General features: G+C 40.1%; 1 long non-coding RNA gene across 1 annotated transcript; it reads left to right on the top strand.

Annotated features, from left to right (window-relative positions):
- Window positions 1-69,477: 69,477 nt before the first annotated feature.
- LOC105496002 (uncharacterized) lies at window positions 69,478-128,183 on the top strand. Its single transcript, XR_011607456.1, has 3 exons — window positions 69,478-71,686; window positions 121,608-121,730; window positions 128,002-128,183. It is a non-coding gene; the product is annotated as an uncharacterized lncRNA (long non-coding RNA).
- Window positions 128,184-144,179: the final 15,996 nt, after the last annotated feature.

Below are 144,179 nucleotides of genomic sequence, written 5' to 3'. Positions count from 1 at the left end.
CTTCTGAATCACTTTGAGGTCACTCGGATCATAAGCCCAGAGCTCAGACCTCCTGTGGATTATGTACACGGCTCTAATTACAGACAGTTTGTGTTGATAAGAAGTCCTCCCTTTCCACTAAGGCTGTAAGAAACATTTAATATTTTAAGCAGAGAAAGAGCATCAGAATGGCACTAAAGGGAACTACAAAACTCTCTTTTTTTTCTTTTTCTTTTTAAATTTAGAAGATAAAATATACAGTAGGTCTTTGAAATTGTAATTGTCAAAATTCCAGGGGATGTTACCTTGTTATGGTTTTATTAATTTAAAGTCAATTAAAAAATTGAAATTCTATTACAGATATTTCTAGCTTTTTGGTTTAGACATTTTGATGTGAGCACTGGAAAAGATTAGGTGAGGTCTCCCTCCTCTTTCTATACGAAGAGCAGAGGGGAAAGTGTTAAGAGGACATCTTGGAGGAGATCGTGGATGGCAGGAGTTATTTTCAATATTTCACTTTGCTGACTCCTGAGTCTCAAAAGCCTTTAATATGCCATTGCCACAGTGTGAGGCAATTAAGAGTAGAAAGCAACCTTTCAATCGTGGCTTGGGAAATTCCAGGTTGTACAGAGGCACTGAGTGGTTAAATGCCAGTAATTATATTATGATAAGCCTCCAGATTCAGATTCTCTAGGTCGAAAACAACAAAACTCTGATGAGTGCCAGGGACAAAGTCAAAGCAAAGTTAACTTCAACACAGTTGGCCCTCCTTATTAGTGGGCTCCACATCCACAGATAAAACCAACCATGGGTCAGAAATATTAAAAAATAAAAATTATGCTATTCTGAACTTGTACAGATATTTTTCTTGTCATTATTCTCTAAGTGATGCAGTATAACAACTATTTACATAGCATTTACATTGTATTAGGTATTATAAGTAATCCAGAGATGATTTAAAATAAGCGGGAGGATATGCATAGGTTATATGCAAATACTATGCCATTTATATAAGACTTGTGCATCTGCAGATTTTAGTATCTGAGGGAGGTCCTGGAACCAATTCCCCATGGATACCAAAGGACAAATATACACATTTTTATTTATAAAATTTTCAAATTTTGTAAAATTTTTATAGATTTTGGGTCCAAGTGCAGTGGTGCTACATGAACATATTGGATAGTGGTAAAGTCTGGGCTTTTGGTGTAGCCATCACCCAGATAATGTACATTGTACCCAACAGGTAGTATTTAATCCCCCCCTCCCTCCTACCTTCCCACTTTTCAAAGTCGCCAATGTCTATTATTCCATTCTGTGTACACACTTTTAAAGGAATAGTTTTTAACTTTTTCTTTTTATTCGTTTGTTCCTCCAGAAGATCTAGGTTTTCCCTCATGATAATAAAACAGTTGAAAAATTGCACAGAACTGGAAAGAGCAGTCTTTACAGTCAGAAGAGGTTTTAGTTCCCAGCTCAGTAGCCAGTTCACTATGATCTCGGACAAGTTAATTCATCTCAGTTTCTGTTTCTTCATCTGTAAAACAAGTTCAGCAATGGCAACCTTTTGTGTTAATAGATAATGGTAATTCAGAAAAAAGAAATAGGAAGGGAGGAAGGAATGAAGGAAAGCGAGAGAGAGAAAAAGGAAGAAAGAAAGAAAGAAAAAGAAAGAAAGAAAGGAAGAAAGAAAGAAAGAAAGAAAGAAAGAAAGAAAGAAAGAAAGAAAGAAAGAAAGAAGAAAAATAACTTTCCACCCCTGCTCTTCATAAAGAAAGAGGCGGGAGACCTCACCTAATCTTTTCCAGGGCTCAAATCAAAATGAATGAAATAATGTCTTTAACATTTCAAGCCCTATCCTGCACATTGGTAGGTTAGAAAATTACTAAAAAGTAAGTTAATAGGTTAGTGAATAGCTTAGTAAGTCTTTAAAATCATGTTTATCCTAATACTTAAAGGAGAGTTAGATCAAATACCATCTCGTTTTGAGTCCAAGCAGCAGAACTGGCTGCCATCTTCATCTGAAGAACTTATTTTTAAGCTGGATGGATGTTTTAAAAACTAAACTACTGAAGGATCAGAACAGCGAGAAATTAAATCATGGTGTAATTGCTCCTTGCCAGATCCATCTTATGCACCTCCCTAGACACATGTGCACGTGAATACCTCTTGGGCCTAGACTGATGCCCTGGAAAGCCTGGGCCAGTGTCTTTAGCTCCTCGATCCTGACACTCCTGGTTGTCTCAGTTGCTCCTAGAGGCCAAGACTGGGCCTCAGCAATTGCCTATTGCCATGGTAGCACCAATGTCAGGTCCAACTTGACCAGATACAGAGATGCAGAGGCACCTGAGTTGTCCGGAGCTGCACGCCCCGGCCATAGCGAATAATAATTAAGGATTAAATGCCTGAGCTATATTCCTTTTCACCCCACACCTTCTCCCTAGATTTACCTTCTTCCCTGTATTAATACCGCCATTAAAAGATGGCGTTCTTCCCGCTTCTTCTTCATTCACTTTTCCCGCGCCCGCGAAAAGACTGCCTGACAGCGCAGGTGCAACATGACGTCCGACCGGAGAAACCGAAACCTATCTGGCCACGCCTTCCGCAATGAGGTCATTTCCGCCTTAGCCCAACCCCTTCCCCTCCAAATGTATATAAGGCATTGCATTACCGCCATTAAACGAGACTTGATCAGAGCACTGTCTTGTCTCCATTTCTCGTGTCTCTTGTTCCCCAAATTCCCACCCCCTCCTCCAGGGCCTACACTGACTATCCCGCGGGCCGGGATACTGAGTGACACAACCTGGAAGCAAAGGGTGCTTTAACCAATAAAAACATTCCGCAGGAGATGGTAATGAGTCGGCAGATAGATTATTCACTCTTCTTCTCCCTGAAGGACATTCTGAGACACAGTGAGTTTACACAGACTCTCCAGAGAGGTGCTAAATGATGAACAACCAACTGGTTTTTCTTATGAAGTTGTTTCTGGTTCTATAATAAACTGCTTTGTATTTGCTTCATGTGTTCGCATCTTCGCTTTCCGCTTTTCTCACTCATATGCTTCCCCGGGATTGTATGCCCAAGTGAAGAATTGGCATGCAAACTTGGCCTCAAGTTCAGTTTTCTGGGACCAACATGGTGGGTACCAGGGGTGACTCTAGAGGGTAGACCTTCTGGATAGGATTCTGGAGTGGGATTCCCCACCTATCTGAAGTCCACATGGAACATATTGTTGGGGTGCTAATCATACTTGGCATATGGTGGTACTAAAATGACTACCAGCACAAGGAGCTGTGTTGGGGGAAAAGTAAACAGTGAATTTGATTAGTTTGGGGCAATGATAATGACAAGCCTTTTGGTCTTAGTTTGCTGTTCATGGTAGCATTAGAGACCTTGCAAATATAAAATTAACCAAAGAAAGAAAATTAAAATTTAATTTAATTTAATGGGACTTTAAACTGTCACCTTAAGGCACATTCTGACAGCTAGAGGCTGTCTATGGCACTTTAAAAGGAGAGGATCATACCTGGCAACTTCACTCTAGACTCTGCTGGACATCTGATTATGATTATGGCAGCAAACGAGGCCAAGTATACAGTCTTGACAGGCATCTCTTGTCAGAGTCAGTGCTTTGACAGGGGAAGATCGGAGGTCAGAGAACTAAGCATACTTGTTTGGATAAGCCTAGAACCTTAAACTCCCAATTTTCCAGAACCTTCTTGGCTGGCAGAAGCAGTCCCTTCCTGTTCGTCGGAGGGAAAGAGTCTCTCCTTGCCTGTAGATCATGCAATCACGCCTCACCTGAGGCAGGTATCATAAGATGATGCTTGTTCTGTTCAAGATCTGACTCCACCTCCACAGATGTCTCCAGGCTAACAGCAAGGATCATTTTTCAGCAGGACTTAAACAAAGGAGTACAAACCCTGCTATATAACCAAGAGTCACACAGCAGAGGAATTGCAGGGACTTGCTAATCATGCCAGCGGGAAACAGGAGAATACAAATGGAAGCAGATCCTACATGCAATAGACCAGGGTGTATGGAATATGTTGAACAGGAGAGAGCATATTGGCATGAGGTCCTTATGCAGTTCTGTTAAAGGCACTGAGACTGACCAACTGGTTTCCTGGAATGGCTTATTGAAGCTTGGACAAAATATGGCCTGTGGTGAATGAGGTGGAGATGCCAATAACTCCTTTGGCTTATTGAGGAAGGAATCAGAAGGGTTAGGAGGTAAGAACATTAGATTGGGTTTACCATAGAAGACCTGAGAACCCACCACCTGACTGTATCCTCCAGGAGACCCCAGGAAACAATGAGAGAACAAGAAATGCCCTGTTGTGAGGTGGCTGGCATTGCTGAGAAGAGTAGTGGTAGCTGATGGCTGGTATTGACAGTAGGAGTTTTTGCCATGTAACTGGGATACCCTCTGACAATAGAGATTATGTGATTCTGGAATGACAAAATCCAGGTGGTGGAACCTACTCATCAGAGGCCGGGGGCATAATTACAGTGAAAGGTCAGGGACCCAAAGGGTATCTTGACTTGTAGGATGTGTATTGATCCACGTAGATAACAGATCTTGGTTTTTACAGGGATGAGGTAGATGGCCAGCTGACTACAATATCACTCTATTAGAATAATAAACATTTTGAGGGCTGAAGTAGAGACAGGTTATGCCAGAAAGCATAGTGGAAAATTGTATTTCCTTACCCAATTTCCAGATTAATGTCACTTCACTAACTCAGAGCCTGTTGATTAAAGTCAAGTCTTGTTTTTTAGGGCAGGACCTTGAAATACTATTGCAAATATTCCTCAGAATCCTTCCTCAAAGGGACCTGTGGCAATCCTTCACCAGAATCTGAAGGTCTAAATATTTAATTAATATGCACACACACATATATAATGTGATATATGTGTGTATACACATAAATATACACAATATACACACTCAGATTGTATATGCTGTCAGAAGTCTCACATTGTAAGGGTTTTAGTGTGTAAAGCATCAAGTAAAAGCCATGAGTTGCCCTCTTTCTAAGCCAGATGATAAATCAGAGGCAATACTATATTCCATGAGGAATGAAGAGAATAATGCCACTGTTAAAAACCTGAAGTTGCAAGGGTGTTTGTTTAATTAACCCTGACTTCTGTGAAATAAGATGGATGATAGCAGATAGTGATGGGCTAATTAAACATAATCAGATGGCAGCCTCAACCAAAGATGCCACAATGGGAACACTTACTTACAGGAGAGGAGCTACATAGCCCTTGTGTCTTTGTACGAGGCTATTGATTTGGTAAATGCTTTCCTCTTGGTCCCATTCAGTTTACATTTACATGACAAAGACCACAGTGTACTTTTACTGTCTTACCTCAGAACTATGCTAACCTTCCCATGTTCTAACACAGTAGTCTGTAGGGACCTTGACTGTCTTGACCCTACACAGAACCTGAAGATGATTCATTATCTTGGTGTTATCAGGTTAACTGGACCTTGTAAGTAAAAAGTTGCAAGTGCTTTAGGTGCCCCAGTAAGTGCATATGTATTAGAGGGTAACATAAACCCTATGAAGATTCAAGTGCCTGCCATATTGGTGATTTCAGAAGTTTAGTGGTTTTGAGTATGGTGAAACATTTCTTCTAAGGTAAAAGAAAATTCCCATCACTTATAAAGAGACACTCTCCTCAGCAGGCTTCTTTGGATATTTGAAAAAGCATGTATTATACTTGAGATTATCCAGTGACTAAAAGGGCTTCCAGTTTTGATTGGAGCCTAGAATTAAAAAGGAGTCATCATTTCTTCTGTCTCCAGTAAAAAATAGCCAGCAGCTGTGATCATGCTGGAGTTGTCTGTGGTGGGATCTCTGGCAAATCCCGTTGTTGCAGCATAGCACAGACCTACAGGTTCTTAAAAGAGGCCATAACCTTGGTTGCAAAGAATTGTTCTTTGCTTGAATAACAGGTTCTGGAACTCTACTGGCCCTAGTAATGACTGGACAAATAACTACGGGAAACCAAGAAACTCTGCAATAAAACGTGTCTATTAGACATGATTTTTATTGGGCACATGATATGTTGAATGTTGGACTTTAGAGATCAGACTGGAGCAGGACTTGAAGACAAATAAACAACAACCCAAACAGGTAACCCAGACCCCTACGTCACCAATTCATCTCCTTCAGTTTGTACCTATGGACACATCAGGGGCTCCCTACAACCAACAAGAGGAAAGACTTGAACCAGACTTACAAGGGGGTTGTGGTGATATGTTGGAAATGGACTCCTGCTACATTTTAGCTATACTCACTGTTGCCCTGAAAGGAAATCCTTTTAGTCGGTATAGTATGCTTGGTCAACTACTTTGTGTGGGGGAAATTTAGGCAGAGGTACCAGAGTTATGGAGTTATGGCTATAGACTAATGCCCAGTCAAGTGGAATGACTTGGTAGTTTTGTCAGGAAAAATGGCGGATCCATGGCAGAGAGCTCTAGGAAAGAGATGTGTGGATAGAAAGACCTACAGGGAGCAGGCCCAAAGCATGAGCATTTTGGTGTCTCACTCAGTCAACACCCACCAGGGCGCCTACTAAGGGAGGTTTTAAACACCAGGTAGACAGAATGGTTCATCCCATCTACCAAAATCAGGAACTTTTCTCCTTGGTCATCCCAGAACTTGCCCAATGGACTCATGAAAAATCGCCCTTGGTGGTAGGCAAGGAGGCTATGCATAAGCACAGCAAGGTGGCCTTTTTGTCACTGTGGCTTCTGTAGCTACCATGACGACTGCATGTTCAATGTGTCCTTGGCAGGGTCAAGGACAAATGCTGGGCTCTGGAACATGACGCCATTCCTTGGGGAGGTCAATTATAGTGGGCCACTTAAGTAAAGCTTTAAAACAAGTAATGCCATATATATTTATATAAATGTGTTTTTATATGATATTTATATAAAGTGAAATATTAAGCCTGAAATGGGAATGATAAACAGCAAGTTCAGTATAGTGGTTATCTCAGGAAGTGAGGGAAGGGCAGTGGTATTAACGAGTGTTTCAACGTCATTCACAATTTATTTTTCACACTTAGTGACATATTCACAAGTTTTTATTATATCATTTCCTTTTTCTTTTTACAGGTATAAAATTTCATATACAAAAAGAATTGTGAAGATAATGTTAACTCTAATTAGTAAGACAGGCAATAATTTTACACAATAATAAGGAAGTTCAGTGTGAGAAATGAGGTAAAGTAGAATCATAGAGGCTTCTAGTGGCAAAGCCAGGCTTGCATGTGGATCTTCTTCATCGGAGCCCTGAAGCCTCTCATTGCAGGACAATCGTGCTCTTAGCCTGCATTCTGTAGAGGGTGTGCACTGTAACACAGCATCCTATGAAGCAGGGGTTGGGAAACTTTTTCTGTAAAGGGCCAGATACTCAATATTTTTGGCTTTGCAAGCCATGTGGTACCTGTTGCTACTACTGTGCAACTACTGTTGTAGTATGAATGCAGCCATACACCATACATAAACAAAAGGGCATAGCTGTGTTCAGGACCGACTACATGATGTGTGGGCGCCAGTGCAAAGTGAAAATGTGGGTCCCCTGTTTAATAGTTAAGAACTTCAAAATGGCAACAGCAGTTCATTAAACCAAATGTGGGACCTTCTTCTTCTTCTTCTTTTTTTTTTTTTTTGAGACGTAGTCTTGCTGTGTTGCCCAGGCTAGAGTACAGTGGTGCAATCTCGGCTCACCGCAACCTTCGCCTCCCGGGTTCAAGCGATTCTCCTGCCTCAGCCTCCTGAGTAGCTGGGACTACAGGCACCCACCACCATGCCCGGTTAATTTTTTTTTTGTATTTTTAGTAGAGATGGAATTTCACCATATTGGCCAGGCTGGTCTTGAACTCTGACCTCATGATCCTCCCACCTTGGCCTCCCAAAGTGCTGAGAGCATACAGGCGTGAGCCACCGTGCCCGGCCAAATGTGGGACCTTCTAAGTGTGAGGCCCTCTGTGATGACACAGTTTGCATGCCCATGAGGCCAGTCCTGGCGGTGTCCCAATAAAATCTTATTTTCACAAATAAGTGAAGAAATGGATTCAACCCAGAGGCATATTTGCTGACCCCTGCTATACAGGATCAAATAACAGCAAGTATCTTTGATTGACAAAGAGCATTCTGAATAGGTGTGTGCCTACAATTCTACTGCTCAGCCATTCCTCAATTTTCTCACATTTATATGTCATGGTTCAAAGTCCATATACTGGTCCTTGACTTAGAATAGTCCCTTAGGGAAGGGTGGTCCTGGCTCTAGAGGTTAGCAGACCAACAGCAATAGGCTCTTTTCTAAGTATTCCCAATGCTGCACTGTATTAATCAAGGACAGCACTAATCGGATAGATGTATGTATGAAGGGGAGTTTATTAAGGGGTATGGACTTATATGATAACAAGGTGAAGTCTCACAATAGGCCATCTGCAAGCTGAGGAGCAAGAAAGCCAGTCTGAGTCCTAAAACCTCAAAAGTAGGGAAACTGACAGTATAGCCTTCAGTCTGTGGGTCTGTGGCTGAAAGCCTGAGAGCCCCCTGGCAAACCACTGGTGTAAGTCCAAGAGTCCAAAAGCTTAAGAACTTGGGAGTCTGATGTTTGAGGGCAGGATGCATCCAGCACAGTAGAAAGATGAGGGCTGGAAGACTTAGCCAGTCTAGTCCTTGTACAATCTTCTGCCTGCTTTATTCTAGCCTCGCTGGCAGTTGATTCGATGGTGCCCACCCAGAGTGAGGGTGGGTCTTTCTCTCCCACTCCACTGACTCAAATGTTAATCTTCTTTGGCAATACCCTCACAGACACACCAAGGACCAATATGTTGCATCCTTCAATCTAATCAAGTTGACACTCAATATTAACCATCACATGTTCCTACCTGGTTACTTCTGGGAAGATGAAAGAAGCCTTTCTGTTTTTGTTCATTTTTACTTCAGGTAACTTTGTGTTGACTTTCCCTGGAAATGTCCTTGACTTCTGAAACACCTTCAAAGACCACTTTTGAAATAAACACACAATGATCTTTTCAGAAGCCTGCCAGCCTTTGATTAGCTCTTGCTGACTTTCTAAGAACATGTCTTGTCACTTTTGAGTTTTCAGGGAGGCCTTTGTAGTGTCTGGAATATCATTTTTTTTGTATGTGTTTTCACTTCCTCAAATCAGGACTGGGCTCCTGGTGAGTCCCTGAGCTGGGCCTGCGGATTTCCGTCTCAGCCTGCTTTGGTCTCTCCTGCTGGAGAGACCTCAGCCCTTCCCAATGCTGATCTTTCTCCAAGTGGCTGCAGAATTTTAAAAACTCCATGGTGACATTAGCAGGGCTACTACCTGGAGAAGTAGTTGGGTCTGTATAATTGGAAAGAACACCTGGTGCTTATTCCCATTGCCTATGTTTGGGATTTGCTTTTATATTTGAGGCAAGACATGGATTCCTCTGATGGATTCAAAGTGATATGAGAACACTGAATGAAAACAGGTACTTTAGGGAAGCTCCAAGGTACATAGCTTCTGTGAGGCACATAGTTGTTAAGCAGAGTTCATACCAGGTCTGGGTTGATCTATCCATGTCTGGGAAAACGACCTCTAAGTTGTCTCCTCTCAACCTGATTCTCTCAGAAGCTATGGATTCAGGGTAAATTTGGAATGTTATACCTGCTTTGCCTGCAGTGGGGAACTGTGCTTGGCTTGGGGAACTGAGAGCTGGCCTGCTCAGGTCTGTGTGACTGGAAAGATTGGTGAGAAACAGCATGCAGCCCTTCTGCATCAAGGTCTCTCCCACACAGCTTGGCCCTTGTCCAGGACAGTGGCACCTGTGCCACACCGGTGAGGAGGTAAAAGTAGTTGCTCAGCCTCCTGATAAGTTGAGTACCTGCCGCATCGCTTGTCTGGTGTCCTTGAATTACCCTGTCAGTCCAGTCTCCTAGGTCTGATAGCCAACCTGAATTCATAGTAACCACTGTGGTGGTAGATTTAACACTGACCACCTGTAAAACCAGTATAGCATGCTGGTTAAGCACTTGAACTTTGAGTCTGAGGACCTGAGTTTGAAGACTGACTCCATCACTTACTTGCTCTATCTCATTGGAGAGGTTATTTTATTTTTGACCCAGTCTCCTCATTTGTAAACTGGGAGTGGATAGAAGGGGTTAATAGATGATGGATCATAGAGCCATGACTAGCACAGAATGGGGTAGATGGAGCTGCTTAGTGAGTATAAGTTGTTACTGAGAATAGCCTGTTTCATATGTGAGGTTTCATGTCAAGAATATCTTCATCATTGTCACATATAAATGAAAGTTTGGATTGATACAGTAGTCTTTATTATTCATTTCTCTTAATAAATATCTAATAATAGTATTTATATATATATATGTATATATTCTCCTTCCTGGCCTTTGTTTTAATGTATTCTATATTTTCTTTTTTTTTTTTTTTTTGTTGAGACAGAGTTTCCCTGTGTCGCCCAGACTGGAGTGCAGTGGCCGGATCTCAGCTCACTGCAAGCTCCGCCTCCCGGGTTCACGCCATTCTCCTGCCTCAGCCTCCCGAGTAGCTGGGACTACAGGCGTCCGCCACCTCGCCCGGCTAGTTTTTGTATTTTTTAGTAGAGACGGGGTTTCACCGTGTCAGCCAGGATGGTCTCGATCTCCTGACCTTGTGATCCGCCCGTCTCGGCCTCCCAAAGTGCTGGGATTACAGGCTTGAGCCACCGCGCCCGGCCGTATTCTATATTTTCATGCTGATTTCTGTATTATAGTTTTCCTAGAACCCAGTGAATCACTTAATGTCTTCCCTCCATATCTATTGAGGTATCATTGACAAATAAAAATTGTATCCATTAAAGGTGTACAATGTAATGTTGCATTTTAACTTTCAATATCTATTCTTTTTTAATTTCAGGAATATTTTCTCCACTGATACCTTTTGATAATGATTCTATTCCAACTGACATATGATAATTGAAATATTCAAGAATTTAGCAATCCCTCTTAATATTTATCTCTCTTCATTTTCTTTTTTCTCTCATAATTCTTTCTTTTTTATTTCTTTAGAGGCAGCGTCTCTCGTTGTATTGCTGAGGCTGCTCTTGAACTCCTGGGCACCAGCAATCCTCCTGCCTTAGCGTCCTGAGTACCTGGGACTATGGGGGTGCATCCCCATGCCTGGCTTAATTTCTTTATTATTCTGTTTGTTTGAGTTGGTATTCTATTCTAATAGTCTGATCTTCTGCAGTTCTTTTATCACTCCTAATTCTTCTTTTTATTTTGAGATGGAGTCTCACTCTGTCACCCAGGCTGGAGTGCAGTGGTATGATCTCGGCTCACTGCAACCTCCAGCTCACTGCAACCTCCGCCTCCTGGGTTCAAGTGATTCTCCGGCCTCAGCCTCTCAAATAGCTGGGATTACAGGCATGCATCATCGTGCCCGGCTAATTTTTGTATTTTTAGTATTTTTGTATTTTAGACAGGGTTTCATCATGTTGGCCAGGCTGATCTCAAACTCCTGACATCAAGTGATCCACCTGCCTCAGCCTCCCAAAGTGCTGGGATTACAGGCATGAGCCACTGCACCTGGCTTATCACTTCTAATTCTTATTTGTTCTCCTGGGGAAATAGTTTTTTATTCTTTTCGTTTTATGATTGAAAAGCCCCTTTTGGTGACCTAATAATGCATGATAGTGTACAACAACTTTCTTTTTAATCCTGATATTTGATACAAGATACGTTTCAAGTGTTAGGGTTATCTGAGACCCTTTCCTGCCTTTTTTGATCAGAGTTGTTTCTAAATAAAACTTTCTGATTACAATAAGTCCTTTTATTTCTGTTTACTTGTGGTTTTTTGTGTATTTTTTGCACATTATCGGGAAGGGGTGATGGGAATGTAATATACATGTCATTCTACCTGTTTAGTCAATTGCAGGCTTCCCAACTTTGATGGTGCAATTCCAGCTGTCTGGAAATAATAAGCATATTGGAGGGAGGTTCCTGACAGACTGCTTCTCCTGAACGTGGGTCTGAGAATCACACCATGTGGAGATGGTCCCACAATTTTCCCAAACTACTCAAACCTCATTAGAAGTAGAAGTTGATCAGTGAGGGTGAAGTATCCCACTTCATCCTTGCAGGCTCTGGCAGCGGGAGCCAGAGGTTGAGCATCAGACTGGTTGGGGGCACCTTATTCATGCAGGGACTGTAAAGGCTATCAGGTTATATGCATGATTAACACAAGTGCCTGCAAACCTGCTTTGCTTGACGTGGAGGCAGAAACACTGCAGCACGGCTGCCTGGGTCAGACTGGGAATCCAAGGGAATAGAACCAATATCCGAATGAACACTCAGCAAGAGTACAAAGAAATAGCCCTGAATGCCAGAGGGAACATGCAGTGCCATGACAAGGCACATTTGCAAGTCAATCTGTGAGCTGGGTTAGAGATGTTATTACATTTGTACTCCCTAGACACTCTGGATACAGCAGAGGTAAATTTTTTTCTGGCTGCTGCTTGGTAGCTCTGAGTTTTCCTGCAGCGGACAGCTTCTTGCTCTTTGAGGATTTTTAATTTGAGTACAGACTGGGCTGAGAGTGGAGAGACAGGACTCACTCAGGCTTACTCACAGAGGTGAGACAGGTTTCCTTTGCGTTTGTAGGACCACGTCATGAGAGGAACAGGGCAGAGGGAATGAATCATGGGCTGCCTTCCTATCAGGGTGCATGAGGGTGGCAGCCACTTTACATCTGTAACTGACTGGGAGGAAAGACATTCATTTCAGAGATGAAAAGCAGGCTTGCTGAAGAGGTTCTCCAACCCTGTGATCCAGAAGGAGTGGTATCATCAGTGTCCTCTGTCCTTGTTCCACTGGAAAGCTGTAAGTGGTAGCCATGTTAGATGTCTGACATGATCAAGGGTTAGCACAACTGCATCGTCTGAGTGCTTCTTCAACAAAGCAGGCACAGAGTTGGCTGCTAGGATAATGGGAATGGGGATGGAAAGCGCTGGCATGGAAGCAGCACTTGGGGACATGTGGCCAGCATTGGGAAAGGCCTGAGAAGCTAGCTTGGCATCCATGCTTAGCTTGTCTTTGAGAAGGGCTAAAGGGACTCAGGATGTCCAGGAAGGATACTCACACCCTTCTTCTAGAGTGTGCCTAGAAGAGGAAGGTGGACACATGGCTAGTCATGCCAGGACATAATGGGAGAAGAACTTCTGGACAATAGGCTTGGAAGGTACAAATAGGAAGAGCAGCAGCAGTAAAGTTGTGATCAGCCTTTCTACATCCTCTGGAAACATTCACCTGGACCCTTCTTGTCCCCTCTTCTCAGTATGCTGAGCAGAGTTTTGCAGAGAAAGTCATCAAATCATCATCAAAACAATACCAATAGTGTCAGAACACTCTACCATTTCCGTTAATAGACATGTTTATGCATACGTGGCAAATACGTTTTAAGATACGAAGATAAGATTTTAAAGGCATGAGGGAATAAGACAGTTTTATTGCCCTCTTTAGATCTAGCTCTGCTTCATGTAGTGAAAAAAAGGTGAGAAGCAATATTAGAATATCTAACAACAAAACATACAATAATGATATCAATAATAAGAGCTAACACACACACACACACACACACTTTGTCCATATGCATTTGTCTACTTCACGTATCTCATATAGGCGGAATCATACAGTATTTGTATTTTTGTGACTGACTTATTTAATGCTGCAGCATGTGCCAGAATTTCTTTCCTTTTTAAAGGGCAATAACGTGTTCCATTGTATGTACCTAGCACGTTATCTTTATTCGTCAGTTGACAGATATGTGGGTTGCTGCCACCTTTTGGCTGTTGTGAGTAACTGTGCTATAAACACGGATGCAATAACGTCTGTTTGAGTTTCTGCTTTCAAAACTCTGGGGTGTATACCCAGAAGTGGAATTGCTGTATCATATGGTAATTCTTTTAATTCTTTGAGGAACTACCATAATATTTTCCACAATGGCTGCTTCATTTTTACATTCCCACCAGCAGTGGACAAGGATTCCAGTTTCTCCACATCCTCACCAAACTGAAATGGAAATTGTGAAGATTACTAATAGCAACTGAGATATATTTGCCTCTTCTTTTAGAGGAAAGTAAAGGAAGTAAGCAGATGCGTTATGTGTATCCTGACAAGTCCTGTTATACAGAAGCCTGGAGTGAGTGAACTGTTTCCCTGAAGAACCTTGCCAATGAGCCTAGGAAGTTTTTGAGTCAAAGGAAGAGGGTATGTGGACTTGAGTGGGAAGACCATGGTACTGGCCCTGCTTGGTGCTATGCACAATGTGATACTGCATAGTCACTTCTCTCTCTGGGCCTCTGTCTCCTCAGTGGTAAATGATAGGGTTTAGTCTGGAGGACCCCTTCCTACATGGAGAATGGATGGTTGTCCCTGTGAGAGAGTGAGAGCTGGAATCTCGTGAGAATTGAGTTTGGAAACTGGCTTGAAGACTAGAGACCATGTGAGTCCAACAGCAGCTGTCAGAGCTGCCTATGAGACCACACAGAGCAAGGGGAAATGGCAGATGGGGGACAGATGGGCACACCCCTTCTAAGGGAAGCGGCTGCTTCTTTGATCTGACTGACTGCTGCCTGTGGAAATGTCAGCTCAACGTGGCCAGATCTGATTTTTCTTTTTTTTTTTTTTTTTTTTTGAGGCGGAGTTTCGCTCTGTCTCCCAGGCTGGAGTGCAGTGGCCGGATCTCAGCTCACTGCAAGCTCCGCCTCCCGGGTTCACGCCATTCTCCTGCCTCAGCCTCCCGAGTAGCTGGGACTACAGGCGCCCGCCACCTCGCCCGGCTAGTTTTTTTTTTTTTTGTATTTTTTAGTAGAGACGGGGTTTCACCATGTTAGCCAGGATGGTCTCGATCTCCTGACCTCGTGATCCGCCCGTCTCGGCCTCCCAAAGTGCTGGGATTACAGGCTTGAGCCACCGCGCCCGGCCCAGATCTGATTTTTCAAGAAAGTCCAGACATCCATTTTTTAAGTGAAAATTTTCAATTAGTAAGTGTTGGCAATTAATTCAAAACTGAAAAAATAAAATCGCTGTGAGAGTACACAAAATACTCTCAGGCAAGGTTTGGCCAGCGGATCATTGTTTGTACCTCCTAACCTCAAGTAGTGGACTACAGATGCTGGTCTGGGGACCCAGGGAGAACTGTGAAGAGGCTTCACTGACCTCAGACGTTATTCACAGACAAGTCTGTGACTCCTGCCCGAGCTCCAAACGGTAGAGTTCATAGATGCAGTGGATGTGTAGTGGTTTCCCAGCACCACCCCTTCCCCTTTTTCCTTCTTTAACAGGAGAAGTTAGAAGACATGGCCGGCCACATGGAGGTTCTGGCTTCTTGGGGTAGTTCGCTTCCTCAGGATATTTCAAATTGAGCAAAATAGCATGTGTGTCTCCTCAATTTTGATGCTATGTATATTAATTTTTTTGGTCAATATACCCAAGCATTTTGACAACGGCTATGATGAAATCAAAATGCTGGCCCAAATTGACATTCCAGTGCCACTTCCTGCTGTATCATCGAACACAATTCCCAGATGGACAAACTCATTAGCATTTGCTTAATAGTACATCTTCTGTGTCTTTGTTTGTAACATCCTGTCTCTTTTTCTTTTCAGTGTGTCACATTAGCAACATATATAGCTGGATGATTTTTTTCAACCCAACCAATGAGTTCATGGGGGAAATACAGCCAGTCAAAAAACTGTATTATGATTTCCAAAGTTTAAACTCATTCTGCCACCTTGTTTTTTCTGTTTGTCGTTCTTTCTCCTGATCCCTTTTAATCCCCCTGACTTGATCAAGTATTCTTTGCCTCATTTTCGCCATTTTGGAGCTGCGTCCTTCAGTCTTTAACTCCCCGACAATCCCTCCCTAACATTACATTTTTCTTCCTTCTCTTCCTAGCCTCCTATTTCATTTGAGATTACCCAGGATTTCAGTTTCATACAGTTATTTGTTAACTCCTTTCCCACCCCCCACATTTTGGATCAATTTATACTTAACTACAAGTTTTAGTGATTCATTTTAATTTATTTCTTATATTTCACATAATTTTTAAAATTTGTCTTCATTTTTCTAGTATATACTCAATTCTTTCAGAGATATTCTGTGAGGAGATAACATTTATGGGTCCTTCCCTGTCCAGATATACCTATGTTTTACTTCCTTCTTGAATATTAGTTTGGCTGCATATAGAATTTTGGGTTCAAAAACTTTCCTCAGAATTTTGAAGATTTGCCTGTTTATTCCTGTTTATCACTATTTTCTTTTTGGTATAAAATACTTCCAATGAGAAATCTAATACCAGTCTAATTTTCATTCTACTCTGGGTGAGTTTGAAAAAATTTGTGGAATTTTTTGAGGAATTTATATATATACACACACACATATATGTGTGTATATATACACACATATATATATATCTATAGTTAAATGTCTGAAATATGACCTTTGTGTTCTAGGTGTGTCTTTTTTTTTTTTTTTCCAAACTGTTTAGTCTTTGGTGAGCAACTTGAATATGAATATAATCTTTCTTAAATTACGAGAATTTTTCTTTTGATTTCTTTGGTTACTTCACAGTTCCCACTTCCCTCACCAATTCTCTCTAAATGCTATTTCTGAAACTTGTAGGTATAATCTTCTGGTTTCAACCCCACATGCCCCTTATTTTCCATTTCTTTCTTGTAGTTTTGCCACATGACAAACTACTGCAAAATTTAGCAGCTTAAAATGACAACAATTTATTATGACTCATGATTCTGAGGCTGCTTGGGCTGTTTCTGCTCTATGTCACCTTGACTGGGCTCCTTCGGGCACCTGCATTCAGCCGGGAGCTCAACTGGGGCACCAAGTTTCCCTTTCCTGTCACTTCTTTCTCCACACAGTATCATCCTTCAGAGCCTCTCCACGTGGCCTTTTTCTCCAACAGGGTTGCCTGAATTTCCTTACAGCGGGGCAAGTTGGTTTTGAGAGAGGGCATTCCAAGAGTTGAAGCCTCTGCATCAAGCCCGCTAATGTTCCATTAGCCAAAGTGAGTGACACGGTCAAGCCCAAATTGGCATGTGAGGTTATTCTGCAAGGCTGTAAAAGCTGAGAAGTAGGTGGTTTTTTTTTTTTTGAAACAAACAATGTAATAGTCGACCAAAGTTGAGGTGCTAGTGGCTCATCTTTGGAATGAAAGATTTTTACTGTCTCTTGGAGGTTTAATTCCTACCGGAGATGCTGCCCAGTTTCTCTTAGAGCCCTCATTCACTGGTCCAGTCCTTAGGGGCTGGGTCGGAGGTGCTCACCTTCTTAACTGCCCTGCCTTCAGCTTCCCAATCAATCTTCCTGTTGAGTGTTTTGCAGTTCTCTTGCTCTTCTGCTGTCTTTTGTTTCTTAGACTCACAGTATCCCAGTCTTCACCTGCTTAGTTTTAGGCACCAGTGTCATTTTTCTTAACTGTACCCATCTTAATCTTCCTCCCTCCTTTTCTCTCCTACTGGAGATGTGATGCTGCTCTTTGAGAAATATAAATTGGGTTTTCTGCCAGAAATAGGTTTACCTTTATATCTTCTTCCCCAAAAGGTGTGTTACTAAGTCTTTGTGATTTAAATAATCACATTTAAATTACATTTAGCAAATATTTGCTGAATGGCTCAATTAATGTGGAAGAATTTATTGGTTGGGATTAATGAAGTCTGTTATTGCAAGCATTAGTGATGAGAGCACCCTGGGAGGTCACCTAGACTAGTGATTCTTAAACATTGCTTAAATCCATCAGTGGCTTCTCATGGCACTTACGATGAAGTCCAGCTTTCTTGGTATTGCACAACTGACCTTTTCCGGTGTACAAAGTGCTTAATTCCAAGGCCCCATCTCCAACTCTCACTGATTTCCTCTTTCATTTCCCACTGATCTTTATTCAGCTCTTCAAATGCATCACTGTCTTTCAGTTCTGGCCTTCTGTACATGGAAGGCTTTCTTCCCGGAAGGGTCTCCTCTCTTCAATAGTCAGTTAACTCTAACACATCCTTTAGATCGTGTTTCTGAAACCTCAGCCACGACTCCTCCACGTTGCCAATGCTGGTTTCAAATCCTCTGCAATAGTCTGTAAAATCCTCCTGTTGGAGTGCTTATCATACTGCATTGTAATTGCCTATGTCCTGTCTGGTTCACCCAACTGGCTATACATTCTAGGAGGTCAGGAACTATGCTGGGTATCCAGCCTGTGGCACATTATTGAATACCCTGTCTATTACTGTGCCTGGCACATGGAAGACATGTGGAAACTATTTTTTGAATGCATGATTGCCTTAATGTGCTTCAAGCAACTTTTACAGAATTTGGATAAAATTTTGCATTATTAGCCTACAATTAAACATCATGAGGAACCTCTGTAATGCCTCCATATACACTAGTTTCTCCTTATCCATGGTTTTGGTTTCCACAGTTTCAGTTACTCAGGGTATAGTACAATAAAATATTGACAGAGAGAGAGAGAGTACACATTCATATAACTTCTATTACAGTGTATAGTTATAATGGTTCTATTTTATTATTGGTTATTGTTGCTACTCTCTATCTGTGCCTAATTAGTAAAGTAAATGCAATCATAAGTATGTACAGGAAAAAATGTAGGGTTTGATATTATCTGCAGCTTCAGGCATCCACTGGAAGTCTTGGAATCCACTCATCCACCCCCCAAAGATAAAGGGGGACTACTAGATATACTAGGGTTTGAAAAAAATTTCCAGTTGAAACAGAGTTGTGTTATTAAAAGAGTTTGAAAACATGGCCTGGGATCATGCTTTCACTTCACAGATATGGAATAGATTCCAGTACAGGAGTGTCTTACAAAGTCTCACATCTTCATGAATGGCAGAGTTGAAGCTAAGCCATCATGCTGGCTCTTCTGTGACAGAGTCTTTTTGATGGGCTGGTTACCATCCCTGCCCCAACTGATGCCTGCTTCCCTGAGATGCAGCCTTCAATGTTCAGCCCTTAGCCCTCAAGGTGGTACCCACGCAACCCCTATTCCCCCCTGACCCAAGCAGGAATGAAGACTGTCTCCGAAAAAGTTCTTTCATCAGTGCTATTTTTTAGGATGCCTGATCACCAAATCTTAATGGGGCTTGTCCAGAAAAAACTCAGCACGCCTACCAATTTCATGTTAGTACTTTGAAGAAGGTTTGATCTCTGTAGCAGATTCCAAAGCCCTTGCTTTGAGGGTATCAGACATCTCATGCATATCCCACCACAGATAAAGAGAGGCAGGAAGCATAGTTTTTCTCATCCTGTTTTATAGTCAAGGAAACTGAGACTAGAGGGGTGATGTGAGCTGCTCAAAACAGGACACAGACAATGAAGAGAAGATCAGGAAAGAACAGGTACACATTAGCATCCTCCCTGGGGATTGCGCTGCTGTTAACTGATAAGCTTAACGAGTACCTGATGTTCTGCTTCACAAGAGGCGAACTACAACACAAATCAGCGCAATACAAAAAGTGCCTGTTTTTGGAGGAGGATGTTAAATGGGCCTTCCCCATTTTTGACATGCAGTGGGAGATACTGTGGCTGCTGTGTTGGGGTGCGCCACTCAGGCCCCCTTCAGGACCAAGGCACTCAGTCCCCCAGCTTCCTTCACAGCAGCATCCTTCTCTGGTGACTCCTTTGGATGGAGGGAGCTTCCTTGTTCAAGTTTACGTCTCCTCCATGGGGACAGCCTGCAGCCACGGCTGGTGGATGCAGGTGTACAGAGACCTGTTTCTGTGGCCTTTGTGTAGGAAAAATCCAGTTTGAGAGCTCCTTGGGAGATCAGCTGAGAGATGATACAACTGCACAGAAATATGACTCCCTTTGCCCGATCCTGCTCTTTCACTTCTTTTTCTAAAATTTAATTCACTTTTTAAAATTGGGCATATTTATAATGTGCAACATGTTGATATGATGTATGTATACACTGTGGAATGACTAAATCAAGCAAATCAACATATGCATCATCTTACACACTTATCTTTCTTTGTAGTGGAAACATTTAAATTCTACTCCACAATTTGCATGTATACAATACGTTGTGGCCAGGTATCATGGCATACATCTATAATCCCAGCACTTTGAGAGGCTGAGGCAGAAGGATCATTTGAGCCTAGAAGTTTGAGACCAGCTTAGGCAACATAGTGAGACCCATCTCTACAAAATATTTAGTACACTGTTATTAACTATAATCACTGTGTTGTACAAAAGATCTTCTGAACTTATACTTCCTGTCTAACTGAAATTTTGTATCCTTTGACCAACATCTCCCCATTCTTCCCCTCCTGTTTTAGAATCCAAATGTAAGTGAGCTCATGCAGTATTTGTCTTTCTGTGGCTGGCTTATTTCACTTAGAATACTGTCCTCCAGGTTTACCCATGTTGTTGCAGATGACAAGATTTCCTTCTTTTTTAAGGCTAAATTGTAATCTGTTGTGTATAATATCACATTTTCTTTACCCATTTATCCATTGATGGACACTTAGGTTGATTCTATGTCTTGGCTATTGTGAATAATGCTGCAGTGAACATGGGAATGCAGTATCTTTTCTACAAACCAATTTCATTTCCTTTGATTATATACCCAAACGTGGAATTCCTGGGTCATATCGTAGCTCTATTTTTAATATTTTCAGGGAATTATGTATTGTTTTTTCATAATGGCTGCATTAATTTACATTCCCACCAACCATGTGCCAATATTCCCTTTTTCCCACATCCTCTTCAACATTTGTTATCTCCTGTCTTTTTGATAATAACTGTTCTAACAGGTGTGAAGTAATATCTCATTGTGGTTTTATTTTGCATTTCCTTGATGATTAGTGATGTTGAATATTTAAAAAATATACTTGGCCATTTGTATAGAAATGTCTTCTCAGGTTCTTTGCCAATTTTTAAATTGGGTTTTTTGTTTTCTTGCTACTGAGTTGTTTGAGTTCCTTATGTATTTTGGATATTAACCCCTTATCAGATGTGTGATTTACAAATATTGCCTCTGTTCTGTGGATTGTCTGTTCACTCTGTTGGTTGTTTCTTTTGCTGTGCAGAAGTCTTTTCATTTTACGCAATCCCGTTTGACTATTTTTGGTTTGTTACCTGCGCTTTTGGGTTCATATCCAAAAAAATCTTTGCCTAGACCAAAGTTATGGGGATTTCCCTCTGTGTTTCTCCTTTACTTCCTTATATGAGTCATTCCCCAATAAATATCCTTATTGAAAATCTTTAATTCAGGGTCTATTTCCTAGGGGCTCAAACCCCACAGAGGTGCCAATGAGGTGGGCACTGCCCACTCCCAAAAAGGAGTTTTCTCCATTACCAAGTCAAGAGAGGAGGAGCTTCAAACAATTACAGAGACGACACTGGATGTTGGAGACTGTAGAGGCTGAAACCTAACTTACAATTGGGAAAAGCTTACACGTGGGAAGCTTTCTGCGGTTGTCCCAGATGGCTGTGCAAGGATATAGGAGTGGGAATGAGCTGCAGATGTAGTGCCCTGGGAAATGAGACAGATTTTGGATATCTTGAAAGGTTCTTCACCCAAAATGCTGGCCTTGAGGGGTGAGGTGACCCCTCCCTTGTGGATTACCCGTGCCAGGAGCTTAAGGCATCATTCTATTGGTGAGTTCGAAGAGGCAACATCCGTGCCAGCAATCTGCAGATGGGAGATCTCACCTCTGGCATTGAGGGTCTTTGAAGAATCTCCTAAAATGCCCCCACAGGACAAAGGAGCCAATAATAGGGTGTTTGCCATGACTAAGGGAATTAAAAAATCCAGAAAAGACCAGAGATAGCACCAGGCCTGGTAACCAGGCGTAAAAGACACTTTGACTTTCTTCGCTTCTCTCATTGCTCTTCTCTCTTTCCCACCATCAGAAGAACCAGTGGCAACGTGGTCCATGGGAGGAGGAAACAAAAAGCCTGTGAGAACAGTTAAGTAGAAGGCAAAACAAACAAACAAAAACCTCAAACCTTCCAAAGACTTTCGCACCGTGGATTTTCTCTCTGGTCTCTAATACAGTGGTCTGGGGAGAAAAGTTTTAAATTGGATGACAGATTTCAGTTTCGGCATTCAAATGGAGTGGCCTTTTTTTGCTCCTGAACATGAGGATGCTTGTTAATTCCTGAGACTGGCTGAGAAAGTGCTGGCATCTCCCTGGGATTTTATTCAGGGACAGAGAGGTATTGTTTGGCTGAGCAAGTATAGAAGAGATCAGATGAAAAGGGAAATATTTGTTTTCTTCTTGCACCATGCTAAGTCCAGTTCATTCAATAAATAGGTTACACTTAGCTTTCTTTTTTATTAATTTCCTGCTGAGATCTTACTGAGAGCAGAAGGCAGCATGTAAATCTTTTGATCTGGAAAGTTTTTTAATTTTTTGTTTTTGTTTTTGTTTGAGACAAAGCCTTACTCTGTTGCCCAGGCTGGAGTTCAGTGGTAAGATCATGGCTCACTGTAGCCTCAACGTCTCTGGGCTCAGCTGATCTTGTCACTTCACCCTCCCAAGTAGCTGGGACTACAAGCATGCGCCACCACACCCAGCCAATTTTTTTTTTTTTTTTTTTTTGCAGAGAAAATGACCCCCTTTGCTGCCAGGCTGGGCTGGTCTTGAACTCCGGGGCTCAAGTGATCTGCCTGCTTTGCCCTCCCAAAGTGCTGGGATTACAGACACGAGCTACCACACCTGGCCTGGAAGGTTTTCTTAGAGCAGTGTTTCCCCAAGTGTGTTCCATATTGAGTATTAATAATGAGTATTAATCGAAAAGAGTTCTCTGGGGCCAAATAATCTGGGAATCACTGTGCTAAATAAAATTCAGTGGTATTCTTTCTTTTTTTTTTTTTGAGATGCAGTCTCGCTCTGTTGCCTAGGCTGGAGTGCAGTGGTGTAATCTCGGCTCACTGCAAGCTCCACCTCCCGGGTTCATGCCATTCTCCTGCCTCAGCCTCCTGAGTAGCTGGGACTATTGGTGCCTGCCACCAGGCCCAGTTAATTTTTTTTTTTTTTTAGTAGAGACGGGGTTTCTTCGTGTTAGCCAGGATGGTCTTGATCTCCTGACCTCGTGATTCGCCTGCCTCGGCCTCCCAAAGTGCTGGGATTACAGGCGTGAGCCACAGCGCCTGGCCCAGTTCAGTGGTATTCTTATTGCAGGCCTTCTCAGAGCTTTTAAAATAATAACATGCACTGTGATTCTAGGATAGGATTCTCAACAGAAACTTATTTGATAGCTAAATCATTTATCTGGTGAATGTCTTTTAGGCCCATTGTTTCTGGAAACACTTAGGAGTAGATACATTTTAGGATCATTCTCTTTCCTGTACTGCTAGGTTAGAGCAGTGCTTTCTGGTAACAATTGTGTTGCAGTATAATATGTTGAGACATTGACTTAGTCAGTTTGGTCTGCTGTAACAAAAATACCATAGACTTAAATAAAGACTATTTATGTCTCACAGTGGAGACTGGAAAGTCCAAGATCAAAGTGCTGGAAGATTCTGTGTCTGGTGAGGGCTTGCTTCACAGTTCCTGGATGGCCGTCTTTTCATGGTGGCCGTGTCCTCACAGGGTGGAAACAGACCTCCAGGCCATTCACCCCTTTATAAGGAAACCAGTCCCATTATCTGGGCTCCAGCATAATGACCTAATTATCTCTCAAGGGTTCCACTTGCATATGCTATCACATTGGGAATTAGGTTTCAACATATAGACTTTGGGAGGACATAAACATTAAGTCCACAGTAAATATTAACTGAGAGTTTCAGCTTTATCAGCCTAGACACTCCATGTAGCAATTTTAGGTCAGGTTTTTTTTTTTTTTTTTTTTGATGAAGTCTTGTACTGTTGCCCAGGCTGGAGTGCAGTGGCTTGATCTCAGCTCACTGCAACCTCTGACTCCTGGGTTCAAGTGATTCTCCTGCCTCAGCCTCCTGAGAAGCTGGGATTACAGGTGCCTGCCACCACTCCCGGCTAATTTTTTTGTATTTTTAGTAGGGACAGAGTTTCACCATGTTGGTCAGGCTGGTCCTGAACTCCTGACTTCAGGTGATCCACCTGCCTTGGCATCCCAGAGTGCTGGGATTACAGCCATGAGCCACCGTGCCCGGCCTGGATCTGCTCTTAACTCACCAGCCTGGGCTTGGGGGCTTCCTCTAGGCAGGGCTGCCGTTCATGTTCTCAAGGTGTGCACTGCAGAGGATTCCTGGAAACATGGGTGGGAAGGGCACCACTGGAGCTGGGCAATGCATAGCCCATTTCCCCGTAAGGCTGTCCTGTGGGGCTCCTTCTGGAAACTGAGCAAGTCTGCTTGCTCTTCAACCACTGAACCTGTTTAGGGATTCTCTGAGCCCTCCACCAACCTCTGTGCCATCTTCTCCTCTTCTGATCTTCTTCCTGGAGTATAGGAAGAAGTCTAGGTTCTGGAGTATAGTCATGTGGCCTTTTAGTAGACTTATTTGGGGTGGGGGGAGTGGCTTAAGGCATTAAGCAGTTTGTTACAGGGCTCCAAATCTTCTAGATTCAGGCAAGGACAGAGACAACCCTCAAAGAAAGTTGAGCATGGATGAGAACACTCTGTCATTGAGACACAGAGCCTGGAGGAGAAAATATCACATGGCTAGAAAATTCTTTTCAAGGTTCAACTTATTATTTCCTCAATCCCACACATGTAACTTTTGCCCTTGCTGTAGAAATCCTACTGATTTATAATAAGCCTCTGCTCATGGAAGGGAAATGAGAGCGCAGAGCACACGGCTGAGTTATTGTGCTTGTTGATAACATTTGGTGCAGCTTGGGAAATTATTGCGGAAAGCTTGTTGCTTTGGGGAACTTACCAGAAGCCAGAGCTTGCAGCGGCACCGCCCTCATCCCTCCACTTGGGGTCTCACTTCCTCTGAGGTGCTCGGGTGCTCCCAGAGCTGCCGGGAGCCCTAGGTTGAAGAAATTATGGCATGATTTAGAGGAGTTAAAAAAATTATCCCGCGTGCATCTCAACAAAAGAACAGGGTACTTACAAAGCAAGCAACATCCCTTTGCCTTAGATTTTGCTCCAACACAGAACCATCATCTTCAGAAGCTTAAATGAACAAGGTCATGACCCTAGAATTCTGTATTCGGCTAAATTGTCATTGATGTGTGAAGCCATAAAAACAAGCAAACAAACAAACAAAAACACTTAGGGAAACGCAATGGTGTAGAAAGTATGCCGCTTTCTTATGCTTCCTGGAAACTGTTCTAAGATGTATTTCACCTGACTCATAGATAAATCAAGGATTCAAAAGCCGATGATGATATTGTATGCTGCAAAGAATATCTCATTATGTTCCAAAGAGTACAAATGGCACAAGCCACATTTTCTGACTGGGATATGATAGAATGAAAAAATTCTAAAAACCTGTAAAATGGAATAAGAAATAATTTTCAGAAATGACTATGGAAGGAAAAAGAAATAAAAATTCAATTATAATATGTTTAGAAAATGAGAAATTTGATACAATGAAAACATTTCATAATTTAATCATTATCATTTCATTTGTGAATGAGAAGTGATTAACTAGGGTAAGTCTTGTGCCAGAGGAAAGGACAGGATCAGGACAGGAGTCTGCAGCCTCCCCTGAGGAAAGGGCCACCCACCAAGAGAAGCTTCGTCACCTGAACTGCCCCGCAACAGGAAGCCTTCAGGGAGGGTAGAGGAACTCATTTGATAGGAGTTGGCTGAGGAGGAAGAAAAAGAACATTAGGAATGTCTCCCCTGAGGGGAAAGAGACAAACTGGAATCAAAGGCAACAGCAAGATAGAGCCAAAGAAATGCCAGCGGGCCTTGAGATTCAAAGACTCCATCTCCAAATCCCTATGCTGGGCTAACTCACCTGAATGGTAAGTGACCTTCCAAGAAGCAGACCCACCTGGTGGAGCAGCTGAATGGGCCCTTGGCTGCTGCCTACGCCATCTGCTAAAGGACATTGCCAAAGTCTACCTGAAGTCCCTTTGGAGCACCTCTGACCCATTCGTGAGTCTAAGGGTAGGAAGCCCAGGGGAGAGTATGAAATGCTGCTACAGAGGCCCCAGGTCTTTGCCACTCCTCTCCTGGCAGGTTGCTGTCTGCAGCTCTGCCTGCTTTCACCAGCATCTCATCCCAAAGCTCACTGGGCAGGGGCCACATGTCTGCCCTACACCACGTTATCCCTTTCCTCACCCTGCACCCACAAGACTGTGCTAATCTGGCAGTGGTTACGGTATGCAAGGCTGGCAAGAGCCCCTACAGGGAGGCTTGGGCAGTCTTGCAAGATGAAATACTGAGGCTGATTGATGCTCAGAATGTGGCCATGTCTCCCAAGGGAAGTGCTGCTGCCTGCAGGGTCACCCAGGGAGGAGAGCACCCTGGCCTCCTGAGACACACTCACACAGGTGGAGCTCCTAGTTGCACCAGATATGCCAGCTGTAGAAGTGCATGGTCTCTGGGCACATGAGGCCAGAGCCCCAGCCCCAATCTACCCTGCCACTGCTGTTGCTGTTGCTGTAGCAGCCTGGCGGGGGGGCCTTATGAGTAGGCCTGCTGGAATGTGGACTTCGGGCATGGAGGGACCGCCCCCTGACCAAATACCTATTGCATCTTCCTCTGGGCCTGTATTCTCATTGTTTTGCTCAACTGCAGCCTCACACCCTGACCTTGACCTGTCAAATGTCAGCCAGAGAGTGAATTTTCTACACCAATCTGTCCTTTAAATTCTTCAGGACCTGCTCACTTCCCCTTTGGATAATGTCCAAATGCCTTAAGAAGACACTACAGGATTGAATACTTCTTTGCCAGGCTTATTTTGCTCCTTTTTCCTTTCAAACTCCATTCTCCAGCCTCTCTGAATGACTTGGTGTTTCTCTCTTTAGGCTGTTGCTCTCATACTCTTCTCATTTTCTCATCAGACATCTCTAGCCCTCTTTATCGGGGTAAGTAGCACCATCTCATGCTACAGGTCTCTGCTGAGGCATGGTTCAAGCTGCAAAGCCTTCCCCGGTTCCCGAAACCTGGCTCAGATGCCCCTTCTGAGCTCTGGAAGCATATTCTACCTCCCCTATCTCAGCAGATACCACATTAAATTGTATTTTCTTATTTTCTGGTTACACCGTTCCCCCTCAAGCATAAATTATACTTAGGCAAAAGCTTTCTTCTAATTGTTTTGTTGTTGTTGTTGCTTATTTACTTGTTTAGATCCTGCTGCCTATTCATATATCTGGCACACAACTGTTGTTCAACAAATAGTTGCAGAATCACAGGATAAATGGCAGATGCACTGCAGTCCTTCTGGCTCCTGCACTTGCCACAGGAGAGGCAGTACTTTGGAGATTGCCCATCTCCTGTGGGCTCCAGAACCCTCATGTGAGGGAGCTGGCTCCATAGAGAGTTCACACTTACCTGGGTAAGATTTGTTCTGGGACCTCCAGAGGCAAGTATGGAGAGGGCAGGGTACGTAAGTGGCAGCAATGTCCTCTAGGTGAACCCTACTTTGCAGAGTTTCTTGGTGTGGCTGCACCCACATCCAAATTCCTTTGCTGTATAATTGAAATGCACAGCTGGGCCATTCTCAAAATAACAGAGGCTCCCCCAAGGAGTTTGTATTTCTGAACTCGACAAGATCCAGAGGGACCGAACAGAACATTGAAAGATTTGCCTCCTTTTGTTTCTGTTTGTGTCAGAACTCCAAGGTGGTGGGAAATTTGGACTGTGCCAAGGGAAATCCAGGTTGGAGAAATTAAACCCTGCCATGTTTTAAGTTACACATGCCCAGCAAATACTCGAAGAAATGGGTAGCAGAGAATCTTAGCATTTTATCAATTTCCATTCCCCCACACCCCTAGGACACACAGCTTAATTACATTTCTGTCCTTGCAGGTCTGTGAGCGTTTTGGCAAGTGGAAGGTGGATGGCAGTAATGTGTGTCATTTCCAGGCCTGGCACCTGAATACCTCCTCTGTGCATTCCACGGTGGCTCATTCTTGCCTTGTTGGCCAGCCAGATGCAGAAGATCCAGCATAGAGTTCCAAAGCCTCCAGGACTTCAAGGCATCTGGGAGATAGAGGAGCAACTAAATGCAGGGTGCCTGGGCCCCTGGAGGACTGCATGGAGCAGAACAACTCTTCCTCATCCCCTCTTTCTGCTGATTCCGTGTGATGTGAGCAAGAAAAAACCTTTGCTGTATTAAGCCACTGAGGCTGGCAGTGGGGGTGGGTGGGGGGTTATTTGTGAAAGCACTAAGCCTGCTCTGACTCAACAGCCTCCTAGCCTCTGTCCTCCCCAGGTTATCGCTCCTGTCCTAGCTTCCTGAATTTCCAATTACATTCTAGGTACTTACAATACAAGGGTAAGAGCAGAGTCCCTCATACAGGAGAGTTGCAGATACTGGAAGTTCAAGGACAAAGGAGAGGTCTTGAATGTTTGCTAGCCACATTGCTCCTCTGTGACTGTGATGTGCCAAGGCCTGCAGGAATTTTCTCCCCAGAGCGTGGCTTCAGTATGCATCAGCATGGCTGCATGATACCTGTTATTTCTACATGGGCTGGCCTCTAAAGGAGAACAAAGCTCTGCAGTGGCTGGACCCTCCCATTCCTGCCGAAGCCACATGTCCTTGCACATCTGAGCGCTAGAGACCATGAGTAGGGGACAAGCCCAACCCCTGTTCTGGAACACTGACTACTGTCTAAGCCACAAAGAGAGTAACAGGTTCTTCTACACTGTGCTGAAGAATTTCTGCTTGAGAGTCAGAGAGATGTGGGCTTGAAGCCCTACTGTGGTATTTCAGTGACTTTGGGAAACCTTAATATCTCTAAGTGCCATTTACACACACACACAGACACACACACACACGTACACCTTTATAGATCTCACTCTATATACAGATAGAAATATCTATGTAGACTTCTATATAGAGACAGAAAAATTAAGATACTTGTTGCACAGTCCTCAGTATTGTGCCTAATACACAATATGCCCTAAATACATGATAGCTTTGTCCGTGGTAAGAACTGCAATAATAACAAGCACTCACTGACTGCTCCTGCCAGGCTTTACCTTAACTCATTTAACCCTTACAACAAGCGTATGAATTAAGTTCTATTATTAGCTCCATCTTATAGATGGCGAAACAGAAGCAGAGTAGTGTCCACGCTACGGGTCATACGGTTAGATACAGCTAGAGTGTCCGAGCAGACACTCCAGCTCACACAATTAAGAGTCCCTACTCTTGACTGTTAGGTCAAGAAGATGATGAGGAGTAGAAGGGTAATCATGTTGATGATGCCATCCTCTGGTTTCCTCAGCTTTTCTATGGAGCCCTTTGCCCACAGGAAAATTTAACTATGCTGTGTCCTTTCCTTTCTCTCTGGCCTCCATGGCTCCTACCGTGGGCAGCTGAAGGGTCTTCAGATGCAAGGGAGGGGGCCCGTTTGGCTCAGCCCAGTGTCTGGCACTGGTAGCCCTGCACGTTCCAGCAGTGGCACCAAGGACCCGGCGTGGGCAGAAGCATGCAGGCTGGAGCTGCCCTCTAGGGGCACTGCTTCTCCTGCCCTCATCACTCCACTTCTCCTGTTAGAAAATGCCTGAGGAGGTGCCACTCCTGCGGGGCTCTTTTGAAGGGGCTGGAAGTCTTCTCTGTTACCACCTTTACCTACCTGTCATCTGTGAATGTGACTGGAGAGGCCAAGGCTTTCTTTGACTTCTGCCACTGCCCATGGTTCATGGCCCTCTCACCCTGCTTCTCTCGTAAGCAGTGCCAGCAACTTGACATTCTGAGTGAAGCCTTGCTAGGGTCCATCCAGCACTTCTAATGGTGCTGTCACCTGGCGTCTTTATCATGATCCCTGCCCTCAGTGAAGGCCACTTTGCAAGTGGAAGGTGGACCCTGATGCTGGACAGATGATGGTCAGCTCCAGTAGGCTTTGGCCTGTCAGTCCATCCCAGGAGGCCGGGGGTGTCCATCTGGGATTGTGGTATTGTCTCTGTCTCAGCATCACCAGCACATGCTGTGGAGACAGCTGCCTCCTGGGGGATTAGCTATTACCCTTCCTTAGTGCCATGGTCAGTCCAGCTGGGAGGCTGGTGCTGGAGCAGCATATGCCAGGGGCCCCAGGTAGCTGTAACCACTGCTAGGAACTGAGTTGAGTCCCCTCAACATCTGTAAGTTAAAACCCTAACCCCCTGGCTGGGCGCAGTGGCTCACGCCTGTAATCCCAGCTACTTGAGAGACTGGGAGGTGGAGGCGGTAGATCACCTGAGATCAGGAGTTCAAGACCAACCTGGCCAACATGGGGAAACCCCGTCTGTACTAAAAATACAAAAAATTAGCCGGGCATGGTGGCACGTGCCTATAATCCCAGTTACTTGAGAGACTGAGGCAGGAGAATCTCTTGAACCTAGGAGGCAGAGGTTGCAGTGAGCTGAGATCATGCCATTGCACTCCAGTCTGGGCAACAAGAACAAAACTCCATCTCAAAAACACACACACAAAAAAACAAAAAACAAAAACAAAAACAAAGCAAAATAAACAAAGAAAAAAAACCCTAAACCCCAGTGTGACTGTATTTGGAGATAGGGCTTTTATGGAAGTAATTAAAGTTAAATGAGGTTATAGGATAGGGGCCTAATCCAATAGGATTAGTGGCCTTATTAGAAGAAGAGATACCAGACTTCTTTCTCTCTCTCTCTCTCTCTCTCTCTCTCCCTCCCCATGCACAGTATGGAAGAAAGGCCATGTGAGCACAGTGAGAAGGTGGCCATCTGTAAGCCAGGAAGAGAGCTCTCATCAGAACCTGACCATGCTGACACTCTGATCTTGACCTTCCAGCCTCCAGAACTGTGAGAAATAAATATTTGTGGTTTAAGCCATCTACTCCATGGTATTTTGTTATGACAGTCCAGGTTGACTAAGACAGCCACCTTCATCTGCATCAGAAATTTAGTGTTTTTTCACATGTGGGCCTTATGGTAAGAGCTTCACTATTCTGACCTTATTTATTTCCAACCCTTGGTCCCAGGCTTATCTGCTGATACCAAGAGCCTCTCTGCTGTGCCTGTCACTGTGCATGAACCTTGCTTTCTGCTGCATATGCCTTTGTGCTCACACTGAAAGTGAGCCACTGAAACTTCTACTGAGCTAGCCCTCATCTCCACTCCTATGACCAATGGCAGAAGCATAAATTCTACACTGTCAGTGGCATTTGAGACTCCTCTGAATGCATTTTCATGTATTATTGAGCATTGGCTATTTGTGCAGACATTGTTGTTGCTCCCAGTGAGGCAGCCATGAATGAGAGGAATGAGGTCTTCAATTTCATAGAATCTATGTTCTAGTGAGGGGGACACACAGGCACGTGCACACAAACATGTGAACAGGATAACCTGAGTAGTGTTAAGTGCTAATAAGAAAAAGAATTCAGGTTGTCGGATAAGCTTTCCCTAAAGAGGTGACATTTGAGTTATCATCTGAATAAAAGGAAGGTGTCAGCTGAGCCAGAGTCTGGAGAAAATGGTCTGGGGGAGGGAATAGCAACTGCAAATCCTCAAAGGTGGAAATGAGCTGGAGAAGCTTTGGGCTGACCTCAGCTATGGTGTCAGCAGGGATCCGACTGTGCTCCTGCAGGATCTGGGATTGAAGACTTGATCTGCTAGCTCCAGCTGCTGCCAACCTTTCACAATGGATGCTGAGTAACGACAGCCTCTCCCAACCTAGGCTCTGTGGAGGCTAAGATTCGAAGTGCAAGGATAGGAACCCCGCAGCTGTCACAGGCATTGGGCTCAAATACATGGCCTCAGTCTGATCCTGTGTTCCTTCTAGGGCTCTGAAAGATATCTGCTCAAAGAGATGATGAGATAGGATAACTTCAAAGAAATGGAAGAACTAACTAGTCTCATCTCTGAGGAGACCATTAATGAGTTGGGTTATCACTTCTTGTCTTTGATATTGATCAATATCAATATCTGGAGCATGCAGAGCCAAAGGTGAGAGTTGAGACCATGCCTCTAAGGAATTTCCATGAATACTTGAGTTTTTCAAAGCATGAAGTGGACAGTCTCTGTCTCCTGGCTTCAGCTAGCTTCATATACTGTGTTCAGAGGGCTCACTGGGAGGGGGCCTCTGAGCCAAGGAGGGACCCATCTTGCATTGCCTTATATTTCAGAAGACATTATAGAAGGTGATGGAGAAGCTGAAGACACTTGTTCTCCCCACTTTGATATCTGTTTCACCAGAATGACATGGGCCACAGGGGACCTGCAGGAGCTTTGCCCCACCTCCCTCGCAGCTAATCTCTAGCAGGACAGATTTTTTCCTGTCTGGCTCCCTGCTGCCTCACTTAGGTCCATCTGCCTGGAAGAACAGCATTGCTGTCCTGAGCCCAGGCAAGATCTGAGCATCACCATCTTCCTTTGGTTTCCTGTGAACCAAACACCACTGAGGAGTTTTAGAGAGGCAGGTTTGAATTTCATCTCTGTAAGTAACTGCGACTTTGAGCATGTCACTAAATTTCTCAGAACCTCAGTGTTTGTTTTTTTTTTCCTTTTTTTATGTCAATTAGGTTGCTATGAGGATTCCAAGGAATTGAGTTACCTAACGTGTGTAATCCACGTAGCGCTGAGCCTCGCACAGAGGAGACTAGATGTCCAGGTCTTTTCAACACTCTGCTTGCACTGCTGAGACAGGCCACTGCCATGACACCTGGCCCTCCCTGCTAACTGCTGAGAACATCTTCAGTTTCCCTTAAAAGAACCATCAGCCTGATCAGAATGCAGATCACCTACATCCCGTGGATTTGATGATGGGCCACCCTGGCTGTTTCCTACAGAACACCAGACTCACGTCTCCCTCCTCACTGCTTGGTACTTGCTGCTTGCTGTCTGAGGAGAATTCTGCTGCCAAATAAGGTGGCTTTCCTGACAGCTCAGTCCTTGACTTGGGGTCAGAAACCTCTGGATCCTACCCTTCAATCCAAGGTGAAGCTGGGGCTGAAAGTTAGTGGGATCATGGCCCAGCATGCCTCTTCTGAGGCCCATGGCTATCACTAGTGCATGGGGCTGCCTAAATATCAGGGGAGCTAGCTTTCCCCCATTGTCTGAGAAGATCAGAATGAGCCTGTCGCCTATGGTGACATCCAGGGCTGGCAATTACCCAACATAGTGCCCATCCACCCTCAACTTTAATACAGAAATCAGGTGTGTTGTGAAAGGGCTTGAAAAGGCTTTAATTTTCTCAGCCGTCTAAGGCTCCGTGCTGATTGAAGTGTCCCTGGTATAAAAGCAGTGTCCATCATGTGTTTTGCTGAATATAACACTTAGCCCAGCTGTGCAATCTTCCCTGACAGTTTCACAATGGGGCTCAATCAAGGCTCAGAAGTTCTCCTCCCACCCGCTCAGACCACCTCCCCCTCCCCTCTCTCTGGGAGAAAGAACAAGTGCATTGTTGGGTGTTTCTCTGATGCTTATCATTGGACCACAGGAGGTATCTGCAGATGCCTGTGACCCTTGAGGCACTGCTCCTTAACCTCGCAACCCAGTTTTCTTGGCAGAAGCGTTAATAGACCATCACGTTCTCCACTCAGTTTCCCCTTCTAGCAACTGAAGCAGCAAAGCTGTTCCTTTGACAGATTTGGAAATTTCTGCTTAAACTGCCAACCTGTGAGAGGTTGAGGTCTATTAAGTCTTTCCGCTAGTCCCAGAGCTGAGTAAGCTGGGACTCAGCTCCACAGGTATTAACTGGCAATCTGAACTTAAATGCCCCACTTAGATAAACAGCTCCATAGAGGCAGGCTTGCTTTGCAGGCTGCCACAAGTAAATCAAGGAAGCACTGAGCTGGCATACGTTTCGGACCTCCCTCAGTGGTGTTTGGGGAGTCACCAAAGGAAGTGCTTAAAAGAAAAGAGGTTTCACAATGGATCCAGGTGGGCAAATTTTGTTGTTGGGATGTTTTACTTTCTGCAAGAGTTGTCACAACTTTGGTGGCTTTGCTGCAAGGCAGGTCACTGTGCAGCTAGAGGAAGCTGGTATGGGGACTTGGAGGACTAACTGAACTTCAGGGCAGTTATGTGAAGTTGGGTAGTCAATTGTCCACTCTAGAGACATGCAAAGGCATGGGAGGACTCTGGCCCCACCTTGGGAAAGCATCCAGGTCAGATGGTGTGTCTGGTACATGCAAGATGCCAGCCAGGAGTTGAAGTGGGGTGGGGTCCAGCTCACACAGGTGAATAGGTGTTAATTTCTCAGTGGGATGTAGAAGTTCAAGACATGAGGGCAGTTGTCCCAAGCTGGGTTGCTGGACACATAATCAAATGGACTGAATCCTCAAGGTGTGGAGCCGCTCTGGGACACGGGGGCTCACAGAACCCAGAGCCCCTAAGGCTGGTGAAGTCCAGCTTCCTGGTAAGTAGGTGTCTTGAAGAGCATTCACCAGGAGGTTTTGTGAGTCTGATGCTGCAGGCCAAAGAGGGTCTGGGTAGGTTGAGTCTGGCAAAAACAAAAGCTGTCTTTGTTGTACAGAAAAAATATATAATGTCCAGTTGGTACTTCCTTGGAGAATAATCTCATACCTTCATGATTAATGTGATGACAGCAATTTACATGTGTTACTAGCATCCAGAAATTGGTTTGCAGTATAGATAATTAGTCCTTAGAGGCTAATGTTGTTTCTTACCATTCACTTTCCTTTTTACATTTTGGCTGTGTCCTGGGGTCATGCCTAACTCTACTGCCTGCAGTGTCTTGGTATTAAATGTGCCTCTTTCTCCTCTATTTTGTCTTTTATTTTTACTCTGTGTTCTGGTTATTATTGAAGCATAACAAACTACCTCAAAACTCAGTGACTTAACTATTCACAATAGCAAAGACTTGAAATCAACCCAAATGTCCATCAGTGACAGACTGGATTAAGAAAATGTGGCACATATACACCATGGAATACTATGCAGCCATAAAAAAGGATGAGTTTGTGTCCTTTGTAGGGACATGGATGCAGCTGGAAACCATCATTCTTAGCAAACTATCACAAGAACAGAAGGCCAAACACCGCACGTTCTCACTCATAGGTGGGAACTGAACAATGAGATCACTTGGACTCAGGAAGGGGAACTTCACACACCGGGGCCTATCATGGGGAGGGGGGAGGGGGGAGGGATTGCATTGGGAGTTATACCTGATGTAAATGACAAGTTGATGGGTGCTGATGAGTTGATGGGTGCAGCACAGCAACATGGCACAAGTATACATATGTAACAAACCTGCACGTTATGCACATGAACCCTAGAACTTAAAGTATAATAATAATAATAATAATAAAAAGAAAAAAGAAAAAAAACTCAGTGACTTAAAATGACAACAATTTACATATGTGTAGTATACTATAAGAGACATATCGTGACTATAAGATTAATGAAAGCCATAAGGCCCTTGCAAATGTCTTGTAGGGCGTACCCTATGTGTCACTTAGCAGTGTCATGCAGCCTGGTCTGGAGATTTCCAGGAGGCAAGACCACCTCAGCACAGATCCAACTATCATGAACCTTAAAACAGTTTCCCCTTACAAGAACAGCTTAGATTCCCTTTATGAAAGAAATAACCTGGTAACTGACTTGGATTGAACAGAGGTATAAGAAATAGGGAAAAATCTCTCAAACTCTGAAATTGGTTTTTATACAGAGAATCTCTCAGTCTGGAGGTCCTCGGACCCTTGACTGTATCTAGCCTGTGCCACTGGCCTGTTCCTGCCATTCATGCTGTGAGAACACTGCCAGCATAAACTGTGTGAACATCAGACGCTGCCTAAGACTCATCTTTGTTGTGAATGAGACCCAAGGGGAAAAGTCACCCTGAGAAAGCTGGTTAACTGGGACCGCCTGAGGCCCCTAAACAAATGTGACAAATGGGAATTCAGAGAGGATGCAGCCTCCATGGGTTTTCTTTGCTCCATGATATCTAAGGTCTCAGCTGGAAAGACTAGAATAGTTGGGAGGGGGGCGGTTAGAATGGTGGGGGCTGAAATTGTCTGGAAAGCTCTCCACTCACATGTCTGACACCTGGGCTGAAATGGCTGGAGGCTGGGCTCAGCTGGGGCTCTCATCTGCTGTGCCCATGTGAGGCCCATCCAATGTGGCATCTCAGGACACCAGGAATAAATGCTTGAGCACAGACACTATGGCCTAGCCTTGGAAGGCACCCTGCACCCCTGCTGCCATAATCTGTTGGTTGAAGTGGTCACAGGCCTGCAATTTCAAGGGAAGTGAATATAGGAAGGAATATCCCAGAATTTGTAGCCATAGTTCAAAACCACAGTGCCCCTGGAGTTTGCTTCATTGTTGTTCCTCCTAACACTTTACCTGCTTTCTGTCCTCTCATCCTGCTCAAGCAGACTGCTTCCCTACTCGGGAAGAACACTGGATCTTGTCTGTCTGAGCCTCGATGCTCATCTTTAGTTTATTCTGGCTGCATGGTTGCAAGGATGGGGTTATTCTTTATCTACCCCTCAGGAAAACCTGCCATTGGGCTGGGCTTGTAGCAATGACACCAGAAAAATCATGCCTAAGGAAGCATTTTTCATGGTGTTTCTAAGATGCTCTGGTTCCTTCTCTTCTCCCAGTGGTTTTTATCAAGGGTCATTCTTTTATAGGAAATAGAGACTACAGAATAAATCATTAAGTCTTAAGTGTCTCAACTTTCCCTGCACTCCAACAGCTCTTCTCCATGCAAACCCATAAACTGAGAATTTTTTCCATTATCATAACATTTTTTTCTGATTGTTTGAAAGTGTGCTGGTCTAAGCTCCTAGACTAGATTTAGAATTAGTAGGGATAGGAGAACATGTGTCGCAGTTTGTTTATACCCATCCCACCAACCTCAGTGCCAGTAAAGCAGTCTGCCTCAACCTTTATATATACTAGAGATGGAGTCTCGCTCTGTCACCCAGGCTGGTATACAGTTGTACCATCCTAGCCGACTGTAGCTTTGAACTCGTAGGCTCAAGCGCTCTTCCTGCCTCAGCACCCCCAGAGTAGCTAGGATTACAGGCTAGCTATTCTTCCTGCACTCTGTAGAGTACAGTTCCCCCAGGGTATGGCAGGTAAGCCTGAATATAACCTTTCCAAATTAATTAATATCTATTATCTTCAATATGACCTTTCCAATTAATTCATATCTATTATCAACCAAAACCGGGCCAGGCGCAGTGGCTCACGCCTGTAATCCCAGCACTTTGGGAGACTGAGGCAGGCGGATCGCGAGGTCAGGAGATCAAGACCATCCTGGCTAACACGGTGAAACCCTGTCTCTACCAAAAACACAAAAAAATTAGCCGGGCGTGGTGGTGGGCGCCTGTTAGCCCCAGCCACTCGGGAGGCTGAGGTAGCAGAATGGTGTGAACCTGGGAGGCGAAGCTTGCAGTGAGCCAAGATCCCGCCACTGCACTCCAGCCTGGACGACAGGGCGAGACTCCATCTAAAACAAACAAACAAAAAAACAAAAAAACACCAAAAAAACCAAAACCAAAACCAAAAAAACCCAACAAAAACTGAAGTTTTTGTTGTGTTTGTATGTTTGATTGGTCTGACAAAGTAAGTACACAGTATAGGTGGAAATGGGTGACTGAGAAGGAGGCCCTAAGTCTCTTTTCAAAAAGGGCGTTCACATGCAAAAGCAATGCAGATGGATGATTTATGGCATTATTTATGGGACACCTCCATGATTTTTGTCTGCTGTAGGAGGAAAGTAAAGTGCACTGGACTTGGTGTCAGAAGACGAGGGTGGAATCCCAACTCCGCCACTAATTAGCACCATGACCTTGGTAAATTATGTCCTGATTCTGAAGCCCAGTCTCCTTAGCTATAAAATGATAAGAACAGAGCCTATTATTTAGAATTGGGTTTAAATAGTGCCAGCTTTTTATGGTGAGAATTAAATAAAAGAATTTATATGAAAGTGTTTGTATAATGCAGTTATAAAGGCTTGTGATTTCATTAGTGGACTAAGTCAGGGTTTGTTAACTTAAGGAGCCAGACTGGTGATTTAAATGGCCCAAGAAGCTGGACCTAAAGAGAAGGAGAGTGGTGCAGGTGCCCTGCCAGAGGAGGGATGCTCCTACTCACCTGCTGCTGGCTGTTGCCAAGTTCAGGCCCAGGTGGACAGATTTGATTTTCTCCGAGAATCCAGAAATGTAGACTTTTGTGAGGACTCTTCTGATTTTGAAGATTTGTTATTCATTCACAAATGAATACATACACACACATAAAGAAAACAGACAAAATGCTCTGTAACTCTTCTTTGTCCTACACACTGCCAGTTTAAGATTTGGTTCAAAAGTGATGCTAAGGGCATAAAGATGGCATAAAATCATTCCTCCTGCTCCTCTCTGCTAAATACAACTACAACCCTGGAAACAGTGCAAGAAGAACCAAAAAAAGAACTCTGGATAGAGGAAGGTGGGCTAGTTGGGGTATCCTGGACAGGAGGGACAACGTAGTGGTGGGCATCTTGACACTCCCCACCCAATGGCAGACCGAGACACGGGCCAAGTGTCTCTCAACCCCTAACCTAACAACAGAAGGTGAGCCAGTTAGGGTCACTCACAAAATATCCTTAAGAAGGGCTAGAGGAATTTCTTCAAAAAGAAAGGAAATTATAAAGGAAATAATTTTGGAGTATTAAGAAGGAAGAAAGAACAATAGAAATAACAGATACTGTATATAGACAAATCAAATAGACTGTCCTCACAAGTTTGTAAGTCATATGCAAGATTGAAATTAAAATTACAACACTCATGCTCAAGACAATGATATTTAAAAGTGGGGTAGATGAAGTGATCTAAACGGAAGTAAGGTTTCCATACTTCAATTCAAGCTGCAAAACACTGATACCAGTAGACTGTGATAAGTCATAAGAGTATATTGTAACACACAGAACAACCACAACAAAACTATATACACCAATATACATGAAACACAATAAATGAGTCAAGAATGACTTCTAAAAAGTGTTCAAGCAACTCACAGAAAGGCCAGAACTGAAAAAGAGAGAATTAAAAATCAGAGGGCAAATAAGTATGTGAAAAGATATTCAGCATCATTAAACATCAGGGAAATTTAAATGGAAATCACAATGCACACCTATAGAATGCCTAAAATAAGAAATAGTGACCACGCTAAATGCTGATGAGGAAGAAGAGATGCTTGATCACTCATACATTGCTGGTGGGAATGTAAAATGTTACATCCACTCTGAAAACAGTTCCGCAGTTTTTTATAGAACTCAACAGGCAATTACCACATGACCTAACAATTGCACTTTGGGGCATTTATCTCAGAAAAATGAAAATGTATCTTGTACAAAAGCCTGTACATAAATATTTGTAATGACTTTATTTTAAATATCCCCAAATGCAAAACAATCAAGGTATTTTTCTATAGGTGAATGGTTAAATAAACTATGGTATGTTCATACTGTAGAATACTTCTGAACAACAAAAAGGATGTTATTATTGATGCATATACCAACTTGGATGAATCTCCAGGGAATTTTCCTCAGTGAAAAAGTGCCAATCCTTAAAGGTTGCAGGGGGCAGGTGTGAGAGAGGAGTAAAAGGACAACACAAGGAATACTAGTGGTGACAGAACTATTCGATTGGTTGACTGTGCTGGTGGATCCACGAACTTAACACATGTGATAACATTTTGTAGAAATACATGCACACACACACACACACACACACAAGTAAAGCTGGGAAAATCTAAGTAAGATCAGTAGATTATATTAAAATGAATATTCTGGTTGTGATATTGTACTATAGTTTTGTAAGATGTTACCACTCCGGTACACTGAGTAAAGAGGGGATCTCTATTATTTCTTATATGCGTGCATGAATCTACAATTATCTAGAAATGAAAAGCTTAACTTAAGAAAATAAGTGGTGCTGAGTTAAAGGATGCAGAGCTGGACTCATTCATTTTCCCATATTTCTGTGAATACATCCAGGCCTAGAATCAAATCAAACTCTTTATCTAAAGGCAATGAAATTAGAATAAGTTAAAAATTGCCTTTGAACTGAGCCTCAATTATGACCTTTGATAAGGCTCAGATTTTGCAATAATGTAAATATCTTTTTTTCTGTGCTGCTGGGAGATTGGAAAGTTTTTTCTCTTTTGATTTCTCACAAGTCAATTCAGTTATGCCTCCTTTGGAACTTGTGAGGTAGGACTCTATTTCTGAAAAACAAATTGTGCATTATCTGTCATCTCAAGATACCTTGGTTTGGACAAATTACAGGAGTGAGTCCCCTTTCCATTTGAATGCTAGAAACTACTCGATGGGGAAGGAGGAGGCACAGAGAAACTATTTCCTACCAAATTTTCATTAAAGAAATGGCTTTTCCATCTTCTGTCTCTATTGAAGGCAAATAGCAGGATATCGGTTTGGAAACCTCTGTGGTTCACTAGAACCAAGAATTGAAAGCAATACATGGATTCATATAAGGGAACGAGTTGAGGCAGACCCAATAATTTGTGGCACGTAGATGTTCTATTTTACCTATACTTTGTAGCAAATGCTACTCTATTAGATTTCATACTTAAAAAAATTCTGCACACATTGCTTCATCTCTTTACAGGCCATATGACTTCATACTTAAAAGAAAACTTTCTGAAGGTGTGAGCTCAGAAAGGTGATGGGAGGGAGGTAAGAGAGTGAATAAATAACAGAAACATCAATAATCTGATTTTACATGGTTTTATTTGTTTGATTTTGGTGTTATTTAGGCCCTCCAAAAGCTATAAAGAAGCAATTTTTAGTATTAATTGAGTGCCTCCTGCGTGCTAAGCCCTGTGGTGTCTGTTAAGGAGACTAGAAGGAGTAGAAATGAATCCTTAGATAAGGTAATTTACAGATTACAAAATGTTTTCAACTGCATCATCACCTCTGGTTCTCACACAAACCCTGTCAGGTAGTTATTATTACGTGTTATGATTTTGTAGGAGATAAAATAGAATATTGGATAGATTGAAGAAATAACTCATGTTAAGGTTGCTTTCAAGCATAGAGCTTGAGCTGTCTGTAACTTACTTATTATTTCAGTCCCTACCATCTTTTCACTGTAGCACACTGCAGGACCTTACCTCCTGGGGAAATGCCTAACACGTGTTGAAATGTGCAAGCTTGGTCTCTGTCGCTCCTTTCCCACTGCCCCACCTCCCTCTCTCTCTTACACACAGGCACACACACACCACATACATTCCAAGAGCAGGGGAGTCTTTAACTAGCTAAATGGTCAAGCACTCCATGTAGTCACTTAAGAACACAAGATGTCATGTGTTTCTGTGAAAGTTGTCATGATAATTACACAACATGGGATCTACCCAGGCGTTCATAGACTTTGTCAATATACTCAAGGCAACAGAAGAAATTTTGAAAATTCCTTACATTCAAATATTTGTATTTTACACAATAAATTTATATCTACCACAAAAGCATTAGATTTTACAGATCAGTATAAAGAAACAGAAGAAGACAAAAACAACTAAGTAAACCTTAGCCCACTTCACAGACTTAAAAAGAGGTCAGTTTTGAAGAGATTTCTAGTCAATTATGAAGAGATTTCTAGATTTTCTTTTTTTCTTTTCTTTTTTCTTTTGGAAACCAGCTCATGTTTAATTGTGACATTTTAAAATTGTACAAGTATTTTGACATCTGCCCCTTCACATTTAATTTCTTAAAATAACAGGAAAACATCAAATAATCCCAGGTTTAATACATTTACCCCTTCAGTTCCTATTTGCAACACTCAATATTCCTCTGAAATATGAAACAGACCTGACAGTGGCCAACAGTATATTTCTGTCTGCTGCCTCCCACCTTCAACGGAGTTGAAAAGTTCAGGCTTAGTGTTGTTGCAGTGGCCCTTGTCCAGAATTGGTACCTCTCCATAGTTGGGGGACTTTAAATGAAAATAGCTTTTTCCCCTTCAAGACGAAGGAAGAAAATCACTCCCCAAAACCAGCAGATAGGGTTGTGAGGTCTTTCCCCTTATCTCACCTCTTCAGGATTTTTTTTTTTTTTTTTTTTTTTTTTTCCCGGTGGAGCAAGAGAGACCAAAACCTAACCTGAATTACAAGATACAAGACAGTAACGGCTATAAAGGGAGTGACCAGGAGCAACTGGAACACTCCTTTACTCCCATATCCAATGTATGTGCTTCACAGAAAAACAACAAAAATAACAAATCCACAAAATACAGCAGCTAGGATTACAAAATCCATTCATCCAAAGGTGGTAGAAGGCAGGATGGAAAGGTGGGAGGGTAAATGGCACAGGGAGAAAAACAAAGTATTCAAATCAGACCAGGCACAGGGACTGGCAAATGCTAGAAAATAGCTGCAGAAAAACCTGTGGTCCTTTCAGACTCACAGTGATGTTTAAAATCCACACACTGGTGTTAGGAAGCATTCTGCCTTACGTGCGCCAGAGAGGAAAATTCCTATTCCTCAGAGATGAAAATTCCTATTCCTCGGAGAGAAGGGAACACACAGAAGACGCTTGGCAGTGTGGGTCCTGCCTTCCCTGGCAGGGGAGGTGAACAGGGAAAAGAGCTGCCACAGCCTCCTTCCAATCCTGCCCAACCCCTTTGGACGGCAGGCAACTCAGTGGCCTGGAGCAGCCTTCAGTTTGGCAGAAGACTGATGCGGTGAAGTGAACTTCTCTGCAGAAGTGGAGCTTCTCAGGGCAGACTGCAGTTTCTTTCCTTCATTCTTTTTCATTGAAAAAATAGCATCACATAGACAGCTTCTTAATCCCTATTATTTAATAATAATAATAATAATAGACACAGATGTGCAATAGACACATAGATGTACATAGATGTGCAATAGACTCATACATGTACATTAATTAATTCAATAAGTTCCCTAGTATTGAACATTGAGATTGTTTTGAATTTTCCCGGTTACAAATGATGTGGGTTAAAAAAGAGTAATTTATTAATAATTGACATCAAAATTACTCTAAGGAGGGAAAGCATCTTTTCCTGGGATAATATTTTATTAAATTACTCAGTTTGGAAAATCAAATTCTAATCGTCTATAAGCTAGAAGTGTTCTGAGAAAGTTATTCAGGTCTCAAAGAAGACATATTCTGCAACTCCTACTTCAGATGTGACTAAGGAGAACGTCTGGAAGGCAGAGCTAAGAGCCACAGGATAAGAGACAGGGGAGCCCTTCTGTGACAGCAGAGTGAGTGTGTGTCAGGAGCTCCCTTCTACACCAGTCCTCCCAGGCACCACAGTGTCTGCCTAGGTCAGACATTGTGTTCAGAATTGCTGGTGATTTTGGAGTTCAGAATTACTGGCGATTCTGTGTCTCTATTCTTCATCACTCTAAATGGAGCTGTGATTGCTGTGAACTGGCCCATTTCACCACTGTATGATGATGCAGGTGGAAGGCAAATGACTTGTCTTTGCCATCAATAGGACTGTGGACCAAGAGGAGACCGGTCTGATGGAGAGACTATTGCCCTCACCTTGAGACCCAGGATTGTATTTGGATTCAGTGACTGGAGGTTGCTTAAGGATTTCATCCTAGGTAAAGAGGTTATTCTGTTTTGTTTCATTTTGTGGAAGAATTAGTTGAGTACTTGATGACCAGAAAAACAGATTGTGATGGAGGTTTTCAGTGCTCATTAACATTTGGTTCTCTTTTCTTTCTGAACACCTGGGAGGAACATACTTTCCCAGGCCCCTTGCAGTTAAGCAGGATCATGCAGTGAGTTCTAGCCAAGGGCTGTGAGGCGAGGTGGCCAAAGCATTTAAGAGCAGTTTCCATTTTCCATGCTCTCTTGTTTCCCGCTACAGTGATCCAGGATGACATGCACTGGTTACTTGGTGTGATATCCAAAGATCATTGAATGTCTGTCAACATGGTCCCCTGAGTGACTTTGTGGAGCCAAGCCCGTCACCAATCCATGTTGGACACGCATCATTAATGAGGGCAAAATCCCCACAAACTTTTGTTTTATTAGGTCATTGAAATTTGCTTCCACAGCATACCCTGACCTACTCTGATTAAAGTGTACCTTGAGCATGTCCTCATTAAAACTCATATCAACATTATTAACCTTTTATAATGCAATTATTTCTTCTAAGTTTGCCATTTGTATTTTAATTTTGTTTATAATAAAGTCACTTAAAGTCACCAGAATTGCAAAGATCGCCGTAACTTTTGGTTTAAAAATCTCCTTTCCTTCAGTATATCATCACAGAAGTTTAGAGGGTTTAAGAATCTGGGCTTTGTAAGTCTGACTGCTGTGTACTCTGTTTATTACACGTGTGGCCCATGCTAGGCACTGAGGCAAAAGTTATTCATTGCAGTAATGTTTAAAATACTGAAAAGTTTAACCAATCTAGATGGCTATTGGTAACAGAATGCAATAGAATAACATGCAGCCATTAAAATAATGGGGTAGATCTACAATTGCTTGCATGGAAAGATATTCCGGATATATTGTTGGTTTAAAAAGAAGAACTGGGCTGGCCGCAGTGGCTCGTGCCTGTAATCTCAGCACTTTGGAAGGCTGAGGTGGGTGGATCACATGAGGTCAGGAGTTTGAGACCAATCTGGTCAACATGGTGAAACCCCATCTTATCTAAAAAAATAAAAATTAGTTGGGGGTGGTGGCGCATGCCTGTAATCCCAGCTACTCCGAAGGCTGAGGCAGGAGAACTGCTTGAACCTGGGAAGTGGAGGCTGCAGTGAGCCGAGATCGTGCCATTGCACTCCAGTCTGGGCCACAAGAGTGAAACTCTGTTTCAATAAATAAATAAATAAATAAAATAAAAATAAGAGTGCAAAACAGCATCTATCACACAGATACCATGTACATGTAGGTAAGCACGTGCCAGTGGTCGTGGCTGAAAAGAATTTCAAATTATAATAGTAGACACTTCTGGATAGTAACCATCTGAGATATTTAATCTTTCCCTTTAGGTTTTTTAGTACTGTTCCATTTTAAACATTTTACATGTATAATTTGTAAAAAAACAACCATTTTGGTGTATAAGTAAAATGTTGTATATTTACATTAATGTTATATTAGATATATTTATATTAGATATATTTAATATCTTTACATTTTACTTTATAAATATTTAACTTTATGTTTCTAAGGTTAAATTTTACTTATAATGGCCTTCTACATCTTTTATTTTCTAAGTTCTTGGTTAAAATTTTATAGTGTTCTTATAGGTCCTGTTTAGTTTTGAAGTTTTCATTTTTAGATATTTAAATATTTTTGTTTTAATTTTGAATGATATTTTTTGTTTACTACATTATTAACTGGTTAGTTTCAGGTGTTTAGCAAATATTTTCTGTATATTTCTTTGATAACTAATCACTCTGCTAAGAGCTTTGCTATAATCATTTTTTAGTTGATTCTGTTTCTAGAGTGCAATCACAACTTCTAGAAGCACCAATAATTTCCCTTTCACTGTATATAAGCTCATTTATTCATTCATTATGTAGTCAAATTGCATTGGCTAAAAATTCCAAAATGTTATTAACACTAATTAATGTAGCCATTCTTCTTTCGTCATTAATTGTAAGAAAAAAAGGGCCTTTGGGTTTCACCATAGAACATAATGCTGGATGTTGGTTTGAGAAAAAGTTTTTTATCATGAAAACGAAGTAAGTTTTAGTATAATTCTGTGAAAATAGTTTGGGCCAGGTGTGGGTGGCTCATGCTTGTAATCCCAGCACTTTGGGAGGCTGAGGCAGGCGGATCACTTGAACCCAGGAGTTCAAAACCAGCCTGGGCAACATGGTGAAACCCTGTCTCTATAAAAAATATAAAAATTAGCTGGATGTGGTGGCGCACACCTATAATCCTAGCTACTCGGGAGGCTGAGGCAGGAGGATCCCTTGAGCCTTGGAAGTGGAGGTTACAGTAAGCAGAGATGATGCCACTGCACTCTAGCCTGGGCAACAGAGCCAGACCCTGTCTTAGGAGAAACAAACACCAAAAAACCAGAAAATATTTTGAAATACAAATAGGTATTGACTTTATTAAACAGTAGCTACTGAGATATTTACATAGTTTTCCCATCAAACCAATAGTATAATTAATATTAGTAGGTCTAATAGTGAGCAGTCCTTACAGTTTTATAGTAAATCTACTTTTGTCTTTTAAAAAATTATGATTAAATATACATAAGATAAAATTTACAATTTTAACCGTTTCTAAGGGTATGTTCTGTGGCATGGAGCACATTCGCATTGTTGTGCAGTATTTCTGCCTTTGTAATAAATATACTCCATCTTTCTTGGCTATTATTTTTACATACCGTGAATTTCTACTTGCTAGCATTTTATTTAGAAGGCTTTTATATTTAATCTCAAATGAGATTGCTCTGTATTATTTACTTAGAGGTTTTGTATCAGCATTTTGCTAGTTTGGTGAAAAGAATTTGAAGTATTTTTAACTGTCTTAGAGAGTTTTAACAGAATAGGAATTACGTATACATTAAAAGTTTTAATAAAATGGCCAGGTGAGGTGATTCACGCCTGTAATCCCAGCACTTTGGGAGGTTGAGGCGGGAAGATCACCTGAGTCACCGAGACCAGCCTGACCAACATGGTGACAGCCTGTCTCTACTGAAAATACAAAAAATTAGCCAGGTGTAGTGGCGGGTGCCTGTAATCCCAGCTACGTCGGGAGGCTGAGGCGGAAGAATAGCTTGAACCCGGTAGGCAGAGGTTGCCGTGAGCCGAGATTATGCCATTGTACTCCAGCCTGGGTAACAAGAGTGAAACTCCCTCTCAAAATAAAATAAAATAAAATAAAATAAAAAATGAAAAGTAAAAAGTTTGAATAAAATTATATCCAAATCATCTAGACCTACAACAAACTTTGTAGATAATTTGACAATTTTCTCTTTCCTCCCATTTTGTATCCTGTATTGGACTATGCAGTTTTTCCACTTAAAAAGTCAGTTTTAGTAATTCATATTTTCTTAGAAAATTTTCTATTTCATGTTTTTCATACACATATAATACATTTTTACTTTTCATATTATATATTTATACATATTTTATAATAAATTGAAATTCTCCTCTTTCTCATTCCTAATGTTATACATTTGTATTCCACGAACATCGGAACAGAATGTTTATTTGTTTTTTAATAAATTTGTGGTATGTTGCTTAATGGGTTTTACGTTTCCTAAACTCCATCTGTGGCTTCACAATCTCTCATTGGCAAGGCCTTGTATACAGTCTCAAAGCCTGCTCCCCAGCCCCTAGGCCCTCTGGACTGCAGCTAGCTTGCTTTTCCTTCAGTTGGAGTGTTCCTGCAGCTGAGGCCCAGGGTGTCTACATAGACTAGCTCTTGAGCTGGTCTTCTTCTGTTACCTTTCAGGTCTCTGAACAATATGGGCTGAAGGAAGCCTTTGCTAACCACTGAGGCTAGGTCAGAGCCCCATTATAGATTCACATAGAAGTGCAGCTTTCACTCGTGACAATCTTCTGGTATGCAATTACACGCTTATTTATTTAACTATTTGCTTAATTTCTGTTTCCTCCAGTATCAGAGACTGGAGTCTGTATCCAATTTGGTTCATTTATCCATAGTCTCAAGCGCAGTGTCAGCCCTGTGTTACTTAGAAAAATTATCCTCTTATGATATAGTTTGTATTTTGTTTTTCCTCCTTTCTGCTGTTTCTTGTTTGTCCTCTCCCCTTTTTATACTATATTTTGCTATCTTTTCCAAGTTTCCTTTGATATATTTTTTAGTGACAAAAATTATGTTATTTTCATAACAATGACTTTTATCTCTCTTAAAACATCTATTTTTTTATTGATGGCAAAAATGAAACAGTATTCATTGATTCTTCCATATTATGACAAGTGTTTTGAAATGTGTTCACATTCTTCTTATTTCCCTAGGATACCTTTGTCTTAATATAACCTCAGTTTTTAGATCTATGTTATCATTATCTTACTGTAAAGAAAAAGGTCAGGCTGGAGAATGCAATCCCAGGGAAGCAGAAGGGAAAGAAAATTGGAATGAGGCAGAAAAGGAGAAAGGGTAAATGTGAGTGAGTGTGTTGCTGAAGTGGTCTCAGGTTCATGTCAAGTTGATTGCTTTTTCTCACAGGATATCATCAGAGCAGCAGTAAGAAAATTTTGCATTTCTAAACAATCCATCCTGAAGAAAAAAGGGAGAATGTTATCTCTGAAACCTTATTCTGTTGGTCAAAGATTTCCCCACTCAGCCTCAACGCCCTCTACTCTGAATTGTGCATTCGTGGGTGCTGGGCAGGTCCCATGACCTCTTGTGTCTCAGCAGCAACAGAGAAACTTTGAGACAGGAAACAAGTTATGTGTGGCAGAAATATGCAGATAATGTGCAGTGTTAGTGTATGAACAATGGGAAGTAGATATCGCAGTGGACCCCTTTAAGCCACAGTAATGACTGCATTGGCAATCTGACTCCATGACCACCAACAAAATATAAGAAGTTATTAGGATTGTTCCAGCCAGAAGGCTAGATAAAGGTCACATATTTTGAATCTAGTAAAATTGTGAATGATACATAAATTGAGTCTCATAAAAATATTCAGTATTTTGACTTCATATCTTCTCTTTCAAAGTTTAAATTTCTACTTTGCATTATATTTTATAATTACATCAATAGTTATTTAGAAACAAACTCAAATTTTACAAGTTCTATTCCTTTCTTTATTATTTCTATGTTTTATCTTAAATATAATTGACTTTTTACACATTTTTGGAGGTTGCGGAGTTTTGCATTTTTTTTAAGGAAAGATACATATGGTGGTATGTTTTCTGAATCTAAGCAAGTATAAGACTTTCAGCTGGCCTTGTACATAAATCACATGGTGACTGGGTGTAGAATTTTGGGTGGCAATGAATTTGTTATCCAGAATTCTAGAGTGCTCTGCTTCCAGCCGTGACAGAGTAACTGGCATTAGATTTTTCCTTCCACTGAAAACAACTATAAAATTAGACAAAATATATGAGCCATTGGACAGCAAGCAGTACAGGATGCTGACTCTTGAGAGAAGGGGGATGAACAAGGTGATCCTTGTGATTGTGGTGGCTTTTTGTCTGAAGGCACTTTCCTTCCACTAAGCCAAGAAAGTGGACCCAAGTGGAGCAACAGTCTCTGTGAGTTGACAATTCAAAGATAAGCGTTCTAGGATGCTGAGGCAGTTGGAATTTTCACAGAAGGGTAGCTGAGAAGAGAAAGTTACGTGGAAACAGGTGGGGAGTGCCAAAGAAATCTGCATGGATGTCTTATGGCATGATTCCCTGAAAAGGGCTTGGACAGCGTGGGTCCTCCACAGTATGGTCCTTGAACAAGAGCTGAGCTGCCCACACGCAGGGAAAGACTTTATGAGGCCTAGCAGAGATTGCCTACTTTGGGTCAAAAGCTGAATGGTGATATCAGAGAACAGGATAAGAGATACGAGAGTTTCAGATAAGATAGAGCACAGAGATGCCACCAAGTACCTTAGACTTTCTATTGGAAACTTAGAAATATTATATCACAGGAGTTAAGACAACACATTCTAGGATTAAGGGTACAATCTTTAGGATTATAGATCCTGCTTAATAAGGCATAAAATCATGACTCATTTGAAGACAGATTAATAGAAACTTAACAAAAATGAAGAGAACTTCAGAGAAATATAGAACAGCATCAAGAAAATTAACAAATGTTAATTGTAGTTCTAGAAGGAGAGGAGAGAGAGAATGGGGCAAAAAGGACTTAAAGTAATAAAGGTGGGAAATTTCTCACATTTGGTGAAATACTCAATTTATAGATTCAGAAAGTTCAGGAAACTCCACACAGAAAAAAATACAAAGAACACCAAACTTACACACATAATAGGAAAACTGCTTAAAAATAAACCAGACCAAAAATTGCAAGGCAACAACAATACAAACTAAAAAGCTTAGGGTTATGTACAACGAGACTAACCTACTGTTGAAAGGTTATTCAATTTTCTTTTGTAGGGGTATAATATTAATTATAATAGAGCCAAAATAATTTTAGAATATATATTGTAATCCCGAGGACAATTGTTAAAATAATGTAAAATATAGTGACAAAGCCAATGGAAGAATTAAAATTTAATTTTAAGGAAATAATTACTGTAAAAGAAGGCAAGAAAGGAGGTACAGAGGACCAAAACAAAGATAAGAAAAATAGAAACAACTAGTAAGTTGCTAGACTTAAATGCAATCTCATTAACGATTACATTGTCAATGGCTTAAACATTATAATTGCAGAGTGTCAGATTATATTTTTTAAAAGCCCTATATATATTACCCACATAAGATGCAAATTAAACACAAAAGTACAGATAAGTTGAATGTAAAAGAATGAAATAAAATATATTATACCAAGGATTGTTGTAAGAAAGCTGGAATTATTATATAAGTGTCATAAAAAATAGACTTCATGACAAGGAATATTATCAGCAATAAAGATTGATATTTTATAAATGTGAAAGGGCTGGTCAGTCAAGAAGATATAACAGTCATAAATGCATACCTATCCAATAAAAGAGCTTCAGATACATGAAGCAAATTCTGACATAGGAGAAATAGACAAATCAACAACTGCGGTTGGAAATTTTAAGGGTCTCTTTTTCAGTAATTGATAGAGCAACTGGAAAAACATTTAAAGGACAGTGAAGTTAGGAAGATGGGTCAGGAAGAGGAGTAGGGACCAGCAGAAGAAACTGAGAATGACTGTCCAGTGACACAGGAGGAGAAACGACAGAGAATAATGTCACAGGGGCCACAATATCAAAAGTTGTTGAAAGGGTAGATAGTAAGAGGATGAAGTATTGATCTAAGATTGGTAGCCTTGAGAGAGGTTTCATTGGGATTTTGGGTTAAAGGATTTATTGATGTAAGTTTAAGAAGAAATGGAGGGTAGTGAGAATAGAATAGGTAACTCTATTTTTATTTTTTTTTTAAGACAGGATCTCACTCTGTCACCCAGGCTGGATGTGGTGACATGATCATAGCTTACTGCAGCCTTGATATCCCGGGCTCAAGCAATCCTCCTGCCTCAGCCTCCCAAGTAAGTGGGACTACAGGTGCAGACCACCACCCTTAGCTATTTTTTTATTTTTATTTTTAGTAGCAATGAGGTCTGGCTGTGTTGTCCAGGCTAATCTTGAACTCCTGGACTTAAGCAATCCTCCCGCCTTCGCCTCTGAAAGTGCTGGGATTACAGGTGTGAGCACTGTGCCTAATCTGCAATGCATACTTGAATATTAAAAGTTCTGAAAATTCCTAGTAAAAAAATCTATTAAATATTTTTTCAGCCAGTGTTCCCCAAATTTATTTCACCTCCGTTTTTGAACATAACTTCTACTAAGTTCCCGTAGTGCTGGAGTGTGATGGAAATGGTTTTGGAAGGTGCTGAGGTGGAAGAGGCCTCTCAGTCTTCTGAACTCCCGAAGTACTTTCTCTCTTCCTCTGGTAGGGCATTTAGCTCTGTCTGTTTTGTAGATATATATATATAATTCAGATTTATCACAAAGCTGGGCGTTCTTTGAGGAGAGACGGCTAATGACAAAGTCACATTTATCTCTGGTGCCCAACATTGAGCCTTGCACAGAGCAATGGCTCCCGGCATGTAGGTTGAAAGAGAATGTACATATTACTAAGGGGATTTCAATGGAAAGTTTCTAGGCCACACTGCATTTAATGCCACATTATCTTCTATTCGTATCTTCACATCCCTCCCTTCCCTTTTCCCTCCCAGCCTCTAGTATCCACTGTTTTACTTTTTATTTTTATGAGATCTTTTTTTTTTTTTTTTTTTTTTTAGCTTCAACGTATGAGTGAGAACATGCGCTGTTTAACTTGGTGTTTCTGGCTTATTTCACTTGACTAATGTCCTCCAGTTCAATACATGTTGCCTCAAATGACAGGATTTCATTCTTTTTGTGGCTGAATAGTATTCCATTTACAATGCCATAATCCAAAAACTTCTTTAAATTGAGTTTTTTTTTTTTTTTTTTGGTAGAGCTTTTGGTCTTGAACTCTTAGCCTCAAGAGATCCTCCTGCCTTGGCCTCCCAAAGCACTGGGGTTACAGGTGTGAGCCATTCCACCTGGTCTCAACAACTTCTTAATGTTTTTTCTTTTGATCATGTTCACTTCTCTTTCTCAGAGAAAGCATTAAATAAAATATTGCATCCTGAGTGCAAAATATTCCTCTTAGCAACTAAAGGTGAGTTCGAATGAACTCTGATCCCTACAACAATTTGATGGGAAAAGTAGAAAACAGCCAAAAAAATTCCATATATGAGTCTAGAAATTTTACTACAATAGTGGAGAAACATTTAGTTACAGTAGATTTTCTTACTCCAATATTTTCTCCTGAGGAGCCAATTGCTGAGGCAACCGGAGGATCCTAGAGCTCAACACAGACAACTCGTTTCTTCAGTAACCTTCACTGATATCTTTACATGCAAGGTGGAGGGAAGGTGGGAGATTTTCAATACTTGTTCAACTTGCTTAGATCTTAGTGATTAAATGGCCTTTTGTCAGATAATTAAGATTTTCCTCCTGGATGCAGATGTTCAAAGAGCTTGGTTTTAAGTAGTGTTTATTTCATATGAACAGGACTTGATCCTTTCATCTGTTTAGAATCACCCAATAATACTCCTCTTTCAAAAAGGATTTAGCTCACAAACTATTTTATCACCTGCTTTTATTTTGGACCAAAGTGAGAAGACAAAACAAAACACTTCACTATGTGTTTGAATTTGCCTTCTTTTAATAAGAATGGGGAAACATAGTCCGGCCACCCTCATTCCTTTTATCACTTTGTGCACGGCTCTTACACTATCCATAAAAGCTACATTTACAACTAGAACACTAAGGTTTTTATCCTCAGGTTTTATCCTCTTCATGAATAAAAATGCCTCTGATATACTTTGTAAGGTGGAAAGCAGGCTTGAACTTGTGCTTAGAGTAGGATAAAGTTTAGCCAATGTTTATGTCATTTATGAGAGGGGTTCATTTCACCTTGGTCTTTATGTCCTCTGTACAGTCATCAGTGCTCAGATATTGGGCTTCTGTTTGAGCACATCTTGTTCCTCACTTACACTGGAGTGGCCAGTTTCCAGCTAAGATCCAGCCACTTCACCATCGGCCTCTATTGTAGCATCAATCGCACAGACTCAGAGCGGTGTCTGTTTGGGGCCAGTTGTTCCGGGAATGGCTTTTCTGAGGTGATGCTCTTAGTGTTTGCGTACAGCTGAATAAACAGTCTTGTTTCATTTGAAAGCTCTTGACCATGAGGTTTTTTCATTCATTTGACAGTTATTTCTTATTCACCTAATGTGTGTCTACTCCATTTTCTTCAGGATTTTTTTGTTTAGGCTGTTTTCTTCAAATAGCTGTCATTTGAAGTTGCCTTAAATTCACATTGTAAAGATCTGTTTACAAAACAAGCATGCTTTCTTTCTCCTTTCCAGCTCTGTATAAATAATTCTACACATCCATCAAGTCTCAGCTAAAATGTTTCTTTCTCAATGAAGCGTCCCCACGTAATTTTAGGTTTTAAATATCTTGATGGCTCCATTTCCTCAGATCCCAGGTCTCTGATGCTTTGTGAGCCACTCTACACTTTGACTTCTTGTTATATTTCACATGCGTAACTCAAAGACACTGCCGTTGTTACAGAACTACAAATGCTTTCTGAAATTACTCACCATTCTTTTAAATGCGGAGTTAAGCTTACAAGAAGGAAAGTGTAATTTGTATGTGCTAGAAATGAGGTTTCTGGAAAGCAGACTGGTAAGGATGGAAGCTAATCCTTCAGTGACCTTAGTGGTGGATGCAGATTGTGGAATTCAGTCAGCTAGGGGTGTGAGTCTGAACACACATGCAGAATGAAAGTGAGTCCTGCCATTGCACATGGCAGCATGCTGCAACTGAGACCCCTGCATAAAGCAATGAAGGTAGAAGGACCACGGTGGGTGAGTGGGAAAGACAACCAGAATAAAATATGCCTTCCAACACAGACACAGGCAGGCGGCAGAAAAATTTTCTGTTGCTGCTTGGGCCCTGGGTAGGAAAAACATTCCCTAGGATAATTTGTGACCATGGGTTTGTGTCCTCCACAGTTAAAGTTCTAATTTTCACTATTGGTTGACTCAGGGATCCTCAAGCTGAAGGGAATCTGAATTTTAAATCTTTATGTGAGAAAAAAGCATAAATAACTGCATGCTGATAAATTTGAATATTTTCATGAAGAATCCTCTATATTCACTATATTCATCAAAATAATTTATAAAGAAATATAAAATTCCCTTAAAAAGACGTAAATCGGTTATTAGCAATTTACCCAGTTGCTCCAAATGGTAATGAAAAATAGACCCAGACTATGTACTGACATCTTCTTCCAATCCTTTGCGCAATAGATAATCCTTATGCAAATATTTTCAGAGAATAGAAAAGAAGGAAAATATCCCAGTTAATTTTGTAAGGTCATTAGAACCTGGAATCCAAAAACAGGCAAAGGTAGCATGAAAAATAAAATGTGCAGGTTAATTATGGTCAGAGAGACAAAAATCCTAAATGAACTATTAGCAAACTAAACCTACGGGTGTCTGAGTGTGTGTGTGTGTGAAAGAGAATGGGAAGGAGAATATCAAAACACATTCATATTATCTATGAAAAAATTCATGCTATGTAGATTCTTTCCGGAAATGTAGTGGTAGGTTTTGTTTGCTTTGTTTTTGTTTTGATTTGTTTTGTTGCTTTTTTAGATATAGGATCTAACTATGTTGCTTAGGCTGGCCTTGAACTTCTGGGCTCAAGCAATCCTCTCGCTTCAGTGTCTGAGTAGCTGGGACTACAGGTGCATGTCACCACACCTGGCTCATAGGGGTCGTTTTAGTTGAAAAAATGTGACGAAAAATCTTTTAAAACAGAAATGAAAGGGAATATCTCCTAACTAAAAGTGGTATTTACTAAATGCCTGCAGTATTTATCATGCTTAACTGTGAAATACTAGAAGCATTGCCATAAAAGTCAGCAATAAATCAAGAATACCCTCTATTACTATTTCTATTCAGTACTGCATTGGAAATTTGAGGCAGTATACTAATATTGGGTTGAACCCATAAAATTGATTATAATACATATTTCTGACTGATATGGTTTGGCTGTATCCACACCCAACTCTCATGTTGAACTGTAGCTCTCATAATCCCCACGTGATGTGGGAGGGACCTGGTGGGAGGTAATTTAATCATGGGGGCAGGCTTTCCCATGCTGTTCTCGTGACAGTGAATAAGTCTCATGAGATCTGATGGTTTTATAAAGGGAAATTCCCCTGCATACGCTCTCTTGCCTGCTATCACATAAACGTGCCTTTGCTCCTTCTTCAGCTTCCACCATGATTGTGAGGCCTCCCCAGCCATGTGGAACTGTGAGTCCATTAAATCTCTCTCTCTCTCTTTTTTTTTTTTTAATAAATTACCCAGTCTCTTGTATGTCTTTATTAGCAGCTTGAGAACAGACTAATACACTGACCAACAATCTAATTTAAGAAAAGAAGGAGAAGACATGGAGTTTAAAAATGAAGAACTCAAAGTAACATTACTCATAGAATATATGCTTATCTACATAGAAAATTTAAGAGATTTTACAAAAAGTTATTTGAACAAAAGAGCTCACAAAGTTGCTGAGCACAAGATTAATACTCAAAATCCATTATGTATTAATACATAGCAACAAATAATTTAAAAAAATTTAATACCAGTATGGAGGCAAAACTATGGGATTAGAGATAAAATAAAACATGACCTAAAGACTTAACAGAAGAGCTAAGTTATAAAATGGATCAATGTTATAAGGATCGTTATTATCCAAAAATTATTTCATAAACAATGAGATTATGGTCAAAATTTCAACAAGGTATTTATGGAACTCAATGTGCTTATTCTACGATTCTAAGGGACAAGAAGGAGGCTAAAAATATGTATAGCCAAACAATAAGAAGCTATAATAGTTAAGACAGTTTGATATTTGCATACTGAGTTGTTCGTTTTTGTGTTGCCATAAAGAAGTACCAGAGGCTGGGTAATTTATAAAGAAAAAAGGTTTAATTGGCTCATGGTTCTGCATGCTGTACAGGAAGCATGGTGCCAACATCTGCTCCTGGTGAGGGCCTCAGGAAACTTACAATAATGACAGAAGGCAAATCGGGAGCAGGTGCATCGCGTGGCAAAAGTGGAAGCAAGAGAGAGAAGACGGAGGTCCCAGACTTTTGCAAACAACCAGATCTTAGTGTGAATTGAGAGTGAGAACTCCTTCTTACTGCGAGGACTTCACCAAGCCATTCATGTGGGATCAGCTCCCACCACCTAGACACCTCCTACCAGGCCCCACCTCCAACACCAGGGATCACACTTAAACATGAGATTTGGAGGACAAACACATGCAAACCATATCACATAGGCTTAGTCAAATAGAAGAATAGTATAAAAGAGAGAACTTAGAAACAGAACTACACATTAACCTGACTTGATACCTGGGGAATGGTATTAAACATGGCAGAAAACAGATGGACTATTCAATTATTTTTTCTAGGACAATAGGCTAACCATACAGGTAAAGACAAAGACAAAATCATGTACTGATTTCAAGTTTTCCCAATATAAAATCAAGAAAAACTACACTAAAATGTGAAAGAAAGAAATGTAAAGCTTCTAGAAGAAAATAAAGGAGAATATCATTATGTCATTGAGTAGGGATATGCATTTTAAACATAAAGTACAATCTGTTTTAAAATTTAAAACCTATGTAGGATAAGATATTTAGAAAAGTGAAATCATAAAAAGATTTGTATGTAGGATATATTTGTATGTCTACAAATCAAGAAAAAGACAAACAGCAGAGGAAATATAGGCAAAATACATGAGTGAACAATTCACAGAGGAAGAAATCTGAATAGCCAAAAAAAAAAAAAAAAAAAAAAAGGAGAAGAAAAGTAAAACAGGATTTTCACCCTCTCTAGTAATGTTAATTAGAACAAACATTAGATATCATTTCCTACCTACAGAATTGTTAAGGATTATTGACTAGTAACGTGTTTGATGAAGAGGTAGGAAAGATGAATTATACATTGCTGGTGGGAGTTAAAATCGGTACAAATAATTTAGAGGACAAATTGTCAATTCTCAAGAAAGTTGAAAATATGTATATCCTATCATCTGGCAATGTCACTTCTTGCCTAAGGAACCTCTGATGTGAATGAACAGAAGACATGTGCAAGAATCTTTATTTCAGCATTATTTGTAATTGCCAAACAGTGACAATAAATGGACTGCTTTTCAGGAAGAGAATGGATAGATTCACTATGGGTTACACATCCAATAAAATACTCTCACATAGTAGTTAAAATGAATCACATACATCTTCATGCACCAACATAAAGGATCTGGCTAAAGATTTTAAACTTTATCCTTGAACAATTAAGAGTTCAGAGGACTTTGAGTAAGAATCATGATATGTCTAAAAGTTTTCTGGAAGCTAGTCATTTGTGTGTGTGTGTGTATGCACTTGTGTGCAGTGTGTATATGTGTTCTGTGGAAAGAAGTACAGTATCACTATTCTGAGAGGTTAAAGGAAGATGGAGAGAACCATGGATGAAGCTGGAAACCATCATCCTCAGCAAACTAACACAGGAACAGAAAACCAAACACCACATGTTCTCACTCATAAGTGGGAGCTGAACAGTGAGAACACACGGACACAGGGAGGGGAACATCACACACCAGGACCTGTCGGGGGGTTGAGGGAAAGGGGAGGGAGAGTATTAGGACAAATACCTAATGCATATAGGGCTTAAAACCTAGATGATGGGTTGATGGGTGCAGCAGACCAGCATGATATATGTATACCTATGTAACAAACCTGCATGTTCAGCACATGTAACCAAGAACTTAAAATAAAATTTAAAAAGAATAAAAATAAAAGAAGATGGAGAGACCAAGAGGAAACTGAACTGTAACTAAGGAAGGATTGAAATTTATAAACCAGGTTGACCAATCCTATATGAAGTCAGTTCTTACCTGACAGCAAGTTAGGTTTGGGTGTATCCACAGTCCATTTGGATTTTTTGGGAAATGCAAATGGAAGATATTGAGCAGTAACTACTGAGATAACTGCTGAGAAGCATTTTGTAAACTACTGTGCACATGCCAGAAGGTTTTGGTTTTCTTATGTAAACAATCAGCCAGGATTTCTTTCCCAGAGAGAGCAGATCTTTGGCAAAGCACCCATAACTCCACCCAGCAGATCCTGGAAAAAAGCACCTTAACCCAGCAGTTTGGACTCAATTAAGGAATGTTGGCAGCTGTCTCTAGAGCTTAGCAAACAAGCTGTATTTTTTGCCAACTGCATTATTAATTGCCTGGGTAAAAGAACAAGGCCAATTTAAGTCCCTGATTTCACCAGGGAGCCTTGAGCCTTTGCATGAGAAGTGAATGACAAGGGCTTCAATTTCAGGAGCTTGAAGCGGGCTCATGGCTCCGCTCACTGTTGCTAACCAAGGGAAATACCCCAAATCAGATTAATTGATGTGGTCCTGGGAAAGCCTGAAGGGTTGTTAATGATTCTGTCCTTTGCGTGAAAAAGGAAAAAAAAACAATCTAAAGAGACATGATGGTTTCTGAAGATAAAAGACAAGGGGAAAAGAATCAGGCTTTTGTTTTTCAAGCGTCTGAAACAAGTGAGTTCTGTTAGACCTTTAAAAGGCCAGTTTTCAACTTACCTGCATTTGGAGTGTTTTCCTGTTGGATTCACCGTCCTTTCCAGAAGTAGCCTATAAATTTTTCAGTCCTAGTTGCCTAGGGAAAAGAAGTGAGAATTATGTGTCATAAAATGGTACAATGCTTGTGGAAGTGACTGTCAAGGTGAGATGGTGTCTGATTGTGTCTTGGTAGAGAAACGAGAACGGCACTCACTATGAGAAAGGGCTTGGAGAGTAGGGGCCTCAAACTTCATGCTAAAAAATCTGTTCAGATCGGGTACAGTGTATGTGACCAGAAAAACAAAATCTCCAAACCAGAGCCCTTTGTTTTGAGGCCTGTCTCTATCCAAAAGAGTACTGATCCAGTCTCTTTCTCTAGGTTTTATTCCACCCTCCACTTAACAGTTTAGAACTCTGCCTACTAATTTCTGTCAGAAAACTTTGACAGACACAAGTAAAATCCAAGCTTTTGGTTTGATGTTGAATTTCCTCATCTCTCCTTTCCCAGAAAAAGGTGAGAGGTTCCATCTTTGGGGACTAAATGAAGGCATTGTTAAGTTACTGAACTGAGTGGCATTGGGGTTAACATTTGGACCCTCCAGCCATTAGGACCAGGTACTAACTATACTCTTTTGGTCATGAATGACTTTTGCTGATACTTTCGCTAGAAAGTTTGCCTAAATAAAGGGTGAGGAGTGCAGCTAAGCTTCCTTTGGCCAGTTCCCAATTGCTAGCAAGTATAAACAGAAGTAATCTCAATAAATACATAATTATGAGCCATGGAGTGTTAGATTTTGTGAGGCTAGTCAAAGGCTGAGTGTCATGGGAGGTACTTGTGAGCAGGTGACTCAATAGGCACAGAGGCTACCCTCGTAGGGGTCCCTCCTGGGGTTGTCATGGGCTACAGGCACAGAGGTCCTGATGGGGACATTTGGGTGTCAAGGCCTTCTTAGCTGGCAGTATACGTTTTCTGAAACTTGCAGAATCCTAGTATAAGTAAGGAAGATGAGGTCATGGGTGAGCATGTCCGGTTTGGCGTGGCCTGACATGTGGGAAGTCTATTTGCCAAAGATATGCTTTTGGTTGTTTTCCAGCAGTGAACCTGTGCAAATCTTATCCTCATCATGAATGCCTGCCCATCCCTGCCACTCTAATTGTCATCATCATATCAGCCTTCTTGATTCTAGCAGAATATTGGGGAATTATGGTAGAGCTGGGGCTACAGAGATCTTACAGTTTACAGCACCTGCCCTCAAGGAGTTTTCAATTTGTTTGGAAAGAGGAAGGATGAAGGGAAATATGGGGAAAGATGAAGAGACTGCTCATTCTGGAGTATTTAGAATGTTCCAGGCACCAGGGTGGTGCCTACTATGTTATCTCACTGGGCTCTTCATTTACTTTGTTTATAATATTGATTCTACAGATTAGAAAACTGAGGATGAGAGAGAGTAAGTGCCTGAAGTTACCCAGCTTGGAGCTATGGTGCAGGCAACCTTGGAAGCCCGAACCTGCTGCATTGAACTCTCAGTAGCACTGCACCACACTAATGTATGCAAGGCTTGACTAATGGTGGATTACTCACGCCTTTCAGCAAATGGGTCATCAGGCAGTACTGTGGGTGGGTACCTAGGATGGTGCAGATATGCGTGGCCTCTTCACGGAGGTGAGCCTTGTCTGGAGAAGCCACACCAGAGGCAGAATGGTACATTTTGGGAGATGAGATTTAAGAGCCTGGCAAGAATGAGACAGGGCATCCCTGACCATCAAGACTCACACCTTCCCTCTAGTCCTTCACTAGTTAGAAAACCAAAGGCCAGAGCTCTGTGACCTAGTGGAGGAAAGGCAGAGTGACTGGTGGGGTTGGAAGGGAGTGGAGGAAGCAGAGGTGAAAGGGTGATGAGGAAAGGTGGAGGCATCTAGAAGATATGAGAAGTAACTGTGTCTATAATCCTTTAATAGTAGAAAGTCATGGTGGAAAGTTGCATGCTATTTCCAACAGGAGCTGACCTCTCTCCAGAGTAATGCTAAGTGAGATCCAGTTTCTGTTCCAAGAGAAGAGTGGTGCCCAAGGAGCTTCTCCTGTAGGCTCAGCCATCTGTGTCCCCAGGCCAGTGCTCATCCAGGCAGGTGCATAGCAGGTGGGTTCTGCATGGACCTGGCTCCCCAGGACAGTGCTTGCATTTGCCTAACTCCCCAACACCTGTGGGCTGCTGCCCTTGGCCCTTGCAGAGCTTGCTGGCTCTCTGGCCTGAGGGCCAGGCTGATCCAGCCCACTTGCTTGGGCTCTGACATACTACATGACAGTTACAGCCCAGATTCCTGGCTGGGGTCCTGATGGAAGCTTGTGTGTTCCCAGGAGCTAGGATTTTGCTGCCAGGAGACACCTAGGGCTGTCCACCCCCTGCCCTTTCCCATCACTACTTTTTCTCACCCCAGATCCAATGCCCAGGGACATTGACACCTGCTGAAATCAGTGCCTGAGCCATCCTCTTCTTTTTGGGCTGACGTGGGAGTGGGGAAGCTCCCCATCTCCTTAGGGCAGACCTTATAGCTAAGCAAAAACAAAACCAAAGCCAAAAAACTACACTTACCCTTCTTTCCCCATCTTGCTATTCAGGGGAAATGTGAGAACTCGCTGGAAAGGAATGTAGAGGTTACTGTGAAGGAGGTGGGAGGGGGGTAGGACTCTAATTGTAATTAAATAGTATTTTATAAAAATACAGGGGATTATTGAAAGATTGTAAGGACGGAAGTGCCCTGATTGGACTGTGGTTCAGAGCTGTGGCAGGTGTATGGGCAGGCAAGGGACATGAGGGAGGCCAGGGGGTCAGAGGAAGGGCACTGGCTGTAGTGCCCGGGGCAGTGGGCAGTGAGTGTGGCTTGAGACAAATGATGGGGGTGAGAGGCCCTGCAGAGGCAGGAACAACCTTTCAGCTTTGCTCTGCTCCCTCAGTCCTATGTGTTCAAGACTGGGATGGGAAACTGGGGTAGGTTTCTCACCACCACCCCACACAGTGTCCAGTAACCTCACCCTTGTTTCTTGAGTGTTTAGATATTCTAGGATTAAAAAAATGGTTGTCTACTTGGAATAAAATATATGGTTGCTTAGTTATCCTGTCACATAACAAATTACCCACAACACTTAACAACTTAAAAAACCAAATATTTCTTACTTCATAGTTTCTAAGGGTCGGGGATCAGGGAGTGGATTAGCTGAGAGGCTCTGGCTCTGAGTCCCTCACGGGGTTGAAGTCAGGCTTTCGGCCGGCTGGGGCTGCAGTCATCTCAACGTCAGGCTAGGGGAAGCCCTCCTTCCAAGATGGCTCAGGTGGGTGTTGGTAGGAGCCTGAGTCCTTCACTGCTGTTGCTGGAGACCCTGGTTCCTTGTAACATGGGACTTTCCCTTGACTGCCTTAGGTTCCTCATTACATGACAGCTTGTTAGTTTGTTTCCTCAGACTGTGTAAGAGAGAGAGAGAAAGAGAGAGAGCAAGAGAGAGAGAGAGAGAGGCTACTAAGGGTGTAAATACAAGGAACTGGGGATGATAAGGGGCTATTTTGGAGGCTGGCTACTATGTAGGCTGGAGCAAAACCCTATGACATTGAGGAGTGCCCCTCCTGCAGGGCATTTGGCAAGGGAGAGGCTGAATACTGATGAGATGCCATCCACTCTGCCAAAGGGAGACTTTGCATGTAGGGGATGAAGTCTTCTAGTGGTGACTCAGTTTCCACAGCTCCTGGGAACCTGCACAGCGTCACTCCCAGGGCTCCTTGGCGGGACCCCCACACTCAATTTCCCTTAGCAACACTTTCCTCAGGAGAAACCCTCAGGCTCTGGCACAGTCGCATAAGCAACCTCACTGCTTCTCCCCTCCTCCATTCTCTGACATCTTCTTAACATCAGGAAAAGTCCCATCCTTATCTCTTTTTTGTCAGAACCTCTCTATCTAGTTTCTTCTCTTTTTTCTCCCCTTGATACTATTTTCCAGTTCTTTTGTAAGAGATCTTGAATGTCCATCCAGAGCCCAGTCACTAACAACCAGAGAATGAGTCATTTTTTCTCAAATCTGCCAGGATGTGAAGGGGGTATACTCACATTCAATCCTTCAGAGCATCAGGAAAAGGGACCTAGATGGACTCCTGATGATTTTCCATTCAAATAGTTTATGAACCCTCATCTGCAGTGGAGGGATGGGGGAGGCATGGGAAAAGGCAGAGTTAGCCACGTATCCAAGGAGCTGAAATCCATGGCTACAATGGCATGAGGAAAGTCAGAAGCAACTGGGGAAAATAAACCAATGAATTCAATTGGCACATTTTGAACTGGAAGTGGGACAATGTAGCAAGTGATTGATGCTGTTGGAGATCGTTTGGAGCAATGCATTTGGAGATGTGTTTAGAGGCACTGGCTGTGCAATGAGCTTGGTTAACAGTTCTTATTGCTCCAACTGTACAGTTCAGTGTGAGTTCTTACTACTATCAACCATCATGAAACAAGCCCTGCTCTGTACCAAGTCCTCTCTCAGGTGCAGGGCATAAAACCAGTGCCCCTGTGAGGGGCTCTTCTCCCAGTGAGGGAGGCTGAGTTGGACACGGACAAGAGCAACCCATCATGATAGGCATGCGATAGGCATCTCGGAGTTTTGGGTATGAGAGAAAAACTGTTAGGGAAGGTTTAGAAAGACACTATCTGAGAAAACCCAGAAAATAGACGTGGAGGTCAAGCTTAGCTTCCATTGCTGCCATTGAACCACACTTCTCAGCGACCCATCAATGGCCACTCCAATGGAAGCTAACCCTTTTATTTCCCATATGATTTTTCTTTTCCAACAGAGCATAGGAAATGAAAACTACTGCCCCCAAAGCCCTCATAGAGCCCCACAATATATAATCCAGTGACTCAGGCTGGCAGTCTTCACCTTCCTTCTTTGACTTTCCAGCAATTCTATCATCATTGGCTCTGAATCCCTGACCCCTGCTGAATGATTGGCTCCTTCCATTTTCCTTTGATTGCTCTCTTCTTGAGTTGCCTCATCTAATTTTATCAAAAGTTTATTTCCCCTTTAAAGCATTTGTATGTTAACGAAAAAAAATCTGTAAATGAAGATAGCTTTTATTTTCTCTGTTTTGTTCTAACTGATGATTATTTTTCTTGTCTGGGCTTGAACAGAGAAAAGCATCAGCAAGGCTCTTGTTGAAAAATTCATCTTGTCAATGGTGGCAAGAGCCACACTGCAAGAAATAATAAGCCCAGCTGCAGCCTCTGTTCAGATCACAGTAGAGGCGGCAACACCCCTTCCCCCAAGTCTTCCTTTCGAGCAGCCCTCCATGAGGCTGCTGTGATTTACCTATGTTGAAATAGCCTGTAAAAAAACCCGTAGAATCACCATCACCCCCACTTCCCTATCTAGGAGGGCAAAGGATCTCTCCCCCAGGTCAGAAAAATAGCATCCTCTGTTATAATCTCATCTCTGTGGTCTTTGGGGATGCTGTTGTCCATTCAGTCACTGACAGTCATTTCTTTCTTAGTTCTTACACCAGGCATCCTTTTACCAATTTCTCCCCTTTCAACAGCCACCTAGAGACATATTAAGTTGCTTTCTGGTTTCCTCTGCCTGTAATAAATCACTCCAAACTCAAGGGAAGGATAGAGCGACAACTTCAAGCAAGACCTCCAGAGGATCTCTGGTGGAAATTGTACTTTCTTTAAGACCCAACTCTTGGGAACCTTCCCTTATGAAGTCCATCTGGTCACCAGCATATAGGTTACTGTCGCCCTTATAGGCCCACATAGGTTACTGTCTTGTAACTCCTGATGAACACATTTATCACACTATATCGCCATGCTCTTTCAATACATTTGGCTATTCAATTAAAGAGAATCCACAGACTTGGGGTACCTTTGGGAGCAGGGCAAGCATCTCCTTCTTTGCTTTCCCTGAGATCTAGCACCTGGCAGGGAGTTTGTACTTATGAATTATTTTCAGATACATCAGTGAGCTCTGAAAATACCCGGAAGTATATCTTTACCACTTTCTTCTTTCTCCTGGCCTTGGCTAGAGTTTCCTTAGGGAGGGTGCAATCTTGGACCATTTTCTTGCTCTCTGGGCAAATGGGATTCTATTTGTAAAAGCCCTCCTGACAACAGTGTGGATAGGGCCCATCAGGAACAACGTGTGGTGAGCTCAAGGCTTGCCCATGAGCTGGGAGCCCCAGGGCCTCTCTGAGAAAAGAAAGAAAAGAAAGCACTTGTTAGTGTTAGTGATAGGTCAGGGATATTAGATTTTATAGCTCCTTTAAGGATGCTGAACTTATGTTACCAGAGGGGTCATTTGCAAACCACAGCAGATCAATGAACAGTGAATTTAAGTAGCTGCAGGCTTCTTAGTTGCTATCTTCCACACAGAAGAAGAGTTAAGTGTGCCTGCCCTCAGGTTATGAGGTAAGAATCTAATCAGCTAATTCAACATTGACATTCCTCCCATGGATGTCACCTGCATCCTTCTCAGCCCGCTTGGCACTAGGGACACCTGGAGTGCTAGCACTTAGAAGGAAATTCAATTTGTTTTCTCCAGTTCAGTGACTTTGAGGTTAGGGCTCTCATAAGAATTATAAAATAATTCCTAGCCTTTGGTTGTCAAACACCCAAGCTGAGATGTTAGTGAAGTTTTCCTGCATAGAGTCAGCATTCCTGCAGAGGACTCAGTCCCATGGGTCGTTTGCTGGAAGAGATTACATGTACAAGCATCTGCTTTCTCTCAGATACTTGAGAGTTCATATTCTGATTGGGCTACATACTGGCCATGAGACCTTTGGCCAGGGACATCAGCTCTGTGAGCCTTGATTTCCTCATCTAGCAAGAATAAATAATATTAATGTTCACCTCAGAATGTTATTTTTATGATGTAGTGGGATACTCTATAAACCTTAGTCCTGACACCTTGTAGGCTCAAAAAAGATGATGGTGGTGGTGGTGATGATGATGACGATAAGCTTGGAACTAGTGGTGGGCCTGGAGTCAGCCTCAGCCATTAGATGCAGCATGAGCTCTGCAAGTATCTAATTGCCATTTCAATGCTTATGGTTGCATACTTACTTTTAAACATTTTAGAAACATTTATAGAATAATATCCAATTGACATCAATGTATTTACTTCCAGGATGTTGCTCCACTTTCCACTTTCCCCTTTCCCCAATCTCAGGGAAACTTTTTACGTGAAACAACTGAGGCTCAGAGAGGCCAAGGTCACTCACAAAGTGGGTGAGGCAGAGTCTGGAATAAGGCTATGGTTTTTTGAGCTCAGTTCTCCTACCTGGGCAGTTTACCACTCTGTTCATAAAGTAAAAAGAAAGCTCTGAAATTCCCACTAAAGTATAAATAATGGATCTCCACTATAGGCATTATCCCTCCTACTAAAATGTTAGGCACCAGGGAGATAGGTAGAAACAAAATGCCCCCTGCCTTAGGGAAACTCCCAGGACATTATCTAAGCTGTGAAGTTCTAAGAAAGATTAACTTCTGATCCTCAGACAGGTAGGGGGTCACAGCACTGGAGAGGATGGTGAGCCATGCAGTCTGGATGGCACTGGGTGGGCCAGTTTTCTGGGGCCAAATGCAGTGATTCCTAGCATATTTGGGGTGGGAAACATGAAGAAAGATGGGCAGTGAGCACCATCCCTATGGTGATGGGATGATTTCTGCCCTGGGTGTTCGCTGGGTCTCTATACATGGTCCACATCTGTTCTGAGGATTTGACCATCAAGAGCCAGAGAGGATCAAGGTGAGGAGTCTGCTGAGCAGATGCAGAGAACTGTGGCCAACGTATGGGTTCAGAAAGATTTTCTGAACATATGTAAATGGTGTTTTTTCACACTATACATGAGCACACATACACAGGCTCACACTCACACACATACACATAGATCCCCAGCTTGGCTTCCTGAGTCCTTTTTTTTTTTTTGTGAAGGGGAATTTTACCGTCCTTACCATTGTCACAGGATTTCTAAGAGCCTCCTCTTTTCAGGTATCCCGGCCATCTCCTTTGTGCAGCTCCATTTGCGACCTTGAATTTCTCAGGCTGTCTGTGTTTTGGCTTTGCTGTGATTGCGCTTTCCACCCTGCATGGCTGCTCTCCAACCAGCATAGCTGCTCTCCCCCGTCATCATCAGAGATCCCAATGGAGAGTCCACCTATTTCAGGTGCTAAAGCCACTTAAGTCCTGACTTCGGAATCAGGGGCTACTCTCCCTCAGCACCAATCCATCTCCTGGTGGTTTCAGCTCATTTGTTATTTCTTGCAAACTAGATGGTCACAGCATGGTCTCGACTATGTTCTCCACCCCCTGCTTATTAAGATGTTTCACAAGGAAGTACAAAAAGGTAGTGATGCATTTGAGTTAAAAAATGTGCTCAGCTCATCTATAATCCTGCTCCAAATGGAATTTCAGTCCCATTTCTCTTTCTGACTTTTGCTGATGTTGGGGACCTGTCCTTACTATTAAGCTGCCTTTGCTGATGAAAAATTACTTTTCGTACATACTGAGGGCCGGCTTCATAGAAATGTGAGCACAGCTTTAGGCTGCAGGAAGGGCAAATCCCAAAGGACTTGGAAAAAAGAGCACTAAGTTTAAATTTCAGGCCAATTATCAGATCTGCAAACTTGGTCAAATTAATTAGCATTCTCAAACCTTCATTTATTAAATGAGGGTGTCAACTTTTTGATTGAGAATTAAATGTGATGGTATATGAAATGGTCCTGGTTCTTAGTAAATGCTTGATAAAAGCCTCATCTCTTTGCTTATTACCCCCTATGATAATGCTTACGTGTATTTGGATAAAAATGTCAAACAATGGATGATGTTGCAGACTAATGGCGTCATTTCGAAAACTCCAGCAGAATAATGAACAGGACCTCTTCTTAGGCCTTGAACCTTCAGATCTGCTGACATAGAGAGTCAGATAGCAGCATTCAAATTATGTGTGCCTCAAAAAGACAAACATCACATGCTTTCACTTATTCGTGGAATCTAAAAAGTAAAACAATTGAAACCATGGATGTAGAGTAGAAGGATCATTGCCAGAGGCTGGAAAGGGTAGTGGGAGGTAAGGGGGAAGTAGGAATGGTTAATGGGTTCAGAAAACTGGAGTGAATAATGCCTAGTATTTGAGAGCACAATGGGGTGACTATAGTCAATAATAACTTAATTGTACATTTTAAAATAACTAAAAAAGTATAATTGGATTGTTTTTAGCTCAGAGGATAAATGCTTGAGGGGATGCACACCCCATTTCCTATGATGTGGTTATCACGCATCGTATGCCTGTAGAAAAACATCTCATGTACCTCGTAAATCTGTACACCTACTATGTACCCACACAAATTAAAATAAAAATTTAAACAACAACGAAATCAAATAAAAACAAAATCAAAAAACACCTACATGCCCGCTTCGTTTGAATAAGAATCCTACCAGCTGTTCCTGGGGTGATGGCAGTGTCTTATTTTGCATATGGAAAGCACCTAGCATCTATCCGGCACACACAGGGAATGCCTGGTGAATATTAATTGCTTTTTCTTTTATTCAGAGCTGGCAGGAAGTGGGTCATATAGGTGTAAACTAGCCTCGAAGCGATCCAGCAGCCTTGTGCCTCTGGGCATCTGTTGTGTGGATCCCAGGGCAGAGGCCCAGTGGTATCATTAGCTGCAGTGTGAAGCTTCTTCCAGCAGATGCCGCTGTGATACAGACGTCGCCAACTGTGCATGCAGGACCTCAGGATCGCCCTGTGGCTGCGGGAAGCGGCAATGCAGGCTGTGACGTTTGGGCACATTGTCCATAGGATGTTTACAGAGGCTGCACTGGGCTTGAAAACAACAAGCATGGGAGTTTGAGTTATAGTAAAGGACAATGAATAAAGAAAGAAAAACAGGAAGGTTTTTTTTTTTTTTTCAGGAAAAAGGAAATTTCGGTGTCAATGGCAGAACGGATGACTGTAAAGGAATGGTTTTAGATGGAAGAAGAGGACACACGTAATCTGAGTGAGGGTGTGGGAGCTTGGGGGAAGTTCAAATGGACAGACATTGGATACAAACATCCTCACTCCCTATTGTCACTGACATCGTTAATAGTCTCTAGTCTTTTTATGCCCCTGGAAACCCACGCTATGCTTTTCAGGGCTCTTTCCTGGATCCTTTAGAAAGGGATAAGTATAGATGTGTTTGAGTACTCCCTTTCTTTACAAGAGAAAGTCCTTTATGGGGCTTTGGATTCTGGAGAAGCTGCAGGCAGTTGCAAGATCAACTTGAATCTTAAATAGCTCTTCACGTAGGGCTTTCAATAATGTACATATATAGATGTGTCCCTTGGGGTTTTCTATCCTGCACGTCCTAGGTTTTCTAGTTGAAGGCACAGGCAGCTACTCCAAATTGTGGGTGTTGCAATTAGGGCATTTACTGATCAAGGTACAGGATGTTTGTGGGGTGAGAAGCTAGAGCCGTAACCACGGAGATAGAAGTGGAGATCATAGTTTCTGAGCCAACAGAACCCTTACCATGTCGTTTGTTCCTAGGATGTGTTGGTTGTAGGTCTGTGCACTCAGCTTCTGATAGAGTAACTCACCTGACTCTTTATCACTTGGTGAGCCAATGTCATGGCTCAGGGCTGTGCTGGGCTGGGGGAGGGCCAGGCAGAGTTCCTGCGCTTAAGGAGCTTGCCATGTCTTTACCTTCTTGAAGTGATGAGTAAATGAGTTAGAAGGTATTTAAACACCACTGAGGAGACCTAAGTGGAGGCTAAATGAGCTACAAGAATCACCCATGTGCTGGGGGACTGGGGAGACCTGGAAATGGTGAGAGAGACTGGAAGCAAGGCGGGGCAAGGCTTTCGCTTTGAAATATGTGTGGATTTTGCGGGTGAAAAATGAAGGGGGAAGTTTTCCCAGGTGGAGATGAATTGTATGAAAGAGGCAAGAATAATCCTGGTGTGGGCAGGACGGTGCCTAGAGCAGCCCAGCTAGATCACTGGGTGAAGTTTGCAGAGTGAAGTGATGTTGACATCAGGAGCAAGTAAATTAAACTTCCCATGGCAGATTAAAAAATAAAACATCCAACAGTTACTTTTCACGGCAGCATGGTACCACTGTGGAAATGCATGTTCTAGGAACTGGCTCCTGCTGTGTTTCAGCAATGTCCAGGAAAGCTTTCACCAACCCATGGCCCCACCGAAACCTGACATTGCTGGCTGACCCAGCTCTCACCACCTTTGACTCCTACGGTTGACTGACCTTTGACTTCAAACGGTACTAGGGGCAAACGGTGGCAATGTGGGTTGAAATGGGAGAGGTCAAAGCAGGAAGACTGGCAGGAAGGCTCCCACAGAAAGTTAGGTATAATCTGACTTGGACCTGCCTAGGAGGATGGGAATGGCTACAACCACATGGGAGTCTCTCCCTGAAACACTGCAAAGGGCAATTGGAGGGGTTGGGGCTAGCTGGAAGAGGGGGTGAAGCAAAGAGAGGAGTCAGTGATGACTTCCTCTAGACAAGTTTTCTAGCTTTCACGCCTGAGGGCATTGTTAGGCCCCTAAAAGATACAAGGACTTTGAAAAGCAGTCAGTTTAGATGTATATATTAGGGAAGATAATGAGTACAGTTTGAAATGTGGTATAATTTGAAACTGTGAGATTGAAATAATGGTAGAACACTTATGTGGACATACTAGGCATTTGAAAAGGTGACAGTGTGTCTCTAGGGGATGGAAGGATAGAGCTCTGCGTTTGAGACCACCAAGATGTGAGCCACCGGCCTGGCACATCTGGCACATGGTAAAAGCAGAGGGTGGCAAGAAGGCAGAGCACGGGCCATAGGCCTAGGCCTGAAGTGAAGGGCTGTGGAAGAACTTTCTGTGACCAGGATAATCCAAAAAGAGACCCCTCTCACTTCAAGATGGAATATCCATTTTCTGTCATTTCTTTATCAGTGTCTTGAACACCTATTATCGGGGAGGAGATAAGAAAGTCATACGGCAGCCTTCTTGGGCCAGGAAGCACTCTGCAGCTTCTCCAAGAGGATCCTGGTAGGCCTCAAATGTTCAGAGATCACCTAGTCCCTCTGTCTCCATATAACATGTGGGGAAACTGAGGCCCAGGAGTCACTGGCATGCCAATGCTGTGCAGTTAGTGAGGGAAGACAAGACCCTTAGTCAGCCCACGAACTTCAAACTTAACACCTGTGCTTACTCCCCCTGCAAAAACAGTGTAGAGCTCAAACGTGAGCATCAGGCAGGCCTGGGTTCAAATCATGACACTACTACTTCCTAGGTCTGAAACCTGAGGAGGGCAAGATAGCCTCTCTAAGCCTCAATTCCCTCACCCGGAGAATACAAACAATGAGATTACCAATGGCATTAGATCCTATGTGGCTTGTCTGAGGCGACACAACCAGGATGCTGAGCACATTGCTGCCAGAGAAGCACTCAACATTAATTCATCAATGCTTAACTCAAGAAATAGTTATTGCACACCTATTATGCTTCTAGTATCAAGGATATAACAGTGAGCAAAGCCCATGCTACCTTGGCCTCATGGATGTTATAACCTAGAGGAGACAGACATTAAATGATACGAGAAATAGATAATTATCGACAGTGTTAGGGACTATCAAGAAAAAGGCAGGGTGCTCTTAAGAATGAATAGCAGGGCAACCTCATCTAGTCTAGGGCTCAGGAAAGAGCTGAATGCTGAAGAATTACAAGGAATCCTTTGTGTAGAGAGAAGGGCAGCAGAAGAGCATTCCTGCCAGCGAAAGGAGTCTGCACAAAGGCCATGAGGTAGGAGGGAGGTCCAGTGTTGCTGGATATCAAAGGCATAAAAAGACTCTGGGGTACAGTCCCTCATTGTTAAGATCCCCCTCTGCCTTCAGTCTCATTCCAATCTCAATTACTTCTTGTGAGGACAAGGAGCCATCCCCCTCCTATTACTGGAAGGGAAATTAACAAAGTTATTTAATACTATAGACTTAGTAGGTTGAGTGTCTTGGGGAGGCTCAGGACACCCTTAGAACCCAACTACCCTTGTCTTCAGTTTGTTCAATTTTCAGCTTCTGTTTAGCATCCTCTTCACTGCCAAGTCAGAGCCCTGTCCCAACCCCAGCCTTCCTCTATGGCTCACAGGGCTGGATTCCTACATGTACCCTCGGTTCTGCCTGTGGTGCCATTCCTAGTGCAGTGATCCCCCAGAATGCTGAGGCTACCTGGGGAGCCCCGTGGGGAGAGTGGGAGTGGGGATGGTGACAATGGCCTTGACACAGGACGGTTCTTACCAGTTAAAATTGAGAGGCGTGCTGTCCCAAGACACCTGAAGACCCCCTTCCCAGGAGAGAAGTAGCCCTGTGCTTAAAAAAAAAAAAAAAAAAAAAAAAAAAGCCAAAATCCAGTCTGGGGATCTGATAGGAACACAGTGAAAAAAGGAAACAGCAGGATGACTACAGGCTGTACAGCCAGGAGGAAAGAAGAGGTCGGCTTGAGTTAAGTGTTTCAGAACAAGGGCTGTGAAAGGCACATGGCTGCATGACTCTGCTAGCCCCGATCTTGACCATTGCACTTGACTGGGAACCCCCTGCAGCATTGCTTCAGGCTCCAGGTTGAGCTTTTCTGAGAGCCAGATCTGCTGGTGGTAAAGGCTGGTTATCACTCCTTTAGATACAGTGCAGAATGGCAGGCCAAAATTATCCCTGGAGGATCTGCCCTACCTCTGGCCCATGCACTTACAGAGTCCTTTTCTTCCACATTCCCACCCTCTGAATGCCTAGTTTGAGTTTCCTCTCTGAACTTCCCAATTTCCCCTTGAAGGTTTAATGAGGAAGAAGGTTTGCTCCAGAGGATGCTGTCCTGGGAGCATCCAGGGCATGGACAACTTAGGTCCTTACAGAAGCAAATCCAGTCATGTTTTATCCTCATAGTTGCAGAGGCTAAAGCCATCCATAGGCACCAAAGAATCTCACGGCATCTTAGGATTTGAAAGGAACACTGAAGTCTTTTGTCCTGTGCTGTACCCAGCGGATTCCAGAATTCACCTCCTTGGTGATTCTCCGTATCATTTAGCTGAGTAGGAAACACTAAATACAAGAAGCTTTCTCATAGATATGTGTGGCATTATGTAGAATTTATCTGGAAGTTTTTGAGAAAAATGATCTTCTGAGACTCTGGAGTAGAATCTGACAAAGAGGGTATGGGCTGCTTCCTGATGCAGGAGGAAGGGATAGACATTTGCTGAATGTATAATAGGAACCCAGCTCAGAATTAGGCATATTACATTGATTTTTCAATGATTCTCAGAACTCTGTGGGCTAGTGGATAATGTCTCAATTTTATAGCCTATCACCCTACTTCCCCATTAGGTGGTAGAGCTAGAATCTGAAATCAAATCTGTTCAACCAAGCCTGTGGTTCTTCCACTAAATCAAATTGCCTCGTATTTATTTATTTATGCATAGAGGCAATGAAATCAGAAAATATTTTTCATAGGTGCTGTCTTCTGGAGTTAAAAAATAACACCCAAACGTAACACTCCTCAAGCCTTGGGTTCTTGTCATCATTCATAAGCATTCCTCAATGACAGCCAGTTGCACCTGTCACCCTCCTACCATGAGGAGGGGGAAGATGAGAATTTCTATGAAAGATTTATAGGCTGGGATCAAAGAAGCAGTCAGGGTAAAGTTCAAGCTCCAGTCCCCAAGGTCTCTTTTATTCCTTATGTCAATAAATTCACTAGCCCCACTCTGAGGTCACAGTGATTTGCTTTGTGCTGTATTTTCTATCTTCTATGAGTTAGCACTGTGATAAGCACAGTGGATGTGGGGAGATGGTTCCTGCCAAGTAGCAGAAACACAGATGTAGTTGAGTCATTACAGAGCAGAGTGGTGTGTGTCTCATAGCTGGGCACATGGAGGAGGGAGTCACTGACTGGGGCAGAAGCTACTTAGGGATGGGTCTAGTTCAATGAGACAAAACGCATTTCTGTAGGGGTGCTTGGGAATGACAGGCAGGACCTGATCTTCTGGAGCCTTGTGTGTCAGGTTATAAAGCTTGTAATTTATCCTTCAGCTGTGGGAAGCCACCGAAAGTCTGGCTTGGTCCCAACCTCTGTGTACTTCTGTATCTTCACATCTCCTCACGTGCGGGTTCTGGCCACTTTCATTCTTCGGCATGGAGAGGACTGGCCCTGAGGGGAGGCAGGAGATTCTCAGAGCACACTTGCTGCCAGTTTAACCTGACCAGGTGTTCCTGCTGCTACAGGAGATTTCTTCCTTGGCTGGGAGTGGTGGCTCACACCCATAATCCCAGAACTTTGAGAGGCCAAGGTGGGCAGATCACCTGAGGTCAAGAGTTCGAGACTAGCTGGGTCAACATGGTGAAACTTTGTCTGTACTAAAAAAAAAAAAAAAAAAAAAAAAAAAAAAAAGAGCCTTGTGTGGTGGTAGGCACCTGTAATCCCAGCAACTTGGGAGGCTGAGGCAGGAGAATTGCTTGAACCTGGGAGGCAAGGTTGCAGTGAGCTGAGATCATACCACTACACTCCAGCCTGGGCGACAGAGTGCCACTCAGTCTCAAAAAAATAAAAAATAAAAAAAATTTAAAAATAGAGATTTCTTCCTTAGTTGTGAAGCTCCTATTCTAATCTGCCTCAGTCTGGGAATGACTCTCTACTTTCAGGAACTAGAGGCTGGCCCCTAAACTCCAAATCAGCGTCTCTCTGGGGCTATAATTTGGCCTGAAATCCTGGGCTCTGTCTGACTTTTGAGGTGCCTCCTCTGTATCTTGTGGCCTCCTCTTTATCTTGCGACCTCCTCTCCACCAACCTTCCTGGCCAACTTTTTGCTTGAACCAATGGCGAGTGAGAGTAAGAATTATTCCCACTCTTAATGTCTGTGCTCAAGACCTGCAGGTAGGTCAGTTCTCCAGATCTCTACCTGCCCCAAGCCTGATTTACTTTTCAGCTTCATCCAGATGCTATTATGAACGATAGCCCCAGTCTGCTCCCTTCTTGGAGGTCATTAGAGAGGCCAGTTGAAGCTTAGTGTGGTTTTCAGAAGTACTAATCCTTAGTAAGACTTTTGTGATTAATCACCATTATGAATTTTTATATTCCTTGGAGAGATCCCACCAGGAATTTCACATGATGTTAACATCCCAGTGCCATTTGGAATATCTCGGCCATTTGGAATATGTCTTTAAAATCTTTTGTTTTCATGAAGGTTATATGGTATGACTCCTGAGACCTTTAATATCACAGATAGTTTATATGAGTATACATTTCAGACTTTCAATACTTTCACTCAAAATTCTATAAATATTGTCACTTGTTCTTTTGATCATTAGGGTTCCAGGAGTGAGTTTGTTCTTGTTATTCTGTGGAGAATCAGTTTCTAATTTATTCATCATTGATTAAATATATATTCATTGAGTCAGATCAGATTGAATTATACGAAATAGCTACTTTTTCTTTTCTAGGCCACATAATTGAAACCAGCACTTCTGTACGGCTCAGTTTAATATGACATATCAGGCCTTGTGCTAGTGCAAGGAAACCCTAAAATATTAAACAGTACCTGCCCTCCAGGTACACACAGCCTGGTAGGGAAGCTAAACAATGAGCAGTTAATACAGTAGAATGTGACAGAGGCTATAAAAGAGGTAAAAACAAAACAGTGGAGGAAGGGAAGAAGGGCAGAATTAGAATCCCGGAGAAGGCAGGCTTATGTGCTTTTCTTATGCCCTACCATCACTCTCTCTTTATGCATAAGCTATGAGCTTATTGACTTCTTTTCTTTCTCTTTCTTTCTTTTTCTTTCTCCTTCCTTCCTTCCTTCCTTCCTTCCTTCCTTCTTTCCTTCTCTTCTCTCTCTCTCTTTCTTTCTTTCCCTTTCTCTTCCTTTCTCTCACTTTCTTTCTCTCGTCTTTCTTTCTTTCTTTCTTTCTTTCTTTCTTTCTTTCTTTCTTTCTTTCTTTCTTTCTTTCTCTCTCTCTCTGTTTCTTTCTTCTCCCTTTCTCCCTTTCTCTCTTTCTCTCCTTCCTTCCTTCCTTCCTTCCTTCCTTCCCTTCCTTCCTTCCTTCCTTCCTTCCTTCCTTCCTTCCTTCCTTCCTTCCTTCCTTCCTTCCTTCCTTCCTTCTTTCTTTCTTTCTTTCTTTCTTTCTTTCTTTCTTTCTTTCTTTCTTTCTTTCTTTCTTTCTTTCTTTCTTTCTCTCTTTCTTTCTCTCTTTCTTTCTCTCTTTCTTTCTCTCTTTCTTTCTTTCAAATTTCACTCTTGTTGCCCAGACTGGAGTGCAATCACGTGATCTTGGCTCACTGCAGCCTCTGCCTCCCGGGTTCAAGCAATTCTCCTGCCTCAGCCTCCCTAGTAGCTGGGATTACAGGTGCCCACCACCAGACCCAGCTAATTTTTTGTATTTTTAGTAGAGACAGGGTTTCACCATGTTGACCAGGCTAGTCTCGAACTCCTGGCCTCAGGTGATTCACCTGCCTTGGTCTCTCAAAGTGCTGGGATTACAGGCATGAGCCACTGTGCCTAGCCTATAGATTTATTTTCTTCGTCCTTGATGAGTGGAAATGAAGGAGGAGAAGGCTGCTTCAAAAACTAGAATCCTTGCAGTCATAAAACTACCCTGTTTTCCAGTTTTATTGCCTTTACTTTCTAAGTCATGGGCAGCCAGAGGTGGAGAGGTCATTGTACCTATCACCAAACATAAACAGGTAGGCCACAGGGTCCATTTTTGCGTCTAGTCCTCTCACTTTTATATTTACGAAACATTACTCTCATCTTCTGGCAATGTATTGACTCTTCCAACTTGTTCTCAGTGCATTATGGGATTTTCATGTTTTTCTGAGCTTCTTCATAGAAGTTTGGATGGGACATTGGGGACCGTTGGTTCAGAGGCTCCTTGCCAGTTGCCATTTTAAGCCACAGCCAATAGATGTTAGGCTGAAGCCCAGGCTTTATGTACCTCTCTGAACACTGGATATTGGACTTTGCAACCATACTAGTGCAACCCAGGGAGTTAGTGAGTACTTCCAACTTTAGTTTCACTTGCTTCTGGCTTACTCCCTTTTCCCAAAATACACCTGAGTTCTCTGATTTCAGCAAGCCTTTGTAGGTGATACCAACACTATTTTTCTTTCTACCTGAACACAGACCTTTTCCAATCTTTCCTAGATTTAAACAGTCTATGCCTTCCTCTCTTATTTTCCTATGTATTCAGATACCTGTTTTTTTTGGAAGAAATATTTAATCTTTAATAATTAATATTTAGTTATTTGTGGGGCTTGTGACTTCTTTATCAAACATATTTGAAGGGGGTCTATCAGCTTTCAGTATATATATATATTTATGTATATATGTAAATGTGTATATATATATACACACACACACACACACACACATTTTGACAAGCAAGAATGTTATTGGAGTGCAGCCTCCTCATTAGGTGAGACATGGTTATGTATTCACACCATCAAGGTGGAAGTGTGGCAGCCTGCCCGCCTTCATACTGGGGGAGCTGCCAGGACTAGGGTATGTATAATTGCTTCAGATACTCAGAGCCAAATCTGTCATCTCCATGACTTCCTGATGGCTGGTGATGTGCACCTGCCAACTAGTCAGCCTCAGCAGGTGCATCCAAGCTGGGTGCCAGTGCCCGGGCCCAGAGAACCTGTAAGCCAGCAGCATCTCTCCACAGGACATGTTTGAAGTGGTTTGGAGTAGGAAATGGGGAAAACAAGAACTTCTGGTTTTAAAATATTTCTGGGATGCTCTATGAAATTATACTTTTATTTTCGTGGCTTTAAATATCTTCTATATTCTGATGACTCCCAGATTTCTATCTCAAATCCAGACCTCCCTTTTGAATTCCAGACCTGTATATCCAGCTCCCTACTTGACAACTCTACTGGCATATTTAAAACAGATTTTCTAATCTTTAAAAGATCATTATGATCTTCAAAAAGCCTACTGGAGTGAATCCCTCACAGAAAATAACTATAAGGAATGTATGTAATTTGAATAACAGCTACCTGAGGCCCCAAGTTTCTGCATTTTCTTCCTTCTCTATCTCTATCTATCTCTTAAAGCAGTTCATCCACCTTCTTGCTCAGTGTAAATTCATCATAGTAATCTTGACTCTTCTCTTTCTCTCATACCTACATAAAAAGTCAGGACACCTTATCAACTTTACCTTCAACATATGTTTGTAATCCAACTACTCCACTTCTATTCATACCACTCTGGTGTGAGCACCGTCATTGCTTGTCTGTACTCCAGCTTAACTTACCCTTGTTCTGCTCTAAACTGTTTTCCACCTAGCAACCAGCGCAAGCCTTTTCAAAATGGAAAACATTATGTAAGCCTTTTGTTCAAAACACTTCAAAGTCTTCTATCTTATTCAAAGTAAAAAAAAAAAAAAAAAAACACCAAAAAAAAAAAAAAAAACAATGACAATTCACAGCAAGACAAGTATCAGTCACTGCTCTCTAAACTGAAACAAGAAATGCAACCTGTTAACATGTGGGTAGAAGTTTTACTTATGAGACCTTGATTATGAAGTCCATGTTTTGGTTACATGTTACATACTTTATTTTCTAAAGAACAGGACACATTACTTCAAAGAATGTGTGAAGATCATTTGAGTCACCTGTAGTTTTGGTGTGCAGGCTGTTGATTTATCAGAAAGGTGGATGTTATTCTCTATGGCCTGGAAAATATTTTTATTTTATTATTATTATTTTTAGAAGGAGTCTCACTCCATCACCCAGGTTGGAGTGCAGTGGCAAAATCTCAGCTGACTGCAACCTCTGCCTTCCTAGTTTAAGCAAACCTCCCACCTCAGCTTCCTCAGTAGCTCTCTAACTGCATCTATCAGGAATCAAAATTTTTAGGATCCAGTATGGCAATAAATGCAAATGTTTTAAAACAACGTTGCATTGTAGTTTTACAGTAAATGGGAAAGTAAGTCTAAACAAGAACAAAACCATAAAATGCTGCAGGAAACAGCAGCGTTTTCATGACTACAATATGTGCACACTAGCTGATGCATTAGCATGAATACTAAACCTGATATTTGAAGCAGCAGACCTTGGATCAATGGGTAGTAGGCATTGAAATTGAGCCAGGGGTTGTGTGCTTCAACCTATTCTTTAACTGGAGATGAGAGGAACATGCTTCCAAAACTTAAATAAATAATGAGCCGTGTCTGGGAACATTAGGTTCACTATTTAGCAAATGCCAGCTCTAGATAGATCTCTCCCCATTCAAAAGTTAATGGAAAAAAATAGTCATGATGGGGAGAATAGGTGGAGATCTGCTGGTGGTAAAAGACCTTTAAAAGATCATTATGATCTTTAAAAAGCCTACTGGAGTGAATCCCTCACAGAAAATAACTATAAGGAATGTATATAATTCAAATAACAGCTATCTGAGGCCCCAGACAGTGAACATAGGTAGACCAGTTGGTAGGGAGTATACTCTAGGAGAAGATGAGTTACGTAAAGCAAGTTCCTGTTTTCATGGTTTTTAGTTTGGGGCAGAGTACATTTGGCAAGACTCAGAAGCTGTGGGGGTAGGGTTGACAGAGAAAAAAACATGTCGTATTTTGGCCTGGTGGATGAAAAAAGTTAAGCCATGGAATCCAGCCACTGAAGAGAGCAGGAGAATCTTGGAGATTCAAAAAATCAGATAGGGTTTCCCAAATCCTGTCTAATAGACTCAAAGTGGCTCAGGGGAAGACAAATGATCTGAACTAAGACTGGAGCTGTTGTCCAAGAAACAGAGTTTGCAGTTCAAGATTATTGCTTACTACAACAAAAGAAATTGTACTCATCAGAGAAAAATAAAAGAATCCAGAATCTCCACAACTAAACATTCGCAAAGCCCAGGATACAATCCAAATACCCAACATAAGAAGAACCAGAAGAAAGAAACACATTCTCAATAGCAGGTGTTGGCAAACTCTGATCTCTGGCCAAATTTATCCCACAGACTGTTTTTGTATGACTTCTCATATAAGACTTTTTTCCCCTTAATTTTTACAGGATTGTAAAACAAAACAAAACAAAACAAGTCACCACCAACAAAAAAAGTATATGACAGCAACCATATGTGTCCCACAAAGTCTAAAATATTTACTATCTGGTCCTTCATAGAAAAAGCTTGCCAACTCCTACTCAAGAAAAAAAATATGTAAAGGAGAACATTCTTGAGGCGCTCCAGATGCTAGAACTACTTTCGAGGTTTTAAAGTGACTGTTTTATCTATAGTGTCCAAAGCAAAACAAAATAATATGCTCACTATGAACAAAAAAATTAGAATCTTGGAAGAGAAATAGAAGTAGTAAAAAGAACCAAATAGACATTCTAGAAGTGAAAAATTCAGTATTGGAAATAAAAAATTCACAAATGAACCTAATAGCCAAATAACTATAGTAGAAAAAAGATTAACTTTGGAACTTACTCAATGGAAATAACCATATGTGAAGAACAGAGAGAAGAAAGTTTAAAAGATAAATAATATTACCTCAAAGATCTATGAGGTAATATTAAATTACCAGTTAATTGTGTTAGGTAATTTGAATCACAGAGAGATAGCAAATAGGGTAGAACAAATTTTTGATACAGTAATAGATACGAAATAGCCAAATTTGATGAAAGACATTTGCAGATACATAATTATCAGGAAATACCAATGAGAATGAAAACAAATAATCCCACACTGAGACATATCATCATAAATGGTTCACAAGACAAAGTTAAAGAGCAGATCCTGACAGCAGAAAGAGAGGAAATAAAAAACATATGACATGTAGGGAACAGATAATTTAATTAATGGCTAACTTTACCTCAGAAACCATGGAAGCCAGGAAAGAGCATAACAGTATGTTTAACATGCTGAAATAATATAAAAAGTTGTCAACCCAGAATGCTACATCCAGTGATTATATTGTATAATATTGAAGTCAACATAAAGATATTTTCAGGAAAAGAAAACTAAGAGTATTTGTTCCTAGTAGATCCACACTACAACATATACTAAAGGAAGATTTTCAGTGTGAGGGAAAATTATACAAGATGAAAATTGGATCCCCAAAAAGAAAAGAAGACCATTGTAAATAAAAACTACAGAGAAAATCCAAAAGACTGATTTATTTTAAGGTGTTTTCCTCTTAAATTCTTCAAAATGAATGTAACTGCTTAACATAAAAATTATGTAGATAAACTCTTGTGGCATTTATAGTATATCCACATGCCACACACATGACAATTTAGCCTAAGGAATAGGATATACATTACACATTAAAAATATTTTATGTAGAGGATAATGTATTAACTGTAAATAGACTATAAAATATTAATGCAGTAAATTATAATCCCTAGAAGAAATACTAAAAGTTAATGCCAAAAAAACTGAAAAGCTAACAAGAAAAGTAAAATGGAATTATAAAAAATATTTAAAAGCCCAAATTAAAAGGATAGGGAAAGAGGAAAGAGAAACCAGAAACAGAGGAGATATATAGAAAACAAAAAATAAAATGATAGATCTACACTCAAATATATGAATAATTATGACAAATATTAATGTATTAAACACTCCACTTAAGAGGCGGAGATCATCAGAATGGATAAAAAACCAATACTTCACTATATGTGGTCTAGAAATGATTGATTTTACATATGAATTACAGGTAAATTTAAAGTAAATGAATAGGAAAAGATATATCATGCAAGCAATAAGCATTTAAAGACTGGAATGGCTATATTTATATTAGATAAAATAGATTTCAAGATGAAAATATTACTGGAGAGAAAGAGGAAAAATATATAATGATAAGGGATCAGTTCTTCAGGAAGACATAATAATTATAAACTTGCAGGCAACTAATAATTGCTTCAAAATATATGAGACAAAACTTTCACACTTATATGTGAAACTACTAAAAGAAACTACTAAAATAAAATAAATAGCAATGAAACTACTAAAATAATCAGTAAAGTCACGAAAAGAGCTAAACTATGAAAAACCTTGACTTAATTGTTTATAAAACATGACACTCCCAAATGGCAGAGTACATATTCTTAACCGGTCTGTGATGGTAAATTTATTAGATCAACGTATCTGGGCCATGGTGCTCAGATATTTGGTCAAATCTTCTTCTGGATGTTTCTGGGAAGATGTATTTTGGATAAGAGTAACATGAGCATCAGTGGGCTTTGGGTAAAGTAGATTGCTTCCATGTGGTTGAGCTCCATTTAATCAGTTGAAGCTTTTAATAAACAAAAACCCAACTCCCTTGAATGAGAAGGAATTCTGACAGCAGACTGTCTTTGGACTCAAGCTGCAACTCTTCCCTGGGTCTCCAGCCTGTTGCCCTACCCTGTGGATTTTAGGCTAATTGAACCTCCACAATCATGTGGGTCAATTCCTTAAAATAAGTCTTTGTATATACCATATGTATACATACTCTATTGGTTCTGTCTCTCTGGAGAACACTGAGTAATGGAAGACTTTATAAATTTTATAAAATAAAACTAAAACAGAAGATGTTTCCTAACCACATGGTTTTAACAACAATTTTTAAAAAACCCCAATATTTGAATACTTCTATAAAATATAAAAATATCAATAAAATTGATATATTTTTAGCTAGACCGAAACGAGAATATAAAATAAGGCCCAAATTAACAATATTAATAATGAAAGCAGAGATATCCCCACAGATTCCACAAACATTTAAAGGAAATACTATAAATAAAATTATGTAAATAAATTCTACAACCTTGAGGAAATGAAAAAATTTCTTGAAAGGCATATTACCAAAACTCACCCAAGAAGAAATAGAAAGTTTCAAGAGTCTATATCAATGGAGTAAGTAAGTTGAAGTAATAGTTAAAAACATTGCTACAAAAAAACTTCAGACTCAAGACAATTTCATTGGTTAATTCTATAAAACATTTTTAGAAGAAATAGTACTGAATACTGAAAAATACCCTTTCAGAAAATCCATGGAAGAGGAAATACTTCCAAATCACTTCATGAGGTAAGTATTCCTCTTTTTATCAAAACCAAAAGAAGACATCATATAAATAAATTTATATCAATGTTTTATAAATATACATTTTAAAAGCCTCAGAATATTTTAGTGAATCAACAAAAATATGTAAGGATAATAATATATCATGAGCAAGTTTTGTACATCCTGATAATTTAAGATTGGTTTACCATCGTGAGCCTGGAATCCCAGCACTTTGGGAAGCTGAGGCAGGTGGATCACTTGAGGTCAGGAGTTTGAGACCAGCCTGGCCAGCATTGTGAAACCCCGTCTCTACTAAAAATACAAAAAATAGCCAGGCAAGGTGACAGGTAACTGTAATCCCAGCTATTGGGGAGGCTGAGGCAGGATAATTGCTTGAACCTGGTTGGTGGAGTTTGCAGTGAGCCAAGATTGTGCCACTGCACTCCACCCTGGGTGACAGAGCAAGACGCCATCTCAAAAAAGAAAAAAAAATGTATTTTATCCATTGATAAACTAAGGGAGAACAATTAATGTATTTCAGTAAATGCAAAAAATAATATCCAGTTAGATAAAAGCCCTCAGTAAACCAGGGGTAGAAGAAAATTTTCTCAGCCTGAGTAAGGCCATGTATAAATAAACTACAGGTAACACTGTATGCAATGATAAAAGACTGAATGCTTTCTACATAAAGTCAAGAATAAGACAAAGAAGTCTGTTGTTGGTATTCCTCCTACTCAACATGATCCTGGAAGTTCTAGTCAGAGCAAGAAGGAAAGAAAAGGAAATAAAATGGACTGCACTGGAAAGAAAAATGTGAAACTGTCTTTATTTGCAGACTGCATGTATATGTACATTGAAGACCCTATGATATTTATAAATAGTGATTGGAATGAAAAAAGTGAGTTTATCAAAATTGAAGACACAAAATTCAATTGTATTTATACAAATGATGAACAATTCAAAAATAAAATTTAAAAAGTTCAATCTACAGTAACATCAAATAATATACTTAGGAAGAAATTCAATAAAAAAAGTTCAAAACTTACTTTCAAATATAAAATAAATGTAAAGAAAGTATAAATAAAGGGAATGGTATAGCACATTTATGGATTGGAAGAGTGAGAATGATTTAAATGGGAATTCTCTCCTAATTGATCTGTAATTCAATGGAATTTCCATTAAAAGCCTAGCAGCCTCTTTTGTAGAAATTGATAAACTTATTTTAAAGTTTTACTGGAGAACCGAAGAACCTAGAATAGGTTAAACAGTGTTGGAAAACAAGAAATAGATTGGAGGATTTATACTACCTGATATGAAGATTTACCCTAAAGGTACAGTAATCACAGGAGTGTGGCACTGGGGTAAAAATAGACATATTAATCAATGGGACACAATAGAGAGACCAGAAAAAAAACCCCCACATTTATATAGCTTATTGATTTGCATTAAAATATTAAGGTAATTTAGTGAGGAAAAGATACCTTTGCAGCAAAGGTTTTGGAATAGCTAAATATCTATATAGAGAAAACAAAACTTGACCCTTACCTTACAACATTCAAAATATTATCTTGAAATAGATCATAGACCTAAATATAAGAGCCGAACTTCAAAGCTTATCTTTGTGACTTTGAGTTAACACTTTTTAGAAAACTCACAAAAACATAAAGAAATAAAAAAGTTATAATTGCCTTTATCAAAATTACCTTCCCCCTTGAAAGACACAATTAAGAAAATGAAAAGGCAAGCTATAGACTATGAGAAAATAGTTGGAAACAATTTTTGGCTATTTATCAAGAATGCAGAAAGAACTCTCCTACTTAATGATTAAAAGACTCAACAGAAACTATAGAAAAGAAGATATAACAATGGCTAATTAATACTTGAAAAGACGGTCAACTTCCCTAATCTTAGGGAAACACATATTAAAATTACAATGAGATACCACTATGAACCTGCTATAATAGCTAAAATTTAAAAGACTGTCATACCAAATGTTGGCAAGGATGTGGGGCAATTAGAACTCTCATACTTAGCTGGTAGTATTGCAAAAATAGTATAGCCACTTCAGATAATAGGATGGTAGTAGGTATTCTATAAAGCTAAAAGTACACTTACCCTATGACACAGAAACCCCACTCTTAGATATCTACCGAACAGAAATGAAAACATAGCTATACAAAGATGTGTGTGTGTGTGTGTGTGTGTGTGTGTGAATGCTCATAGCAGTTTAATCCATAATAGCTTAAAATTTGAAACTCAATGATTTATCAGCTTGTGAATGGATAAAGAAAAAGTAGAATTACAGACTACTACTCAACAGTAAGAACACATACAATATTAATGCACAAAAGAGAATGGAACAGCTCCCCAAAACGTTATGCTGAGTGTTACAAGTCAAACACATAAAAAACCATATATTATATTATTCCATTTACCTGAAGTTCCAGAAAAGGCAAAACTCTACGCACAGAAATCAAACCAGTGGTTTCCTGGGGCAAAGGTTGGCAAAAGGGGTAGAAAATAAGGAGCAGGAGAAACAATTTTAGGATGGTACAAATGTTCTGTATCTCTGTTGTGGTGGAAGATACTTGCTTATGTACAATGACCGAAATTTATCATATTGCATATTTTTATTTGTTTTTTAATCTCCATTTTTAGACTCGGGGGGTACATGTGCAGATTTGTTACAAGAGTATATTGTGTGGTGTGGAGGTTTGGGCTTTTATTGATTGTGTCACCCAGATAGTGAACACAGTGCCCAATAGGAAGCTTTTCAGCCCTTCATCCCCTCTCTCCCTCCCTCCTTTCGGAGTCCCCAATGTTTACTGTTCCTATCTTTATGTTCATGTGAACCCAAGATTTAGCTCCCACTTATACATGATGAAATGTGGTATTTGGTTTTCTATTTCTGCGTTAGTTTGCTTAGGGTAATGCTCTCCAGCTGCACCCATATAGCTGTAAAGGACATGATTTCATTCTTTTTTACAGCTGTGTAGTATTCTATGGTGTACAGGTACCACATTTTAAAAATCCATCCACCATTGATGGATACATAGGTTGATTCCATGTCTTTGCTACTGGGGACAGTGCTGTGATGAATATATGAGCACATGGGTCTTTTTGGAAGAACGTTTTATTTTCTTTTGGACATATACTCAGTAATGGGATTGCTGGGTCAAATGGTAGTTCTAAGTTCTTCGAGAAGTCTCCAAACTGCTTTCGACGGAGGCTGAAATATTTTACATTCCCACCAACAGTGTGTGTTTCCTTTTCTCCACAGCCTTGCTGGCATTTGCTGTTTTTTGACTTTTTAATAATAGCCATTCTGACTGGTGTGAGATAATATCTCACTGTGATTTTGATTTGCATCTCTTTGATAATTAGCAATATTGAGGATTTATTTCACATCTTTCTTGGCCGCTTGTATGTCTTCTTTTGAGAAGTGTCTGTTCATGTACTTTGTTCACTTTTTCATGGGGTTGTTTTTCTCTTGTTGATTTATTTAAGTTCCATAAAGATTCTGGATATTAGCCCTTTGTCAAATGCATAGTTTGCAAATATTTTCTTCCATTATGTAGGTTGTCTGTTTTACTCTGTTGAGAGTTTCTTTTGCTGTCATATTGCACATTTAAAATGAATGAATTTCATTATATGTACATGATACATCAACAAAATGGAAAAAATCATGATAGGCTCTATAAAATATATTGAATTATACTTTAAGAAGACTATGATCCTATAGATTCAAAAAAGTATCTCTAAAAGTGACATTTCTTTTTCACAACAAAGAAAGAATTATTAGAAACATATTTTAGTGTTTTCAAAAAATTTCAAGTGACTGGTCTTTAATAGAAATACAGGAAACCATAATTTGATAAAAGGCTAATGTTAAGGTATAGATGTAAAGGAAACTTGGGTAAATAAAAAATAGTTCAAGATAACCCAAAACGCAACAGTAGAAAAGTAGATATAAAATCCTTAGAGTGCTGAAGTGACATAGTACAAAATAAATTCAGTGATACCAATTACAAACTGAAATAAATCTGTCCCACAATGAAGAGGAAAAGACAAAAAATAAAGAGAATGATAGATAAGAAGGACAGGTATTGAAGATCCAGCCTAAGCTTTCAGTTGTTCCAAAAGAATAAACCTGAATTCTCTGAATAGAAACAATTATCAATGTTAACATAGAAGTTGACCTTGAACTGAAAGACAGTTTGACTCTATAATTCAAATGAATTTATTGAGCAGTGGATAAAATTAATGAAAGAGACCAACTACTAGTCAGGTTCTGTCAAGGCTTTTTATTTTAAGGGGAAAGAAGAAACACATAATGGCAAAATAAATTGGTTTTGTGAAATGAACTATAATCAGGCTTATTTTTCTCTTAAACACTTGTCTTCTCAAATATTTTGTACTTTAAACACAAAAAGAAAAGAATTCCTTGCCGAGTCAAGTTGTTCCTCATGTCAAAAGACAACAATAAGATATTCTCCTTCATCTTAGAAGATAGCTAACTACTATTAAACTGTCCTAAAACAAACGAGTGATTTAAAGGTGTAATCCAACTTTTCGTCTTGAGTTTTTGCATGAGAAGGCTGAAGGACAACATAAAAGAACAATATAAGTTATACACTCTATGTATAAGGGATTTTTTTTTTGGAAGCATGGTTACAAATCTACATTATAAAAGTCCAAAGTATTGTTTAACAAGATGATTTTTATTCTAAATATAATGATTGTATACTAATGATCTAGGTCCATGGCCAGTGATATTTACAGCCATTATAAGTCATGGAAATTGAATGATTAGATCAGACACTTTCCATTCCAGATTAGAGGAGCCCGCAGGCTGAATATCAGCTCACTATATCATTCAGGAGAAAATTATCAGCTTGTGGAAATGGATGGAATAAAAGATAAAATGTGTGCACAAAAATTCTTGTTATGCCTATAAAAATTTGGAAGTTGTTATTTGTTCTTTATTATCAAATGCAAGCTTAATTATGTATTTATACAATTCTTAATATTAATGAGTTAAAAACATGATTTCTACATTCAAACACTATGGAATGTAAAAGCAAAAGTCTATCAAACAAAAGACAAAGCATGATAGAAATGGCAAAAACAACTTAGCATAGTGCATAAAACAAAATTGTGAAAATAGGAATGTGCTTATCTGTTACTAAAACAGATATCAAGGGATTAACCCTCTCACTCATTAAAACCTCAAATTCTATAATGTGATTAAAACAATCATCAAGGTTTGTTACTTTGAATTCTACAATTCTGAAATAGTAAAAGAAAAGGTAAATAAAGATTTAGAAATTAAATCAACACAGAAAAAACTGAACAGACTTTTAATGGGAAAATATGCGTATTTTCACAATGATCACAGTTATAATTTATGACAGAGTATAAGCAGTTCTTAATTTGTATGTATCAAACATCACACCATCATATAAAGCAAGTGGAAGGATAATGTGACATGTGTACAAGTGTAGTGAATTATCAGCTCTCTGTGTATGATCAAGTAAATAGTTATAAAGAGTAAAATGAATAACTACATTGCACTTTTCATAAAAGAATGTGACTTATTGCAAACATATACAGATCAGTTGTAAACAAGTGACCATAGACTACATAGGCCACTGAAAACTCACAAACAGAAGAGAACTCTTAAAGGAATAAACTTAACATGAAGGCAAATATAACTGAATAATAAAACAAAAAACAAAAACTAAGTATATTCTGTTTATTAGAAATCACTGGCAAATGAAATAATAATCAAAACCTGTTTTTTTGTGTTAAAATTATGACAAAGACTTGAAATATTCAATATATAAAAATCTCATAACAGGAATAGATACCAACTATAGAAATATGGGAAGATGATATGTTAACATTTATAACATTTATCTAATGTGAAATACATGTAGTCAAGAACTATGTAGAAAAAGTTCAAACTCTCTAATAATTATAAAAGATACAGTAAAGTCAGAAAATATTTTCACTTCTCAAAATTTGAAAACAATAAAAATATATAATATTCAATATTGACAAGGGCAGGCTGAACTGGACACTCTGTCTGGTGGGAGTGTAACTGCTAACAATATTTCTGGAAACAAATATGTTAGTATCTGCCTCTACACATTAATTTCTCTTTTAAGCATGTTTTCTAAGGACATTATCAGATGAATGTACAAGTAATTTTACGTTAGTGTGCTCATTACCTGGCCCCCCATAATAATGAAAAATTTAAACAAACTGAATATCCAACATTGGAAGAATGGTTTAATAATTATTGTACAATTGAGAAAAGTAATATTATTTAAACATTAAAATACATATTTTTGTAGAATATTTATGGGTGATGTAGATGAAAACAAAGCAGGATACAAAGCTGCATATTTGCTACATGTCATGGCAGACACATTCGCTTATTATGAGTCCATCTTCTCCTTCCGTTATATTAGCAAAATCCTCATGGGGATTTATGAAAATAAACCCATTCTTCAGAGCTAAAATAAAATTTAGGTCAAAAAGAAAAACAAAAAATATGGGCAGAATAGCAAATTAGGCATAGCTGACAACAAATGAATGAGCTAGATTAGGTAGAAAAATCCTCTCAGGATGCAGCACAGTTTGGAAGAGAAGAAAAAAAGAATGAAATAGAGGCCAAGACATAGAGGATGAATCCAGAGGAAAGGGAAGGAGAGAGGAGAACATTGGAAAAGAGAGTAGTAAAATAGCATGGATTGTCATACTGAAAGGACACCGCAGTGCTCAAGCAATGCAAATTTAAAAATATTCTTTGGGGTGGGCATGGTGGCTCATGACTGTAATAGTGATATTTTGGGAGGCCAAGGTGAGAAGGTCACTTGAGACCAGGAGTTTGAGACCAGCTTGGACCACATAGTGAGACCCTGTCTCTATTAAAAAAAAAAAAAAAATAGCCAGATGTATTGGTGCATATCTGTAAGTCGTAGCTACACTAGAGAGGCAGGGGTGGGAAGATTACTTAGGCCAAGAAAGGTGAGGCTGCTGTGAGCTATGATCTTGCCACTGTACTCTAGCCTAGGTGACAGAACATGACTTTGTCTCTAAAAAACAAAACAAAACAAAACAAAACAAAGCCCCCAAATCTTTGGCACCTGATATAGATGGGCCTTTGCTCTGTTCCTTATAGGTGTCCCCAGTTCTCCAGGATCCTGCCAGTCTGCCCTCTACCCTCGAAGCAAGGTCCCCAAGCCCAGAAATAGACTCCCTGTGGAGAATGGAGGAAGGAAAAGGAGATGTACAGGACTGGACCATGCCTGATAACACTTCTACTTACCATGCTGCTCTGTGTGCCTCACTGGTTTCCATTTCTGGGCATGGGGCGTTTTGGAAAGTCAGGACCCTCAGTACTACTCTCACTTTTGTGATTCAGCTTTCCTAAATGTCCTGCCAGTCATGCTGCGCTGTATCTTTCCTTTTCTCTCCAAATCAGTTGACATTCTTTTTGATGATTCTTCAGTTTTTCATCCACCAAGACTTTCCCTTTTCTCCTTTATGTTTGTTTGTTAGTTTATATTCTGTGTGGCTCTGCTTCAGTTAATTTTCCTATTATTTTCATGCAAGGCAGAGCAGTCTTCTGTGTCTGTTGAACCAGCAATTTTGAAATCAGAAATCCAAGTGTATCTTTTAGCACCTTAATCAGTGGAGGATTAGTGAGAAAATACAGTGTGGGAGAGCTTGATTAAGCTAAGTGGACAAACAGGTACCTTGATCTCATGCCAGACATTATAGACAGGAAACTCAGGGCAGCAACACCAGTCTCCTGAGCATGAGAGATGCTAAGATCCTGTATCTTAATTGCAAATGGCTCAGACACTGGGTGGGGCCAAGTGCATGACTGGAGGCACCAAACATTTTGATTGAGTGGGACTGGGAAAGCAGAGCAATGTTACTCTCTGAATGCTGTTCAGCTAACTAAGCCTGATTGCCAGTAAAGGCTGGAAGTCCTGTATATCCCATTGGATGCCAGACTGAACAGTGACCTTCCGGCATCTCTTTTTAAAATTTATCCTGGTAAAAAACACATCACATAAAATCTGCCCTCTTAAATCTTTAAGTGTACAGTACAGTATTCTTAACTATATGCACACTGTATAGCATGCAATATTTTCCTTCTGAGACTGGCTTATTTTACTCATGGAATATCCATGTTGCTGCGTATGGCAGGATTTTCTTTCTTTCTTTTTTTTTTTTCTCTGTATAGGATTCCATCTTACCACACTTTTTTTTAATGAGTCATCCATCAATGGACATTTAGGGTGTTTCCCCCGGCTATTATAAATAATGTTACAATGAACATGGGAGTGCAAATATCTCCTTGAGATCTTGATTTCAGTTCTTTTGAATAAATACCCAGAAGTGGAATTGCTGGATCATATGGCAGTTCAATTTTTATTTTTTTTGTGAAATCTCCATACTTTTTTTAACCAGCTGCACCATTTTGCGTTTCTACCAGCAATGGTTTCAGTTTCTCCACATTCTTGTGAACACTTACTATTTTCTTCTCTCTCTCTTTTTTCTTTTTGCTAAAGGTCATCCTGACAGGTGTGAGGTGATAATGTCTGATTTTGATTTGCATTTTCTTGATGCTTAGTGATGCTGACCATCTTTACTTATACCTGCTCCTATATGTAAGTCTTCTTTGGAAAAATGTCTATTCAAGTCCTTTGCCCATTTTTAAAATCAGGGTGTTTTGTTTGTATTTTTTGGTTTTATTTTCTTCCATTCTGTAGCTTGCCTTTCAATCTGTTGGTAGTTTCCTTTGCTGCACAGAAACCTTACAGAGCAATGTAGTCCTACTTGTCTATTATTTTGTTTTTGTTGCCTGTGCTTTTGGTGTCAAATTCAGTAAATCATTGCCAAGATCAATGTTATTAAGCTTTCCTTCCTTTTTTTTTTTTTTTAAGGAATTTTATGTTTCAGGTGTTACATCTTAATCCATTTTGAGTTGTTTTCTGTATGGTGTAAATAAGGGTCAAATTTTAAACTTTTTCATGTTAATATCCAGTTTTCCCAACACCATTTGGTGAATGGACTATCCTTTAACTTTGTGTAGTCTTGGTATCCTTTCCAAAGATTATTTGATCATATATACATGGGTTAATCCCTGGGCTTTCTATTCTGTTCCACTGGCTTATATGTCTGTCTTTATGCTATTTTGATTATGGTAGCATTATAATATATTTTAAAGTCAGGAAATTTGAGACCTAGAGGTTTATTTCTCTTTCTCAGAAATGTTTTGGCTATTTAAGTTCCTTTGTGGTTCCATATTAAATTTAGAATTGTTTTTCTACTTCTGCAAAATAAAGGATATTAGGATTTTGAAAGGGATTGAATTGAATTTGTAGATTGTTCTGGAATAGTATAACAATTTTAGAAATATTATGTCTTTTAATCCATGAACATGAATGTCTTTCCATTTATTTGTGACTTCATTTCAGCAATGTTTTGTAGTTTTCAGTATACAAGTCTTTCACTTCCTTAAATTTATTCTCAAATATCTTATTCTTATTGATGCTATCATAAATATAATTGTTTTCTTATTTTCCTTTTCAGATTTTTTTGTTAGTGTTTAGAAACACAACTGGTTTCTATGTTGATTTTATGTTGTGCAACTTTTCTGAATTTGTTTATTAGTTCTAGCAGTTCTTTCTCTCTCTCTCTGTGTGTGTGTGTGTGTGTGTGTGTGTGTGTGTGTGTCGTCTTTAGGGTTTTCTACACATAGGATCACATTATCTGAGAACAGAGATAATTTTACTTCTTTCTTTCTAATTGGGTTACCTTCTATTCTTTATCTTGTCTAATTATTGTGGCTAGAATTTCCAGTATTATGTTGAACAAAAACAGTGAAACTGCACATTCTTACCTTGTTCCTGACCTTAGAGAAAATTTTCAGTTTTTCATTTTTAAGTTGATGTTGGTTGTGGGCTTTTCTTATGTAGCCTTTATTATGTTAAGATAATCTTCTATTCTTGTTTTTTGAGTGCTTTTATCATGGTGATTGAATTTTGTCAAAAACATTCCCTTTGAAAAGTGGCACAAGACAAAGATGCCCTCTCTCACCACTCCTATTCAACATAGTGGTGGAAGTTCTGGCCAGGGCAGTCAGGCAAGAGAAAGAAATAAAGGCATTCAAACAGGAAGAGAGGAAGTCAAATTATCTCTGTTTGAAGATGATATGATTGTATATTTAGAAAACCCCATCATCTCAGCCCCAAAACTCCTTAAGCTGATAAACAACTTCAGCAAAGTCTTGGGATACAAAATCAATGTGCAAAAACCACAAGTATTCCTATACACCAATAATAGACAAACAGAGAGTCAAACCATGAGTGAACTCCCATTCACAATTGCTACAAAGAGAATAAAATACCTAGGAATAAAACTTTCAACAGATGTGAAGGACCTCTTCAAGGAGAACTAGAAACCACTGCTCAACAAAATAAGAGAGAACACAAACAAATGGAAAAATATTCCATGCTCATGGATAGGAAGTATCAATATTGTGAAAATGGCCATACTGCCCAAAGTAATGTATAGATTCAATGCTATCCACATCAAGCTACTATTGACTTTCTTCACAGAATTAGAAAAAAACTACTTTAAATTTCATATGGAACCAAAAAAGAGCCTGCATTTCCAAGACAATCCTAAGCAAAAAGAACAAAGCTAGAGGCATCGTGTTACCTGATTTCAAACTATACTACAAGGCTACAGTAACAAAAACAGCATGGTACTGGTACCAAAACAGGTATATAGACCAATGGAAGAGAACAGAGGCCTCAGAAATACTGCCACACATCTACAGCCATCTGATTTTTGACAAACCTGGTAAGAACAAGCAATGGGGAAAGGATTCCCTATTTAATTAACACTTCTGGGAAAACTGGGTAGTCATGCAGAAAACTAAAACTGGACCCCTTCCTTACACCTTATACAAAAATTAACTCAAGATGGATTAAAGACTTAAACGTAAGACCGAAAACCATAAAAATCCTAGAAGAAAACCCAGGCAATACCATTCAGGACACAGGCATGGTCAAAGACTTCATGACTGAAACACCAAAAGCAATGGCAACAAAAGCCAAAATTGATAAATGGGATCTAATTAAAGAGCTTCTGCACAGCAAAAGAACCTATCATCAGAGTTAGCAGGCAACCTACAGAATGGGAGAAAAATTTTGAAATCTATCCATCTGACAAAGGGCTAATATCCAGAATCTACAAGGAACTTAAACAAATTTACAAGAAAACAAAACAAAACAAAACAAAACAAAGAACTCCACCAAAAAGTGGGCAAAGGATATGAACAGACGCTTCTAAAAGAAGACGTTTATGTGGCCAATAAACATATGAAAAAAAACCTTATCATCACTGGTCATTAGAGAAATGCAAATCAAAACCACAATGAAATACCATCTTATGCCAGTTAGAATGGTGCTCCTTAGAAAGTCAGGAAGCAACAGATGCTGGAGAGGATTTAGAGGCATAGGAACGCTTTTACACTGTTGATGGGAGTTCAACCATTGTGGAAGACAGTGTGGCAATTCCTCAAGGATTCAGAACTAGAAATACCATTTGATCCAGCAATCCCTTTACTGGGTATATACCCAAAAGATTATAAGTCATTCTACTATAAAGAAACATGCACACATATGTTTATTGCAGCACTATTCACAATAGCAAAACTTGGAACCAACTCAAAACCCATCAATGATAGACTGGACAAAGAAAATGTGGCACATATACACCATGGAATACTATGCAGCCATAAAAAGGGATGAGTTCATGTCCTTTGCAGGGACATAGATGAAGTTGGAAACCATCATTCTAAGCAAACTATCACAGGACAGAAAACCAAACACTGCATGTTCTCACTCATAGGTGGGAGTTGAACAATGAGAACACATGGAGGACAGGGCAGGGAACATCACACACAGGGGCCTGTCGGTGGGTGGGGGGCTAGGGGAGGGATAACATTAGGAGAAATACCTAATGTAAATGACGAGTTGATGGGTGCAGCAAACCAACATGGTACATGTATACCTATGTAGCAAACTTGCACATTGTGCACATTACCCTAGAACTTAAAGTATAATAATAAAAAAGCATCAAAAATTTTTTTTTAAAAATAGAATGAATTATAAAAACTAAAAAAAAAAAAAAAAAGAAAAAAAGAAAATGTGGCACATATACACCATGGAATACTATGCAGCCATAGAAAAGGATGAGTTCATGTCCTTTGGAGGGACATAAATGAAGCTGGAAACCATCATTCTCAGCAAACTAACACAGGACCAGAAAACCAAACATCACATGTTCTCACTTCTAAGTGGGAGTTGAACAATGAGAACAGATGGACAAGGGAGGGAAACATCACACACCAGGCCTGCCAGAGGGTGGGAGGCTAGGGGAGTGATAGCATTAGGAGAAATACCTAATGTAGATGATGGGTTGATGGGTGCAGCAAACCACCATGGCACGTGGATACCTATGTAACAAACCTGCACTTTCTGCACATGTATCCCAAAACTTAAAGTGTGTGTGTGTGTGTGTATATATACACACACACACACACACACACATATATATATTTGTTTGTGTTTTTGTTTGTGTTTTTGGTTTTGTTTTTTTCCATTCTGTCACTTGCCTTTTCAATCTGTTGATAGCTTCCTTTGCTGCACAGAAATCTTACAGAGTAATGTAGTCCTACTTGTCTATTTTTTTTTTGTTGTTGCCTGTGCTTTTGGTATGTGTGTATATATATATATGTATATATATATATATGTGTGTGTGTGTGTGTATATATATATATCTCAGTTTCATTGAATTTTTTCCATTGTTTATATATTCTTTATTTCATTTATTTCTGTGCTAATCTTTATTACTTCCCTCCTTCTGCTAACTTTGGGTTTAGTTTGTTCCTCATTTTCTAGTTCCTTGAGGTGTAAAGTTAGGTTGTTGACTTGAGATCTCCTTTTTTAATGTATGTATTTACCTCTATAAACTTTCCTCTTAGTAGTGTCTTTGCCTAATCTCATAAGGTTTGATATGTTATGTTTTTGTTTTCATTTGTCTCAAGATACTTTCTAATTTCCCTTTTTTTTGACCTATTGGTTGTTCAAGAGTGTGTTTATTTTCTACATATCTGTGAATTTTCCAGCTTTCCTTCTGCCATTGATTCCCAGTTTCATTCCATTGTAGTCAGAAAGGATACTTGGTGGTATGCTTTCAGTCTTCCTAAATTTTCTAAGACTTGTTTTGTGACCCACAGAACAGTGACTTATCCACAGAGTGTTGCATGTGCACTTCCGGAGAATGTGCCTTGGCTGCTGTTGGGTGAATGTTCTGTATATGTCTGCTAGGTCCCTTAGTCTCTCTCTTTTATTTTTCTGTGAGTGAGTACAACTTGAGAGAGATTATGAGACCAATGTGGAAAATATTGAAAATAGAAGTGGGATAAATAATATGGAGACTATCAAAACAAGAAGCTGGAGAGTGCAAAATACCTTTCACTGATATGTCAGTAAACTGGAATGAGGGAGTTCAAGGTGCTGAAACTTGCAGCCCTTTCCTACCCATAACCTTCTCTTATTACCTGCGATTCAAGCCTTTTATGGGGCCTCAGAACCTTCACAGCAAAACAGGCCTGTGTGTGCAGTTCAGAAGAAAACCCATTCCCTTTCAGTTGGGCTGTCTCCTTTCATCTTATGGTTGAAGCACCAGTCAAGCAAAAGTAGCTTCTTGCAAGTATCCCAAAGCTGAAATCACCTAATTTAGGAGAATAAATCCTCCCAGGCAAACTAGAAAAATAACAAGTATGTACAGCACAAGGGGATATTTGGATTTATTTCTATATCTAAAGAGATAGTCAATGTTTTGGGCCTAAACCTGCTTTGGGAATTTCGTAGAATTCTGTTCTCTTTTGCCTAGAGATTCATTAGGAGAATTTATAAAAACCTGGGGGCCTTGGCTGGATTTTGCTAGAATCTCTGCAGCATGTCAATAAAGTCCCCCTTTCTGAAACCATATGCAAAACACTGAGGGGACCCCACAGGAGCTTCTCAAACGAAATTTCCATTTTTCAAAACTGACATTTTAGTTCCCATGATCATTAGAAGATTTGCCTCTGAAAGCTAAACAGTTTCTTCCCCTGATGTTTCTTTCCTACCAAATATACAGGCAGCGGAATGGATTTCTCTGGGGTGCTTGGAGTGGTTCACACATATATGAATGTGTACCATTTGCATTCACTTTGTGTATTTGATAATAGCTACATCATTAGTGTCTGGGTTAAACACTAATCTCTTCAAAGGCAGAGACATCAGCAGATTCTAGTGGGCTTTGGCATTTTTGCGGGCTGATTCCGTGAGGGAGGTGAGAAATATAGGAAGCAATTAACCAACAGTAAGAGCCTGTGCTTAGGGGCGCCCTGTCACGAGACACTTTGATGAGAGGAATTCACAGGTCTCTTGGCTCAGCTTGCACTCAGCACCTGTAGAACAGCTAACAGGAGGTGGCCTCTGGATTTTTACCAGCAACTCTTCTTTTATAAGTTTCTGAAAAGTTTTTTCAAGGAAAGTCAACTTTGTAGGGCCAGCTTTAGATCTTCGGTGATCCATGGTGGCTGAAAGCACCTGACCACAGATTTTTTTGCTCCCACCCTGAGGGTTCCCTAGTCCTTTGAAGTCCCAGATTGGAAGAAGCCTCACCCAACCAATTGCAGCCACCAGCTCTGTCTGTGCTTCTACCCCAGTGGCTGCTGTCTTGGGCCCACGGCGGTGCCTTCTCTGGATTAGAACTCCTTCCTGTTATGCCTACATGTGTCTTTTATTACTCATGCCTGTGACTGTTGCAAAATCTCAGAGAAGATAATGAGTGATAAACATGTTGGCAGAGTGTAAAATCTAGTGTTTCTCATTCTACTGCACCACCTGCCATGGCCTGGGGTGGGGTCTTGCTGCAAGGGTTCCCACTGGTAGTAAGATGTCCTGGAGTACATCAGGGCTGGGTCGTTTCTGTATATTCTAAAACTGCCTTTTTAGGTTTCCCTGATAGGGCCATTTTCCCCTTAATATTAAAGTGTGTCAGTTTAGCCTCTAGGAAGGCAGTGGTTGAATTACAAGCATGAGGCTATCCCACCTCATAAGCTCAGATTCATTTAGCCTATGTTTGTGCTTCAGTGGCTTTTATACACTGTTGAACTTCATAGCAAATTCATGGAGAGTATGGGAAAATATTTTTATCCTGTGACCATCTGATAGAATGGAATCTGTTTAAATAAAATCAGCATCCAGCCTTACCTTTGGCAGGAGTGGTCATGCCATCTGGAAGGCAGGGCTGATGGGAAGCTCTCAGGCAGCATGCTCACACTCTCTGGCCTTGACATTTGCTCACTGGGTTGCGGGGGAACTCATTTGGGTTCCCCACTTCTAACATTGCGTACTTTCTTATTTGAAATTCTGATATGTTTTCAACATGAAAACAATTCCCAGCCTTTTATAATTTGGAAAATTCTTTCATTCATGCTACCTCAGGAATCATTACTATCTTTTTATAGGTAACTAAATTCAGAGGGGTCAGATGGCTTCCTCAAGGTCACACTGCTAAGAACTGAGAACTGAAATTTTTGTATTTTGAGTTCACTGCTCTTTTATAACATACATTTATGGATTTGAATCTACCTGACATTCTAGCTAGATTCCAAGATAGAAATTGCACAGAGATGGTCAGATTGGAGAGTTATTTACAACTGATGAGATTTTTTTTATTTCTGACTTAAGATTGAATAGACCTTTGTCCATCCATGATGCAGGTCTTCAGAAATCAAAAATAAGTTTCCACACCCTCTCATATGTACTTTCTACTGGGCTGTGTTTTCCTGGTTAATTATGAATTCTTTTATAAATTAAAAAACCCATTAAACAAATACTGTGTGCTTCACCCTGTGCTAGGCACCTTGGGTAAAGAAATAATAAAGGCAGGCATGGTCCCTGTTTTTTATAGAACCCGTGATCTAGTGGAGAGGTCAAATATTGAATGGAAAGTACACAATAGCAGTGAAGAAATGAGCCTTGGTGACTTGTGACAGCAGGACTTAAGGTGGTCTGGGGATTCAATGAAGACATGCCCCAGGAAGTGTCTTTGTTGAAAACCAGGATAGGCTGCACATATAGCATTGTAAGGGGAAAAAGGCACTTGGGGTTTTCTTTGAGAAACCAGAGGTTCACTGTGGCCAAAGAGCAAAGAGAACTAGGAATAGTGACATGAGGTGAACCATTCTGAATGTAGAGAACTTCTTGGCTTGTAAGGAGTCACCCAGTGTGTTCATAAGGTTATTTGATGCCTGACTCAAGACAGTAGTACCGTACTGGAGTTTCCTGTGGGTGAAAAGTGTTCCCCATAGCCATGGCTAGCATTTTGTAGGATTGGCTTCAACAATGGTGTGATACAGTTGGTCAGCTGAGGATTATTGGAGTTCACAGGCCAGGATTGCTGTGGACCATTGCTAGGGTACTGAAGGCACTGGAGTGTTCCTTGGTTTTAAATGGCCTTCAGTAGGTTCCATTCCTGTGTTTGGCTTGGGGAAATGTTACTCCTTGAAAAAATTCCCTAGCAAGAAGACAAATTTGCATTTTGGTCTATCTAGTTGTGATTAAAAAAATACATACAATTTTAGCTTTTTTGTCTTTGTAGTTTCTTAGAGTTTATATGTAGCAAATACCCTTAATGAAACTCAAATCTAAACTTTTCTTAGAGTTCCTATGTCCAATTACTTTATGCAAATTTTAAGTAATTCATGACCTTGAATACCTTGCAACATGGTGGCTCATAATTAGGCAACCTTCTCAGTGGATGTGATTAGGTATCCACTGCAAAGGGAAAGGAAATATGAAAAATATTATTTGGGGTCAGAGTTGCAAGTTCTCTACTTGGTCATTTCAGCAGAAGTAGCCCAGCACTGAGAATACAGGCATTCTATGTACTGGTGATGAGTTGAGGAGATACAAAGTCAATAATTGTTGATTGATATGGCAGTGGTGTATCTCTCATGTTATAGTGTTTAAGCCTCTTTCATTTGACTAGCTATGTGTAGGAACAACTAGAAATAAAATAAAGCACACAGCTGGCTATGGAACTACAGCTACTATTGCCTACCTTATTCAATCCTTAAGGGCTGCTTTTCTGGATTGATTAGATTCTAGGATATTGTATTGGGCCATAATCCCAGTGGTGGAGCTTTCAAAGAAAGTGAAGATCTGTGTGATCTCTTGAAGTGGACCTTTGGACATTATTCCTTCCAATAATCAGGAGAAGATAGCCTTTCTTTTGCTGCTTCTCTTAGAGAAAGCCCAGCCATTTGTGGTTTTCTCTTTGTTGCCTCGTTCTGAATGAGCTCTCTTCCAAAATAACCAATTAAAATAAGCATCTTTTACTTGAGAAAGGCTAAGGCTTATGGCCAATACTCTGAGTCTCCATTGAGTATTTTGCTTCTTGTTGGCTAATGTGTTTTTCCCTTGTTGTAGTCATGAGGCCTGTGACTCAACTATGGGCTATGCAGTGGGAATATACTAAGCAAGCCTTTCTAGATTCTACAGGATTCTTTAGCTTAAGCAGAGAGTGTCCACTTCCCTCTGTGGCCTGCATTGAAAAGCCTGACTCATTATGGTTAGATCTAGGCCCCAAAAATATCCAGTGTTTCTTGTGTCATTTTCTGGTCATGCATCTCTCTCAGGGATCTTAAGGAAAATGGACTGAAAGCAAGATTCAGGTGTTCCTGGGTACCTGAGCTAATTGTAACATAATCTCTCACTTAATTTAACCTAACTACATTTACAGATACCATGGCTTGACTTTTTTTTTGTAGAAATTTTCTATTAACAAACAACTACCTCCTGCTAATTATAAAATATATTAGATCAGAGTACAAGATCTCAAAAACCTGCTAAATATAAATTTTATTAGATCAAATAATTGAGAGCAAGATCTTAACAACCATCAGTATCATTAGACATACTGAAGTAACTTCTCTTGACTTTGTAATTGGCTGTTTTATATTGAGAAATATACTCAGAATATTTATTAGGATCACAACCCTTCTCCACAGTGCACTTCCATAGCGGTGGTTATTCAGGTTGCAAAAGATGAGGATGAACTCACTGACTCTATAGAGTCTCTTAGGTGACTAAAACCAAGGAGTCATCCATAGATTTCTATTTATGTACAAAGAGGTAAAATAACTCTGAGAAAGAAGAGCCACTGAGCAGGACCAGAAGGCAGCAAAGGTCCTTGTACACAATTATTTGGTGATGTGTTTTCATTTCAGGTAAACAAGCTGGAATATATTTTACTTCCTGGGGGTGTTTGCATTATATAAGAGGAAACTAGAGAAGTTGATTATTTCTGAGTGTTAACAAAGCACCTTAGGAGTATCACCTCTCAGCCCAGTTATAGAAAATCTATCTTACTGCAGTAGGGTGGAGTAGACTAGGAGGGTCCAGGACCTGGAATCCGACTTGACTCCTGATGGGTGATCTTGGATAACAGATCCAGCCTCAGAGAAGAGTCATGAGTGTGGTCTAAGGAACTTGCAGGGAGTCGAGACAAACGCATCATGGATGACCTCAGAATTGTTTCTATCCCAAGTGCAAATGGACAGTAGAAAACAGTGTCCACTAGATAGCAGTGCGCACTCAGTTAGGACCAAAAGGGAGGACTTCATTCCCTGGTGGGAAGACAGAAAGAACAAGGCCAGGCTAATGCTTAGAGGACTGGATCAACAAGAAAAGAGTGAAGACAAAGATGCAGACCAAGGAAGTAAGGTGGGGACACAATTATGATGAACAGGCCCAAGGGGGTGAAGAAGGCAGAGTCCATTTTTACCATGGACACCGGATTAGATTCAGTGATGGAACTGAAACTGTTGAATTATTCCATCTTTTTAAGAAATATTTATTGAATATTTTCAATATGCCAGGTACTATTCTAGACATAAGGGATACAATAGTGACCAAGACAGGCATGATATCCATCTATATGTTATCCTTATTAGATTAGCTCAATAATAAATGAAGAAAGAGATAAAGTATGTTTTAACTTCGCTTATTGGTTTTTTACAATTGAAAAAACCAATTGAATTGAATATTGAAAAAACAAATAAGGAAAAGACAAAGAAGTAGAAACAACCATAAAGCCCATACTTAAAAATTCCACAAAGTAAAAAGTATAATTCTCCTACTCTCCTCCCACCCCAAATATGGTTTATCCATTTTCAATCATTTTTAAATAAATGTCTAAAGATATCTCTATATACTGATGCATTGTGGTAAGCAGTTTGGCTTTATTACTTGACAATACGTTATGGACAACTTTCCAACTCTGTAAATATAAATCAGCCCCGTTATTGTAATAGTTGCCTGTTACCCATAGCATGGATGTTCCATAACATATTCAACAATTTCTTTCTTGATAGGCTCTTTATTTCCAGCTCTTAATTATAGACAATTAATGTCGCATTTTATATCTCTTCTGTGTAAAATCCTAACTGGTTCCAGAGCATAGGCACACACCCCAAGGTTGGGTTCAAAAGTAGGAATCACATGGGAACAGAGACAGGAAGGAAGTTGGGAAAAGGCCTCTGAGAGGCACATGGAACCTTTCTTCCCATGTCATCTCACATGGACAATCAATAAATTGGACCATGATTATTGATTAAGCTCACTCTCTGGGATTGTGCCCCTGTTTCAGAAGTAAGAGTCCCTCATTCTGCCTGTGGTTTCTTTAAGAAACAGGAGAGTACCTTTGAGAAAGCTTGGTGGTCGTGGCAGGAGTGTTCTACCAGAGTGAAATTTCTTGGTGGCAGAGGAATGTACTTCAGTCAAAAGATAGAAACTGGAAGAAAAAAGGAGAGGAAACAAAGAAACATTTTTACAAGGTTAATAAGCATAAGCTTTGAAGAAGTTTGATGCCATAACTGAAAGCACTTAGTTTTCCATTAAGCTGGAAGTTCATGAAAAATGTCTTTTTCTGGAATGTGAGAGCCGATTTCTGCTTATTTTCTTTCCAAGTTCTATTTAAGAGAGGATAGCCTGTAGCAAAAATTAAGCTTCAGGACTCCAGAAATTGCATGCTTGTCTCAATATTCCAGTCCTTCCATTCCCCAGCAGATCACCCGCCATGGTACAACCACATGCTTGACAGATTTTTCATTTCAGATTTTGGATATGTTTTCTGAGGGAAAAAAGTACTATTTTATTGCAGAAAATATTAGCAAGAGTGGTACTCCAAGAATCTCTGAAAAGGCAAGATAAGCCAGTCTCATTATTTTCCTATTATAGCCTTCTCACTATCGGTTTTTTCTTTATGCTCATTGTCATTTAGGTCATCCTGATACTCCACATACCCCCCACTGTATTTTATTATACTCTTCTGTGACTTTTAACATTTGGCAAGCAAGAGGGTCATTCATCATCCCAGGGTGTCAGTAAGGGCATCAGCAACTGTACAAATGTTGCCTGCTGGAGCGTGGTCCTTTACACATGGTTTTCATTTGTACTTTGTTATTGTTGTTGTTCAATTTGCTACTTTCTCTTCTTTACATTTCAAGCTATTGGATAGAGTCCATGAAAGTCAGCCTAGAATCCCTCATTGTGTCTCACATGGAGCTATGATGAAGGAGAAATTCAGTAAATGAGGGACTTCTAAACATGACCTTCAGAGGAATTGAAGCAAAGAAAAAAGATGGGGACAGAACACCTGGGCATGAGACTCTACCACAGACTACATGTGTGGGTAGGGTTGTGTGGCTTATCAGGAAGCCCACTTAGGGCACGTAGCAGCCTCATGTTCATGAAAGACTCAGATTTAGTCTTTGCCATCTCCAGTGCGAGGATAATTATAGAGACACATCATACAGAATAAAGAGGATGCAACTTTTAAAGCTTATATCCTTTTATGAGGCTGTATCATCTGCAATGGATACTGAATTTTGTAAATTAAATCATATTAGGTTGGTGCAAAAGTAATTGTGGTTTTTACCATTGAAAATAATGGCAAAAACTGCAATAATTCCGTTTGCACCAACCTAATAATTGTCTTATGGTCAGGGTAATTATATTGCATATATTTTTGTACTTTTTTTGTTTTGTTTTGTTTTGGACTCAGGCTGTCACTCAGGCTGTCACTCAGGCTGGAGTGCAGTGGCATGATCTCTACTCATTGAAACCTCTGCCTCTTGGATTCAAGCGATTCTCCTGCCTCAGCCTCCCAAGTAATTGGTATTATAGGCGTCCACCACCACCCCTGGCCAATTTTTTTTTTTGTATTTTTAGTAGGGACAGGGTTTCATCACGTTGGCCAGGCTGCTCTCAAGCTCCTGACCTCAGGTGATCCACCCGCCTTGGCATCTCAGTGTTGGGATTACAGATGTGAGCCACTGTATGGCCCATGTTTGTACTTTTAAAAACAGCTTTATTGTGGTATAATTGCTGTACAACACACATATTTAAAGTGCACAAGGTACTTGTATGGACCTATGCTTTTATCTATTGGGTAAAATACATAGCAGTGGAATTGATAGATCATATTGTAGATCAATGTTTAATTTTTAAAGAAATTGCCGAAGTTATTCCAAGTGGTTGTATCAATATCCAACACTTTGAATGATTAGTTTTCTTTTCCATTCTAATATATGTATAGTAATAACGGTATTTACATTTTAAAGTATATTAATCATTGGCAATGATTAACATCTTTTCATTTGCTTATTTGATATACATATATCTTCTTCGGTGGAATATTTTTTCAAATATTTTTCTCATTTAAAAAATATATATTTATTTACTGTTGAGTTGTAAGAGTTCTTTATATATTCTACATAAAGTCTTTTTTACCATCTGTAGACTTTGAATATATATGTGTGCAGATATATATACATACATATGTGTATACAACATGCACCTATATGTGTATGTATATATGTATGTTAGACATACATGTTTCTGACTTGTCTTTAACAGTATCTTCTGAATAGTAGAAGTGTTAAATTCTGATGAAATCCAATTTAAAAATTTGTTCCCAAGACCACCCCAGATTTGGTGATTTGCTACGAGAACTCACAGGGCACAGGATGCAATTATACTCATGCCCAAAATTTATTACAGTAAGAGGATACAAAGAAAGATAAGCGAAGAGAAAGGTATATAGCCAAAGTATAGAAGAACTAGACATAAGCTTCCAAGAGTCCATTCCCCATGGAGTCACTCAGGATGCACTCAATTCCTGCAGCATCAAATTGCAACATGTGCCAAGTATTGCCAACGAGGGACACTCTTTAGAGACTTAGTGCTCAAGATTTTGTTGGAAGCTGATCATGTAGGCGCCTTCATCCTAGCATGTACCAATGGTTCCAGACTCCCAGAAGGAAAGCAGGTGTTCAACATAAATCATATTGTTTGTAGAAACAGTGTAGGCTCAGTGGGCTACTCTTACCAGGTGGGAATGGTGGAAAGCCTCTTGAAGTCCAAGTTCTGAGGCATCAATCATGAGCCATTCCTGCAAGCAGGCCTTTCTAAGGATAGCAGTCTAAGAAAGTCTATCCTTTCTAAGCATATAGTCCTGCTATATTAACTCTTTTCTGTATATTTTCTAGATCATACTTTTGGTATTGTATTTAAGAAATATTCTCCTAAGCCAAGGTCACAGAGATTTTCTTTTATGTTTTCTTCTAGAAGTTTTATGATTTTCATTTGTACATTTAAGTCTCTGACCCATTTTGAGTTACTTTTACATGGTGCTAGATAGGGATGGAAGTTCACTTGTTTATGTATGAATTGCCAACTTTTTTAGTACCATTTGTGGAAAAGACTACCTCCTCTCCACTGAATTGCCTTTGCGCCTTTACTGAAAATCAGTTGCCCATATACGCATGGGTATATTTCTAGACTCTCTGTTCTGTTTTATTGACCTAAGTGTCTTTTACATCAATACCGTATAGTCTTCATCGCTTTAGCTTTATAGTAAGTCTTGAAATCAGGTAGTATTGTCTTTCCAAATTTGTTCTTTTTCAAATTTGGTTTGGCTTTTCTAGATCCTTTGAATTTCCATATAAATTTTAGATTCAGTTTATCAATTTTAATTTTAAAAACTTTGTGGTATTTCGATTAAGATGATGTTGAATTTATTAATTAATTTAAGGAGAATTTACATTCTAACAATATTTCCCCTTTGATCCTTGAATATAATGTATCTCTCCATTTATTTAGTTTTCTTTTATTTCCCTCAGTGGTATTTTATAGTTTTCACTGTACAGATCCTTCACATTATTTGTCATGCTTAACTCTAAATATTTCATATTTTTGATGCAATTGTAAATGGTATTTTTAAATTTGATTTTTTGATTATTTTTCCTAGTATCTCAAAATAAAATAGATTTTTGTGTATTGGTGTCCCTTTCTGTGAACTTGATAAGCTCAATTCTAGCTTTTGTAGATTCTTTCAAATCTTCTGCATAGATGTTTATATTATCTGTGAAAAAAGTGAGGAATATACTGCAACTTACTCTCATTCTTCAATTTGGTGTAGAACCTCGAAGATAATGTTAAGTAAACCTAGGTAAAATGAACATCCTAGTCTTATTTCTGGAGTTAGCTTAACATTTACATAATACTCCATGCAAAACTGCAAAATATACAGTTTCTTCAAGAGCAAAAGGAACATTTACCAAGGCAGAACATGTTCCACGTTCTGGGCCATAAAAACAAGTCACGAACTTAAAAGGATTCAAGTCACAAAAATTATATTCTGTATATACAAAATGTAGACTGTATATTCTGCTGTTTTGGATGAAGGGCTATGTAATTGTTAATTAAGTTATTCAGGTCTTCAATATCTGTTTCTATTTTCTGTCTAATTATTTTATTCATTATTAAAGGGGAGGTATTGAAATATCTGTCTATATTTTTAATTTTGTCTATTTTTCCTTGTAGTTCTATCAGTTATTGCTTCATGCATTTTGAAACTATTATTAGCTGCATAAATGTTTAGGATTTTTATGTCTCCTTGATAAATTTCCCTTATTATTATTATGAAATGATCATTTGTTATCTTTAGTAACATTATTTGCTCTGAAATCTTCTTTGTCTGATATTAATGTAGTCTGTGTAGCTTTTTTTTTTTATGTTAGTGCTATCTTGGTCTATCTTTTCTCATTGCTTTGATTTTAGTTGTGGTTTTTTTTTTTTTTGAGATGGAGTCTCGCTCTGTTGCCCAGGCTGGAGTGCAGTGGCACAATCTCGGCTCACTGCAATCTGTGCCTCCCAGGTTCAAGCGATTCTCCTGCCTCAGCCTCCTGAGTAGCTGGGATTACAGGTGCACACAACCATGCTCAGCTAATTTTTGTATTTTTAGTAGAGACGGGGTTTCACCATGTTGGTCAGGCTGTTCTCGAACTCTTGACCTCGTGATCCGCCCATCTCTGCCTCCCAAAGCGCTGGGATTACAGGCATGAACCATTGCGCCCGGCCACTTATTTGCATTTTTATATTTGAAGTGCATGTTGTGAAAGCGTATCTATTTGAGGATCCCTGCTTTATGAAATCTGACACTGCCTTTTAATTGAGGTATTTACACATTTATTATCATTATTAATGTAATTATGATTTATACACACTTTCTATTTGTTTTCTATTTGCCTTAACTGTTATTTTTTTTTCTATTTTACCTCTTTTTCTGCCTTTTTTGATTGATTCGATTTTTTAAAATAATTTCTTTTATTTCCTTTTTTGGCTTGCTAGATATAGTTATTTGTTTTGTTACTTTAGTGGCTGTGTTAAGGTTTATGGTATATATCTCAAACTTATCACAATCTACCTTCAAATAACATTATACCACATCATGTATTGTGTAAAGAACTTTACAACAGTTATACTTCCATTCATCCCCTCGTTTTCTGTATGCTGTTGTTTTTATACATTTTACTTCTATAGTTGTTTTAAGCTCCATGCTGTATTATTATTTTTGTTGAAACAATGCTCCTTTAACAGTGCAAGTAATTTTAAAAACTCATGTATTTACACATTTAGTTGTGGAATTCTTCAATCTTTTGTGTAGATCCATATTACCATCTGTTATTATCTTCCTTCCACCTAAAGGGCTTCCTTTAACATTTTTTGGTAGTGTAGTTCTGCTAGTGATAAAATTCAGAGGCTGGATATCTAAAAAAGCTTCTGTCTTCATTTTTGAAGAATATTGTTTATTGGGTGTCAAATTTTAAATATACAGATTTATTTTTTCTTTTAGTACTTTAAGAATGTTACTTTACTGTTTTCTCTCTTGTATTGTTTCAATGCAGAGACGTCTGCTGCTTTAAAAATAAATCTTTGTTTTATTGTATATAACAAGTCTTTGTTCCCCTCTGTTGGTTTTTAACATTTTATCTTTTTTCAAAATCATTATTATTATACTTTAAGTTCTAGGGTACATGTGCATAACGTGCAGATTTGTTACATATGTATACTTGTGCCATGTTGGTGTGCTGCACCCATCAACTCGTCAGCACTCATCAACTCGTCATTTACATCAGGTAAAACTCAGAATGCAATCCCTGCCCTCTCCCCCCTCCCCATAATAGGCCCCGGTGTGTGATGTTCCCCTTTCCGAGTCCAGGTGATCTCATTGTTCAGTTCCCACCTATGAGTGAGAACATGCGGTGTTTGCTTTTCTGTTCTTGTGATAGTTTGCTGATGTAACATTTTATCTTTATCACTGATTTTGAGCAATATGATTATGATGTGCCTTGGTATAGCATTCTTCATGTTTCTTGTGATTGTGCTTCATTCAGCTTCTTGGATTTGTGGGTTTATAGTTTTCATCAAATTTGGATGGTTTTCAAATACTTCTGGAAGCAGATTTTCTGGGCCCTGCTTCTTCGGGGGTTTCAATTACATATTAGGGCTCTTGAAATTATTCCACAACTTACTGATGTTCTTTACATTAAAATTTTTTTCATATCTATATTTCATGTTGGTATGTTCTAGTGCTGTGTCTTCAACTTTACTGATCTTTTCTTCTGTAATGCCTAATCTGCTGTCAATCCCCATTCAGTGTTCCTTTTATCTCAAACCTATGGATTTAATCTTTTGTAGTTTGGTGTGTGTATGTTTGAAAAAAAATGTCCTTCATGTTTCCACTTACTTTTTTTGACATTTGGTAAAGACTTATAACATCTTTGTTAAACCTAACAAAGTCAGTTTTGGGTTGGTTTCAATTGGTTTATCTTTCTGGTATGTGTTGTTTTATTTTCTGCTTCTTTACACGCCTAGTAATTTTTGGTTTGTTGGTAGTCATTATAAACTTTATTGAATGCTGGATTTTTAAAATTAATATAGATACTATTGATTTTTTTTCTAAAAATGATATACAGTTAAGTTACATGAAAACAGTTTGATCCTTTCAGGTTTTGCTTTTAAGATTTGTCAGCCAGGACCGGAGCAGCACTTGATCTAGGTTTTAGTATTCTCCATTGCTGATGCAAGACGTTTTTGTTTGCTCTACCCAGTGTGTCCCGTGGCTCTTGAGGTTTCTCAGTCTGGAAGATGGAAGCAGGAACATTTCCCAGCCCTGTGTGAAGTCCAGCATTGTTATCTCTAAACATTTGGGGTCATTTTTGTTTTTTCCGTCCTTGAGTAGTTTTCTAGTTTTCTCCCTGAAGGCCTTCAGAATTCTGTCACTGTGCAGATCTCTCCTTCTCAATACTCTACTCTGAAACGTCTACCTTGGAGTCTCTAGACCCTTGGTTCAGTATCCTCAATTTAGGGAGAAATTGGGTTTTCCTACCTTGCATTGTGGTGTAGAAACTCTGTCAAAAAAAATATGCTGCAGCAATTTTAGGGACACCTTGTTTGTTTTCTGTTTATCCAAGATCACTGCCCTTCCTTTCCTGATGGCCACTGTTTAGCCAATGGCTTAATATATTGTGTCTATGCTTTTGTTGTTTCAGGTGGGAGGGTAAATCTGGCCTTCGTTCATTCATCTCCACTGGAGGCAGAAGTAATTGCGTTCAGGAATGTTTGGATACTTCCAAGCCTTAGTTTGGCCTAAAGCAATGTTAACAACAATTTGTAAATATTATATCCCTAAATTATTTATTAACATCTCCTTTTTTGAAAACAAGAAATGTATGCTTACTTATGCATACTTACTAAGGGTAGAAGAGAGGGTGGACCAGCTCACAGTGAATATATATATTTAAGAGACAATCAGAAGGAATTTAGAGAATAAAGTCAGTAGCTGGGTGATAGCAGTAGGATGCAAATAGGTTACACAGTGAATTAAAATGCAAGGATAAAAGGAGAGAATGCTGCTTTGATTGATACGTGGCATCTTCCTGATAGGAAGATACATGGCACCTTCCTATATAAAATATAACTTTATTATAGAAGTTCCAAAGAGCCTAGGTGGTCTAATGCAATCCAATGAAATAAGGCATTTGATATTGATTGAACATCTGGGATGCCCGGAAAGGTATTGGGAACTCTGGAGTTTCAATGCATTTTGACCCTTTGTCTACAGCCTTTAAAATAATCTACAATTTACTTAGCATGCTGCCTGGCCAACTTTTAAAGCAGAGTGAGGACAATATTGTGGATGGAGGGTCTAGGCTTATGTGGCAGGTTCCACTGAGTGTAAATCATGTCTCTGGCATTTATTACCTGCATGGTAAAAGGCAAGATGTTTTGTCTCTATAATCTTAATTCCCTCTTCTGTATTATGGAGATAATAATACTTAAAATATGGTATTAAATGAGATACAATGCATTAAGTGCTTACTATGTGGCCAAGCATTATGTGGTAATCACTGTTCCACAAAGAAGGAGAACCAATGGAATGTGTATGGAATTGGCTTACATGATTATGGAGTTTGGCAGGTTCATAATCATGTAAGCCAATTCCATACATATTCAGCTTCATTCAGTCTGCCATAAACACTCACACAGCAAATGGAGACAACCACTAAAGCAATTAGTGAGCAATAGGTATGTATTGATATGTGTCATAAAGGAAAATAAATCATGGTAGAAGGATAGAGAATGACTGGGAGGATGGAGTTCCTCTTGTCCTCTTGAATCTCGTGGTTCAGGCCACAAGAGTTCAAGAAGAGAAGCTAGCAGGCTAGTGACCCAGAAAAAGCTGGTGTTGCATGTTGAAATGCAAATACAGTCAGCTGGAGGACTCCCTCTTGCTTGGAGGAGGTCATCCTTTGGTTCTATTTAGGCCTTTAACTGATTGGATGAGGCCCACCCACAGTATGGACAGCAATCTGCTTTACTCAAAATCCATGTATTTAAATGTTAATCTCATCCAAAATCATCTTTACAGAAAAATCCAGAATAATATTTGACCAACTATCTGGGTATCATGGCCCAGTCAAGTTGATGCAAAAAATTAACCATCACAGTGTTTATATACATTCATTCATTTAACCCTCTCATCCATTCTGTGGGTTAGGTATTGTTTTTCCAGGTTTATATGGAAAATGAGGCCCAGGGAGATGAAGTAGGTTGCACAAAACTAAAATTTGAACTCAACTTTGTCTGTTTAGAAAGTCTATGCTCTTAAGATCTTCTTTAAAATGTAACCCGGCATAATACCTGTTAGATAGTAGGTGATCAGTTAAAGTTAGCTCTCAGTTCTTGCAGAATGGAGTGCTGGTTTCAATCCCTCGCTCCATGACTAAGTTGTGAGCAACTGAACAAATAGTTCCAGGAATTTTTTGGCCTTATGTTATTAGTGCTTACTAAAGTATGTGGTACATAGCAGGGACTGAGTAAATTGATGCTTGAATGCAGCTGGAAATACTATTTAGAACCTTTTATTCTCTAAATAAAATAGTATCTTTTTTCTTGAATGATGACCTTGTGCAAAGGGCTAGGAGCTGGGGAGAAAAAAAAAAAAAAGCCAGATCTGGCCTGTATCTGCCCTTAAAATTTTAGTTTCACATTGAAAGTTGGAAATTTATTTATTCATTCAACAAATATGCATTCATTTCCTACTCTGTGCTAGGCATTAGCTTAGAAGCTGGGAATAATGGTGAACATCCTACATTAGTTTTCGATCACTGCTATAACAATTTCACAGAAATTTAAAACAATCTGTATTAGTCAGGGTTCTCTAGAGGGACAGAACTAATAAGATATATGTACATATGAAAGGAGTTTATTAAGGAGAGTTGACACACACAATCACAAGGTGAAGTCCCATGACATCTGCAAGTTGAGAAGCAAGGAAACCAATAGTGGCTCAGTCTGACTCCCAAAACCTTAAAAGTAGGAAAGCTGATAGTGCAGCCTTCACTCTGTGGCTGAAGGCCCAAAAGCCCCTGGCAAACCACTAGTGTAAGTCCAAGAGCACAAAAGCTGAAGAACTTGGAGTCTAATGTTTGAGGGCAGGAAGGATCCAGCATGGGAGAAAGATGAAGACCAAAATACTCAGCAAATCAGCTTCCTCCTCCTGCTTTTTTTCTAGCTGTGCTGGGAGCCAATTGGATGGTGCGCACCCACATTGAGGGTGGATCTTTCTCCTCCTCTCCCTGTCTATTGATTCAAATGTTAATCTCTTCTGCTGACACCCAGAAACACCCAGATACACCCAGAAACAATACTTTGCATCCTTCGATCCAATCAAGTTGACACTTAATCATCACACAATACAATTTTGTTATTTTACGGTTTGAGGCAGAAGCGTGAAATCAGTTATGCAGGGCCAGATCAAGATTTGGCAGGACTAGTTCCTTCTGGAGTTTCTAGGAGAAATCTGTTCTTTGTCTCCTCCAGATTCTAAAGGTCACCTGCATTCCTTGGCTTGTGGTCCCACTCACAGCGCAAGACCCTTAATTTAATCACACCTGTGAAGCCTTTTGCCATGCAATGTAACACATTCGTAGATGCTGAGGATAAAGGCATGGGCATCTTAGGGTGCAGGAGCTTTATTCAGCCTACTATAGATCCTCATACAGCAAATGAAGACAGCCACTAAGGCAATTAGTGAGCAATATGATAGTATGTGCTGATACATGTCACAAAGGAAAATAAATCATGGTAGAGGGATAGAAAATAACTGGGAGGGAGGAGTTCCTCTTTTGAGAGGTTTGTCAGGGAAGGCCTGTCTGGTGAGGTGATATTGAGCTGAGGCATAACTGAAGTGAGTGAGGGCCTGGACAGGTGTGTCTTCTGAGGGGAGTGAGGGCTAAGGGTCGGGTACACAGCGAACTGTGATGAAAAGCATTGAGACTCAGCTGCAGGCAGTGGGATATCGCAGAAAGGATGCACAAATCCAGGTGGAAGAGGTCAAAAGGTGGTTTATAGAGTAGGTGGCATTTGAAAAACTCCAAAAGCTGGAGCAGGGTCTAGGCTTGTAGAGAACAACAGTGTGCATGTTGACCCCGTGGTTCAGGCCACAAGAGTTCAAGAAGCACACTCTGGGACTGCAGAGGTGAAGAAACCTGAAGGAAGAGGGTGTGGCTCTGGCTAAGACCCTGAAGTGTGTGTCTTCCTTCCCACAGGATAGCTGTCAGGCCCATTCTTCCAATTCTGTATGACCAGGGAAGGCAAAGAGGCTCCAAGCACAGCAGATCTTGGAAAGTTTGTGGGGACCTTCCAGATATGCTTGTTTCCAGAGCATTTTTCTTGAATGATGACCTTGTGCAAAGGGCCAGGACACATACAATCACAAGAAGACAGGGAAGTCTTCAAGTTCTGCATGGAAGGGCTCTGCTTGCCCGGTTCTTGGGTTCAGTTTTCCATCATAATGGATCTCTCTTTTTAGCTGGCCCTGGCCCTGATTCTGCTCCTGACTTTGGTAGTTCCACCCAAATTCCAGATTTGCAGAACCCGTGTATACTTTGATGCTTTTTCCACTAAACGGTACAATTCTAACACTACCAGGCCTGGCCTTGGACTTGGAGAAAATAGATCCCTAGCTTGACACAGAATATACAACAAAACACATTTAGTTTCTTATTTTCTGTGGTGCCTTATAGTTGATCCCCATCACTAGTAAGAGGGTCCCAGGAGACTGAGTCTCCTTGAACCATGCCAAGGTCTCAAGCCTCTTCAATGTAGGACTTCATTATCCAATAAGAATTCTCACTTATTCATTCCTTTATTCTCTCAACAGTTTTCAGAGTCAGTATAGCATGATAATCGGGCTCTAAAGTCAGAGCTCCTGGGCTTAAATCTCAGCTGTGTCAACAGCTGTGCGACCTGCAAGAGAAATTACTTATCTCTCTGTCTCAGTTTCCTTATGTTTAAAATGGCATAGCACCTTTTTTAAAGAAGGAGGCACAAAGAGTTAATCTACATAAACTCTCAGGACAGTAATGGGCACATAGAAAACCTTACTACTATTTTGGTGGTGGTGGTTGTCTTTGTCATTCTTTTGTGGGCAGCAGGAACGGAAATAATTCATGCTGGGATGAGAGTCAGGTCTCACTCTGTGCCAGCCCACTTTGCTCCCCAGGTTCCTTACTGTTTGGTGGACAGACCTTCCTTTCCCAGAGCACCCCTCCTTCTCTGCATCTTGGTGACCCTTAGCACCCAAGGTATTCTTGAGTGAGACAAGAAGTCTGAAGCCACTTCCATTCTGACTGTTGGGATGGCTTGGCAAAGTTGCCCTCCAAGACCCAAGATGCAGGGGCTCCATGAAAACTCTACTTTTTCTTTGTCACTGATTAGTCCTGGGACCTTATTCCCTCTAGGGCGTTTACCCTGTCTTCTCTCCCATATATGCCCAGTTTTTAGGTTTGGCTCCAGTCTCAGCCTATTTGTTCATGTCTGACCATTTAGCTAATGTAATTCTTGGAGCCCCTGGTATTGAAGAGTACTTCAAATAATTTCCCATGACTGAGATCTCATTATAGTGTGACAGCTTCTTACCTACAGCTAGGAACATTACCCTGCCAAGATGCCCTGGTATGGGGCTCCATATTTATGATGTCATTCCTGGCTCTAATCAGTTAATCTACTTACTACTAAGACAACTATGCACAGGGTCTATCTCAATTCCGGGTACTCTGGACATTGATCAAGCATATGCTAAGGGCAAAGGAGGGTGCCACCCCTGCCAGAAAAGAGGAAACAGCTCAGCTGCAATAATTTTACCCATAATTTTGCAATTAAAATGTCTACAGAAAAGCTATTTTAACTCAGCCTCTATACGAATTTAATGTCATTTTGCAAATAAAATTATTTGACTTGCTTTTGGGGAGGGGTGGCTCATAACCTTTCTTTGCTCAAGGTCTTATTGTGGACCTTGTCTCTTCCATCTGGTCTCAGCTTGGAGCCAACTGACCTCCCCCAGTGTCCATCCTGCCTGGGTGGGCTGGCCACATCTCAGGAACCAGCTCTCCTTGTCTCTCCCCTTCATCCCCTAGCACATGATTCTGTTACAAATTGCCTCCTGTCTGGGTCTCCAGTTTTGTTATTTACTTTTTTTTCCCTGTTTTTCCCAGACTGCAATTAACATCTAGAAAGGCAAAGATCCCTATGAGTAAAGCATTGAACCATCACCTGGAAATATACCCAGCTGTTTTTATGGTGGAGTTTAAGAGCATTTAGCTAATTACAGTGCTTAGGAAGAGAAAGCATCCTAATGGAAGCAGCAAGCTCTTTTCTGCCTTGCAGTGGGAGCTAGTCACCAACAGATAAATAGGAGTTATGTCACGCCCTCCTGTTTATGCCCTCACAGAGGAGGGCATCGTAAAGTGCTTCCTCCGCAGGCCTAATGCTATGATGTGTGTTTTGACAAAGTTGCTTTTTCAGGGCCATGAAAGTAAAAGTGCCATAAAATCAGAAGGAAACAGAGCATAAATTGAATCAGAATGAGTCCCAGCCCAGCTTCACCACTGCACCTTGGCTGAAATGGCCTGACTTCTCTGTCACCTCCAGCTGCTTCCATGGCTGAACCTGTAGGAGCCTGAGGTCAGGACAATCAGCTGAGCAGAGGTGGCTGGGAGAACCTGGGGAAGGAAGACAGGGAGGGAGACAAGCTTGTACTAGTGGTGAGCATACATAGAGTCCTCAAAGGCAGTGTGTGCATATATACACGTGCCTGTGGCATGTATTGTACCCATGCATGTGCATCTCTGTGTGGTGATAATGTGTTGATGGTTGGCCAGGAGGTGGTTCAGGGTTCTTGGCTCTTGCTTTCTAAAATGTGGCTGCTCACTCCTTTTATGAGGCATTGCTGAGAGCAGGTTTGCCCTCATTAATCACAGCAATAGCAATAAGCAGGCAATTAAGTTCTCCCAAGGATGCATGTACGAGTTCTTGGCTCCAGCAAAGCTGTGGTAGTTGGTAGAGTTAATGGCAAGGAGCTCGGGCCTTGTGTCTGGGTCAAGGTTCATTTTCAGGTTCAGAGAGATATTGATAGGCCCAGAAAGGTCCAGTTTTGTCAGCTTAGAGAGGTCACCCTCAGGCCTACTAGATGTTGAGCTCAGCATCCTGAGGACAATGACTTTTTATCTCCCTGATACGAAGTTTTTCTGAGTAGCTGTTGCTGGCTGAGCCCTCCGCTGAAGAGCACTCATGAGCTAACTCCTCCTCACCCTGCAGGCGGAGGCGAGGCTCCCTTCCTGGATTATAGCTCAGGCCCTCTATCCTAAGAATGAGCAGCCAAACAGTATCAATGAACTAAAATCAAGACTTAGAAAATACTGTTGGATTGATGAATTTTGGCGTCTAAATAGCCAACTCCAAACCTGCTTATTATCAAGATCAGTGTAACAGTCTCCTATGGGAATGGGGGTTTCCTTTAAGTTCTCTATTGTCCACCTCTAAACCACTGTGCTGTTAAGCCACCTTCTTAAACAACAGTCTCACCATATTATGCCTCTACTCAGGAGCCTCATGGCTTCCTCTGTCCTCCTGCAAAGAGCCTAGCTCACATGTTCTATCGGCCCATCCAGTTTGCATCCCAGCAGCTGGCCTCCATCCTGCCTCGCCTAGTCTCCAGAGTTCTCATAGACGCTCCCTGCGTCTCTTTCCTTCCTTTTTGCCTTGTGTCTCCTGCTGTTTGGCTCATCTTTATGATTTTCTGCCTTTTCTTTCCATGAAACAAATCCTGTTAATTCCTTGAGGGCGGTTGTGGATCCTGCATCCTTCAGGAAGGCTTCCCACGGCCATCCCTGGCTGCACCATGCACCTGTTCACTGAACTTCTCTTAGTCTTGTTATACTGGCTTGGGGAGTTTCAATTATTTATCGTGTGTCCAATATCAGGTTTTTTTTTTTGTTTTTTTTTTTTTAGCCAGCTTCATTAGATATACCTGGAGGGTAGAGATTAAGCTTTCAATTGCTCATTGGAACGGTTTGGAACATGGCAGAGGCACCAGCCATGCATGCAGAAAACCAGAAGTCCTGATTCTGCCACTTCCTACCTGTAGGAATTTGGGAAATCACTTCTCATATCTGCTGGTTTCCTACCACAAATGTTAAGAACCCTGCCTAGGTAGAAACTGCCTGTTCCTGTCTCATGTGCTTCTCTGCAGTGCACAATTCTCACAGCTCAGACTCAGGGCTACTCACTGGCCTTGCCTTTTTCTTCTCCAACAACAATAATATATATATATTTTTTTTGGAGGTAGAGTCTCTCTCTGTTACCCAGGCTCTTTTTCTTCTCCAACAACAATAATATATATATTTTTTGGAGGTAGAGTCTCTCTCTGTTACCCAGGCTGGAGTTCAGTGGCGCAATCTCAGCTCACTGCAACCTCCACCTCCCGGGCTCAAGTGATTCTCCTGCCTCAGCCTCCTGAGTAGCTGGGATTACAGGTGCCTGCCACCGTGCCTGGCTAATTTTTATGTGTTTTTCATAGAGACGGGGTTTCACCATCTTGGCCAGACTGATCTTGAACTCCTGACCTCATGATTCACCTGCCTCAGCCTCCCAAAGTGCTGGGATTACAGGTGTGAGCCACTGCACCAGGCTACAGTAATCTTTAGGACAATAATAAGTGTTCAACTCTTCCCTTCTGGGCACATAGTTAGGATTGTACTTCCTTGCCCGTTGGGTGTGATTATGTGATTATCATTTGGTTAATGACCTGTGAGCATGGCTGACACCTGTCACTCTCAATGGGAGCATAAATAGCTAGAGTATGCAACAACATGTTCTCCTTTCCCATGGTAATGGTGAAGTGCATGGTCATAAACCATGGCTGTGCCTTCAGTCTATATCCCTGAGTGCGGATGTTGATAATGCAAACAGAGCCAAAATCCTATATCTAGGAAGGTCAATGTAGTGTGAGTCAGAAATGGACATTTACTATTTTAAACCATTGGGATTGTGTGTGTGTGTGTGTATGTGTGTGTGTGTGTGTGTGTGTGTGTGCATGTTTAATCAGCGCAGCATAACTTAACTTGTCCTGTGTGATACACTGTCTTCCTTAGCCTTTGCCCTATTTCTTCTTTTCTTCCTGATGTCCCTCACCCACAATGAGTAATCTGCACCTGGGCAACGAGCCCGCTATAAGCAGTGGCAAAAGCATAAGACACTATTGATGGGTGAATTCTTGATACTCTTCAACAGCAATGTCTTTATTGATTTTACAACAACAGGATTCTCTCTGCTTTTCTGAAAGACATGCCTGGAGACTTCAAAGAGTATTTTTGTCCAAACCAAGCCTGGGTTTTGATTTTGCAGTTGATGAGTCATTACTTCCCCAACAGAGTGGGCTTTGATTTTGCAGGTCATATTTCCTCAACATATTCTTCTGATGTCCAAATCAAAGTGCCCCAGAAATATGTAGAATATTTAATGTTATAAAAATCCATAGTAGATTTGAACTGATAAGATCTCCTATGGGCCTTTGTGATTTTTTAAAAAATATATGCTACCTTATGAATCTTGTCTAAGTTATTATAGCCTCCAAACATCCCTTGTCAAATCTCATGCTGCTAATAAGGACATACCTGAGACTGGGTAATTTATAGAGGAAAGAGGTTTAGTGAACTCACGGTTCCAGATGGCTGGGGAGGCCTCACAATCATGGTGGAAGGTAAAGGAGGAGGAAAGTCACATCTTACATGGCAGCAAGCAAGAGAGCTTGTATAGAGGAACTCTCCTTTATAAAACCATCAGATCTTGTGAGATTTATTCACTATCAAGAGAACAGCATGGGAAAGACCCAGCCCCAATCCTGTGATTCAATTATCTCCCACCAGGTCCCTCCCATAACATGTGGGAATTGTGGAAGCTACAATTAAAGATGAGATTTGGGTGACGACACAGCCAAACCATAACAGAGGGTGAGTTCTTTCTTGAAACGTGGGGCAGGGAATGCTGATTTTGTTTTAGCTATCGTACTTTGTTGAGACATGGGAATGAAGACCTCCTCAGGATCTCTGATGTGGACATCTGAGAGACCTATAGAAAGCTAAGTGTTCTCATGAAATCAACTCACATTTCATACCTTCTTACCTTTCTCAGCCTCCTAATACACCTGCCCAACTATGTCAGCTTTAAGAATCTTTAAGAGATATTCCAAAAAGAAAATGGAGGGGGAAAAATGACTTTGCATCTAGGCTGAAAAGAACAATACTGTATAAGTTTGTTCTTTCTTAGTGGTTAGCCCACACTTTTCTTTAATTAACAGACTTAGCTCATGCCGTGTTGTTATCTAACAATGTGTCTGAGCAATAAGAACACTTGTTTTTCTCACTATATGACAAAGCCCAGATGTGCTCACATCAAGAGTAGGTGTTGGATCCAAATCCCAAGACAGGACTCATGGTTTAGTTAAGAATCTAGCAAACAAGGTAGGAACAAAGGAAGGAAATTTCAGTGTTCCCAACTGCTTTGCTTGTTTGGAGATTGGCCAGGAGACGAAATGGATGCAGAGAATGTAGACTAACTTCTCTTTCTAGAAGGTCGGGCTTAGAGCATCCAATGTGAATGATGGTGCCATTGTTTCTAGAAAAGGATTCTGGGCAAATGTGGTTTTTGAAATATTTTCTACAGGAAACAAAATGCCACAGACTGAGAAATTTTCAGTGAACTGGTTCATTTTGTAACAGCAGTTGGATCATGAAAATTACCCACCCTATTCTCAATTTGGATGTTGGATGTGGAAATTAAAGTTGTATTTTTTTTTCTTTTACCGAAAGAATCCCTGGAGACAGTGAAGCAATTTATAGATGTGAGAGTTTAAATAGCCATGACCTAAGAGAATTATAACAATGTTGACACATTGACAGACGCATTTTCTCTCAGACTTAGCATGGAAGAACACACTAAATACAGAGATTATTCAGTTTTATGGAAAATCATAATGTTGTATGAATACTGAGAAGTGTAACTAGTTTTGGCAGACTGGAAAATTTTTCAAAATGTATTGCTTTTGAACGAAATGATTAAAGAAAAACTAAGGAGGTGAGACAAAGTGAATGATCCTCCATCTTTCAAAGTGATAAAGCAACTTGGGTGACTTAATACATATTTATACAGGGTGGAGTTGGGAAAGAAATGGAATTGGGTCCAGGGGACACTGGGATGAATCCTAGTTCTGCCACCTTCAGCTGTGTCACATTAGACAGATAATTCAATTCGGAACCCCAGTTTCTGGATCAGTGAAGCTACTACAGAAGCTTGTTTTGGCAAATGAATAATTCATTTGACCATGGTGTGTGATTTGTAAAAAACATCAGAAATATACTGTACTGTGAGTATAATTGTTACTTTTGTTGCTCTTAGCTTCCTACCTCGGATAGGTGTGCAGTCAGTTCCCAAATGAACCCAATCTAAGTTGAATATTCCTCTGAAGGAGAGATGTGTGTGGTTTGTGTACACAGATTAGATAAATGGGTTGTTCTCCTATTCTTATGTTATAAATGACCAAGAAAGACTCAAGAACACAGTTAACTAGCCCCAAAGATCAACTAATCTCCGGGCAGTATTACAAAAGGCATTAAAAACCCAGCAGACAGCCCTTTCCCCTCAGCTCTCTGTCCACCACTGTTTTTCATATCTAAAAAAAAGATAGCAGATAATGTGGGAAAAGTTGGTGGGGATTGGAGGAGAGAGGGGAAAAGAGAGAGAGAGGGAGAGAGAGAGAGAGAAAGACAGAGAGAGAGATACTAGAAAGAGCAGAGGTATGAAGTTGCTTGTCTTGCATGAAAAGTCAAACCACAGTCTAGGCTGGGTCAGATGGGTCAGCTGGTGTGTGTGTGAGATTAAAGTCTGCAAAAGCTTATGAGTAGTGTGAATATGGAATGTTTACTCAGATCTATATAGCTCCATTTATTTGATATGTGAATATAGGGGTAATTTTAGAGCCTGAGAAACTTTAGAAAAAATCTTCAAAATATGTGCCCCCACAAAGGATAATGAACTTTCTGGTTCAGAGCTGCTTCAATCTCTCTTATCTGCTAATTGATTTTCTTGCCACTTATTTCTTCCCATTCAATCTACCCTTCATACTATGGCCCCAGATATGTCTCGAAAATGTAAATCTGATCATGACAACCTCATTTTCTCCTTTTGTATAGGTTTACAAAAATCACATATGTAGCTTTCTCAAATTGTTTACGAAGGGGTAGTGACAGGAGAAACCAAAGACAAATATTTTTTATCTTTTCTGCATTGTAGAAATAAGACCATATCAACACTTTGTTCCAACCATGAACATAGCCACTGAGGCATCCTGAAATCTACCCATAGCGGTCCTTGGAACAAAGAACAGTGGAAGAAAACATTGAGTTTCTTCTAGAGGTCAGTACTTGCCTACGTTTTCTTCTTTCTTTTATTAACTTAATGAGTCTCAGAGCTAACTCAGTGGTCATCTTCAGGGTAAAGCTACTTGCTTTAGAGAAAGAGACAAATATTAGAAAAATCCAGTTTTCTCTGCCAAACTTGTCCCCACCTCTCTGTTATCTTCAACTTGGGAGGGAGAATTGGGTGGTCCAGGTTTTCAAAGTAGTGGTCTCTTTTCAAGTTAGATTCAGCCTTCTCATCTAAAAAAGCTTCCCAGAGAGTTAAACAATGGGCACAAGATGATAGCATCATCCAGATAATAAACTCTCAGCTATGTGACATGCCTGGAATTCACTGTGCCACTTTACACATAATTTGAGCCCCTCCAACCCAGGTGAGCCCACCATGTAAAAGCAATTTATTTTTCCCAGAGAAATGAAAACCCAGCCAAATACATTATGTCTCTGCAGATTAAAAAAAAAAAAAAAAAACTTTCTTAAACTGCATAGAAAGTATCTTCTGTCTTCATATCTTATCATATATTACTGATGTTCCAACCAGGTTTTGGGTGACAGCTATTGTGAACTCTGCTGTGTGGTCGTTTCCCCAGCTTTTGACTTGCCTCAGCAATAATGTTCTAGAAGCTCTGAGTAATTTTTGTTACTCCAATGCAGCCAAAACGCCCTATCAGTCATATTCATGACAATCCTTTCTCCCTCTGGGTCCCCTTTTCATTCTCCTCTGTTAAGAGTCTTCTTTCAAGCAGGTATAGCCCATAACTCCAGTCTTCTGCCTAGATTGAACTTTTCCCACCTATGCTGTATATAGGGCCAGCATGTATTTTTCTGGGTTGGAAGGTCTTTTCTCTTTTTCACGGGTCTTCTATATAAAGCAAAACCTGTCTCTTTAAATTATTTATTTTCCTTCCTCAGTTTCTGATACCTCGGTTCCAAAGCCCAAGAAATGGTTTCCAGTTCACTTACTAAATCTTGTACACTGAGATTTTTTGGCCGCTCTGAACGATTTCACAAATGTTTCTGTTTGTTACCAATTTCTTCTTCCACACTGTGGTTGAACCTGTATTTTCAATCTCTGGTGCCCACAACCATCATTCAATGTTTGCCTACTGTTCAGAGTCAACTTGAGAACATATGGTATAGAAGTCCTCAGTGAGACTATGTCAGGCTATAGAAATTGCTAGGTCAGTCCTGCCTCAGTTCGTTTTGTGAACCTGAATGCAAGCATTCGAAAAAGAAAAAGTGAAAAAAAAAAAAAAACAGGCAGCAAATTCATTAATTCCTCTCTGCCAAGTCTAGCATCTAGAAAACCCAAAGCCAGTAATTCCTAAGCAATTGGAATTTGTTATTTTGAGACGGAAAGGTGGAAGATAAATTTCAGAGCAATTGTTCCTTAATTGCTTTTAAGGGATTGGGAGAACTTATAAGAAAAAACCCTGGAGAAGTTGTGGCTATGGAAGAGATGTTGTACGTGTTGTAATTTTGATGTGGAAGACTGGAACTCTTAGGATCACATGCAGATTTTTAAGTGGACAGTCATGGCCAGTGAACGCCAGGGGTGCTGTTTAATCACTCAGATTACTGCATCCTGGACGTTCCTGACTGACAGCCACCCATCTGTGAAGAACATGACTTTTCAAAATAGTTTGTTTCTTAGGGCTCCCTCCTGAGTAACTTAATCTCAAGAGCACGGCTGAACACAGATACCCACACATCTATCTACTGCATGCCACAGAGTACTGTCATTGCAGGTGGAGCTGAATGGACCAACATCTCCAGAAGCAAGATCACCTGGGCACAGCCACACATGCAACTCTAGAGTTCAGGCTCTGCAAAGTGTTTTAGCCTACTAGTCTTGGGGGCTGCGAAGTGACAAGATATTAAAAGTGGTGTGCAATAAAGTTGGCCATCCCTAGTATGAATTAAATTTAGTATTTATCAGCTGTTCCTGGCTGTAAATTAATTCAGCTACTGGCATTTTAGAGAAGAATGGACACAGAAGAAGATATATCTCAATATGAAATTTCCTTGTTAAGAAATGGGGCCTATCTTCAAGCTGCAGATATCAGTGTTTTCCAAATAGAGGACGTCTGAGGCAGAGCTAAATAAATACTGGCCACTAGAATGCTAATTAACAAGCTCCATTATTAATTTTGTCATCTCAGTATGAGCCAAGAGTCAAATGAATTGAAGCAATAAAATGATTGGCTTTATGATTACTTAGTGTTCTTTCTTCTAACCCTCGAACAACCAAAACCTTCCTGGCCCAACCAGTACTTGGTCTAGACACTAGCTCCTTAAAAATGGGTTCTGTAATGCCTGGCTTCTCAAGACCTTGGAATTTTGAACCTGGCCAAGGTAAAACATCATGGTCAGACCTGATTTGAGGAAAACTAGGTATTATACAAGCTAGGCATTATACTAGGTATTATACAAGCAACTAGGCATTATACAATTTAAAAAAGGGTGTTTTGAGGAGTAAGAAACATGTTGAGTGATTCTGAGGAGTTGAGTGAAAATGTGGGTTAGCAATGTCAATAAAATTGAACAACATGAAGTTTGTTGGTGCTCTTCACAAGAGCACTTTTGTTCAAATGGTGAAGGCAGAAACCAACATGATAGGAGATCAAGTATCAATGGGAGATGAGTAATTAAAGATAGTATATCTCAGTGAAAATAAAGGATAATTATTTTTAACTTCAAAATAGAAAATAACAATAAAGTTTGTATGTTGATGAAAATAATGCAGGTGAGAAGGAGAGACTGGCAATGCAAGAGAGAACAGGTAGAAGAAAATTCCTGAGAGGTAAATAGGAATTAGGAAATTTCATCATTTGTTTTTAGGGAATTTCAGGGCATTTGAGTACCTGGATCATTGTTAAAAAATGATTTTTGAAGAAAGCATTTGTTAAGGGTGAGGAGAAAAGTGAGGGGCAGGAGGTGGTTAGGAGAGAGAGAAGGTATGAAAGGGTTAATTTGGACAACAGGAAAACGAGCCTAGTCAAGAAACTTGGCAGAGTCACTAAGCAGTACCAAGAGCCAATCTAAGGTTTGTGTCCGCGAATTTAAGAGGATTTTGGTCAGGCTGGCTAAGAGACTTCCTCTAGCAAGGATCAGATAAAGCTCTGGGACTAGGCAGGTTATCTGAATGGGGAGAGAAAAGGAAGAATACTTTGAGAAGCAATGAGTAGGGAGGTGAGATTCCTGAGAGAAGAGGAGAGGTCCTCAGGGAACTGGTTGTGCAGTGCGCTGAGGGAGGTGCTCCCAGGGGTCTGTGGACTCTAGCATGCACCAAAGCAACAGTTTCTGGAACTAGAACTAACCACGTGAGCTTGGGCAATGAGCATCTCAACACTAAACTGTGTGCACAGGGGGTGAACAATCAGACAAGCTTCCAATACTCCCTGTGCTGTGTAATTGCCTTAATATTTTGTATAATTCAATGCTGAGGATTTCCTGAGAATTTCTGAAGTAAAATATCTTATTTGCCAGAGAAGGTAAAAGTGCATAGAGGCTAAATTAATTTTATTTCATTCAAACAAGGAAATCTAAAAAACAATTGGGCATCTCTCTTTGTGGATTTTGAGTCCTACCTCGTCCTCTATAATTAAAAAGTCCATTGTACTGAGAGGTTATAACGAAGGACCAAGTTTCCACTGGGTGGTCAAAGAAGGTCTTTCTGAAAGAGTGACATTTAAACTAAGAATTGAAGAATGTGTAGAAGACAAGCAGGGAAAAAGGGGAAGAGTGAAAATCTCTAGGACAGGAAATAACTTGATGTCTTTTATGGTCAGCGTGGGTGGTACATAAAAGACAGGTGGAAACGTGTTCTGCTATGAAGGAGGAGGTGTGGATAGGGGTCAGGTTATGCAGAACCCTATAACGAGAAGCATGGACTAGATCTAAAATGATCTCTGGCAGATTCGTGAAGAATGATTTGAACAGAGGCTAGAAATAGGGCACCCATTTAGAAGATTGCTAGTGCAATCGTACAGTGGAGAAACAATAGCAGCTTGCCAAAATGATGTGGTGAAATAAAGAACTCAATAAATTCAAGACCTATCCTGACAATGGAATTGACAGCACTGAATTGAGAAAGAAGTTATCAAGTTTGACTCCAAGGTTCTAGCATGGGCTAATAGATCCAGAAAAGACCTATGAACAATGATGAAAACCTCTACTAGAGAAACAGATTTCATGGTGTGTGTGTGTGTGTGTGTGTGTGTGTGTGTGTGTGTGTGTGTGATGGTGTGGAAGTTAACAGTGCAGTTTCTGGACTTTTAAGTTTGAGAAACCAGTGAAATATCCAAATGGAGCTGCCATATATGCAGTTGGCTTAGTGATTCTGGGGCACAGGAGAGAGGTCTGAGATGATGATGTGCATTTGTGAAGTATTAACCTAGAGATGCTGTTTTCAGCTGAAAGAATAGATGAAGCTTCCTAGGGATAGAATGTATGAGAAGAGAAGACCCAGGATTGAGTCCATAGAACTCCAATATTTGAAGACTGGTAGATGAGGACTCAGAAAAGGAGACTAAACAGGAGAAGCTAGATAAACCATAGAATCCAAACAAACAGATTATTGTGAGAGAAGCTAAGGGAAGAGAGTAGTTCAAAAGGGGATGACTTTGCCATTATAGCAAGAAAGTAGCTGTAGATAAAATGTAAATGAATTAACATGGCTATATTCCAAATAAATTATATTTACAAAACATGATGGGCTATAGTTTCCAACCCCTGATGTAATATACAGTCATCCCTTGATATACATGGGAGACTGGTTCCAGGACCACCTGCCTGTAGCCAAATCTGCACATACTCAAGTCCCATAGCCCACCTATAAGAAAAGCCACCCTTCCAATATGCAGGTTTTGAATCCCTAGAATACTGTATTTTCAATCCACATTTGGTTGAGAAAAAGCTACGTATAAGTGGATCACGTGCAGTTGAAATCTATGTTGTTCAAGGATCGACTGTACTACTGAAAAGTCCTGTAATGTGAGAATTATAAATAATTCATTTGATTTAGCAGCAGCAGCATTATTGCTGTCCTTTACTAAGATTATTTTCAATTAATTGGTGGATGCAAAACCTTATTGGTGTCTACTGAAGAGAAAATAAGAGGTTAGAAAGTGGAAGCAGTTTACAATTGCTCTTATTTACTGTTGGAGCAAGAATGAGGTACGAGCTAGAGAAATTTTTGTTTTGTCTGCTTTTTAATAAACTAGAGTGAGTAGCATGATCCAGAAGATTGGGGTAGAAAGCCCCCTGAGAAAAAGAATTTGGAAGAGAAATAGAGTAGTATGGAGAATTTGGGTTTTTGATACTTTTTCCTTTGTAACAGCAGAAAAGGATAGAGTGACTACAGGTGTAGCAAGTATGTTAGTTTGATGAGAAGATGGGGATATTTGCTTCTGACAACTTGCATTTTTCTTTATGAAGCATTATAAGAAGTTCAGTGTTAGTGGGGAGTGGGTAAGAGGGAGAAAGAAAAAAGAAATCAGAGATTTGAGAAGTGATTCCGTGTATAACTTAGTGTTCCTAATTATGCTTTCATTTTTGGTCATTTAGAATGTTCCCTGTTTTCTGCTATCAAAAAAATGATACACTGACCATCTCTTTGCAACAAAATAATTGTATTTATAGCCATATCCTTAGGATAGATTCTCAGAATCAAAGAAACATTTCTACTTTTGTTCTTTGTTTCTTCAAAGATATATATATATATATATAAAACCTATATGTTTATATATGTATACATATAAAAATATATATACATATAAAACCTAATACACTCACTTGCTAAAACTGAATTAGTAGAGAAAATCTTATAATGATGTCCTGGCTGATAATGCTGTACCTTACTAGATACCTAATTCATTGTAAATTACTAAATTGGAATTTTAAAAAAAATCCCTTTCATTTTCTAAAATTGAGGTACCAGTACCCTCGGTGGATTACATAAAGTGTGTGTAGCTGTGCATAGAATGGAGTTTAGGACATGAACTTGAAAGGCTCAATGTTAGCTCAGTCTGAAAGAACCCAAAGCATAAACAGCAATCCCATCTAATTAATCTTCCTTACTTGGATTTTGATGAAGTTTGGATGCGTTCCTTAGATCTTTGGGGACTGTCTTCACTAACATCATTTAAAAAGCTGTCAGTAAGAAAATTAGAAGGCAGGATTCAGTGGCTAATTCTATAAATAATTAGTATTTTCATTTTCCAGAGGAAATTAATAAATCTAAAAAAAATTTACCTATTTTTTTGCAGGCTGAAGCATTCAATCAAGCTCGATGCTTTAATTCAATCTACATGTTCATTCTTTAATGAGAAAAGCAGATTTTGTATTTTTTCGCTGCCAAGTTGAATTCATTAAGTTCTTTACTCATTCACAGAGCCAGCACTGAGTGAATATCTACCCTGTGCTGGGCCCTGCATTTGCCATGGTGGAAATAAAGATGGGTAAAAGTTGTCTTCCTTTTAAGATGACCATGTTTTACGGATAAGAGAGGGACACACAAAAAAATTTATTTCATAGTAGTATGGCTAGTACAGTGCTAGAAATACGCACAAAGCATCATGGAAGCCTTAAGGAAGGGGTCCAGGAGATAATGGGCCAGAAATAAATCCTCCTTGGAGGCAGAGGTGTGTGAGCTGAGCTGTGCAGGATGAGGAAAAGATTGCCAGCTAAGAATTGTAGCTGGTGCTAGAACATGGAATGACATTGGTTTGTCCTGAGCCCACCTCTCTTTTTTACTTGCCTTGAGAAAATTCATCTAGATTTATCTAATGTGTCTCTCAATTCATAGAACAAAATGACACCTCAGAAAGTACTTGATGAGTGAGTGATTGGCTGCCTAATATTGCTCATTCTTGTATCTTCATCTTCATCGAGCAACACTTCTGGGCTCCAGGTCAATATTTCCAACTGTCGCAGAGTCATTAAAGCTTAGCAAAAAAAAAAAAAAAAAAAAAAAAAAAAGCCTTCTTTCAACCAGATCTTATTCAATTACTTCCTTCCTACCTTTTCAAAAACGGGCACTGATATATTAGGCTATTTGTTTTGCAGTTTCGGCTTTTTTTGTTTTCTTGAATAAAACTGCAGACAAATTTGTCATAGCTATTAGCTCATGCAAAAAGGTGAAGTATTTGAGTAGAACCCTGCATTTTGCCCTGTCACAGAGTCACTAGTTTCAGTTCTTTAAGTTCACACATTTGCTGGACCTAATCCATCACATAGGAGTATTGTATATTAATGCATGGGGACAGCAGGGGTTATCTCTAGAATTCTGAGTACTTGAGAAGCCATGCAAATGCACTGTCTTATTGATACTATCTTCTGTCTTTCCACATTTACTGCCCCACACTAGGGTGGGAGAATGTTTTATTATAAAAAAATTCAAATAAAGCAAAAAATACAGAGAACACTGTGGTAATCAAATTCAGGTTTATTATATCCTCGGGAGTTTACAAAGTGAGAAAGGCATTTCATTGCAATGATGGGAAGCAGTGACATTAACTTAAGGAAATTTGGGTGAGTCATTTAAATGATCGGATCTCAGTTTTTTCACCTGTACAAGTGGGTCAATATTAATGTACTCCCTTTATAGGGACATTGTGAGAATAAAATGCACGGGAAAGAGCTTTGGAAATTATAAAATACTGTGAAGCAGGAGTTAGTGTGTATATCACCCCACAAAACACACGTGTACATCACCCCACAAAACACACGTGTACTACCATATGCCTTCTTACATCTTACAGATGTTTATGCTGATAAAATGCCAGCAGTTAATGAGAAAGAACCAAAGACCAAATCAATAATCCGTGTTCCTGGGAATCTTGTTTTCCCCAAAATAAAAAATATGTGAGATTTGGGACACTTGTTTATATTGTAATCATTATTATTCTCATTATTGCCAATGTATGTGTGTATGTGTGTGTGTGTGTGTGATTTAAAAATATGTGTTTACTTCAAATAATATATTCGCAGGGCCCTAGATTGCATTTGTGTGTTGTCATCTCTAATGACCAAATATGAGTGCTGAAGGAACCTAATGTGCTTTCTTTCAAGGTTTATCCTGGGTTCTTATATGGTCAAAATGCCTTATCAACTGGCTTGTGGTGTATCAAGACTAAAGGAAGAGGAGCAGCATAGAGGATGGCAAAGACACTAGATTTGCAGCCATACCTGAACTAAATTGGGATTCTGTTACTGGGGGAGGAGACTCTGGACCTGAGATTGGAAGGAAACCCTTATTGCCTGCAGTTACCAGCTGATGTGAATGGGGAAAATTAATTTTAAGAACAGAAATGTGACCTCAATTGACTGGAAATGGCAAAGAGGTACTGGTGAGATATGGAGATAAAATGGATCATATATTCAAAGTACAGAGGCAAACATTAAGATAAGCAAGATAATTGAAAAAAAAATCACTTCTCAAGTTCTAACTGAGATGGAGATATTGAAAGGTTGCATATGCATCTTGCAGAAGATAGGTAGTGGGTGGGAACTGTCTGTGTACCAGGGAGGCAGGGGTAGAGCTAACATTCAGCTTTTTATTTTCCATATCACGACTTCAGTTCCCTAGAATGTGGTTTTACCCTGGAATGTGATAACAGCTGAAAAACAATAGGCAAAAGATGATCCTAGATGCATTAATGTCCATGGGTTCTGTTTCAGATACTGAACATTTGTAATACTGCAGGGCCTTGTTATGGTAGAAGGTAGGGTTGTGCAGTCTGGCAGTAAGACAACAATGGGCCCTACTCTTAAGAAGAGAGGACAGACTCTGCCTCCATGGAAACTCAGTTTTGTGCATTTTGGGCTTATATAAAAAATATTCTCACCAACTAGCATAATGCAATTTACAAACCACAATAATTTGCACCTGGAAATACTTGAAGAAAATGCTTATTTTTTATTGCTGAAGAAATAAATAATTAAAAGATGTTTTTTCCATTTCTATGTTGTGACCTGACTCTGGTTTCTTTGCTGAGGGAAGCCTTTTATTAGTTAATTTATTCATTTACTCATTCAGCAAACATTTCTCGAGTAGGTGCTCTGTGCCAGGGTGCTGGGTGTGTCATGGCAAATAAGACACATTATTTCTGCCTTTATAGAGTTTACACTTTATTTTAGACAAGATAAAAATAATTATGTGAACAGAGAAATAAGATCACTCAAGGTAGTGATGTGTGTTATAAATGCCAAGGGCATGAACATGACAGCAGGAGGAGAAATTCTTAAGGGGTTATGGGTTTACTCTCCAAAGAGGGACATACGAGTTGATATCTGAGTGATGCACAGACACAACAGAAAAGTGGACAAACAATAGCTCAAATCATTGGCACTCTGCTATTTTTTGTAATAAATATGTACCAGGATATCTAGTAGGGGGGTCAGGTAGGACAGATGTACCAACTCAATGGCAATATCAAGAACAGGGATGACACATCATTCTGGTTATTCTTTGCATGTGTGAGTGGCAGGGTCTCACTCTGTCACTCAGGCTGGAATGCAGTGATGCCATCTTGGCTCACTGCAACTTCTGCCTCCTGGGTTCTAGTGATTCTCCAGCCTCAGCCTCCTGAGTAGCTGGTATTACAGGTATGCACCACCATGCCGGGCTAATTTTTGTATTTTTAGTTGAGGTAGGGTTTCGCCATGTTGGCCAGGCTGGTCTCAAACTCCGGACCTCAAGCAATCCCCAACCTCGGTCTCCCAAAGTGCTGGGGTTACAGACGTTTGAGCCACCACACCTGGCCTCATCTTTAATATGTTGGATTTACCTCCTCATGATTTCAGAATGACTACTGTTCCCATAGGAATTGCATATGCATTCCAGTCAGAAAGAAAAGGAAAGGGCAGTGCCTGTCGGGGATGATGCAAAATGGAGGAGGGCACTGAAAGAGTAACCTGTGGGGCCATTTGTTCAAAAAGCAGGAAAAAAGTGACATTAAAAATATACAAAACATTAAAGCCTTTTCCTTAAAAAAATTTGTATTACTTTAAAAAGGTAACAGTTTGCACACAAGAAAAAAAAAATAGACTCATAAATTACAAAAAATATTTTTGTGTCATAAATGCATATACAAATGAAAATTCATGTGCTATCTTAACTGATCATACTGGTTTTGGGCTTGCTTTTCTGTAATTTTATTTATAGGTCATCAAAATTCATACTAAAATAAGTTTGCTTTCAATCAATATAATTGAAAGCAATACCAGCCACTTGGCAAATGCAAGACTGCAAATAATTTTGATGATTTTAAAATTTTGACAAGGATCTTTCTGCTGATGCAACTGTTATTGGGGCTGTTAAGAATGTTTTATAGACTGTGACAACATAGGGAAATTTTCAGACCAATTGTTTCAAAATATAAATTTTAAGACATCTAGAATTGACTCTCATGAAACAATTTTTCTAAAATCAGCATTCTGTAAATTTGAATTTTATTTTAATTGTAAATTTGTACAGTGGCATTTTATGATATCTCCTCTGAGATGTACAACAGCATTTTAATATCTCCTCTGACATTTCCTGTACTGTACGGAGGTTGAACAAGGAATGGAAAATGGCCTCATGCTTTGTATATAATTCAACATGTTGGTTTATGCAGTTTATCATTGTATCTTCAATTAAAAAGGAAACATTAATCTGAAAGTTGTCTTCCTCATTAATAATTAGTTCGTCCAAATCTTCACTGGAGAATAGTGTTCTTTTCCGTGGAATGCCACAACCTTTAAATTTAATTTCTATTTGCTTTTCAATGCTGCAGTCATTTCCAAAAGTAGAGATTCTAAACTCCCTGAGGAATCCAAGTAACTCACAAATAATTTGCTTTATTGCAATGTCTTTGTGTACCATTTTATTTTGTAATAATTTACTAACAAAGTTTACCTCCTCAGTGATGGCACACCTATCCTAGTGCTGAGGGCGACAGTTAGTATTTGTGCAAAGGCTGCAGAAAAGGTCTCCAGGGACAGCAGGGCAAGCTGGTGGCCTCTGGCTATGTCCCAGAGCACTGTCCCAGACAGCCAAAGGCACTTGTACCTGGCCCCCAGCAAATTATGCAGTGCCTGCACTGTCCGCTTTGGCTGCAGAGCCTGAGCTATCACCTGGTGAATCTGCTGTTCATGATCATGCTCCACTATCCCCTTGGACCTCACTTATAAAATAAATTAAGGATAAATATTAAGAATTTCGAAAGGGCAACGGCAGAGCACTTAACCAGATGGAGAAGAGATGGGCAGAGCCCTTCTGAGAGCAGGGGTTCTATCACTGCACAGTTTGCAAGCCCTGAAGCCAGCCCTGGAGCCTGTAACATATGACTTTTTTATCAGGAAGGCAAACATGCCTCCAGCGGTCTTTACTTAAGTCTTACTGTCTGTTACTCTGTCACATGGCCATCTCTCACAGCAGGGTACTGTGGGGCAGTGACTATTTTCCAGCTGCTGTGGTAGAGGCAGACAAAGGAGAAAGGACAGTGAAATGGGTGTTGGGTTAGCCAGTCAAGTCTGCCCTAGATAACACAGGGCCATTTAAGGTGGAGCATATAGGTAGAATTAGCCGTGAGCATGGCATCCTGAGATGGGTGAGGGAAACAAACATTGTGTGTGTGTGTGTGTGTGTGTGTGTGTGTGTGTGTGTGTCTCACAGTTACATGTTTGGAAGACAGCAAGAAGCCCAATATGGTTGGAACTGAAGAGAGGGAGGGGAATAGTGGTTAAAGGAAGGACCAAGTATTATGTAGCTTCTAAGTCCTGTGGTTATGCCAAGGAGTTAGTGCTGATATAAAATAACTCTCTCGCACTTATCTGAACAGAAATAAGGTATTTGGAAAGCTATTGGGTAGTTTACATCATCATTGAAAAGGCTAGAGAAACAGCTTAGATATAGAATAGAAACATATCGGGCTATCATTAGATATAGAGAAGACATTCTACTAGAACCATAACCAAAATCATGCCAGGATCACAGTAGTGGCATTACCATTGTGCCCACCATCAAAAAATCAGGTGCTTCATCATGTCTGTGAATACTCTAAGAGTATTCTAAGGGTGACCCTGGAAACTTTATGTTACTAACAATGTTTTGGCTTCAGAAAAAATGTTTTCCTATCTTCATTAAAAGTCCAAGATAAGGGAATCTGAGTGAACAAATGTAGGCACCATGCACTTGTCCTAAGCAAAGGCAGCAAGGTACTATTGCTGAATGGGGACCATATCTCTTGCCAAACTCTATATGGCTGTTAATATGTGAGGTTTCCCTGCCTCCTCTCTTCAGATGACAAATATTTATTAAAATTCATCCATTTAGTGAAACCTATTAGTCTTTAACCTCATTCCCATGTTTACACGCCCTTTCCCAAATACATTCCCAGCTAAAGTAAAGCAATTAGGGCCCATTGATTAAAATTTATCTCATTCTCAAAGAAAGGCAATACCAAATATTTCCCAGTTACTGCTTTTGGCATCAAGGCCAGTGTCTACTTCTCCTCTAGTTCTGTATGACATTGTATCAATATAATATGACCAAGAGATTAAATTGTAAAGTTAACAACAACTAATATACTATACGTGCAATAATAGGGCAAAAAAGAAAAAGTAAAACAGCACTAAGAATGAGACATTGCAATAAGAATTGCTAGAGTCCTTATTTCCTTAATGGTGACAGGACCTTAACTGCTACATATTCTCTTCTTCTTCAGAGAAATTTTTAGCTGGTCAAGATTCTTTGCAAATGATGTCACCCAAATGCTAATTCTTGAGAGATTTGGTCCTCGGTGGTCCTTCATGCATTTGGCTACCATAATTTTCTGCTACATTTTACTAAGAACATGGTAGTATAAGGAACCTTCCTAGGGAATCCTTGGGCTTTATACATACTTATCTATTTATTTCTCCTTTTTTCATTGATGGTCAAAATTATTATTGTCAAAATGCAATGTAATGTGATGTAAATGTCTTCTTTTTTGGTATGGTTATACAGAGCATGAGGAGTCAGAAACTGACCATCTGTCTGTTTCAACTTCTAATTTGATGAAAATAAAGTTATGCTTCCTAGAGGAAGTATTCCTCTGTTGAGTCTTAAAACTTTTAATCAAGGTGAAGTATCACAAAAATAGTATGAATGGGGAATTCATTGTGATAGTGAGATATTCTATTACAAATTCCATCTCTTATTTGCTACCCTTTTATTTAGACTATGAGATAAAAATCACACACACACACACACACACACACACACACGCACACATGATTTTTATCCCATAGCTTATATATATATACACATACATATATATACACACACAGATATATACACACACACACATATATATACACACACACACACACATATATATATATATATATATATATATATATATATATATATATTTGATTAGAACATAAGTTGCTCTCAAGGACAGAGGCCAACCTGTCAAGTTATTGTATCTCATTGGGTATAATATCCAAATCTTCTATAAGCCATTGCCAATAGATGAGAAGGTATGCAATAATACCAATGACTCCAATGAACTTAGAAGAAATGCCTCCCTATTTAACTGAAAAAATGAGACTTTGTTGAAGATGAAATCTTGTGTGTAAAAAACTATGATGAAAAAGCATTCCATAAATTCAAGTCTGATGGTGCTAGCAGAAGAACAACAGAAAAGGTAAACAAATTAAAGGGAGCAATAGTCAGATAAACCTTAGTGAAGAAAAGTCAATTTTTAAAAATTCATGCATAACTTTCCTATTTGTTTCCTCGACCATTTTGTTAGTGAGTCCCAGCACTGGGGTGGCTGAGGGAAGAAAGTTTATTGTCTTATACAGAGTAGGTAAAGAATACCAAATGAATCATTAAGAGTTTTTGCATAGAGGGTTTTTTAAAAATGAAATTCACATGGGACTCAGATATTCTCATAACATGAGCATGTTTTAAGAGGTCTGTCTTCATACCTCTTACACAAATTTCCTTATCACAAATTATGCAATCTCATTCCTTTGAAGTCACTGGACATTAAGCACTTTCTAGTTTCCCTCTCCTTTTAGAAACAGTGAAAAAGATGTACTAATCAAAGTTCTAATCACTGGAATACTATCTCTTTCCCAGTGTTTTGAGTCTCCAAGTGGGGCTTTAATGCCAAAGAACTTTAGTTTTGGCACATGACAACATATTGTGTGGAGGTGATTGATTCCCGTTGATCTTGTCCCAGTGAGCTGGTAATAGGAAACTCTCAATGAGGCCACGGGTGTGGGTCAAGGTGGGATAGTAAAAGGAAAGTAGACATATTGAGAGTGCTTCTAGAATTTGCTTGTGACCTGTTTGGGCCCAGGTTTTATATTTCACTTCTACATGATGATGGTGAGCTGCTAGGAATGCCTAATTTAATGTTTCATGGATCAGATGACTCTTGGTTTGTGATGGAAAGCCTTGGTGTTATCTTATTCTGGTGCCCCATTATTGGGCATTAAGTTTTTACCAAGAGCCCATAGCAAGTCAAGAGCTGTTACTTAAGAAGAGTACAAGCATGGATTGGCTCCAAATCCTGACAGTGTTGCTGTACTTCTCCTGGTTGAGTATTTGCCTGAGATCTTGAAGCATCCCAATCTTTTAAAAACACTTTAAGATAATCACTGCATCCACTATGTTCTAAAACTTGAGATAGATAAATAGTCAGAGACATCTGAAAACCCTTCTGATTGGTCTGTATCTGTGTCTTCACCAAATCTCATGTTGAAATGTAATCCCCTGTGATGGAGGTGAGGCCCGGCGGGAGGAGTGTGAATCATGGGGGCAGACCCCTCATGAATGGCTTAGCACCTTCTCCTTGGTAAGGGGTGACTGAATTCTGTGAGATCTGGTTTTTAAAAGTGTGACGTGCCTCCTTCCCTCTTGCTCCTGCTTTTGCCATATGATGTTCCTGCACCCACTTTAACTTCCTGAGTGAGTGAAAGCTCCCTGAAACCTCCCCAGAAACCAAATCGATTTTGGTGCCATGATTGTGCAGCCTGAAAATCCACGAGACAAGTAAGCTTCTTTTCTTTATAAATTACCCAACCTCAGATATTTATTTTCTTTCTTTTCTTTCTTTCTTTCTTTCTTTCTTTCTTTCTTTCTTTCTTTCTTTCTTTCTTTCTTTCTTTCTTTCTTTCTTTCTTTCTTTCTTCTTTCTTTCTTTCTTTCTTTCTTTCTTTCTTTCTTTCTTTCTCTCTCTCTCTCTCTCTCTCTTTCTTCCTTCCTTCTTTCTTTCTTTCTTTCTTTCTTTCTTTCTTTCTTTCTTTCTTTCTTTCTTTCTTTCTTTCTTTCTTTCTTTCTTTCTTTTTCTTTCTTTCTCTTTCTTTTTCTCTCTCTCTCTCTTTTTTTTTTGAGATGGAGTCTTGCTCTGTCACCCAGGCTGTAGTGCAGTGGTACAATCTTGGCTCACTGCAAGCTCTGCCTCCTGGGTTCACACCATTCTCCTGCCTCAGCCTCCTGAGTAGCTGGGACTACAGGAGCCCACCACCATGCCCGGCTAATTATTTTTGTATTTTTAGTAGAGACGGGGTTTCACTGCATTAGCCAGGAGAGTCTCGATCTCCTGACCTCTTGCTCCACCCACCTCAGCCTCCGGGAGTTCTGGGATTACAGGCGTGAGCCACTGCACCTGGTCCCCCAACCACAGATGTTTCTTTATAGCAAAGCAAGAATGACCTAACACAACTTCCTTACTCTAGGTTACACTTTAATTCGACAACCTTCTTTAGGTAAATTCATCAAAGTGTGTATTCAATTTATCACATTTAACAAAGTGCCCACCCAAATGTGTATATGTTGCCTCAAAAATTAAAATGGGCAGAGATTTCTGGCATGAAAATGGAGGTGTAGACACACATTGGCTTCACTCCTCCCACAGAAAACCAAAAACAAATACATAGCCTTGAGATTATCACCAACAACATCCTAGAACTCAAATATGAGGATGAGTCAGTTCCCAGGGCTACAGAGAAGTTAAAAATCTCTGACCAGATGGTAAGAGAATAAGACTTTCATATCTCTGACACCTCTTTTTCCATCTGCCTGGTATCAAGCATGTGGAAATTTTTTCCCTGGCTCATAGTTTCTTCACTGGAAAAAGTGAGATTGAGTTGGACAATCCAAATTTCTTACCATCTTGGGTTCTTTGGCAGGAGAACTGTCTATGCCTCAACCCACAGGAAGCATGGAGGCATACCCCTATGGACAGCCAGAGACAATGGAGGAAGATAAGACTACCATGCCCAGCCTTAGACACGCTGCTCTATAACTTGGCCAAAGAACACAATGTATCAGAATGGCTGTTCAGCAGGACCCCGCTATAAAATGTATGTTCCACAGGTTCCCCTAGACAGCCTTTCCACACTGCCAAGAGAGCCCTTTTGGGACCTTATCTATTCCAGATGGGCACCCATCTGATCATTTGCTAGAGCCAAGGCAAACCTTGGCTTAGGCTACATCTAGTGACAAAAAGGAGGCAGTGACCTAGTGGAAAAAAGAAATACCTTCAATAGGTAAAGTACAAAGAATATCAAAGTAAACATATCCAATAAAACCCAAAATAATCCAGAAAAGAAGACTGGAATAAATAACTAATCCTTTAATTTAAAGACATATACAAAGACCCATAAGAAACAACAGCAAACGGGGAACCATGACCTTCTCAAAAAGACGAAGCAGAAATCCAGTGACCGATCCTAATGAGATGGTGATTTGTGAGCTCTCTGACCAAGAACTCAAAATAGCAGTTTTAAGGAAACTCAGTGATCTCCAAAATAACACAGAATATCAATTCAGAAATTTATCAGAGAAATTTAACAGAAATTGAAATAGTAACAAATCAAACAGAAATCTTGAAATTGAGAAATACATTAGCTGAGCTAAAAAATTAATTTCAACAACAGCATAGATCAAGCAATCAGTGAACTCAAAGACAGGTTATTTGAAATTACACACTCGGAGAAGAAAAAAAAAGAATGAGAAGAAACGAAGATAACCTACAACATATAGAAAAGAACCTCAAATATTGTATCTAAAAATTACTGGTGTTCGAAAGGGGGCTGTGATGGTTAATATTGAGTGTCAACTTGATTAGGTTGAAGGATGCAAAGTATTGTTCCTGGATGTGTATGTGAGGGTGTTTCCAATGGAAATTAACATTTGAGTCAGTGGACTGGGAGAGGCAGACTCACCCTCAATCTAGGTGAGCACCATCAAATCTGCTGCCACAGCAACTAGAATAAAGTAGGCAGGAGAAGATGGAAGAGCAGACTTGCTGAGTCTTCTGGCCTCCATCTTTCTCCCTTGCTGGGTGCTTCCTGCCCTTGAACATCAGACTGCAAGTTCCTAAGCTTTTGGACTCACACCAGTGATTTGCCAGGCACTCTCAGGCCTTTGGCCACAGACAGAAGGCTGCTTTGTTGGCTTCCCAACTTTTGAGACTTTGGGACTGGACTGGCTTCCTTGCTCCTCAGCTTGCAGACAGCCTATCTTGGGACTTCACCTTGATTCATGTGTGTCAATTATCCTAATAAACTCCTTTTCATATATACATATATCCTATTAGTTCTGTCCCTTTAGAGAACCTCAAGATAGGGGCTGAGCAGGAGCAGGGGGTAGAAACTTTATCCAAGGAAATAATAACAGAAAACTTTCCAAAATTTGAAGAGGATATAAATATCCAGGTACAAGAAGGTCAAAGAAGACCAAACAGATTTGATACAAGTAAGATGACCCCAAGGCTTATAGTAATCAAACTCTCAAAGGTGAAGGACAAAGAAAATTTTAAAAGCAGCAAAAGAAGCAAATAACATATAAAAGAACTACAAGAACTCTGAGAATAGACTTCTCAATGGTAACCATACAGGCCAGGAGGGAGTGGCATGACATTTTCAAACTCCTCAAAGAAAACTAAAACTGCCATCCAAGAATACTTTACCAAGCAAACTTATCCTTCAGATATGAAGTAGATATCAAGTCTTCCCCAAACAGAAGCTGAGAGAATTCACTACCACCAGAATTTTCTTACAAGAAATGGTAAAGAGAGTTCCTCAATCTGAAAGAAAAAAGCCACTAATATGCAGAAAGAAAATGTTTGAAGGTATAAAACCCAAAGGAAAAATTATAAATAGACCTAAAAAATACATCTAAAGGAAAAGATAGACTGGAATACAACAATAGCAGTGTACGTCAATGTCTCACTCTAAGTAATGGGCAGATAATTCTGACAGAAAATAAAACAACACAGGAATTAGACTACACACTAGACCAAACAGCCCTAACAAACACAGAAGATTTCATCCAACTACTATATAATACACATTCTTTTCGTCAGCATATGGAACATTCTCCAGAAAAGACCATGTCTTAGATGAGAAAATAAGTGGGAACAAATTCCAAGAAATTAGAAATTATATCAAGTATCTTCTCTGATCACAGGGGAATTAAACTAGGAGTCAACAACAAGAGAAAGCTCAGAGAAAACACCAAAACAAAGAAATTAAACAGCATGCTCCTGAACAACCAGTGGGTCAATAAAGAAATAAAGAAATCAATTTTAAAAATTCTTGAAACAATGAAAATGGAAATGCAACATACCATAACCTATGGAATACAGCAAAAGCAGTGCTAAGAAGGAATTTTATAGCAATAAATGCCTATCTCAAAAACACAGAAACACTTCAAATAAACAACGTAATGATTCACTTCAAGGAAGCAGAAAAGCAAGAACGAACTAAACCCAACATTAAAAGAAATGAATAATAAAGATCACAGCAGACATAAATAGAATTGAGACTAAAAACAAACAAACAAAAAGCAGATCAAAAAAACAACTGAAAAAGGGAACATAACAACTGAAACTTCAGAAATACAAAGAATCATTCTGGACTTTACACCAGTAAATTGAAAAACTCAGATAAATGGATAAATTCCTGAACATATGCAGTCCACTGAGATTGAACCAGGAAGAAATAAAAAACCTCAATAAAGGGCATGTAAACAGGAAGAGTGGAAGTCAAACCATCCCTGTTTGAAGACTATATGATTCCATACCTAGAAAATCCCATAGTCTCTGCTGAAAAGCTCCTTAATCTAATAAATAATACCAGCAAAGTTTCAGGATAAAAAATTAATGTACAAAAACCAGTAGCATCCCTATATACCAAAAATATCTAACCAGGGGTTGGTGGGGGGTGGTAAATCATGAAATGCAATCCTGTTCGCAATAGCCACCAAAAGAATAAAATACCTAGGAATATTGCTAAGCAGGGAGGTGAAAGATTTCTAAAATGAGAAGTACAAAACACTGCTCAAAGAAATCAGAGATGGGATTAAAAAAATGGAAAAACCTTCCATGCTCAGGGATAGAAAGAATCAATCTTGTTAAAATGGCCATACTGTCCAAAGCAATTTACAGGTTCAATGCTATTCCTGTCAAACTACCAAGGACATTCTTCAGAGAATTAGAAAAATACTATTCTGAAGTTCATATAGAACCAAAAAAAGAGCCTGAATATCCAAGATGATCCTAAGCACAAAGCACAATGCTGGAGGCATTACGTTACCTGACTTCAAACTGTACTACAAGGCTACAGTAACTGAAACCATGGTATTGGTACAGAAACAGACACACAGGCCAATGGAACACAACAGAGAACCCAGAAATAAGGTTGAACACCTAACACCATCTGATCTTCTACTAAGTTGACAGAAACAAACAATTGGGAAAAGTTTCACTATTTAATAAATGGTGCTGGGATAACTGGCTAGTATATGAAGAAGATTGAAACTGGACCCCTTCTTTATACCATATGCAAAAATTAACTCAGGATGGATGAAAGACTTACAAAAACTATAAAAATCATGGTAGATAACTGAGGAAATACCATTCTGGACATAAGACCTGACAAATATTTTGTGATTAAGATGCCAAAACAATTGGAACAAAAACAAAAATTGACAAATGGAACCTAATTAAACTAAAGAGATTCTGCACAGCAAAAGTAACTATCAACAGAGTAAGCGAACAACTTACAGAATGAGAGAAAATATTTGCAAACTATGCATCTATCTAAGGTTTGATCTAGAATCTATAAGCAAAAAACAAATGACCCCATTAAAAAGTGAGCAAAGTACATGAACAAACACTTTTCAAAAGAAGACATACACACGGCCAAAAAGCATATGACAAAATGCTCAACATCACTAATCATTAGAGAAACACAAATCAAAACCCTGATGTGATACCATCTCACACCAGTAAAAATGGCTATTATTAAAAAGTAAAAAAATAACAGATGCTGGCAAGGATGCAGAGAAAAGGGAATGCTTATATACTGTTCATGGGAATGAAAATTAGTTCAGTGATTGTGGAAAGCAGTTTGGTGATTTCTCTAAAAAAATTAAAACAGAATTATCATTCAACCTAGCAATATCATTACTGGGTATATAACCAAAGGAATGTAGATTGTTCTACTATAAAGATACATGCACGCTTATGTTCATTGCAGCACTATTTGCAATGGCAGAGACAGAATCAACCTAAATTCCCATCAATACTAGAATGAATTTTAGAAATGTGGTACATATACACCATGGAATACTATGCCACTATAAAAAAGAATGAGATCGTGTTTTTTGCAGCAACATGGATGAACCTGGAGGTCATTATCTTAAGTGAACTAATGCAGGAGCAGAAAACCAAATACCACATGTTCTCATAAGTGGGAGCTAAACATTGAGTACATATGGGCACAAGGAAAGGGACAACGGGCACTGGGCCTACTTGAGGATAGAGAGTAGGAGGAGAGTGAGGATTGAAAAACTACCTATTGAATACTATGCTTATTATCTGGCTGTACACCAAACTCCAGTGACATGCAATTTACCTATATAACAAACTTGTGTATGTACACCTGAACCTAAAATAAAGCTCTGAAAAATAAAATGAATAAAAACCACTGAAATGTAAAAAAACAAAACAAAACAAAAAAAAACCCTTAAACCAATAATGAATAATAAGATTGAAGCTGTACTAAAATGTATCCCATCAGGTAAAAGCCTGGGACCTGATGGTTTCACTGCTGGATTTTACCAAACATTTGAAAGAGCTAACAGCAATTGTCATCATTAATCCAGCAATCCCACTACTGGGTATCTAGGCAAAGGAAAAGGAAATCATTATATAAAAAAGATACCTACACTCATGTTTATCACAGCATTATTCATAATAACGAAGATAAGGAATCAACCCAAGTGCCTCTCTATGGATGATTGAATAAAGAAAATGTGATGCGCGCACACACACACACACACACACACACACACACACACCCCTCAAGGAATACTACTCAGCCATAAACAATGATATCATGTCTTTTGTAGCAACATGGATGGGACTATATGCCATTATCTTAAGTCAAATGACTTGAAAATAGTCAAATACCATATGTTCTCATGTGGGACCTAAAGAATGTGGGCGCATCAATATAGAAAGTGAAATAATAGACACTGGAGACTCAGAGGGTGTGAAGGGATGAAAGGAGAGGTGAAAGATGAAAAATTTTTAAAATACTTTTAAGTTCAGGGGTACATGTAGCAGGTTTGTTACATAGGTAAAGATGTGCCATGGGGGCTGTTGAACAGATTATTTAATCATTCAGGTATTAAGCCTAGTACCCATTAGTTATTTTTCCTGATCCTCTCTCTCTTCCCACTCTGTTCCCTCCAATAAGCCCCAGTGTGTTTTGTTCTCCGCCATGTGTCCATGTGTTCTCGTCATTTAGCTCCCACTTATAAATGAGAACATGCAGTATTTGGTTTTTTTGTTCATGTAAGTTTGCTAAGGATAATGGCATCCAGCTCCATCCTTGTCCCCGCAAAGGACATAATCTCATTGTTTTTTATTGCTGCATGATATTCTATGGCACATATATGCCACCATTTCTTTATCCAGTCTATCATTGTTGGGCATTTGGTTGATTCCATGTCTTTGCTGTTGTGAATAGTGCTGAAATGAACACATGCGTGCATGTGTCTTTGCAACAGGACCATTTATATTCCTTTGGGTATATACCTGGTAATGGGATTGCTGGGCCCACTGGTATTTCTGTCTTTAGGAATCACCACACTGCCATACACAATGGTTGAACTAATTTACATTCCCACCAGCAGTGCAAATGCATTCCTTTGTCTCCACAACCTTGCCAGCATCTGTTCTTTTTTGATTTTTTAGTAATAGCCATTCTGACTGGTATAAGATGGTATCTCATTGTGGTTTTGATTTGCATCTTTCTAATGATCAGTGATGTTGAGCTCTTTTCATATGATTATTGGCTGTATGTAAGTCTTCTTTTGAGAAGTGTCTGTTCACGTCCTTTGTCCACTTTTTATGGAATATTTTTTCCTTGTAAATTTGTTAAGTTC

The sequence above is a fragment of the Macaca nemestrina genome, chromosome 9, assembly GCF_043159975.1.
Source record: "Macaca nemestrina isolate mMacNem1 chromosome 9, mMacNem.hap1, whole genome shotgun sequence".
Taxonomy (NCBI): Eukaryota; Metazoa; Chordata; class Mammalia; order Primates; family Cercopithecidae; genus Macaca; species Macaca nemestrina.
Note: the sequence above shows the minus strand (reverse complement) of the source record. Positions and strands in the feature narration are given on the sequence as shown.